The sequence below is a fragment of the Lutjanus erythropterus genome, chromosome 19 (assembly GCF_056507025.1).
Source record: "Lutjanus erythropterus isolate fLutEry1 chromosome 19, fLutEry1.hap2, whole genome shotgun sequence".
Classification (NCBI taxonomy): domain Eukaryota; kingdom Metazoa; phylum Chordata; class Actinopteri; order Lutjaniformes; family Lutjanidae; genus Lutjanus; species Lutjanus erythropterus.
Genome location: NC_139335.1, coordinates 11,143,637 through 11,275,829, shown reverse-complemented (window position 1 = coordinate 11,275,829; position 132,193 = coordinate 11,143,637). Strand labels below are relative to the sequence as shown.

General features: G+C 39.7%; 7 protein-coding genes across 12 annotated transcripts; all 7 read left to right on the top strand.

The window, feature by feature from the left end:
• Nucleotides 1-23,896: 23,896 nt before the first annotated feature.
• On the top strand, nt 23,897-45,490 carry LOC146309345 (hemicentin-1-like). The gene is made up of 11 exons (XM_084744308.1): nt 23,897-24,062; nt 33,873-34,148; nt 34,237-34,563; nt 35,413-35,631; nt 36,082-36,309; nt 36,416-36,679; nt 39,294-39,563; nt 39,677-39,838; nt 41,724-41,939; nt 42,255-42,497; nt 44,201-45,490. The coding sequence occupies exons 1-11, from the start codon at nt 24,005-24,007 to the stop codon at nt 44,401-44,403; spliced, it is 2,466 nt and encodes an 821-aa protein (XP_084600434.1). The 5' UTR covers nt 23,897-24,004; the 3' UTR covers nt 44,404-45,490.
• A 1,616-nt stretch (nt 45,491-47,106) lies between these two features.
• LOC146309344 (vascular cell adhesion protein 1-like) lies at nt 47,107-52,774 on the top strand. Of its 3 annotated transcripts, XM_084744556.1 has the most exons (6): nt 47,107-47,228; nt 47,309-47,384; nt 49,504-49,779; nt 49,895-50,221; nt 50,453-50,716; nt 50,995-52,774. In XM_084744556.1, exons 2-6 carry the CDS (start codon nt 47,345-47,347, stop codon nt 51,141-51,143), a joined length of 1,056 nt encoding a protein of 351 aa, XP_084600682.1. In that variant the 5' UTR covers nt 47,107-47,228; nt 47,309-47,344; the 3' UTR covers nt 51,144-52,774. The 3 variants fall into 3 exon arrangements, with proteins under 3 accessions (XP_084600682.1, XP_084600683.1, XP_084600681.1); XM_084744557.1 differs by having other exon boundaries at nt 47,131-47,384; nt 50,836-52,774; XM_084744555.1 differs by having other exon boundaries at nt 47,135-47,384.
• Nucleotides 52,775-55,569: 2,795 nt separating this feature from the next.
• Nucleotides 55,570-60,230, top strand: LOC146309343 (vascular cell adhesion protein 1-like). Its single transcript, XM_084744554.1, has 5 exons — nt 55,570-55,948; nt 57,485-57,751; nt 57,845-58,177; nt 59,365-59,619; nt 59,712-60,230. The coding sequence occupies exons 1-5, from the start codon at nt 55,897-55,899 to the stop codon at nt 59,717-59,719; spliced, it is 915 nt and encodes a 304-aa protein (XP_084600680.1). The 5' UTR covers nt 55,570-55,896; the 3' UTR covers nt 59,720-60,230.
• Nucleotides 60,231-60,814: 584 nt separating this feature from the next.
• Nucleotides 60,815-61,651, top strand: cmc4 (C-x(9)-C motif containing 4 homolog (S. cerevisiae)). Its single transcript, XM_084744415.1, has 3 exons — nt 60,815-60,914; nt 61,019-61,078; nt 61,166-61,651. The coding sequence occupies exons 2-3, from the start codon at nt 61,021-61,023 to the stop codon at nt 61,327-61,329; spliced, it is 222 nt and encodes a 73-aa protein (XP_084600541.1). The 5' UTR covers nt 60,815-60,914; nt 61,019-61,020; the 3' UTR covers nt 61,330-61,651.
• Nucleotides 61,652-64,348: 2,697 nt separating this feature from the next.
• Nucleotides 64,349-72,182, top strand: LOC146309341 (hsp90 co-chaperone Cdc37). The gene is made up of 8 exons (XM_084744542.1): nt 64,349-64,716; nt 65,591-65,872; nt 68,541-68,646; nt 68,737-68,852; nt 69,057-69,179; nt 69,982-70,164; nt 70,260-70,331; nt 71,530-72,182. The coding sequence occupies exons 1-8, from the start codon at nt 64,609-64,611 to the stop codon at nt 71,668-71,670; spliced, it is 1,131 nt and encodes a 376-aa protein (XP_084600668.1). The 5' UTR covers nt 64,349-64,608; the 3' UTR covers nt 71,671-72,182.
• A 5,043-nt stretch (nt 72,183-77,225) lies between these two features.
• On the top strand, nt 77,226-89,488 carry tyk2 (tyrosine kinase 2). Its single transcript, XM_084745271.1, has 23 exons — nt 77,226-77,454; nt 77,579-77,702; nt 78,207-78,339; nt 78,434-78,597; nt 78,939-79,320; nt 79,915-80,100; nt 80,419-80,576; nt 80,665-80,782; nt 80,895-81,078; nt 81,576-81,691; nt 81,772-81,933; nt 82,836-82,923; nt 83,173-83,300; nt 84,092-84,227; nt 85,222-85,373; nt 85,472-85,622; nt 85,711-85,802; nt 85,887-86,073; nt 86,848-86,966; nt 87,846-88,018; nt 88,105-88,222; nt 88,713-88,823; nt 88,915-89,488. The coding sequence occupies exons 1-23, from the start codon at nt 77,265-77,267 to the stop codon at nt 89,056-89,058; spliced, it is 3,516 nt and encodes a 1,171-aa protein (XP_084601397.1). The 5' UTR covers nt 77,226-77,264; the 3' UTR covers nt 89,059-89,488.
• A 2,333-nt stretch (nt 89,489-91,821) lies between these two features.
• raver1 (ribonucleoprotein, PTB-binding 1) lies at nt 91,822-107,573 on the top strand. Of its 4 annotated transcripts, none has more exons than XM_084744348.1 (15): nt 91,822-92,206; nt 93,200-93,266; nt 95,448-95,917; nt 98,233-98,424; nt 101,419-101,539; nt 101,627-101,727; nt 101,837-101,908; nt 102,296-102,374; nt 103,374-103,576; nt 103,709-103,790; nt 103,921-104,063; nt 104,881-104,952; nt 105,062-105,193; nt 105,443-105,508; nt 105,596-107,573. In XM_084744348.1, exons 1-15 carry the CDS (start codon nt 91,883-91,885, stop codon nt 105,740-105,742), a joined length of 2,271 nt encoding a protein of 756 aa, XP_084600474.1. In that variant the 5' UTR covers nt 91,822-91,882; the 3' UTR covers nt 105,743-107,573. The 4 variants fall into 4 exon arrangements, with proteins under 4 accessions (XP_084600474.1, XP_084600475.1, XP_084600477.1 ...); XM_084744349.1 differs by having other exon boundaries at nt 91,823-92,206; nt 101,837-101,872; XM_084744351.1 differs by lacking the exon at nt 101,837-101,908 and having other exon boundaries at nt 91,823-92,206.
• The last annotated feature ends 24,620 nt before the right edge of the window (nt 107,574-132,193 follow it).

The window sequence follows — 132,193 nt, the reverse complement described above, 5'->3', positions numbered from 1 at the left end:
ATGCAGAAAATGTCAAATGACCACCTGATTTGCTAACAGAGTGAACGTAAACACAGCTTTTACCTTTTGCTTTGCAGGGATTTATCCATTTCAGTGCTCACCTTTCCACATGCAATGTTCCACCAATGTTCCCTCCTGACACTATTTAGCAGGAGCACCCACACTGCATCCTGGGCTTTTAGTCAGGTCTGACTATATGAGACTAAGATAGCAGACAGTCTCCACCATGACATCAACTGTGCCAAAACCATAACTGTTTGCTAATACTACTCCTGTTAGCAAACACTACCTTTAGCAGCTGCTAACACAACTGTTAAAGAATTTGAAGATGCTAACACTAAGATACCATCTGCAAGTTAGAAAGTCTCTGAAATACGAGGACGCCATATGCCAGAATTCTCTGCTTCGCCCTGAGGCTGTCCTCATTTATGACCAACAAAATGAGGCCTTTAACAAGCCAGATAATTGTCTGTTGAGCTTGGAGCTGCCATACTTTCACAATAAGGGTTTTTTTCACAAAGGGAAGAGTCTTACTGTAAAAGCAACATCTGACTTTAGTTGGCTATCACATGCTGCTCCCTAACAGCTGGCCTGCCTCTCACTGGCTGATGTCAGAGCACTCCTGATTAAAGAGCAGACTGCCTCTGGTCCCAGTGAAGGTCAGGTTGCTCTGAGGTAACTTCTGCTCCCTAAAAACAGCAGGACCTGAGCTCCTGTGAGGCTAACGAGGGGGAGCACTGCCTGAAGCCCTATAGGTAAGGGTTAGGGGAAGGAAGGGAGGGGCAGGATGGTGATCACACATACAAAGCCATCTTGTTTCAGGCCCAGCTCAGATGGAGCTGCTCTGTTGCCAAGGGCCCAGAGCTCAACATCCTGCTGCCCAGTGAAAGAGCCAGTCTTCAAACAAGCTGCATGAACAAAGAGCCATACAGGGCCCGTGCATGAGCACCCATACAACACCCTTCCAACAGAAAGAGTGCACTGTATTTCACTCCCTATCTCCCTTCATCTCGGTTTTTACTTCCCAATGCCACCCTCGTTCAACTCTAAGTATTTCTCAAGAGGTCACGGTTTCAGACCCCAACTCTCACAAAACAATGCAATTAAGTCATTCTCTGTAAAACACACACAGTTTGGTCAAAACACACACAGTTACTCCCCCATCATCATCTCCCTGTGCTTCACCCTCAGGCAGCAACGGCCTAATGCCTTCCAGATGTTGAGATGCTGTACTCTCCAGCCCTACCAAACCTTGGAAGTCCGTGCCCCTCTCTCATGGCGTTAACGGTGCCCAGGAGGCCTCTGAGGGGGGAAGGTGGGGGTCACAGGACCTTTCAAGCTCCTACTGAGCCTACAAAAAGACCTCAGCATCCTTTCCCTTTCACAGGGTAATTGCTGATCTGTCTTCTCTTTGGGTTTCAAATGCAAAGCTGTATGAGGAACATGGGTGTGGTGTAAAAAGACATCCTGGTAACATTTGAGAAAAGAAGGTGTGCTTACAAACAGCATAACAAAGTGCTCTGCAGCTGTTCAGATGGGTAGTGGTGGTAAATACTATTAGGTTTCATTTGTCTCCATCCTTGGGTTGGGCCTTTGGATATCTTGTGTCAGCTGCACCTCATCAACTTATTACAATCCTACCAGTCTTTTTCTTTTTTCCCCGCTCTCTCAGTCCAGGTCTTTGAGCTTCTAGTGTTAAAAAATCAATGGCTATAATCTCAAGAGCTAGCTTGTATTACCATTTTCCCTCCTTGTGACCCTCACTAAATGATCTTGTGTCACAGTCTCAAATTTATGTTCCGTACATTGTTCCAAGCTGTGCTCTATTAATCTGTAAAAGGCCAATCATTAGGGCCCTATCTGTTTCTCTGTATGGACTCTAGAACGCCTTGGGACATGGTAGACAACCGCAGTCCCTCAGGCCATGTGTTTTAAAATGCTAATCTCCTCTTTAAAGTCAACGATGGAGCTCATCTGGCTGCTGGAGCAACTGTTACACTCTTAGAAATAAAAAGGCTAACTAGAACCATAAAGGGTTATTTGGCTTGTCCACACAGGAGAACACTTTTGGGTTCCTGGTTGGAACTCTTTCAGAAAATTAGACCTAGAACCCAACATAAAGAGTTATACCTAGAACCATGTGTGAGAGGTTCCACACAGAACCACAGAAGAAGGGTTTTGCAGTGAATTTGGTGTAATGGCTCTACCCAGAACCCTTTCTAAGGGGTTCTATCAAGAAGCTTTTTATATACCAAGGGCTTTATCTAGAACCCACCCCCGGGGTTCTCCCAAGACCCTTTTGTATTCCATGGGTTTTGTCTAGCACACACATTCAGAGGGTTCTACTGGGAACCTTTTTATATTCTAGAGGTTTTATCTTGAACAAATGCAGGGGGTTCTACCAGGAACCGTCTTATATAGGGTTTTATCTAGAATCCACTCAGTGGTTTTACCAAGGACAAGTTTATGGTACAAAAAAGCAGAGAACCCTTGACAAAAGAGTTCTTTAAGGATTTCAACCATCCATGAAGAACTTTTTTTTCCCAAAAGGGGTTCTCTGGATAAAAAGGGTTCTTAATGGAAACCTTAGTCTTACAAGGAATCCTTGACAAACTAAGAGTGTACTATCTTCTTTATTCTCTTTTGAAATGGAGTTTGTGGTGGTTGGATGATGAAATCTAACCGTCAGTGACACAGGATTTCTTCCGAAGACTGGTTTGTGTTTCTGTTTTTTATTTTGGCAATTTGCAGCAAAGCAAGGACAGACTATTCTACTAGCACGGCTGGGGCAAAGGGGCAAAAAGCGAAACGACACAACAACATTTTAGCCGGCCAGTGGATCGGCTGAGGTCAAGGGTGAGCCCCAGACTCAAACCCAAAGAGGAGAGAGTGAGCTGCGGAGAGAGGAGGAGAAAGCTCCAGGCTGAGGAGCTCTGTGAGAAAGTGTCCATCTGCAGCACGTTGGACACAGCCCAAAACAAACAAGTTAAAATTAAACCACAGAAAGACAGCCAATCTCCGTGTTTAAAGTTCTTACAAACAGAGGTGTAAGTGTTGTCAAATAAATTGTGTCCACGATACATTAATAAATAATTGAAGGTCAGGAATTTTTATACAGTAAATAAGTTAATAAATAAATAAATAATTTGCATTAAGGTTAAAATGTATGTATTGAAATCTGTTGTGTAAAAGGTAAAATAATATAATTTACTAAAATGTTGCAAGCACATATGCTCTAGTTCATTGTTTAAATTGTACATTTATTGCCCGGAACCAATGTTTTCTTTTTGTGGCGCACCTACGGTTGAGTTTTTTGTGGGACTATATACAGCGCAAGGCGAACGCCTCACGAGGCCTTATCTGTTTCTCGTTCGATTCATGTTAACGTCTGAAGCTTAAGCAGACGTTGAAGAGACTTTAAGGAACTTAAAGTAACTTGAAAGGATTTTCATGGACCAAACCTCTCTCAACAACAAGCGGCCAACGAGGTACTTATTAAAACTGTAAATGTTCTTCATTTCATGTCGGTGCTGAGCGCCATGTTATATTTGTTTTTATTTTCATGTTCGTTGTGCCTTGTGGCTCATTTGGTTATTTGCACTGTTTCTTTACAATATAGTTCTCACGGCGTATGTGTGACGGCGAGAAGGAGAGGAGGTAGCAGGGACAAGCCCAAGCAATAAAACGCCCGTTTTAAAGAACCGACCTGTGTCTGTATTGTTGTGGAGAGAGCTACAGTGAGAACTCGCCTGCTCGGCGCGGGTAGGAGAGACGACGAACCTGCAGCGGGGTAACAACGCGACGAGGATCCAGCGCACCTGATAAGAAGGCCCATAACGCACTGTTGCCATAGCGACTGCAAGCCACGGTGATAAGACTGTGTTAAAGCGCAAGTTTCAAGCTAAAGCCAAGAAGTGCTCCACCATATCCTTCAAGTTAAAGCGGTGTGAGAAGTGGTTCAACTTGGAAATTGCAAAGAAGAACTCAGCTCTATTCAGCTTGCATATTGTGCTTGGGGACAAATCTAGTGTGCTACTATTCATGGTTGTTACATGCTGAAAGGTAAAAGGGTATTACACCTGTTTAAATTTAATCCTACAAGCAAGTTAACAATTTTTTCATTGAGCTTGAAGCAAAGGACATCCTTTAAGTTGAAATTGAGTTTTACAAAGGTTTATGTTCATGAAAATAAGAGTTTAAAGGACCATTAAGTGAAATTTAAAGGGTCAGTCTACTGATGTGAAATCTTTTCTTGTGTAAAGTATAAGTGACTTAAAGCATTTTTAGACACATTTTCTTTGACATTTAAGGTTTATATTTGTTTATATGAAAGGTAGTTGAGTTTAAAGGGTCACTTAGGTGAATTTTAAAGGGTCACTCCATTGATGCAACAAACCTTTCTTACACCAAGGATAAGTGAAAAAACACATTTCTAAGTATATTTTCCATGCAACTGACATTTATAGTTGCTTTTGTGTTAAAGTAATTGCCAATTTCATTATTTCTGCTTTGAATTGAAGTCAAATTCAAACTCAGTGGTTATACAGTTACATAGCCATTCAAGTTAGCTTAAAATGTCCCACACAAGCACTGAGACTTGCCGAAAAAATGTCAAATCACATGCCCAACCCGAAGCTACAGACACTGAATCCGCAGAAGAGGTGAAAGGGCTACGAAGAAGTGAAAGAACACGGACCTTAACAGAGAAAGGGAAAGAACTTCAAGGAGAAAGGCTTAAGAGTGTACACCGTCGGTACAGAATCATCTATGAGAAATGGAGATATCATGCAAGAATAGGCAAGGAAATATTGACTGATGATGCCTCCGAGGACGAACTAAAGGAGTTGATAGGGAACATAGACAGCACCTGCTATGATGTAAAGATAATTTATGAAGAGTTGCGTCAAATACAAACTCCTGAACCAGACCTGCGACGAAGAGTTGACTCATGCGTATCGCTTACAGGATTCATCATTCGAAAGGCAGAAAGGCAACTTACAGGACATACAACAAGTGAAGAGGAAGAACCTTGGCCTGATGTTGGATCCATCTTGGACTCAACAGGTTCCTTGTCAAGATCACGGACCCATCAATCAAAACGTGGTTCAACCAGCTCCAGCATCTACTCAGTCAAAAGAAATGAGGCTGCAGCTGAAGCTGCCGCATCCAGGGAAGTTTTGGCAGTGCTAGATGACCAAGAAAGAGAAGCGATAGAGCTTCAAAGGCTAGAGGCTGAACATAAACAACAGCTAGCACAGTTCGAATCTGAGAACCTAGCCAGACAACAAGCAATGGAAGACAAGCGTAGAAAACTTGAACGTCTGGAAGAAGTGAAGAAGTTGAATGCTGCAAGAGCTCGAGTAAAAGTGTATGATCGAGTTGAAGAAAATCTTGAAATGAATGACTTGCTGGATGACAGTGAGCCAGCCGGAGAACCTCAAACCCAAGTTCTCCAAGCCTCAAGTCCCCCATTCATTCCCCAATCTCTCCCTGTCACAACCCAAGTTCTCCAAGCCCCAAGTCCCCCATTTGCTCCTCAATCCCTCCCAGCCACAACTCAAGCTTTCCAAGTCTCGAGTCCATCATTCATTCCTCAGTCTCTGCCAGTCACTACTCAAGTTCTCCAAGCCTCAAGCCCCCCATTCATTCCACAATCAACCCCAGTCACAAATCAAGCCCCCATTGCTTCAAGTCACTCATTCATTCTCCAACCTTTACCAGTTACAAGTCAAGGCCATGGCACCCAAGGTTTGCAACAGGTACCTCAAGCCCCACCAATTTCATTGCCCATACCTCAAGTGCAGAACAACTCTGATTTGGTCAGTGTGCTCGTTGAAGCTATAAGTGCCAATCGTCTCCCAACACCAGAGCCTGTGTTATTCACTGGAGATCCTTTGAAGTTCAAAGACTGGCGACTATCCTTCGAAACGTTAATAGACAGGAAAAACATCCCAAAGAATGAAAAACTATACTACCTTCGAAGGTACCTAGGTGGCGCTGCAAAGAAGGCCGTCGAAGGATTCTTCCTACTAGGCACCGAAGCAGCATATGACTCCGCCTGGCAACTGCTGGAAAAACGTTTCGGTGACCCATTCATAATAGGGAAGTCCTTCAGAGACAAGCTGAATGCATGGCCAAAAATAAGCTCCAAAGATGGATGTGAGCTAAGAGACTTTGTGGACTTTCTCAAGAGTTGTGAGGCAGCGATGCCCCACATTAAAGCATTGGAAGTTCTTAATGACTGCAATGAAAGTCAAAGGATTCTACTGAAATTGCCAGACTGGCTGGTATCCAGATGGAACCGCAAGGTGATGGAAACCAGACAAGCAAACATTGAATACCCACCATTCAAAGACTTTGTAAACTTCCTGTCAAGGGAAGCTGATCTTGCTTGTGATCCCATATCCTCGATACAAGCACTCAAGAGTGTGGAAAATGAGAAGCCAAAGCATCCAAGAAACCAAACTATTCAAGCGAAGACACTGTCCACAAGTGCAGCACAAGGCAGCATCCCATCATGTGTCTTCTGCAAAAGAACAGGACACGTGCTCGCCAAGTGCAGAAAGTTTGTTGAAAAAACAGTTCAAGATCGTGTCAAGTTTGTGCAGTCAGAGAAGCTTTGCTTTGGATGTTTAAAGACTGGTCATCACTCAAGGAAGTGTGATAATAAAAGCACATGTGAAAGGTGTCAGAAGCGACACCCAACATGTCTGCATGATGATAAGTTCAAAGAACATCAAAGATCAGCACCTCCAAAGGGAGATGATAATGCAAGAAATAAAGTGGATATTAAAGAGATAGCTGCAACAGCAACTTCTAACAGAGTGATACAAGAAGGCTTAAGCACACAAACATCCTCAATTGTACCAGTCTGGGTCTCATCCACTAAACAACCAGAACAAGAAGTCCTTGTCTACGCGCTCTTAGACACACAGAGCGATACAACCTTTATCTTGGATGAAGTGGCCCAAGACCTTGACACAAACAAAGAGAACGTCAATCTGCAGCTATCCACAATGTCTACAAGGTCAACAGTCATACCATGTCAGAAACTAACAAATCTACAAGTGAGAGGATACAACTTGAAGAAAAGAATTCTGTTGCCACCACTTTTCACACGAGAGTTCATTCCAGCAGACAGGTCACACATCCCAACTTCTGAAACTGCTCAAAAATGGCCTCATCTGGAACAATTGGCAGACAAGATTCCACCACCACTAGACTGCGAAGTGGGCCTCTTGATAGGCTATAACTGTCAACAAGCCCTTCTGCCAAGAGAGGTCCTGTCTGGAGAAGAGAACCAGCCGTATGCCCAACGTACAGATCTTGGCTGGAGCATTGTTGGCTGCTCGATTCCAGCGAATGACTACAATGATGCAATAGGAGTCAGTCACAGAATCATAGTGCGACAAGTGACACCTGCTCCACAGCCATGTCCAAAGCTAAAGAGAGAAGTACGTTTTGTGTGCAGAACCCAAATCAAAGAGATCAATCCAACAGACATAATTAAGGCTCTCGAAACTGATTTTACAGAGCACACTGCAGACGATAATCCAGTCTCGCAGGAGGACCTTCTCTTCTTGTCAAAGATTAAAGAAGGTATAAGACAAAGAGAAGATGGATACTATGAACTCCCACTTCCTTTCAAGACAGACAAACCCAATGTCCCAGACAACAAACAGTGTGCAGTTCATAGACTCGCTTCATTAGAGCGACGCCTAAGGAGAAATGAGCAATATTATAAGGACTATGTCCACTTTATGAATGACATAATAAGCCGAGGGGATGCTGAGAAAGTTCCACAACCTGAACTTGATAACCAACCAACATGGTATATTCCGCACCACGGAGTCTACCACCCACACAAGCCTAGGAAGATCCGTGTGGTTTTCGATTGTTCAGCTCGTTTCCAAGAAACCTGTCTAAACGACCACCTCTTGACTGGACCAGACCTGACCAACACCTTAATCGGAGTGCTGTGTCGATTCAGAAAGGGTCCAGTAGCCATCATGTGTGATGTCGAGAAAATGTTTCACCAGTTTCATGTTGCAAGAGAACACCAAGACTACCTAAGATTCCTCTGGTGGGACAACGGCAACCTGGACTCCAAACCCGCGGTGTACAGGATGAAGGTGCACCTGTTTGGAGCAGCTTCATCACCTGGCTGCTCCAACTTCGGATTCAAACATCTGGCATCACAGGGCCGTGGAAGGTTCAGCGAAGAGTCAGTCAAGTTCATCCAGAGAAGCTTTTACGTCGATGATGGCTTAACGAGTGTAGGGTCAGCCGCTGAGGCGATACACCTAGTGGAAGAGTCAAGAGCCTTATGCAGAACAGGAAACCTTCGGCTGCATAAGTTTGTGTCCAATGACAAGGAAGTAGTAGCTGCCATACCACAAGAGGAACGTGCCCAAACGAAGGATCTGAACATGGCTCTAGGAGAGCTTCACATCGAGCGAGCACTTGGAGTTCAGTGGTGTGTCGAAGCAGATGAATTCCAATTTAGGATCATAGTTAAGGAAAATCCACTGACAAGGAGAGGGGTTCTCTCGACTGTTGCCTCTGTCTACGATCCATTAGGGTTTGTGGCCCCTTTCGTATTAGTCGGTAAGCAGATCCTCCAGGCACTATGTAGAGACAAGGTAGGCTGGGATGAAGATCTCCCCAAGCACATCCTACCACAGTGGGAATCATGGCTTAGAGACTTACCTCAATTGGCAGCCCTGAAGATCCCAAGGAGCTACTTCCCATCAAACTTTGGCAAAGTCATGAGACACGAGCTTCACAGCTTCTCAGATGCGAGCTCTGATGGATATGGTGCATGCTCATATCTCCGGGCAATCAGTGAGGCAGGGCAGATCAGTTGCGCTCTCGTTGTTGGGAAAGCAAGAGTAGCCCCTACCAAACTAACTACCATCCCAAGACTTGAGTTGTCGTCAGCAGTAACTTCAGTTCGCAATGCTGATGTCATCAAAAGGGAGCTTGAGATCGAAAACCTGCAAGAGTATTACTGGACTGACTCAAAGGTGGTTCTGGGCTATGTGAATAACGACGCCAAGAGGTTCCATACATTTGTAGCCAACCGAATCCAACGCATAAAATCTAGCACAAAACCAGAACAGTGGCGACATGTTAGGTCTGAAGATAATCCAGCCGACCAAGCCTCAAGAGGGCTGAATGCGGCCCAGCTCAAGGAGTCTAACTGGCTGAAAGGACCTGATTTTCTTTGGCAGCAGAATCTGCCATGTGAAGAGGAAATGGTGGGAGAAGTAGAAACTACTGATCCAGAGCTTCGCAAATCCCATGTTCACATAATCAAGACAAAGGAAACAAACTCCATGGTAAGCCATCTTGCTAAGTTTTCTGACTGGTCCAGAGCTGTGAGGGCCATTGCTCGGCTCAAGAGATTTGTCAGAGAATTCAAAGGACTTCAACCAAGAACAAATGAAACAACTAGCCTTGAGGAAAGAAGAGGTGCAGAAATCTTCATTATTAAGCTGGTGCAAGGAGAATCCTTTGCTGAAGATATCCAGAAAATTAAGCTCCAGAAAGAAGACACCCTGGGCAAGCACAACAAGTTACACCAGTTAAGTGCCTTTCTAGATAAGAATAATGTCCTCAGGGTGGGAGGACGGCTATCCCAGTCAGCTTTGCACCATGATGTAAAACATCCTGCAATACTTCCCAAGAAATCTCATGTGTCCGCCCTGCTCATCAAACATCATCATGAGCGTGTACACCACCAAGGAAGAGGCATGACCATGAACGAGTTGCGCGCAAAGGGAATATGGATCCTAGGATGTGGAAGTGCTGTTTCTTCTCATATTTACAAATGTGTTAAGTGCAGGAGATACAGAAGAACTATGGAAGTTCAGCAAATGGCAGATCTGCCGGAAGAGAGGACAGAAGCATCCCCTCCCTTTACATACTGTGGCATTGATTGTTTTGGCCCCTTCACTGTAAAGGAAGGAAGAAAGGAATTAAAACGATATGGACTGCTGTTTACCTGCTTATGCTCCAGGGCAGTACATATAGAAACACTAGACGACTTGACAACAGATGCATTCATGAATGCACTTCGAACATTTGTGGCTATCAGAGGACCTGTACGCCAGTTAAGGTGCGATCAAGGAACCAATTTCATGGGTGCCAGGAGAGTGTTTTCTGAGTTGCTCAAGGGAATGGATCAAGAACGTCAACGAGCAATCGGCTGTGAATTTGTATTGAACATCCCAGCAGCCAGCCATATGGGCGGAGTTTGGGAGCGCCAGATTCGAACAATTCGAAGCATTCTGACAGTCATGCTAGACAAGTCCGCAAGCAGACTTGACACCACAACTCTGAGAACGTTTCTTTATGAAACAATGGCTATAATCAACAGCAGGCCACTAAGTGTTGAACATCTGCATGACCCCACTGGCCCAGAACCCCTCACTCCAAACCACATACTGACGATGAAATCATCGATTATTCTGCCACCTCCTGGACAGTTCTGTAAGGAAGATCTTTATCTAAACAAAAGGTGGAAAAGAGTACAGTTCCTAGCCAATGAATTTTGGCAAAGATGGAAGAGAGAGTACTTGCTGAATCTCCAACAAAGACAGAAATGGCAAAGAACAACACGAAACTCACAAGTAAACGACATCGTCATCCTTCAAGATGACGGGTCACCAAGGAATGAGTGGAAGCTTGCCAGGGTTGTGGAAGTCACCCCCAGTGTAGACGGCAGGATACGAAAGCTGAAGCTTCAAGTTAGTGACACTACATTTGAAAAAGGAAGGATGCTCACTAGATCAGTCCAGCTAGAGAGGCCCATTCACAAGATAGTCACTTTACTTGAGGCCAGCTGAGTCACAAACTTTAAGTAGCATTCATTCAGACTTAAAACATTTAGTTGGTCTCCTTTATGATGTTTGCTTATAAGAAAATCCCACATTTAAGTCAATGAGCGATTTGGTGGGAGTGTAAGTGTTGTCAAATAAATTGTGTCCACGATACATTAATAAATAATTGAAGGTCAGGAATTTTTATACAGTAAATAAGTTAATAAATAAATAAATAATTTGCATTAAGGTTAAAATGTATGTATTGAAATCTGTTGTGTAAAAGGTAAAATAATATAATTTACTAAAATGTTGCAAGCACATATGCTCTAGTTCATTGTTTAAATTGTACATTTATTGCCCGGAACCAATGTTTTCTTTTTGTGGCGCACCTACGGTTGAGTTTTTTGTGGGACTATATACAGCGCAAGGCGAACGCCTCACGAGGCCTTATCTGTTTCTCGTTCGATTCATGTTAACGTCTGAAGCTTAAGCAGACGTTGAAGAGACTTTAAGGAACTTAAAGTAACTTGAAAGGATTTTCATGGACCAAACCTCTCTCAACAACAAGCGGCCAACGAGGTACTTATTAAAACTGTAAATGTTCTTCATTTCATGTCGGTGCTGAGCGCCATGTTATATTTGTTTTTATTTTCATGTTCGTTGTGCCTTGTGGCTCATTTGGTTATTTGCACTGTTTCTTTACAATATAGTTCTCACGGCGTATGTGTGACGGCGAGAAGGAGAGGAGGTAGCAGGGACAAGCCCAAGCAATAAAACGCCCGTTTTAAAGAACCGACCTGTGTCTGTATTGTTGTGGAGAGAGCTACAAGAGGATTACCGTGTTACCATTTCAAAGGTCTGAGAAATTGTCAGTTTTGTGGTTTATCCCACCACAATACAACCAATAATGTCTGGAACAGCTACACCGCTGGCCCTACGCACAGCTGGTCGCCACATAAGGAGGGAAGATAGTGCATAAAAGCATGTTCTGAAATTCTCACTGGTGCTTAAGAAATTTGTTTAAGTCATGTAGGATTTAAAGAACATTTATCTTCCACATTTATTTCCCTTAAAGCAGAATCATCACTCATTCTCATTCCTTAAGGGATACTCAAGAATTTTGGCTGTGAGGTACTCACCCATAAACAGTGGATTACTGAGAGTAGATAGAGGTCGGCACGTGGACAGCTCGCTTCAACCAAATTGTATATTAAACAGGATTATGACCTGGTGTCTGGTTTACTGCTGCCTTGATTGATTATTTTGTTTCTGTCATTGTGTGACTTAGGGCGTCTGGTGGCAAGGTAAAACAGAGAAAACATTCTAAATATAGTGTACATGTAAACTGATAATGATTTTTTTTAGGCGACTAAAATACTTTCAGCGTCCACAGCAGTACTTTGCTTAGCTTATGGTATGCATAATATTTTTAGTGATGTCATAAAACCATATTTGATAAGCTTTAGTGCAAAATATGATCTCTGTTTTACAATTGACATCCATCCTCTACTGCACTTCATAAAGTGATGTGTTCAGATGATAATAACACACTTCAGGGTGGAATCAATAGTGCAGCAGATACCGTATCAACACTTTAATAACTAGTGTACTCACTTCACACTGCTACCAAGTACTTGAAAAAAAAACCTCACGGCACATGATGTAATACAGGGAACCAAATGTCTGTTCCTTGGAGATGAAACAAGAAGTTAATAAGTGAAACAAAAGTTTGTAGAATCATCACTTTACAATGTGAGCGACGTGATGTGTCATGTAATCAGCCCTTGAATCACATTTCCTGTTAAAACTGTGCTCAGAGGTTGGCTTGAAACTTTAGCAGTTAAACTTTCAGCAGTTTTTGATGGCAAAAAGAAAAATGTGCCCTTTCCTCAGAGAAATAGCACATGAGGGCCTCTGAGCTCATGTGAGGTACTCTTTCACCCGTCACAAGTAATGATGAATTCAAATTAAATCTGACTAACAGGAATCCCACTTTTCTACTCAGCTGGCTTTGACCTTGCTAATTAGGTCTTCCCAGGGGCTTTGTTATGGCTGCAGAGTGAGTGTATGTGGTCGCTGTGGTTGCCACTGCTGAGGTTTCCCAAATCCATATGATATCCAACTGTTTGCAGCAGCCCCCTCCTCCACCTTTACCAAAAGCTTTAAATGTCGGCCCCACAAATCTCTGCACAGGGAGTGGAGATCACATCTGTATGAAGGCTACACAGAGTGTGGTGGAGTTTGATTTGACACTTTGCTGCTATCTAGTGGTGATTGACAGTAATCAGGTAGAGCTTTAATGCCCCTGCGAGAAAAAAAATACTGTAAATCAAAGTCCTACCACTTCAAAATTCGGTTTTGTTATGCAGAAAATAAGTCAGCAGATCACAAAATCTTAAATGTTTGTCTCTGGGTGAAGACATTTACTGGGTTTTACACTGGGACTTACTTTTGGATCACTTTGTTGACTTGAACACGTGGGGGAGCCAGAGATCAGTGGCTCCTGCAGTAAAGTAAGCCCTTGCACAGAACAAAGGGCCAACAGATGAAACATTCACATGTGTTTCTCTTTCTCCCTGCGGAAACTTTTAACCTTGCAAACAGATGTCATTGGTAGGTTTGGAGGATGTCATGTTAAAGCTCTGAACGACTCCTCATCGCAGCAATCGCACCCAGATGATGTAGGAGGGTCTCTGCCGTTCAACTGGAAAAATATTTACAGTTTATTACTCCCAAAATGCATGACATCATCATTCACAATTCGTTCGAACCGCACTAACCCTCCTGAACCCAGTTCTCTCACCCTCTACTGATGAAACTAATCAAATTGAGGCTATTGCAAAGCCAAATGATCACTTATTGGTTTTATTGGTTCCTGTTTCTGTCTTTGAAAATACAAAGAAATGATGAGTTAGAAGGAACGATATTAGCTCCTGTTTGAGTTCTGTGCCTCTCCCCCATCATGCAGCCCCTAAATGCTCCCATATGGCTATGATGTCAGGCTTTATGCTGCAAGGCAAAGATCCTCTCATGGGACCATCAGGCTGAGGTAGGAAGACCCTCCCTCAGACAGAGGGCCTGAAATCCACTGTCAGCAACTATCTGTCCTAATAAGCAGGACTAATTCCAGTGTGCTTTTCTAGCTTCTCTGAAGTCGATGTAAATCATCATAATGCTAATAATAATCATCATCATGCCCTACATAAAATTCCAGCACTCTAATTCCATTTTTTGTTTGCTTTTTTAATTTCTAAACTTCCTCTGTGGCAGAAACCACGTTTTTCCAAGGCAAGATTTCACAACTTTTCAAAAACTTAAAAAATATATGTTAAAAGCCTTCAGAATTTAAAACTAACAATATCTCCAGATAAATGTGGAAATGTAGACAAATGTGCTATTATAATCATTGTCATGTTAAAATAAGTTTTTAATAAAAATGTTGGCCCAGATTTCCAGAAAAACATTTTATCAGGCATAAAAACATTTTTCTATGCCCTAAGGATCCCTGTCTCACTTCCTGATTTACAAAAGGCAGGAATACTGCTCAAACACTGGTAAGCTTTCTGTTTTTCAACAGATTTATTAACTAATATTGCTATCAGGTGTATTTCAGCCATAACATGCAAACTGCGTAGCCCTTCCAAATCAAAGCTAAATGAGAATTACAGTTTTAAAATGTGTATTTTGATTAGAATTAAGTAGACAATTATAAAAATTGGAAATTGAATAAAACAATAGAGCAGATAACCCAGCAAGGAATTAATTAAATCTGCTACAAGGAGGTTTTAAGGAGTCTTAGTTTAACAATGATTCCTCTATGTGACCTAAATATGAGACAATTAACGAGAAGATTGGCTATTTCTGTATTATTAGTTATTGTTAATGGCTGTCAGCGTGTTGGATTCTCCTCAGGAAGAGTAACAGTGAGTTGTACATTAAGATAAAGAAAAGGGAGATTTTTATTTACATCATTTTATTTTTGATGTTATATTTCATAGTTATTATGGCTGAAACACTTTTGTGCACAGGGGCCTTGAAAATCAACAAAATATGAAAGTTCCTTGCAGCAGCTTTATGTAAAAGTGTAAAACATGTAAAAGAAAAAAACATGTGGCTCCTCCGGCAGCTCATTCTTGCCCAGCACATTATGCACATTAGACCATGGACCCCCAGTTTGAGAGGATTTTGCCATAAGGAATCCCCTCTGAATAATAATAACAAAAATTTTGGTTTGAAGTTAATATAAGTCTTCATAGTAGAGGCTCACTGATGTATCGATTGATCAGTGTTATTGGCCTGATATTGGCCTGTCACAGTTATATTAGTCTATATCTGTACTGGCATATTATTATCTTATACATCTATATGAAAACATTTTTTAACACAACATATTACAATTTTTTTACTTGTTATCTTCAGAGACAGCATTTTACATCAATTTGCTTTTTTGCCACTTTTGAGAGGAAAAAATGGTATCAGCCATCAGAATATCAATATGTCAGTATCAGATTTTTTTATTTACTGCCTAATATCTATGTCAGCATCAGACAGGACCTTGTTTCATCTTCCAAAAAATATTAAATTAATTAATTAATATATAAAAATATTCTATTCTTCATGTTGTTGGGGACCTCCTACAACCCACTCAAGGGCCCCTGTTGGTCCCCAGACCCCAGTGTGAAAACCACTGGCTTACAGGAAACAAGAGAGGGGGAAATAATACTGATTTCCTCGTGAAAATGAGTCATGTCTATAGTTTCTCTGGAAACAGTTAAGCAGTTCAAAATTCTAAAAAAAAAAAAAAAAGTCTGGTTTTATCTTATCCAGACCTGGATATATCTAATCAGGAGTTTTTGTGGCAGTTAGATCCTCTGAATCATCTTCCTCTGCCAACCGGGACTTTCTGGGTGAGCCTGATTTTTGTTGGAACACAGTTGAGAAAGGGGGGATTGGAGGGGGCAGATTGTTCTTGGAGAAGCCTTCTCCTGTGACTCAGCTGGACAGGAGTGAGCCTCCCTTCATGAAGCAACATAACAATACAGTCTAATTACTGTGAAAGGAGGACTTCAGTCTCAGCTGAGACTCCCAGGAATAACACTCCTTCATTTCCAAGTGAAGAGAGCTGTTGCATTTAAAAAGAGGCAGGAGAAAAGAGGAGACAGAAAGTATAACAGCGGAGAGGAAGGGGAGGGTGGGGGGAAGTGAAACAGAAAACGTGACACAAGAGGATTCAGGCCTGTACCTGACAGGCAGAGATCCAAATGTAATCAATAAACTCTCAAACAACAGGATGTATCGTTGTCATTAAGCAAAGGCGAAGCTGAGGGTGAATTAAGAGAACAGGATTACAGAGTGTGAATATTTCAAGTAAACAGGACAATGCAATCAGGAACAGCCAGACAGATGAGACAGATTTGAAAGATAAAGAGAATCCACTGCACACAGTGTCCAGTAAGCAGGACAGGAGGTCATCTGATAATAAATAACATCAGGGAAAGGTTCTGTGTCGATCGTTGGCATGGCTTTACCTCACACTGATTTTACACTCTTCCTGTCTGTTGTGGACTATTGAATTGTCTACAGTCAATTGGGTATTTCCTCCTTGTTATCTGTTTCCTGCATACAATGCACTTAGCCTTTGCATTTCCATCACTAAATAATTGCAATTGGCATGCTTTTTCAAAGTTAATCGGTTGACCAAGTTTGAGAGAACAGAGAACTTTGTTATAATCGTTTTTTGGCTCTGTGTGTCTGTATGTGTATGTGACTAATGAGGCCGAAGCTGCAGTTCATGTCCTCAGCTAATTTTTCGTACTGCTGGACACGTCAGACTGATATGGTGCGAACATTTATAGCAGGTGTCCCATTTTTAAAAAATCTTTGGAAATGTATTTCATAGACTGCTCTATTTTATAGTGATTGTTGACTCCTCATTCCTCTTTGAAGGGTTTGCATGTCATCAGTAAATGCAAAGCTAAGAACAAGGCGTTCCTTGTCTGTTGCAGGCCACATTTTGGCCTTTGTTAAGGTTCAGAAACACATCCATAAATAAAGTTGTATAATTTTGAACAGGAGCATCTGCAGATTAATTTCATACCTGATATGTTATGATTTACTAATGTTAGGAATGATAGGAGATGAATAAATCCTCATTTTACTATCTTTGTTACCATCGTCACTATTCACCTGTCCTGACTGTAACTTGCCTCCCTTTGAACCAGTTTTCATGAAGTTTGGTTTGTTGTAAACATGAAAAATTGAATATGGCAGTGGTTACTTGTTGGGCTTAAATTCAGTTACTGGAGGTGATCTAATCAGTTCTGTGCTAAAAATAAATAAATAAATAAAAATGAAAAAATTACCTTCTGAATAGACATTGTGAATTTCTCCAAAAATGTAATTTTTATATGTAATACATTGTGGTAAAGCTGCTTGGCTGATTCTGAATAAAAAAATGTTTTAATTGAGATGTTTAAAATTACTGTCCCGTTTAGTTTTTTCTTATAAAGTTTTTTACAGTTAGGTGAACCAAGGATACAATACCACTGCACTGTTTGATGAAGCTTAAAGAAACTACACCATAAAAAAACACTTAATTAAAAACTTTGCATACATCTAGGTAAGAAAACTTGCTCAAAACTATAGTATACAAAAAAACAAGATAGTGCAGTTCCCCTCCAGGTACGTTTTATTATAAAAAAAAAGAAACAACACTAGATGGCTAGTGTTAGCGTTAGAGGAAACATCAGAGAGATTCCACCATACATGATTGAGCCTCAGTCAGACCCACACTCAGATGAGGAGTCTGCACCAAAAGAGGCGACATACTATGGATGTATCAGAATATTAAGTGCAGTGAGCATCTTTTGTTTGTTTATATTGTCTGTTAGCTTGTTAGCTGACTGACAGAACTATTGCTAACTCTCGCTCTGTACTGACAAGTACACTGTGCCGAAGGTTTCAGGTTTCTTTGCACATGACTTCTGCATAATATACAGTGTTTGGTTTTTGAATTTGTTACTTTGCTTGCCCGTTGATTTTCTCTTCAGGAATGTGAAAACAGCTCTCTAATGACAAACTTTGCACAGATACAACTCAGTATACACTGTAGGACCATAAATATAAGAGAAACACATTTTTGAGTGGAGTGGATCTTTAACTGTGCGCCTGTTTGTAAGTATGTTAGCATTATGATTTTGAGCATGTTAGTAAGTTGACGTTATATATCTTAAAGTACCACTATGGCTGAGAACTGCCATAAAACAAAACAAGACAGGGAACAAAAGCAAAGACATAATCTAATCAACAGAGGTGGAAATTATGCTGCACAGCCAAATACAAGGAAAAAAAAGTCATTTAAAAAGCTGAAACAGAGATTTTTTTCTTTAAAAAATTACTTAAATTGATAAATCGATTATTAAAATTGTTAGTGATTCATTTGATAATTGATTTATAATTGACTAATCAATTGCTTGTTACAGCTTTATCATACAAGAAAAAAATGTTTAAACAAAACAAAAAGAGACCACAAAGGAGCAAGAGACATTTAAAAGTACAGCCTCACATTGCACCAGCATGGCTATAGATTTTTGCTTCTGTACATTTTGTAAAAATGAAGATTTAGTGCGTGTTGTAATCGGCCAATACAGACATTATACTAACATAAAGGTTATGACATGAATCTCGGCTTTACATCTGGTATGTTGCAACTTCTGCGAGTCTTTCCAGGAGAGTTTGTGTGAAATCAGATTTGCTGTACATGTTTACAGCATCCTTCCCAAACGCACCACTGCATTCCAGAAATGACCTATGCTCGGTTTAATGATCAAGGGAAGAACGCAATCTTTGGCAGGGGAATTCATCTTACTCAATGCTGTGGTATGTGGAGTCTTAACTCTCAGTGGGGAGTTTGTGCTGTGTGAGGCCTGCGTAGGAATCAAAGAGAGCATGTTGAAACTAAATTCAATCTTAATTTGAGTATGAAGACAAATAACTTCCGTTGTGTAACAGCCTGTCTCACTCTAAAATTCCTGTGAGTTTCTAAAAAACTAAGGAGTTGAATTATCTTTAGTGGATGAGTAAATCTTTGGAAACAAGCTGCGTAAGTGGAATCTGTGCTGTTTCCTTACCTGCAGCTTCTCCAGCAAGTAAGATAACATTGTGCCATGTGGAGGAAAGAACAATATCTACACAAGGGTTCAAGTGTAGAACCCTTTTCCACAAAATGAGCTCTGGTTCTTGAACCGGCTCCATTCAAGATTACTGGAACTGTGGTGCTATCTAGTGAACCAGCTTGCTTTTCAACCAGTTTCAGTGAAACCATTGTAATCAAGGATGTCACCAGTACAGGGCATTGCACAATGCACAAGGACCTAGTGGCACTGACTGACAGAGCTAGTTTGGTGGAAATTAGGTGCTTAAACCAGAACAGGGCTGGTTCCATGTTGGCAGAAAAAGCCTACCAGGAAATTCCACCGAGAACCCATTTATATTATGGTACAAAGAACCCTTGACAAAAGTATTTCAACAATCCCTTTGGAACCCTTACATCTCTTTCTCTTTCGTACGCGTAAAAAGCCATTCTATGAAATGCTGCCCGTAGAGTCTGTCCCTGACACTGACTTCACTGCTGTTGCACAAGATAAAGAAAAAGGCTACAAAATGCCAACAGAGACACAAGGAATCTGTGGACACAGAGGGACCTCTGTTAGACTCATGCATTTTCCACTATCACATTACAGTAAGCTCTGCTTCAGTAAGTAAATGGACAACACTCATATTGTTGCTCTGTGAATGTCTCTCGTGTTATTCTCTGTTTTCACAAATCTCCCAGTTGAATATTAAATACCTGCTCAGTTTTATAGATGCAGACAGGATGAGGAAAAAAAACATCTGGTCACTAAAGCTGATGTAAGTTTTCTCTAAAAGTACAAGGTCACCCTATCAGTTTCCCGACAACTCACCACAAGTTGTCAAGTGTTTTTCCCTGTCCTTTCCTAGGTACATTTTTAAAGCCATTTCCTTTGTCACAGGAAAAAGTTTAAAGAGGTAATCTTGTCTTCTTGAGCCCCTTATATCCGTTATATCCTGACAGCTCATTTTTCTCACTTATCCCTCTACTCTCTAGTCATGTACTCTGGTATGCAGGAGCATGTAGATTATTAACCAGCGCTGTTGACCAAGAATGAGTTCAACTGAATTTTGGGAGGTTTTCAGGAGAATCACATGGTTCAGGAACTTTTTATTACTAACCATTTATTCCCCCACTCCCATTTTTTAAATATATGCGGTGGAAAATCCTATTTAATAAGAAATCTATCTTATCTAATAGCAGGAGACACACAATCATATCTGTGGGAAGATTAAAGCTTCATACTGTGTTCATTTACAAGGTAACTTGTGGTAAAAAAACAAAAAACAAAACACAAAATATCACATCAAAAGTAAAGTCATCTAAATAAAAAATTTTCCCTGTTTGTTTTTAACTGGTTGATGTACTTCTCACTGTAAACACAGATTCATTTCATCTGATTTCGAGGAGAATCTGTCCCAGTGGCATTAAGAGAAACAATAGAGAGAGATAACAATGCTTTCGTTGGTCTCGTTTACTCTTGTAAGTCATACAGGGGCATCGATATTAAGTTTAGACTGTTTCATAACCAGTTAAAATTTTTTGTACTAACTTAAAGCAATCCCTCCAGGAAATTAGGTGATCAGCTAATCAATCAGTGAATGCAAATTCAACCAAGCCCCTTGAATTCTGCACAATCTTGCAATTTTTTTTTCCAATCACTGCAACTTTTCTACAAATTTGACCAATCATCACAGCTTCCTGTGAGTTCCAATAATCAGATGTCATGCATATGCATCTCAATGAATCAACTCAACCTGTTATTATAAGCTATTTTTATTTATTTAGTTAGTTTGTATTGGATACTGAGAAGAGCACAAGGTTTTGTCTTCGTTATTAACATGTATCAATGTGTGCATTTTTATGATTTTTTGCTGTTGACTGAGTTTGAGCTCCGAAAGATTTTGCTTCTCTGTGGACTACCCCACCAGCGCACGTCATCATTTACAAAGAAGGCAAGTTTTGTTAGAATTTATGGTAACATATTTTTGGTAAAGAGGGCAGTTTAATTCTCAAATTGCCTTTGATTTTTTAATGAATTATACAAAAAAAATCGCAACTTATTTTTCCAATTATCATTTGCTCAATTATCATTGCAAAAAAAGTGAAAAACAATCCTTCCCTAAAAAAGCCTCTTAATGAAATCCTGGAGGGATTGTTTAATGAGCCTTTTTCCTTTAGCATGGACAAATTTATATGGAAGGTGAATCCATTGTTTTACACATTTCTCTGTGTTGGCATCTACTCTGTAAATCCCTCATCATGAGAAAAAAACACTCCTGTACTATAGCTGTTATTTTTTACACCATTCATTATTCTGTGACTCACTTGTATAAACATCTGAGCACATTTAATCCAAATGGGCTGGAGAGGTGGCCGACAGTGCTCTCCTTATGTTTTTGGACATGGACAGGAAGTACCGGTGGAAAATTAGGCTGATAGTGATCATGCAATGCATGCCTCATAACATTTAGGAGAGTCAGTGACACTTGTTAACGTTTAAGTTTTGTTTGGAGCCATCTTTGTTTTGGTTCAGTCCCTCTGGCTTTGTATCTAGGAAACACAGACCCCTTATCAAGAGATTAAAGCTTGCATGCAGCCACTGAAAATTTATTAAAATTTAAATAACTACCTTCCGAGTCTGATATGACTGCGTGCCTCCTGGAGTGATAGTGGAGAAAAGTGTTTGTAATGTCTATTGTACTTTTTGTGTCCGGGGAGTGTTTTAGCAACATGACTGGAATCTCAATGCTTGTTTTCTTAAATGAAGCCCGCTGTTTGTCTTCAGGACCTCCCTCGTTGCATATCGTCTTCTATCTTCCCCTTCTGCTCCCACCTGATGGACTGCTGAAATAACCTTTGACCCTAACTGGATTAAAGACGCCTCGCTGTGCGCAGCTGTTTATTCTTACTTTCCCTATTTGAACTATAAACACATTGTTCAGCTTTCTGTTCATCATTTCTGTGGGTCACAAGAGCTCAGGGAGGATGTGATTACACTGCGTGCTCTACACTCCCCCACAAAATCTCTGTCTCAGCTGTCACATTTGTGATTTATTGCTGGAGATATGTCTTTTATCAACTTTACCCCCCTATCGAGTGGTATTAAGGGATTTGTGGATGCTATATATTTTAATAGTTGAGAATTTTAAGCATGTGACACAAATAGATGCATCTCCAACACATCTGTGGACTATCATGCAGTTATGGCCTGTAGTTAAGCACTATGTCACTGTATGATTACTATGTCTTTGTGACTGAAACGTCTGCATTTTTTAAATAAATCAATGCAGAGGTGGTAAGAGTATGATTTGGAGATGTGTCTCCCACAAATTAACCACCCTTAAGTGACTCATAATTAGCATCCCTCCAACAGTTCTATCAGTACAAAAGGTCAGATTTTTCCCTGTTTCAAGGAATTCATATCCTGCATATCCTGGAATATCCCTCACGTCTGAAGTCTGAAATGAGAAAAAACAGGATGTGACTACATGCTGTGTAGTGTGGAAATTCCACAGATCATATTTGCTTCTTCCTGAAAGTGAAAGAAGAGCTAAAATGTTCTTTGGAAATAAGCCAACATGCATATTTCATTACAAAGCACAATTTTTTAATACTGTGGTTATAATGGCTTTTAATCAAAACATAAACACCCTGTCTCATTTCTGACACAATACTACATCAACAGTTAACCAGAAGTGATAACAATGTTGTCTTATTTTGATCTATAAACATGAAAATGTAGGAAATGTGTGGAGCTGCAAACACGCAATCTGTCTCAAAATGTGTGTGTGGGTGTGCATCTATGCGCTGGTGACCTTAAGAAATGTGGGCATAATGAAGCCTTTCGTGCATGCAAAACATTTCTGACAGTTTAGGCCGACTGAGGAAAGTAATGGTATCATCACTGTTATTCCTTACTAATATGACTTTCTTATTTCTGGTTGTAAAGCAGAGCTCAAGCAGATCTTAACATAAATATCTTTTTCAGTTGTACGGCCGAATAAAAATGTCTATATTTTCATTGTAACTGCAGAGAAAGTCAAAGTGCTCAGAGTTAAGCTCAGTTAATCTCAAAGTTACACACTGTGCATCAGGTGTCCCATGTGTCGCTTTGCATTTAAGCAAGAGGAAACTGCATCACACCAACATACTGCAGAAGAGGGATTTTGAATAGGTGCCTAATCAACTGCTGGCAGGTTTAAACTGCAGCAGTGCAGTACAGTAAGTACTTTCTTTTCTTCTTTTATTTCATGATCTCCATACAGTCCAATACGTTTTAGGTATATTGGTCCAGTCTGCAATGTGGTGTATTTGTTTCTTTGGGAAGAAGACTGTTGACGTCAGGGGCTGGTAAAAGTGTGTAATAGTTGTAAAGCAGAGCAGTATTAATCAATCAGTTGAAACATATAAAATAAAAGTACTTAAAACTACAGCAAGGAGTTTTTAACTGGTTATGAAACAGTCTCAGGCAAAGTTACAGTGAGCAGCACATTAGCCAGTCAGAAAGCATGTTGTGTTTTTAGGTGGATCAAAACACATTTTGTTGCTGACCCTGTTCACAGCAGTTCATTGCTTAGCTTCCCTGCTGTGGCCCCTCTCTACTTCTCCAAACCGAGGGTGTACCTATTACTGTTACACTGAATATCGATAAGTCATAGAGCACCACTTAAATAAGCCGAACTATGAATAAAACACAACTAAAGACCAACATGAATCCATGCAAATGTCCTAAAAACGTTGCTCATCATGACAGCAGATCTCTCTTGGCTGTAACATCCATGACTCATGAATAACAGAAATATCCCACAGAAACACACATACACACACACACACACACGCCTCCATGGACGGTACAGTGTGTGTGTGTGTGTGTGTGTTCAGAGAAAGAGAGAGAGTGTGTTGACTGTATGTCTCTCCCTCCCTCTGCTCTGAATGTATTCACTGGTTTAGTACAGATGAGGACAGAAGAGGAGCGGAGAAGAGCTGGTGGAACAAACCAAACACAGAAAGGACATTGTTCAAATCAAATGAGCAAACAAATCCAATGAGTGACAGCACTACATTTGTTCGACTCTTCGTGGGGTTCCTCCTCAGTGCGACAGGTAGGCTGAGCGGTTTTCTCCTTCTTTGATTTAATTATTCTCTGTAGGCTTTATAATGAACGCCGTGTAATGTATATTTTTGTCTTGTCATACCACAGAGCGCATGTTTTCATATGAAATGCGCCGACGCGTGAAAAACGCTTTGAATGAGCGTGATTGATGAAAACCTGCGCTCATCATTAACATTAAAATAGCGGCAGGTAAAACCGTTACAGAAGGTGCAGAACTTTGTTTTAACCAGAAGGGAGCGGTATCATATGCAAAAAAACCCAAAAGCAAACCAGACCCAAAACAGGCTGCCAGCTCAGAGCGCACCGAGAGACAACTGGCCATAACAAAGAAGTCTTTATTTATTTGAAACAACGACACGAATAATCCTTATCATTACATTTCAGCAGAACATCAAAAACTTTTTCAATCCAGCAAGATTCACGTGAAAAAAGTAAAGTTTCTAATATATATACTGTAGCGTACCAGTCGAAATGAGTTGTAGCCAGGACTGATGGTCTAGTGTCTTTTAATAATAATTGTCTTCATAGACCAACGTAAGAGCTGAACAGAAGTTAAGCACAAGACAAAAGCACATTAGCTTGCTTAACAGATAATACAATACTCTTTTAAAAATATGAAGTAATGAATTCATAACTTAAACACAAATAAAAGTACTAAGCTTACCTTGTTGCCACTCTCGACTGGAGCTAATCTCCTTTTAACAGCTTACTCTCGTTTCAAGTTTAAAACCTTTTCCTTCCATGCTTGTTTGTCTGTCACTATTTACCGTCTTTTTTACTGTCGTAATGCTACGCGCCTTCAGCGACCCTTCAAAATAAAACTTCCCCTTTCACCGGAAGTGGCAACATGAGTACAACAATACACTTCAAAATAAGATTCCAACTATTTTAACTATGATGAAATTAGGTCATTTACACTCCCACCAAATTATGATGTGTTTTACATACACTACAACTTAAAACACAAATAATTTCTGAACATGAAATGACCCTTCATAAACACATGTACATTTCAGTCCTTAGCTTTACATTCCACCTCTGCTTAAGAAGCCTCTAATAGGAGAACTAACTTATGAACTGGACGTTCTACAACAGACGTTTTGCCTATGCGTTCTCCCCTTTTGTTCAGATTCTTATCTCCAAGAAATAACTTGACTCTCCTAACGAGTCCATCTTCGTCCTGTACAGTCTCTGAGACTCTTCCAAGTCTCCACACAGATCTTGGTTGCGTTTCATCTATGTCCATCACTATGTCACCCACTTGAATGTTTCTCTTAGGCGTATGCCATCTTTGTCTGGCTGTGATGTTATGGAGGTACTCCTTTCTCCAACGGCTCCAGAACTGTTCTGCCAAATACTGCACTTGGCGCCATCTTTTTTGTCCATATAAGTCCTCTCTCTCGAACCTGCCTGGGGGAGGTAGTGCAGTGGTGGGCTTCATGGTGATGAGGTGATTAGGAGTGAGTGGTTCCAAACTATTTGGATCATTCAGGTTGTCTGTTGTAAGAGGGCGGCTGTTCACAATTGCTGCAACCTCATATAATAGAGTCCGTAGGGAGACGTCATTGATTCTACCAGGAGCGAGTGAGAGTGTAGAGTTCAGAACATTTCTTACAGTCCTTATCTGTCGCTCCCACACTCCACCAGCGTGACTTGCATGAGGTGCATTAAAGACAAAATCACACTGTTTTTCTGCAAGGAAGGTTGCCAGTCTCTCTGCATCAACTTCCTGTAATGCTGCGTTCAGTTCATTTTTGGCACCTACAAAATTGGTGCCCTGGTCACATTTAATTTGTCTGACAGAGCCTCTTAATGCAATAAAGCAGCGCAGGCCATTTATGAAGGCATCAGTTGACAGATCCTCTAGCATCTCAACATGGATGGCACGAGAATAAAAACATGTGAAGAGCAGTCCGTATCTTTTGTGTTCCTTTCGTCCTTGTTTAGTCAGGAAGGGGCCAAAGCAATCCATGCCACAGTATGTGAAAGGTGGAGAGGGTTCCATTCGTTCTCTAGGGAGATCACTCATTTTTTGTCCTTCCACTGGTCTCCTTAGTCTCCGACAGATCACACATTGGCGAATGTAAGATGTAACACACCGACTTAAACCTGGGATCCAATAGCCACTGGATCGGATTTCATTAATGGTAAAGCCCTTTCCTTGGTGTTTAACCCTTTCATGGCAGTGTGCAATTATCAGTTTTGTGATATGATGCTCTCTGGGGATGACTGTCGGGTGTTTGAATGCACTAGGAAGGCTTGAACAACGTAGTCTTCCTCCCACTTTGAGCACACCATCTTTGTCTAGAAAGACATCAAGATGATACAACTTGTTGTTCCTTGGCAGCTGATTTCCTTTGTTTAATGTTTTGATTTCTTCCTGATATGCTTGTCTCTGCAGGTCTTTGATGATCACAAGCTCTGTGTTTTGTCGTTCACTCACAGTAGAGTGTGCGTTTGATTTATCTTTTAGGACTCGCCGTCTGAGGCGTGCTACAGCACTGACAGTCTGAGACCAGGACGAAAACTTCACCAGGCGGTCAGAAAGACTCACTTGACTTGTCATTGTTTGCAATGTTTGAGCCCTTTTCACTTCTGGATCTCCGACTGGCAGCTCCAGAAACTCATTTGCTGGGGGATGTATTTCCTTTTCCCACAGGAACTTTGGACCCTCCAGCCAACTGGATGACAGCAGCTCATCCACTGTTGTTCCCCTCGACGCCTTGTCTGCAGGGTTGTTGTTGGTGGAGACATAAAACCATTGCTGGGGTGTTGTGCTGTTACGAATCCTTTGCACCCTGTTTGCAACGAATGTGTGAAAACGTCTTGCTTCATTATTTAGGTATCCCAGGACAACTTTGGAGTCTGTCCAAAAGAACTCTTTCAGATCACCATAGACTAGCTCTTCTCTGAGCATATTGCTCACTGTTACTGAGACTGTTGCTGCCGTCAGTTCTAGCCTGGGGATAGTGGTTACCTTTATAGGGGACACGCGGGACTTTCCCATGATGAAAGCGCAGTGAACATCTCCATTTCTGTTCATGAGTCTTAGATAAGTACACTGTCCATACCCAGTGGTGCTCGCATCTGAGAAATGATGCAGTTCTCTTTTTACCACCTCTCCAAAGTTGACAGGCAAATAACATCTGGTGATCTGTATTTTCTCAAGGTTGATGAGATCTCTTCTCCATCGCTCCCACCTTGGCCTAAGGTGTTCAGGCAGTGGGTCATCCCAACCAGTACCATGATGACACATTTCTTGCAGGATTCTTTTCCCACTGAGAAGGTAGGGGGCAACAAAGCCAAGGGGGTCATATATAGATGCAACTGTGGACAATATTCCACGCCGTGTTAGAGGTTGGTCTTTCAGTGTGATGTTGAATGTGAAACAGTCTCTTTCGGTGTTCCAATGAATACCTAATGCTCTCTCTATTTGCTTATCACAGAGAGCAAGGCTCTTTGTTGTGACGTCTGTTGCATGTTCAGATGCTGGTATACTGTTTAGAACATCACTGTTGTTTGACACAAACTTATGGAGACGCAGACCACCTTTAGCACATAGTTCTCGTGCTTCTCGTGCCAGCTGTATGCCTTTCTCCACTGTCTCTGTGCTCACAACACCATCATCCACATAAAAGTCTCTGGCGATGAACTGTGCACCTAATGGATATGCAAGGCTGTTCTCTTTGGCCAGATGATTTAATCCGTAGTTTGCACATCCGGGGGAGGACACAGCACCAAAGAGATGTACTGTCATTCTGTACTCTTGTAGTTGTGCACTTAAATCTCCATTGTTCCACCATAAGAAGCGGAGGTAGTCACGATCACCCTTTGCAACTTTAAACTGATGAAACATTTTTTCTATGTCACACATCAGAGCTATTGGATGCTGTCGGAAACGTACAAGGACACCAGTAAGATTGTTCATCATGTCTGGTCCAGACAGAAGGTGTTCATTAAGGCTGGTTCCTTTATGCTTGGCTGAGCAGTCGTAGACAACACGTAGTTTCTCTGGTTTCTTTGGGTGATAGATGCCATGATGTGGTAAGTACCATTTCTCACCAGGGACTCCATCATCCTGGACTTCCTCTACATCACCTCTTTTGATGATGTCACTCATGTACTTATCATAGTCTTCCTTGTATCTCTCATCTTTGGAGAACTTCCTTTTCAGGTGGTTAAGTCTGACCTCTGCAAGCTGTCTGTTATCAGGCATGTATGGCCTTTCCTTAAAGGGCAATGGCATTTCATAATGTCCTTGTTCGTTTTTCCTTATGTCTGCTTTAAGTTTGTCAAGGAAGATGAGATCTTCTTGAGACACTGTTTTGTCATTTCCACTCACTTCTTTGAAGTCACTTTCTAGTGCACGAATTGCATCAATGGGAGTTACTGGGGGGACCTCTTTTACAGAAACACGATGACAAAGGCTGTCCATCCTACCTGTTTCAAGGCAAGGTGCTGAACTGCCAATTATGCTCCACCCTAACTCTGTCTGAACAGCATAAGGCTCATCGTTTTTGCCTAGTATCACTTGTTTAGGTGCTAAGGCTCTGGAACAGTTGTAACCGATCAAGAGACCTACTTCACAACCCAGGAGTGGTGGGACTTCATCTTTGATTGATAGTAGGTGACTCCAGCGTTTGGCTGTTTCACAGGTTGGTATGTGTTCAGGGTTTGCAGGAATATAGTCCTTTGTGTATGTAGGAGGGAGGAGGATGTGTGTTGCAGAGCTGTAACCCCTCACATGGAGGCCTGACACCTTTTCACTATTTACAACTGTATTCTCCCCTATCATGGTGGTTAGTTTTAGTTTCACTGGACAAGCGTTGACTTGCAGTTCATGACACACATCTTGGTTAATGAATGTGGTGTCACTTTGAGTGTCTAATAAAGCATAGACAAGCCTTTCTTTGTGTGGGTTTGCAGCAGATGACACCCAAACTGGAACAATCATTGAAGTGCTGGCAGTATGTCCTTCTCTGGCAACATTAAGTGACATAACAGCTGCTGCCTCTGTTGTGCTGTTTTGTGTTGCATTTTCCATACTCACATGTCTTTCTCCTTTAACATCTTTACTGTAGTTCTCATCGTGAAGACAGGTAGGGTGCCTTTTCATGCAAATGCCACAGGTGAGGCGGTGTCTACAGTCCTTTGCATTATGCCCTTGTTTTAAACACCCATAACATAGTTTATTGTCTTTGATGAATGTCCTTCTTTCTTCCAGGGACATTTTCATGAGGCTTGGACACTTGTGGAGCTGATGTGTGTTTTGGCAAAGCGTGCATGAAGATCCTACATGTGCTCTAACAGGAGTTTGCTGGTCACACTGTTCCACTGTCTTTGTACTGAAGACGCTTGCCTTGTTTCTTTTAATGTCCTTTAGGTTTCTTTTGTCGCTGCATACCTCAGAAGAGCGAAGAGCATGGATGGAGGTGACTGGGTTGCAGGCAACTTCTGCTTCTAGCAGCAGAAATGCAGCAAAGTCCTCAAAACTGGGAAAATCTTTACCTTCCATCAGGGCCTTTGTCACCTGACGATTCCATCTGGCGGCTGCCCAGTCTGGCAGTTTCTGTGTCAGTCTTTGATTTTCTTCACAGTCATTCAATATTTCCAGGCCCTTTACATGAGGCATAGCTAGTAAACAAGCATTTGTGAAGTCGGCAAAGTTTCTTAGTCCTTCTGCATCTTTAGACTGTATTTTTGGCCAGCTTGATAGCTTTTCTCTAAAGGCTCTTTGGATAACAAATGCCTGGCCGTATCGCTGATTGAGTTTTTTCCAGGCGTCTTGGTAGGCTGCTTCATCATTTCTGAAAAAGGTGCCTTCTAGACATTTGCGAGCTGGACCACTGACATATTTCTTTAAGTAATACAGTTTATCTGCAGCAGAGATGCCCTTTTGGTCTATCAGTGACATGAAGGAGGCTTTCCATTCAATGAAGTGAATTGGCTCACCGCTGAACACTGTTGGCTCTGGTATGGGAAGTCTGTTCATTGTTATGCTGTCTTGCACAGCTTGTGCTAGCTGAGCAACACCAGGGGGCAACATGGCTGTGTTAGATGGGTGTGGTGCAGGGGGCTGAGACACAGAATTTGGGCTCACCTGCTCACTCTTTACTGACTGAACGTCATTCATTTGTATTTCTCTGTCATAGGCTTCAAGTCTGGCTCGAGCTGCTTCCACATCCCTTTCAGCCTGCAAACGCTCCAGCGCTGATTTTTCAATTTCCAGTTGCTTCTTGTGTTGCTCCTCTAGAGCTTTAATCCTTTCCTTTTGCTTCCTTTCTTCTTGTACTATCTTGTATTCTGCCTCTTTTGCAGCCAACTCTGCCGCTGCATCGGCTCGTTTTGATGCGATGTATGAAGAGAGGGTGACACTTGACTGCACAGCAGTGGAACCATAAATGGATGGTGCATAATCATGATCTAGTAACTCACGCAGACGACATTTTTCATGTTCTGCGTCAAATTCTCCATCAACACTTGAAAGTCTTTCATATATGATTTTGATAATATCATGAGTTACTGCTTCACATGCATCAATTTTTCGCCTTAAATCAGCTGTTGGTGCTACATGAGCTCTTATTTCAATGTAGAGTTTCATGATGTCATCTCTTCCTTTCTCTAAAATGTCTACAAGAGATGACAGGTGTGCGTCACTTATATCTGACTTTAGTTTTTGTCTTGCATCGCGCATTTGGATTTTCCATTGTTCATATAATCTGATAAGTGCCTTTTCTTTTTTACTTACTTCTTCCTTTTGATAAGCAAGCATTTTTTCTGTTGGTGTTTTGGTACGTTCAGAGCGGCGATGTTCATCCATAGTGCTCTGGACTTTGCACTGTAAGTCAGCCAACATTTTTTCTTTGCATTTGATTGTGTCCTTTATTTCTTGCCGTGTATTTTCACTTGCATTTTGGAGCAAGCCTTTATAATCCTTAATTTCCTTTAGCAAACAAGCAATTTGTTCATTAATGTCCTCTGGGTTCACAGAAGAGGCCGTTGCTCCCTCCATTTTGAGTGTAGCTTTCCTTTTTCCTTTACCGTTTCAGTTTCCTGACCAGCTTCTGCCACCTGCTGTCCGTTGTGAGTATGCACCTTGAGACCGTTGAACCATGTTGTGTAGCATGGCGGCGGGGGATGGTCAAGCTCTTACTGTAGCGTACCAGTCGAAATGAGTTGTAGCCAGGACTGATGGTCTAGTGTCTTTTAATAATAATTGTCTTCATAGACCAACGTAAGAGCTGAACAGAAGTTAAGCACAAGACAAAAGCACATTAGCTTGCTTAACAGATAATACAATACTCTTTTAAAAATATGAAGTAATGAATTCATAACTTAAACACAAATAAAAGTACTAAGCTTACCTTGTTGCCACTCTCGACTGGAGCTAATCTCCTTTTAACAGCTTACTCTCGTTTCAAGTTTAAAACCTTTTCCTTCCATGCTTGTTTGTCTGTCACTATTTACCGTCTTTTTTACTGTCGTAATGCTACGCGCCTTCAGCGACCCTTCAAAATAAAACTTCCCCTTTCACCGGAAGTGGCAACATGAGTACAACAATACACTTCAAAATAAGATTCCAACTATTTTAACTATGATGAAATTAGGTCATTTACATATACAGTATATATATATATAGGTATATACAATAAGACCACCCTGTAACACTTTACAATAAGGGTCCAATAATTAACATTAGTTAATGCAGTAAAAAGCATTACATAATGCTAAATAAAGTGTCTAGTAACCATTTACTAATGTTCACGTTAACTATGTATTCATACATTATTTAATAGTTTATTACGACACTGTTAACATTAGTTAATACCGTGATAACCATTAACTAACAGTGCAATGCTATCATAATTATTAACTAATGTTAACAAATATCTCTCGTTAACATTTATTTTAGATTTACATGCTAATTAGGCCACGAACTAATATGGCATATGGTTGATAAAAATGTTAATTAACATGTGTATCATGGATTTCATGATGCCTGCAACAGTTTCATACAACTGTAGCTTTTTGTGTTCCCTACACATGATTGAAATCATTGATTCATTATAAATCCTATTTGCAAGTGTCCCAGGAGTTTGAGAATTATGGCTCTATTGATACAGTTAATGAGAAAAGATTGCAAGGAAAGAGCTATTACCTTTATTACCTAATACTATCCAACATAGTTATTCAAAAGTATATCAAAGTCAAATATAAAAAAGCTTTAAAATTGACCAAGTCATTGGCATAAGTGTGTTTTTAGAGACAGGTCTGTCGGGCGGCCATTTTGCGGCCATCTTGAAAGCGTTGGTCTCCAAAATTTAATCAGTTCATAGAGTGTTAGCCAGGCACCTTTGGTGGGCGGAGGCATAATTAGTTATTAAATCATTAATAACAATAACAAACATTTATATAAACAAGTTGTAACACAGTTTTCATATATCACTATTTGACAAGATCCATTTACTGCTTACTACTAATTAATCTTACTAATAAGTTAATGTTTATAACTGGCAAAGGGAGCCTTACTGTAAAGAGTAAAATGGAGCATTCTGAAAAAGTAATCTGATATTTCAATTTGATAAGCCAAATTAAACCTTTTGACTATTAAGACATGCTGACAGTGGTGAAATACTGATAACCTAATAAGAAATCAAATTAATTAAATTAAACTTATTGACAGATATCTGCCACTGTCACTGTTGCCCTTTTTTCTTATGTGTTGTAACAGTGAGTTAATGATCTCAAACTGTTATATAACCTAATTATAAACGATTTATAGATCATTTATGTAGGTCATCTTATTGTAAAGTAGTGTAGTTTATGGTGTATTTCTGTGAAACTGTTGCTCTATTTTCTGTTTTTGCTGTAGATGTAGGCTACATCTTAAAGAAAACTGAAGAATAGCCTATATTTTTTTTATAACTTTAGATTTTTGCTTGTGGGTTATTAAAAAGATTTTAAGGAATATGTAGATGAGATTACATAGAGACTGTGCTTACCTTAATAGCAAACCTTCTTAAAGTTTCGATCATGTTGCTGGGTAAATTTCAATTTTAAATTTGATACACTTCTTTATACTTTCCAATAATCTTCCTTTTTTTTGGGTATTATTGCGTAATGTCATCATGGGGAGTCTTTTAAAGCAGTAACCTTATTATAAAAAGTCCACCAAAATGGTTTTCCAAATACATTAATCTGATATTCACTTTTCCTATTCCAATATTTGATTGATGCACATTGTTTTTGTATAGGGTCATTTTAATAAATGGTAAAGGGACTAAATAAAAGGATTTTGTGGCCAGTCGGGACAATTTTGGGGAAAGCACCCATGGGACAGGATGAATTACCGAATTATTTCCCCTCTTAATAATTTTAAGTCTTCACTGTAATATAATTAGTCCTTTATACCACAATATTCTTTTTTTATACATTTTTTTTATGTATTTTTTCCAACATGTCCTTTTCAATGTCCCGCGAGCAGTTTGACTTCTTGTGCACAAATGCTCAAAATAAAAAGACAAAGTGTTTTTCTTTTTCAGTGTCTGAATAGGAAATATTACATGGTATGTGATGATGAAAATGAAAATACTTTAAACTCAAGGAAGTCTGAACTTTTTTTTAATTACATATTACAGAGTTTCCACAAGTCTTTGACACAGAACAGGCATGGTGTTGAATAATACTCCCTATTGAATGACCTTACTGATAATACATAAAAGGCACTAACACTGCACTGACGTGTTTCACTTGTGGCAGTTATGCAAATCTGACTTGTCACTGCACTCCCATGCTGTAGGTATACATGCCTCCTGTCCCATTGAGGTGAGCCCCCCCAGTGTTGTGGTGAAATATGGAGACCCAGTCTCAAGCAACTGCAGCACATCGGAGAACAACTTTGAAGGAATCGGCTGGGAGGCTACAGAGGGAGGCATAAGTCTAGAACCGGTCAAAAACTTGACCTGGACTGTGAATACACTAAAAAACTGGGATGTCTCTGCCTCATGCTTCATCAACCCAAATACAGACAGTCAGTTTGATCAGTGCAATGTGAAACTAGACATTGTACTTTATAGTGAGTCTGCTTATTTTGCACAGAACAGAATACTATACTATATTAATACTATCAGATGTGTGTGTGGTAACCTCTACCTTTTCTCCAGCATTCCCAGATACCATCAGTATCACCTCCAGCAGTGGTGTCCCTGCTCTGATGAATGAAAATGAGCAAGATAACTTCACATGTGACATCCAAAATATAGCACCTGTTAAGAATCTCACTATAAAGTGGTACAAAGGAGACACACTCTATTCTACAGACACTTTAAACAATCCCAGTAAGAAACCAGTGAATGAGTCGTCTGTCCTCACCTTTACACCGAGTAGAGAAGACAATGGAGTCACGTTCAGATGTGAGGCACATATGGACCTGGGGCCAGAGGGACCACAATTTAATTTATCTTCAAAAAAGATTCCTATTATAGTTCGCTGTAAGTATACCACCTGTTCTTACCTATTTGAAATGTTCCACATTATATTTAGGGTAACAACTCTCTTATTTTGAATGCACTACTCATTTTTGCACTAAATATTGGTCCTTCAATAAAGAACCAGCGTGTTGAATTTAGTGGCATCTAGTGGTGAGGTTGTAGATTGCAACTAATTGAATACTGCTCGCCTTATCCCTCCCCTTCCAAGAATTTAGAACTACAGTGGTCACAAAACTTTTAAAAATGCCAAATGTCTTCTGGCCCATTTCGGTCTACTGTAGAAACATGCCAATTCAACATGGCGGCCTCCTTAGAAGAGGACCTGCTCTGGGCTCTTTCTAGGGTATAGAAAACACAACAAATCTTTTTTTTCACGTGAATATACTCTGATGAGAACATACTTTATCAGCAGCTGCTTTGATAATCGATTAATCATGTAAATCATTTGTCAAAACGAAATGCAAAACATTTGACAGTTTCAGTTTCTAAACTGTGATGATTTGACATGTTTTCTTCTCTTGCTGTAGTAAGCTGAATGTCTTTGATCAAACATGGTATCACCTTTAAACTGTGACTGTGACATTTTTCGCTGTTTTGTGATGCTGAACTGATCAAATGATTGATTAACAAAATAGCATACGATTATTTGGCAATGAGAACTGTTAATTTCAGAGCTCATTTTCACTATCACATAATAAGTTCTAGATGTATGATGATGATGATGAAGGGGGAAAACACCAATATTTCAGTCCATTCTTGTGCCTCATTTCCGTTTTAGCTGCTTTTAATCTGTTAAAGATAAAACGATAGATAAAAGATAAATGATTGCTGTGTTTGCTTCTGCAATAGATGGACCAGATGTGTGTTCTTCTCTTGAGTTACGGGAAAGAGAAACTCTAGCGGAGCATTGCCAAGTGACAGGAAATCCCAGCCCGGATGTAAAATGGCTGAAAGGTGGCCGTATCATAAACCCGGCCGACCCTCTGACCAGGGAGAACGCAGGCTGGTACACTATTGAAGCTGAGGGCCGTTCCTCCATCAAAAAGAATATCACGGTTCATGTGTTGTGTGAGTGTCACATCCAGTCATCAAAACAATCACCCCACCACATGATCAAGAAGAGGAACGACATTTTGTTTCTGGGTTGTTTTTATTTTCAACACTTTGCACATATATTTTACACACAGGCCCTTTGGTTTTTCCACTTTTCATTTTTGTCAAATCTCTAGGATCTCTTCTGTAAAGACATCAATCTTTGACCACCTAGTTAGCAAACATAAGATATATGTTGATTTTACAGGTCTCCCAGGAACAAATGTTTAACCATCTTCAAAATTTGGCATAGACAAGCCAAGCACATAGCATAAGTACAGCCAAGTCACAGGGAAGGAGAAAGTTGACCAGTACCAAGCTTGCTTAACTCTTATTGGACCAAAAATAGGTGGGACTTCAGGAAGGTCAGGTACACTGCAAACCACTGTAAGTCTAAAACGTTTTTTGGTGCTTCTGTGCTTTCAGATGGACCAGAGTTGAGCTGTCCAAGCACTTACACGGCACTGGAGGACGCTTCTCACAACCTCACCTGCGTTGTTAAAGGCTATCCTCAACCTGTGATAAACTGGTATAGAGATGGCGAGGAGGTGGGCCTCCCAGAGAGACTAACAAGAAGGGGCACAGGGCAGTACGTGATCACAGCTTCAAACAAACTGAGAAGTGTCAATCAGACCATCGAAATTACTGTCATATGTAAGTTATTTTGATGAAAAACCTAAATACCTACCATTAGCTTGAGTGATTCAGTTTGTTAAACTTTTTTTTTCATAACTTTTATTGTTTAAATCGTTGTCTCTAGACCCACCATCACAGATAGTTGAGCTTGAAGACGCTGAAGTTGATGTTGGTTCTAATGTGTCGCTGAAATGCTCCTCCATGGGCAACCCACGACCAAAATATTTATGGAATTATTACCAGGCTGCCAATGTCATGGAGGACAATGAAGATGGAGTGTCCCGTCTGACCATCCACAATGCTATGGCATACAACATGGGTTCCTACACATGTCACGCCTGGAATGACAAAGGAAATGTCTCTAAAACAGTCAGAATCACTGTAAAAGGTAAGGTAAATATAATGTATCTAACCATTTTGATGTTATCAGTAGGCCAATGCTTTGTCATCACAAGGCACACCAAAGGGCAAGCCAAAATCTCAGGGCACACCTGTATTCATATTCATGCAAAATAATCGCTATAACCAACCTAACCAACAGAGTCAATAAGTAGGCTACTAGCCAATCAGAGGAAGAGTTCCTGTATTGGGGGTGGGGAAATCAGGGGCTTCAGTGTTTCACACTAATAATTCCCACCATGTGGCAACTGTGCAAATGGCAAAATCTGGGGTTTGTTTTGATGGAAGGTTTTTAAAAGATATTTTTGATATACTAAATTAATTAATTCATAACTTGTTGTATAGTCTTATAACCCAAATTCTAAAAAAAAAGAAAAAAGGTTGGGATACTGATTGAAAGAGAGTGCAATAATTTGCAACTACTTTTCAACTTGTATTCAACTGAATACAGTACAGTTGTTTTTTATAAATATGCACTCACTCTAAATTTCATGTCTGCAGCACTCTTCAAAAAAAATGAACTGAGGCAACAAAAGACTGGAAAAGTTGCTGAATGCTCAAAAAAACAAAACAAACCCTGTTTAGAGCTTTCAAAGGGTAAACAGGTTAATTGGTAACAAGTAACAGTATCATGATTAGGTATTAATGTGGCATCCTTGACAGGCTATGGAAGAATGTTGTTAGTAATCATTTGTTTTTGCATCTACAATTGCAAGTTAAGACTCTACCATGCAAAGTGAAAGCCATATATCAACAACATCCAGAAACGCTTATCTGAGATGAACTGATGCCAAGTGGAAAACTGTGCTGTGGTCTAATGTGTCCACATTTCAGATGGCCAACGGTCACATCAGTGAAGGCCCCGTTAATGCGGAACATACAGGTTCTGGAGCAACAAATGCTACCATTCAGATGACATCTTTTTTTAGAGATACCCTGTTCATTTCAGCAAGACAATGTAAAGACACACTCTGCATGTGTTGCAACAAAGTGGATGTGTAGTAAAAGAGTTCAGGTCAACGATGACAGTTTGTGGATTGTTGAGGACCTGAAACTGTATATCAACCAAGAAGAAGAAAGAATTTTACTTTCAAAGCTTCCAACAATTTGTGTTGACAGTTCCTAAATGCTTAATGAGTGTTGTTAAAAGATAAGGTGATGCCAAACCAGCAGTTTGACACCCCTGGACTACACGATTAACAACGGTAAACATTACAACTACCTGTTTAACATATTAGCATTGTCACTGTGAGCATGTTAGCATGCTAATGTTAGTTAGCATTACCTCAGCTGGCGAGCAACTCTCATTGGACTGAATGGGCGCAATCTTTGAATTCACTTTCTAGTTCATTATATCTCTATGCTGTGCAGACAGTACAGAAGAGCTGCTAACATGGGCTCTACAGACTCTTTTGTATTATTTACAATCTCTTTTATTGATATATTATTATATATATATATATATATTAAATATTTGTATTTATATATCTAATGCTGCCACCAACACGTTAATGTCCTGGCCTAAAGTCTGACTTGTAGCCAACTTGCACAAGCTAGTTACATTTATAGACACAGTGGGTGTGAAGCCTTGTCGTGTGTGTGTGTGTGTGTGTGTGTGTGTGTGAGCGCGCGCCCAGTGTTAGGGGGAGGGATGTTTCCCAGTTTCCTCTCCGGTGATGTAGGGCTGACTCTGGAGCTGTGCGGTGCACGCAGCCATAGTTTAGCTTAGCTTTCTCCCTAAAAGTCAACAAGTCGCCGCTGGTTCGTCCCGTACAGCTGAGGGGAAGCAGAGAGCCGGGTCAGTGTAACACAAGAGGACCGACAGCTGCCGGAAAAACTTTATTCAGATGGATGAGTTGAACTATCTTCGTCTGCTCTCAGTCCTTTGGACGTTAGAGCTGCTGGCGCTTTCTAACGGGACACGATCGAGTAAGTTGTGCCTCCTGAGAGCTAAAGTTAGTTATAGACCTCATGTTTGCTTTTCCCGTCGAGATTGAAACGGCTCCGTTAGACTGATAGACTTATAAGGAACAAAAAATGGGATTGTTTTGGTCTATTTATGTAGCCTGAGGGATGAGGAGTTAACTTAAAGCAACACAGTGGTGTTTAAAAAAGTTAGGAGAAGTCTGGTAATTCATAATTGAATGAGACAGACATGTTTAATGATAAATATGAGTGTGTCAAAACCAGTGGAAAATCAGTATATCAATATTGGTATGATTATGAGTAAGCATCGTGACCTTTTGAAGGTAATCCAATGTTTTAAGCTTCCTCTCACAGCCTGTTGATGTTATAGTTCTCTAATAAAACTGTATATATCTACTTTAGTATAACTATTAGATGGAAATGGGCTGGGTGGATAGGTGCGTATTGCAGTAAGAATGCACAAAGAATGGTGGGTAGCAAGTGCAGATTTTTGTAAGGGAGGGGTATATCCTTCCTGAGCCTTTTCCTGTTGCCTCCCGAGACCCAGCTTTTGTTCTGCAGCCTGTTGAACAATATTTTCACCACAGCGCTGGATGTGTAAATGTTGTCTTAAGATAATGGTTGTGTACCGACTTGGACTGGAATGACATTTCTCTCCCCCACTCTGTGTTCCACAGGTGCCAAGCAAGAATGCCCAATCAAAATAACTCCAGACAGGATGGTGATTCAGTACCAAGGCAGTTCCCAGAATGCAACATGCCAGCCAACATTAACCGGTGCCAGAAATTTAGAAGGAGAAATATCCTGGGAGATTCTGCAGGGCCACAAACTTAACAGCACAAGTTGGTTTGTTAACACCCATGAAGACTGGAACGTAAGGCCTGTTTGTACTGCCACGTTTAAGGGAATAGGAACATGCCACAAACATTTAGACTTCACACTCTACAGTATGTATTGCTCACTTATTTTGTACTTTCACTGCCAACAACTTGAAATGTGTTTCTCAAATTTGGGAACTATCCTGATCATTTTTTAACACCCTATAAAATCATGCCCGCAGAAACACCAGACAGCGTCTCCATCAGCCGTGTGGGCAGCTTGAGCTCAGTGTTGGAGGGGGAAGAGTTCCAGCTGCAGTGTAACATTACAAATGTTGCTCCTGTGAGAAACCTCACTGTGCAGTGGTACCAAGGGAATGAAACCTTCCAACCAACTAATAAAGGTGGGGAATCATTCTTCACATACCTTTGCTGTGTCAGCATCGTAGAAAGTGTTTGCTCGTCTCCATCCCTCTCCCTGATTAAAACAGCTGACAAATATGCAGAATAAGTGTGATTTAACACAAACGGCACCGAACATGTATGCTCACTTTCACAATACGGAGTATGTCAGTCATTTTTGTTTTGGGCAGCTCTTCCAGGCAGGGCTGAGTGTAAAGAAAGAGCCGTAGCGACCTAATGCTTGTGGCTAGCTAATGTTGCTAACAGTTATTTATATATCAAAAATACTAAATACACACTATATACAAAGCAAACACTAAACTGTGAAGTATTTTTATAACTTGGGGATGAGAAGGCATCTAGGTGACAATAGATGTGTGCTACAGATTTGACACCGGAAGTGGGTTAGTCGCGGGTGGTCTGTAAAATGGATATACGTCACACAACACTGTGCAAGAGGACAATGTCTGTACTGCATATCAACTGCCAAGACAATTAATTTAGAATTTTATTAACTTGCTGCATCCGTTGAAATCCTCATCCTGGGCTAATGATTGCCAAGGAAATTTCTCAAAAAGGGGGGGTTTCCTCTCTTCCACCACACGATTAAGTCCTCCTGACTCCTCAAAGCTGGAACTGAATGTCCTTTTGCAAGCCAGTTCACTGGTGACAAGTGAAGTTTGACAGCCGTTGTCATGGATACAGGCAGTCTCTTGTATATTCTTCACACAGGTACACACATGACAAGATGAGTGTCAGTTGTGTTTACAGATCTAGTTAGGAGAATTTAAGATATGAGGTCTGAGTTAAGTTAAGACACAGCCATGGTTTTGGGATTTGCTTCTGTAGTAGGAAGTAAGGATTTTTGCTATCTTGGGAACTTAAGTTAAGATCAGACACTAAAAGTGCTTGGTTTTACTTGTTTTTACTAATTATAAGGATCAGCTTTATGTGTGATTAGGAGGCGGCAGTGGAACACCAGAATTGATACTTGGCAGCGCTCTGTGTCACTTCAGCATGCTGTGAGTTTCTGCTATTAGTTTTGCTTCTCCCTCAGTACTGCGTCAATTTCAAAGATTTGTCCCCCCTCATTACTTAAGACACAGAAACAATGAAAAAATAAGGTCCAGGTTGAAAAATACCAAAGTTACCATTTAAGAGTAAATATTATTGAAGACAAATGAGAACTTCTGTTGATATAAGTCATGACTATAGATACTACACAGCCCCGAAGTGCATTCATTGAAAATGATAAACTGTAGATTAGTCAAAATGTGTAACTGAAGTGTGAACAGTTTAAGTTTACTTTAAAATAGGCATAATAAGTTATCCTAATGGTACTTAATTTCCTTTAATGATCAGACATTGCTCATGTGACAGCCAGCATGATAAGTAAAAGATTATCTTCATAAGTGCTGTGAGGGAGGTTTTGTTGAAGTGACTGTATCTTCGACATTGATGTGATGTGACAACCAAAAGACCAACCACAGAAAAAAACAACCCTGCTTTCTTATCAGTTTATCTCTTATGTATATCAGTGTTCGTCACATTTCAACACGCTGTGAAAATCAGGAAACCATATTTTGGTTTTTGTGGCTGTATTCTGGAAGCAGACAAATCTGATCTCATGAACATAAGGACAAGAAATGTATTGCATCATTGAATAAAGTGTAGAGAAGTGCACAAGTTTCTTTGTTTATTTTCTAAAGAGTCCAGCTGTGCTTAAATTTTGAATTCAGACATTGGTTTATGTTGACAGAGCAAATGTTGGACACACAAAAGAGTCATGCTTCACTGTCAACATCTTTATTGTTAAAGTGGGGGGAAAAAAAAGAATTTCTGATCCAATGTATAAATTAAACACATTTTTTCTTTTGTGTCCATCAGCCTCAATGCAAGTGACTGGCTGCTTGCCTGGCACAGACTGTGACATCAGTGAGATTCGATCGACGCTGAGTGTGTTGTCTACCATCAACGTCACTCTGAACAGAACAGACAACGGAGCAGAGTTCAGATGTGCGGCTCAGTTGGACCTTAAAACCATGGGATCACAGCCTCCTCCGAACATAAACATGTCTAGTCCTCTCAACATCACCGTCTACTGTAAGATCACACTTACATTTGCTGCTCGGTAGTCATAATTAAGCTAACATCGTAAGACCAACTGATGATGGACATTTAATGGCAACTAAATCATTTCAAGGAGCCAGCTCATTTAGATTTCTTAATATAATGACACACCAGAGCTTGTCACTTTCCTTAAAGTAAGAAAAAGTGCAAGGCAGTGTGAAAGTTATTGTGAACTCCACACCCAGTTAATATAATAGCATTCGTGTAGTTCTACTAAATGTACTGTGATCATAGTTTTTGAATATTCTTTGGTCTCATTCTGCACTATTTCCTGTTATTTCTCAACAGATAAGCCCATCATTAATACCACAAAGCTTCCAAAGACAATCCCAGTGTTCAGCGGTTATCCCGAGGAGCTTGTTTGCGAAGCTGATGGTCATCCACCTCCGAAGATCCAGTGGTTCTACAGCTCAGACAAAGTGCCCCGTCTGTCTGGAGAAACACTCACCGTGTCTGAGGCAGGCCTCTACAACTGCACTGCCACCAACGACGTTGATACCATCTCCCATGAGGTTGAAGTGATTCTAAAAGGTAACAACACTCTTGATCTAAACTCTCTTCTATACCCCTCTCTTTTGCATGATATACAAGCCATGCAAGAATTGTCAAGGGTTTCTGTCACTCAAAACTTAATGAGGTTTAAACGTCTGCAGAATATAATTTAGTCATTTTCAGACCAAAAGCATTAAAACATTTGAGAGGCATCAAACAACTTTATAGCTACCGCGTGTCCCTCCCACCACACCCCAGCCCGTTATCCCAGCACCCCAACAAATGATAATCAAAGCAAAGGAAGAATAATAATCAATACCATTAACAGCAATAGTGATATATTTGGTTGATAAATTTGAATAATGGGAAAAGTAAAAAAGAAGATAAAAAAATAGAATATAAAAGTAAGTTTGGGGGTGGGACATAAATAATTAAAAAAACAGTGCACATTAAATCAATAGAAAAAGCTCAGAAGAGCAGAAGTCGTTCAGCTTCCAAGAGGATTCTCTCCTTGAAATTAATTTCGAAGTGGCGCCGTGTGATTTCTCTGAGCGGTATGATACCACGCCGTTTTCGTACAAAGGCGGAAACAAAAAGTCAGAAGGCCGGTGGAATGTTTGGAGGTTTGGGTAAGTTTTGTTGAAAATATTAAGCTTCTTTTATACGGTGACTTGTTATCTGTTGTCAGATCTTATAATCAGAAGGACTTCCATGTTTTCTAAATAATCACACAGATACAATCAGCCCGACTTCCCATCTGAGGGAAGGTTCAGTGTTGGGGAAGCTGCTTTGCAAGCTACCAGTTACTTCACACTACAGCAAAGCTACCTGAAGGAGAAATCTAGTTTGGTAAACTAAAGCTACTTAGAAAAAGTAGTAAAAATGACAATGTACATGTCACATGTCAAAAAAAAAAAAAATCACTTAATTCAGTTTATTGTAACAAGTGCCCACTGTTCACAGGTCATACATAGGGCCGGGTAATATATTAATATTATATCGATATTGTGATATGAGACTAGATATTGTCTATATCAGTATATTGTGATATGGCATAAATTTGTTTTTTGTGCTTTTAAAGTACAGTAAAATGATGTAATTTTCTGAACTTAATTTCTAACGTACCATTTTCCACTTAGTCATAATAACCACATTAGTGTAAAATCTCATATATATCTCATGTATTAATATTTTGGGGAAGTAAAATACAATATTATCACAATCACACTGAATTATTAATAAATATCGATGTCAAGATGTCAAAAGTAGTGTGGTATTTGATTTTGTCCATATCAACCAGCCCTAGTCACAATATTATAGAATAAACTGTTTCTGTTTTGTCCACAGGGGCCTCCAAAATCACCAAAATAGAAAAAGTCCTTGTAGCTTTAACTACACTAAAAATACCAAGTAATTTCACTGCATGAATCGCAAATGATGCAAATACGTATGTAGTTGAACTATAGGGAAGCTACTGCAGAATGTAGTTAAAACAAGCTTAATTATGTAGTTCACTGCTCCCCAACACTGGGTAGGTCAAGCTGACAATGAGCAACCTTTACATAATGTTTATTTTTAATAATAATGCCTGCATCCAAGTAAGACTCTGATAAAGGACTGAATTTTATGACTAAAAGGTCACATAGATGTAGTGAAGCATGATCAGATACTTGCATTTATTGCAGTTTATTTTGAAATACCTAAACATTAATATGTTGCCTGTTTGATCGGTTTCATTACAGAGGACTACCTTCCCCTCATAGCTGGATTTGTGGCTGTCACGGTAGTTATCATCTCCGTCATCTTCGTCTTCATCTACTCCATCTACTACAAGAACACCAAGATGCGTCGCTACAGTCTTAAAAACCCGAAACTCAGCACCCATAATGGCAACGTGGCTCACAACGGCTGGGACATGCAGTTTCCAATGACCAAACTGTCTTAGCACTGCATCTGTTGACAGCACAGGATGGATAGCTGACCACTCTGAATGAGCTGCATCTCTCTGCCAACGGAGGGCCTGAATACCACTCAGCCAGCAGTCCCACAACAGACTGTGTGGAAATTCTTCCAAATGTCAAACACTCCATCATCCTCACATCTGTTTTCCCCACATATAATACAAGTATTTTCTCCTTCGTGGAATTATCTAATTACGATATGAGCAACCACGGCTTGAGATGAGCAATTTTTATATTTACTACTGGATTTTACTTGTTTTCACTGGACAGAAAGAAGAGGAGGAGCAAGGACTGAAAATTTGGCTCTGACTTGTCAGAGAAACTGTTTGAATTTGTTGTTTTGAGTTTTTCATTTTCATAAAGGGAATTTGACATAATTATGAATGTTTTTTTTAATGACCTTGAACTCATAAGTGCTTGTGCTTTTATTTCCCCCCCCTTAATATTCACTCAAACTCAGTCTCTCAACTTCTGTATGTACTTATTTTACAAAGCGATCGTTTCTCTTACATTTAAGAAGTGTTGCCCCTGAGCCTGCTGTAGTTTAACACCCTATCAGGAAGGGCACACCTCCTTTTTTTTACCACACCAAGTGCATTGTATCGTGCCTGTGATAAACGAGACCAGCCTCGCTCTAACTGTGGACGCTATTGTTCACACATAATTTCATTTTGTCCCTTCGCTTCTTGTAAGCCACTCTGCACTTGTTTCTCAGTTTGTAGCCTTCTCTGTGCCTGGCCATTTTTTGTGCCTCACTGTGACCAGCATTATGGGACAAATTGTCTTGTTCCACACTTGTATGCTTTTGTATGAATGACTGCAGGTATTATTGTCGAATGCCTATCAGAACTGTATATTGGGTATAAGATTTTTTGTAAATGCAAAACCTTATATTTATTTATGAGAAAAAGTAAAGATGGAACATTGTAATGTTGAAAACGGACTACATACAGGTATGTAAACGTTGGAGTTGAAGTCCAACCTGTGATGCAACACTTTTGTGAATACAGCTGTAAATATTTGTGACTGTTGCAAAACTGTATTTTAATATTAAAAATGTGGCTTTTCAAACAGATTGTTTTGTCATTGAAATCATACAGGCCTGAATATATCTGATGCGCATAAATTACTCATTTTGTTGTGTTTTCAAGAAACAATTAATACTTTTTAAGAAAAAAAATATCAACGTTCTTTGATTCATGCCTCTCAAATGTGACTATTTTCTGGTTTCTAGACCTCTTTATGACAGTAAACTGAATATCTTTATGACAGTAAACTGAATATAATAATAATAATAATAATAATGTTAAAAACTTCTTGTAGCTTTAATCCCCGTTTTATACATACATATGCTTTTCTCAATTTGTGTTTTTTATGTATAGTTAGAATTCTAACTTCCCTCCATTACACATCTTTGTTACAAGTGTCATTTAAGGAATCATTGCAAAAACTGTTTATATATTCTGTATTTTGTATAAAGAATATTGGTCTATATCAATATGGAACTGTTTGACTCCGTAAAATTGGTATCAGAATCCTTCAAATCCAGTTTGTGCAACCTGGTCTTCCTGTTTGTTTAACTCTTTTTTGCAGCCCTCAGCAGAGGAAAAATGCAGTGTTACTGTTGGTTTTTGAATTGTGACTTCAAAACATGCAGGCTGTTTATGCTGTGGGACTAAACACCACTGCCAAACAGGCTGAAGCTCAGATGCATCCTAAGTAACGCAAAACACGAGAAAATAAGTAAATACACACAGAGGACAGGGCTTGTGCAAATTTACAGCCCTCTAGAGGGTCATAAGTGATGTGATTCCTTAACTTTTTCTGGCATTCAAGTTGCATTTTAGCAACTTAGAAACTTAGAGTAAAAGGTTAGGTTGTTTGTTTATTGCCCCCACGTAGGTTAAATCATACACATTTAATTTTGTTTCGCTCTGTGTTTTTCCCCTGGTCATAGTGGCTGTATGTCCTACTAAAAACAAAACTAACATCATAGTTTCCTTGATTTTTTTTTAGTTTTCTTACACTTCCTGTTGTCCAAGCTGGTTTCTTGGCATCTTGGTACAGCTTCTTTCCAGTCTTTTTATTCTGCTGAGCTAAATCAAAACCAGCTGCTGGCTTCAGGTACTTAAACAGCTACCGAAGTTAAAGTAGTATCAGTTTTCTTGGCAAGAAAGAAAATAAGAATTTCCAAAAATGTCAAACTATTCTTTTGAGCGAGTGTTCCCCAGACTTTTTTTTCCCCTGGTGACCCCTCTTTTTAAAAGTGACAAACCATTGTGACCCAATTCACACTAAGCCTTATCAGTAAATTCTGGGAGGTTCATTCACGCACAAATGAACGCATTAGTCATTTAGTCTGTATTAACAGGCAGGCTCATTGTTTTTATTCCCCCTTACCAAGAAAACAACATGGAACATTGTGGTCTTCCTCTTAAATTAGATCAAATAACTCTATTTAGATGGAATTAAGAGGCTCTTGTTTTTTCCTCTAATCAGTGAAACAAAAGACACATTTTCAATGCTTTATAAAAGGTGTACTGCAGAAATAAATCTTAAATTTCTTCCATGGTCCTTTATTTATTTGAGGACCCAAATAAAAAATTTCATGAAGACCCTTCTGCGGGTCCCGCCCCAGTCCTTGGGAACGACTGCTACTCTTGTCCAAGTCCAGTCCCGCCCTTTGCAACTGCACATGCAAGCGTTTGAGTGTTTACATCACGGGAACGCAACACAACAGAAACTTACGAGGAACACGTTAATGCACCACAGGGACAGCGTTGCGTACGGGACTTTCTGCGGTCATCAGGTGAACGGCGGCACGTAGCGACGAGGGACACGGATTCGGGAATACGTTTGTTAACGACCATTTTTACTTTCTTTATTCAGTAAAGAGTTGCTGGTTGGCGCACTGAGGGAATCAACATGTGGCTCTTCGTACTCACCGGTTTAATAGCGTTTACAGGTAACAGATTTCTGTCGTGTTCGTCAGTTTACGTGAACGTTACACGTTAACTAGTACATTATTTTGTCGGTAATCGTAGATTTCTCAGGATGGCCGACGCCCATTGTTTGATTAACCTTAACTTGATGATCATCTGTTTGCTTTCTGGCGCAGAGGATCACTGTTAAATTAACTACGGCATGTTTTCGCAAATCATTTCTTAGTGTGTCCAGATGACCTTACATTACTTTGATTTAACGAATGTGTAAATTTTAGTTAGTAAGTCATTATCCCAAATCCCATTTTGGGACAAGAGGGCAGCAGCACACAGGACACGGTTTTGAAGAATATTTTCTTACCACAGTGTCACATCTATGCAGGTTTAGCTGAGTTTTAGTTTTTTGCTGACACTTAAAATAAATGTTTGTAATTTAAACACCGGAAAGACAGGGGTCACATACTTGAATCGGCCCACTCCATTCAGTTGACTGAATATGGAAACTGTTTGTTGAGTTTACAATTCAGACTAATGTCGGGCTTTGTGATGAAAAATAAACATACATTTACATTCTTCCCAATGTTTTTTTGTTTGTTTGTTTGTTTGTTTGTTTGTTTATTTCATCCTTTCTGAATGATCATTTAACCAACAATCCAGTTCTGTTTTCTTAAACTGGTAACCACTCTCTAACCCATTCAGTGTCCTGTGTGCTTTTACCACATCAAAATCCAAACAATGCAAAACAATGCCGTAATGCTGTGTAATTTTTTTTTCAGGGCTCATACTGATGCCAATTATTAGAAGTCAAGGAAACTGATAACCGATATTTGCAACTTTAATTGTGATTATTTTGACAGATATTGCAACTACAGTATGATTTGCAATATTAGAGGGTAGGCAGGGCTCAGTAATGACTGCCTGCTTGCCTGGGTCAAGTAAAATGGCATATCAGGCTAGTACATTTAGCAGCTGGTAAAAAATAATAAAACCATTAAACTAATTTGACAGTTTAGTGTAATTAAAAATAATTTTCATACAAAAGTGACAGAAAATAGTGTTTTCAGCCTCTCAAATATGGAGACTTCCCCCATTTGTATTGTCATATTAAACTGAATATCTTTGGATTTTGGACTGACAAAATGAGATTTAAAGACACTGCTGTGAGCTTTAAGAGGCTGAGATAGACATTCTTCACTATTACAGACAATCAGTCTGTTGTTATTTTGTAACAGCCAATGAAGAAACAGTTTGTACAGGGACAAGTAAAAACTGGGCTTGTGTGGCTGGGAAAGTGGAAAAAAAAACATTAACGTTGATCATCAGACTTTCATTATGGACAAATGCAATATCCAAAACGCAGGAACAAAAGATAAAGCAAAAATATGTGAAAAAACAAATTAAAATTGAGTGAAAAAAAAATTAGAATTGTTGCGTAAAAATGATAATACCCACCAACTGTGAATCATATCATGATTGCAATATCTGTCAAAATAATTAGAATATGATTTTTTTTGTAACCTTTTTTTTTTGCAGCCCCATTGGAGGAAGTGATATTTTAATTTTTACACCATTATTCTCATTTTCAATGTAAAACATTTTGTGATCTCTCCCAAACAAAGATGTTCTTGTAAGTCAGTAGAATATGAAGTGAAGGCCAGGACGTTTCTGTAAAAAAAAAAGTGGTATTTTGACACACATTTTGCCTTTAACCAATATTGTACCTTTTGCAATTTGAAAACTGCAGTAAGCCATATTGTGATTAAGATTCAGTTTTTGAGTCATTGTTCGGCTCTATTTGTAACCAATACATATTTGCATTAAAAATGGAAATGTTGATGTCAAAGTTTAGAATAACTCAAACTGATAATCAGGAAGTGTTCTGGGTGGGGTGTTGGGTGAGTGTTGACTACAGACAGAGAGAGGTGGCTGCATCAGAGACAAAGCTGAACATTTTGAAATTCATTTATTTTATTAGCAATCTGATTTTTTTTTTTAAATCCCAACACTTGTTTAAAAAAAAAAGAAAGTGGAATTTCGTATCCAGTAATCAGTCAGGCCGATACTTGGTCAATCCTTTTGGTAAAGCACTGTTTTACATGGCTGCTTGTATTGTGGGCTCTAATACATATTGTGTACTTTTAGGAAATGCTGAGAGTTCCTCCTGTCCAGTTGAGATGAGCCCTCCCAGATCTGCGGTGAGATACAAAGGCCCCTTCTCAGCCGTCTGCAGCTCATTATCCAACGAGACAGCTGGTATGGGCTGGGAGTCTACAAACGGAGGTGTAGGAAATACACCTAATGTCACATTTCTTCCCTTAAACATAGAATCTGTCACAGACTGGCAATTACAACCACAATGCTTCATGAATTTCCATGATGACAGCCAGTGTGTTGCTTTCCTGCCAGTCATCGTTTACAGTAAGTAGCCCATGACTGCAAACCCCTTGTAGTTTTTGATCATTCAATACTGCTGATGTACTGCCTTGTTATAGTTTTTGTTAAACATTTTGTCACGTGTCTTTTTCTTACACAGAAACGCCGGACAGTGTGTCTTTGTCTTATCTGAGTCAACCGAGGCCCATTGTAGAGGGCAATAAGTATCTCATGCAGTGTGACATTGTTAATGTTGCACCAGTAAGAAACCTATCTGTGCTCTGGTACAGAGGAAATTACTTATTCCATACTGAGACATTTGATGAGTCCACTGTAGCTCCACTCAATAAGTCGTCTGTCCTCAGCCTGACCGCCCATAGAGATGATAATAGAGGTCTGATCCGGTGTGAAGCAAAGCTGAACTTTTGGCCCAGAGGACCAAATATTCCCTCGATGGCATCAGAATCATATCTCACAACTGTACTGTGTAAGTTTTTAATTCAATATTAACAGTTCACCCCAAAATCTCTATCTAGATGGTTTAGTAACACTACAGGTAAGAGGGGAAAAAAAGTATTTTTGATTTTGGGGTGAACTGTCCGTTTAATTTAACCATCTCTGAGAATGTTTGGTGTGTTTTGTCTTTCTCTAATTTAATTTGTCTTTGTTTTCTCTCTCTGTCTCTCTGTCTGTCTTTGAACTTCATGTATGACCTCAGACCCTCCGACCTTCACCGACCCTGAAAATGAGACGCTGGAACTTCCAGCTGGTAGTAAACTAACTTTAAATTGCACTGCTGCGGGAATTCCAGCGCCGTCGTACAACTGGCATCTCCCACACTCCATACAACAGACGGACAAGGATCAAATCACAAATGACGCCATTCTGACCCCGTCCTACCCGCTCACAGGGACCTATAAGTGCACAGTGTCCAATAGCCAGGGCACCAAGGCCAAATACTTCAACGTCATCCAAGCTAAAAGTAAGATATTATTACTAAAATCATTATATTTCTCAGCTTGTTCTGCTCCATCATTATCTTGTGGTGTTAATTGTTCTGTAATTATTCTATAATTCCATCCTGCTGTTGTTTTCCATCAGGTAGTCACCCTGGGACCACTGCTGGGATTTTAATGGCTGTGTTTTTTGTTTCAGTCTTTATTCTGGGATGTGTAGTTTATCATAAATAGAGATACTCTGAGCAGATGAGCTGAGAGAGAGAGAGAGAGAGAATGTAACAAAAATTCCCGTCTCCCACAGGGGATCCCACAACCTTCGCAGCCTTGCTTGGAGGATTTACGGCCCTGGGAGTCGTGCTCTTTGTTGGCGGTCTCTTTTTTGTGACACCTGACGGAACATTTTCTTTCAGCAAAGGAAGCTACCAGCCTGCCTCATCAGGACCTGTATGAGGCTGGCTTTTTTAAAATTCAGTTTTGCATGGCTTTATATTGAAATGTTTTTTTTTTATGTTTTTTGTGCTTGAAGAGACATCAGATTCATGTCTATTAGAGGCCTAGAGGTGGTCTGCTCCGCATGCTCAATTGGTTGACTTGCTGAGGTGGACTGCTCATGCTTGACCGCTGTAGCTTTAAGAATGCATAATCTTATCAGCTCTGTCTTTAAAACTCAATCAGTCAATCAAAGAATGTGTTTACATGCGCTGTAGTAACCTGATTACTGTAAATCTATGTATACTTGCAGCAGGTCAGTAATCAGATTTCTCCTCTTTTTCTGATTTCTGACCTTGTTTTGGAATCGTGGCTCACTTATTTTAAAGGTAGTGCTGCTTCCTAGTGCTTTTTGTGTGTGTGTGTGTGTGTGTGTGTGTTACAGAGCCGTTGATATATATAAAGATGGACGACATTACAACTCCCCAGAAGTAAGGCAAAACATTTTGATCACCCCGTGGGACTCCATAAAATGGTATTTAACCTGGATACACATAGTTTTGCAGGTTGTAGCAGTGCACCCTTCTGCAATCTCGTGGACAAGTTCCGTGACCATCCCAGCTCATGCTTTGTGTACATGACAAAAAGTTGCACTGAGTGCCAAAGTATAAACTAGTTTTATTTCTAAAGTTTCTAAAGCTCTCATTTTATATCGACCGTATTAATCAGTGAGGAAAAACAAGTATTGTATTGTTTTATTTACCACTACCCCCATGATTTATTTCTCTTCTCCAGTATAAAGTTATGTTGGTCAATTTAAGAATGTATCAGCAGTCGGGTTAAAGTTATTTAAAAATCAGGGAAGTCCGATATTAGTTGCTATACTTAATGATTGACAGCTGAGCTCTGCTCAAGATTGAATCGGCTCGGTGTATGGTCAGGACCTCATTACAAGGGCTGCAACCCTGATCATTTTCGCATAAACTCTTGATCCAAAGGGAATTCATTTTGGCTTCATTTTTGTACCGTGGGAGGAAGTTCAGATGAGTCGTCCGTCTTTATTTACAGTCAGTAGTCATAGCACACTGACAGCACTGTGAGACTTTGCTCCTTTGTGTTAGTTTCAGTTTCAGTCAGACCTTATACAGAATGATTTTGAATATGCAGCGGTATGTTTGGTTATCTCTTCTTATATTTACCAGCTGTCACAGCGATACTTTGCCTGTCTGACTGTAACACAGGAGCATTGACACTCAACTCTGCGGCTCTGCTTAGATTTTATCTTCATTTAGCTCGTTGTTGTGGTTTTATGGCCTTCACATTTACTGTATACTTCAGTCTGAGCCACTCTCATCAACTTTGCAGGAAGAAATTGTTACCAGCAGAAAAGGCTCTGATAAACCCACTTGTCCAACACCAAAACACACTTTTTTGGTATAGATCATACATGGTATGGTGTAGACTAAAACAGATATGAAAGAAGACTATATATCAGACACATTAGGCATAATACTCCTTTAATGCTATGGTGGGTCAGGACAGTGTGTTTGTCACCTGGTTGTAGATTTCTTCCTCCGAGAGGCCAGAACGGTACGGCTTTGTGTATGCCTTCAGTCCATCAGTAGCTGTTTTTATACTACTTAACTGTTTTTTATTATTTGAACTGTCTGATGATGAGGAGATGTAAGAATGGATACTACCTACCTGAACAGATTTAAGAGCCATTGTTGCATTATTGCATGCATTATCCTCTTACTTAACCTGTTTTTCATTTTACAAGCAGGACAAGCGCTTTAACCCATTTGTACACAAGACCACATTTTAAGCCAAATTTTGAGTTTCTCCTCTTTGGGGCTGGGCGATATTTGACAAATAATGATCAGTAATATGGATATAATGACAAACTGAGTAAAGGTAAATAACAGCTAGAACAGTCTGGTAATTCAAAAGAAAGGTAACACTTATCCCATATCAAGATATAACAATATCCACAATAATATAATATCAATATATTGCCCAGCCTCATGATGGTTTTCTCCACTCAGGTCCTTTCTGTCTGTATTTTTTTTCTAAATAGTTTTCCAGAAAGTACAGCACAGCTGCAGTAATTACTTGAGAGTGTTCTGAACACCGCAATGGGGCATAATATTGATAGTGTTTTGTTTTTTTAATCCATTTTTAGTGTATATGTATGTTATGCTCGCTTCATGTCCTGTCAAATCATTTTACAGAATGTCTTTTTTTTATATGCACTGGTACAGCTCTGGGATGTTGAATTATTTTTGCACTGAAAAGATGAACAATGCCAATTTCTGTGATGTGCCTTCAATTTCATATGATAAAAGAATCATTTGCCTTATTGATACTACCGACTTGACTGTGAGACACTAAATTATGTTTTAGACGTACAGATTGTCCGATGTACCAGTGAAAAAGTGCTTGGAAATAAATGCTGACTTCCATTTGTAAACCTTTGTTTCATTGAAAAACAGAAAATGTTATTGTAGCACACAAGCTAAATATATTTTTTCTCTCATATACAATTGAATGCTGTGTGTAGACAAGATTTTTAATATCCAAACTGAAAAACTTTATTTTTTTTGTAAATTTACGCATGTTCTGAATTTGATCCTTAGAGAATCCAGAGAGATCTCTGCACATAAGGGGCAAGGATGAAAACCAACATTGAATGCCTGTCACTCCTCAGTTGGCGCTGCATTAAAAACATTACAAACCCACATACTTGTATAAAATATACTCCATGGGCTCATGAACACTTTTGACAACCGTTGTCATAAACACAGTTTGTTGTTGCATCTACAAATACAAATTAAGACTCATGCAAAGCGAATGCCAAATATCAACAACCTCCACTCACACCGCCAACTCCTCTTGGCCTGAGCTCGCCTGGGATGGACTGACACAAAGTGGAAAAGTGTGCTGTAGTCCATATTTCAGATTTAAGGTTGGGTTACTAGTTGGCTTTCTGCAGTCCAGACCTGTCTCCTGTTTAATATGTGTGGTGCGTTATGAAGCACAAAATACGACAATGGATATCCTGGACTGTGGGGAAAGAATTTCATTTTCAGCGCTTTAATATTACTATCCTCAGTTCCCAAAGGCTTACTGAGTGTCGCTGAAAGAAAAGGTGATGTATCACAGTGGTAAACATGCTCCTGTCCAAACTTTTCTGGAACGTGTTGCAGGCATCAAATTCAGAATGAGTGTATTTATTTATTTATTTTTACAAAAAACAATAAAGTTGATCAGTTTTAGCATCTTGCCTTTGCACTATATTCAGTTTAATATAGGTTGGAAAGCTGTGGCAGCTCTGTTTTTATTTGTTTCACACAACATCCCAGCTTTTTTGGAATTGAGGTTTGTATTTTAAAGGGAATATAACTTAAAATGTTAATGTATTCTGTACATCACTGTTAGATAAAGCCGACTGCTCTGTCAGTGACATCCTGAGGCAGAATACTGATTGAGGCGAAGTCATACCAGTGTCTTTCATTACTATGTTTCACTGCCACCTTTTGTCAACCCCTTGGACCCCCCTCTCTCTCCCTCATTCAATCTGGCCTACATTATACAGTGCTGAGACTGCCATACTAATCAGTGCTGAACAAAGTGAATGTAAAGGAGAGCTGTTATCCCGCCCACGGTTGCCAATTTTTCTGAAACCATGTTCTTTATGTTCAGTCCCTGTCATTCCCACTAAAGGTTTTGCCAGAAAGCACTGTTTGTGTATGCTCTCACTGTGTTGCTATAACAACCTGGCAGAGTGGATATTGCTCAATTTGTCATGGGGTTAAGAAAAAGTGTTATTATAGACACACAAGCGTAACATATTTCTCTAGAGGAGCTGCAGAAGGAGCATCATATTCAAAGCGAAGCGAGGATGTAAAGTGTAATCTGTGCTTTGAGATTCCCAGCTGTGCCCCCCATAAATCCACCAAAAAGCATCCCATTACTCGCTCACTTGCACTGCAGTTTGCGGTCAGAGTGGATATGCTGTGTAGCATTCTGGTCACAGTGTGGGGCTTACAAGCTACATGCCGCACAACACCAAAAGTCCCGCCTGCATGCTGGGATCTCACAAAGCATGGAGTTCATGAGCAATAGGAGACAAGCGTGCAAGCAAAAGTGAAAACAGGCTTTTGTTCACAGCCAGGCAACAAGACAAGAGATCTAGGCGGTTTGAAAGCATAATATTGCCACACCTAAGGCTGGAATGTGAAGTGCATTAAAAAAAAAAAAAGCACCACAGCATTGCCAGAACATCATAAATAATAGTCTGGTTCAGATTTATATCTATATTCAAAGGGATTTAAATAGGTCAGAGGTTACTCAGCTTACAGAAGAAAGAAAAGTGTCTCAATCATTATAAACATATTGGAATATTTCAGAAGTGACGTTTTGCTCTGCTTGGACAAATAAACCAGATATTTTGAATTTAAAGTGAAATAAAGAGGTGTTCTCCTGTGTTGTGTGGTTGGATGCTACATCCTTGCTAGTGAGACATTTGCTGTGGTATCATTTCCTGCTGAAATGTTTGTCAGATTAATGCAGTGCAGAGGACCGGGCCGTGTTTTTCAGAGCCCTACCACCTGTTAAATTTCCCTCTTTCCCCTTTACCCCCCACCCCCAAAGTCAGCTGGGATGAAGGGGGCCCTTTTGTTCCAACATAGTTCCCCGCAGAGTAGCCAAGCTTGTTCAAGTTGGACTTTTCTTTCCCTCGCCCCTTAATCGACGGCTCAGTGCAGAAAATACCATGGGAAACAACTTTCTTCAGTGGATTCTGACGCTCTGCATGTTTTACTCAGGTAACAACATGTTTTCCTCTCACTTGTTGGACTCAGAGATGATGTTTGCTGCAGTAAGTGTCTTATCAAAACACTGGTGTGCTGATAAACGAAAACGTAGGTAAACTATGACCTCTCGTTGGTGATAATACGGCAGGTTAACATGATAACGACCAACAGCAGCAGCAGGGTAAAACGTTTGTTTTTGCTTTAAAGAACAGGCCTCTTAGAATTAACCCATTGGCATGATGTTTATTAATAGATATATGTAGCCTTAAAATATACCTATTTATGTTTAAGTCGCTACACTATATTCATTTCAACTATACTTATGACGTGCTGCCAGCAGCGGTGGGATGTAACTAAGTACATTTACTCAAGTACCGTACTTAAGTATATGTCTGAGGTATTTGTACTTTACTAAAGTACTTTCTTCTTATGCCACTTTATACTTCTACTCTGCTACACTTTAGCTTTAGTTATTTAGATTTTTGTACACAAAACTTATGAAAATATACAAGAAGAGCTGAAACTAATTGATTGTCAGTAACCTAAATGGAAGCTGTTTTGATAAGTATTTGGTAATGTTTTATTTTTTATAAAATGAGGATTTGCTTCTTTGCCTTTTAATTCGTTTAATAATTAATATTTTAGACTGTTGGTTGAAAAAAAAACACTGCCACTTTGGGCTGTGGGTGACTGTGAAGACATTTCTCACCATTGTCAGAATTTGTTCAAACCAAATAATCAAATGAAAATAATTATTAGTTGCAGTCTTATACAACAAAGTTAAAAATTAGCTCTCCTTTAACCAACTACAGCAGCAAAATCCTGTTTTTATTTCAAATGATTATTATACAACCATATTTATACTAAAGCAACATTTTCACTGTGAGACTTTTCTGGAGTATTTTTACAAGGTGGTATTAGTACTTTTACTTAAGTAGAGGATCTAAATTCTTCTCCATGACTGGCTACCAGTTAACCATATAGATTATCTAGGCCTGTAAAGTGCATGTTTCTGTTTCCATAATGTAGAAATGAATAATTAGCACGATAGCTATACATTCACTATTGAACACAGGTATATTTGAGAAATATTAGGTTTATTATTTGTGATTGTCCTGTGTGTTTTGTAACAGGGTTACATAATAGGTACCCACAGCCTGCTTGTACAACCCCAACTCCAAAAAAGTGAGAATGTTGTGTATAATGTAAAAACAAAATGCAATGATTTGCAAATACCTTTCAACTGGAAATAACTGAATACATTACAAAGACAAGTTATTTATTGTTGAAACTTTATTGCTTTTTGTAAATGCACACTCATGCCATCCAGATAACGTCTTATTCAGAGATGTCCCTGTTTATTCTGCATGTGTTACAACAGTGTGGCTTCAAAGTAAAAGACTTCAGGTACTAGACTGGGCTTCCCACAGTCCATACCTGTTTCCTGTTGAAAATGTGTGGCACATTATGCCACATTATAAGTGTAAATAAGATGGCGGTGGTGGTGACCTGGGGTATAATGATGATGACTGCTGCTGTCTGTCTCAGTTTCAGGTGAAGGTTGCTCCCTCATCCTCAAGCCCTCCAGGGTTGTGGTGGGTTTTGGGGAGCCGGTGTCAGTCAGCTGTGAGGCTGCTCGCCCTGTACGTGTCCTGGGCTGGGAATCGGCCATCAGTGCCTCACACACTCAGCAGGACCTGTCTGTCCAGTGGAAGGTGGACAGTCTCATTGACTGGATAGAGGAGCCTATCTGCTATGGTGTGTTTTTCACAGCTCCGAGACAGTGTGAGGAGAAACTCAACCTCGTCCTCTACAGTGAGTCCACCCCTGCTGTAATACAAGTGTAGAAATGAACTGACTCACATGAACCTGTTTGAATGACGTGAACTTTGTGTATTCTTCCTTTAGAAACCCCAGACAGCGTCTCCATCAGGCCTGTGAACCACACCGGCCCCATGGTGGAGGGAAAAGAGTACCAGCTGCTCTGCGAGGTTCAGAACATCGCTCCCGTTCAGTACCTCACCCTGAGGTGGTATCGAGGCCAGACGGAGGTTTATAACCACTCCTTCTCTGACCTCACATCCTCCTCGCCTGTCCAAGTGTCCTCCATCCTCGTGATCACACCAACTAAAGCTGAGAACGGAGCACAGTACAGGTGTGTGGCAGTGCTGGAGCTCGGACCAGAGGGGCCGCAGCCACCTCCTACTGTGACCTCGGAGCCTCTTAACGCCTCTGTGTACTGTAAGTCATGAAGATATTCCCAATGTAAAAGAAGAGTTCTTGAGGATAGTACTTCTAATTAGAGCTGCAGTGATTACTGATTAATCAATTAGTCGATTAGAAGAAAATTAGTTGCCTCCCATTCTGATAATCAATTAATAATTTCAATCATTTTTTATTCGTTATGCATAAATATGGGCTCATGTACATATCTGCTAAAATGTCTATTAAAGACATCAGAAATAATTGAAATACACGTATAAAAAATACAATAATTGCTTGGATGAAAGTCACAAAACCAAAGGAAAGGCTTGACTAAATACAGTCAGATAGTTACACATAAAGGAATAGATACTTTTGAGAATTTATCAAAATTATATAAGCTACCAAAGTCGAACTTTTGTAAACACTTACAAATGAGAAGTCACCCTATAAAAGAAAAATAGTTAAATAAAACAGTGAAGGTGATACACCCTTTAATAGCTTATATAATAATAGAGTGTATAAAAAATACATTAGTTCAGATCTATTGAATTCTTGAAAAAAAAGTCCAGAATTGAAAAAATCAAGGCATCTTAAGTTGGGAGACGCACCTGGATTTGATCATATCACCAGAAAAATGACAAGGCAGTTAAAAAAAAAAAAAAACACAAACTCAGTCATTTGGAGAGAATACTCTCGGAAAATCGAGTTTCACTTGTTACACCTGTTACATCATGAGAACGTGGGATGAAGCCAACCACACCCATATATTCTTTTCCTTTCTGGTTGTGCAGCAATATTTGGCTGATATAAGCTACAGATAACATTTTTCAGTACACACTCCATTTCAGGCCCAAGCTATTATTTGGCAGAATACCACAGGCACTTCCTCAACGAGAATTTTAATAACGGTGGCAGTTAAGCAAACAACAAATAACAATCTGAAACCAGAGGCGCCACACCAAAGAAAATGGAAGTATACAGTTAACAAAATCTATAAAATGGAGAAGATAAATCACAAGAGTAGGAATCTAACTAAACTTTTTGATATGAGATGGAAGAGGGTATAGAAAATTTGGAATCACTTTGGGCTCTGGGGAAGTGTGATGAGCTTTTTTCCCCACAGTTTTTTACATTTTATAGACTAAATGATCACTTGATTAATATGAATGGAAACATTAGTTAGGTGCAGCCCTTCATCTAATGCCTGTGATCTTTTCCTCTAGTTCCTCCAACGTTCCTCAGTCCTGAACCAGAAGTTCTGGACCTTACAGCAGGTGCTGACATGACCTTGAACTGCACTGCAACAGGAAACCCCACACCTGTGTACAGCTGGCAGTCCTCCCAACCCATTCAGGAGAGCATGGAGGACGAAGCAGTTCTTACCTCCGCCTCACTGCTCCCAGGGACCTACACCTGCACCGCCTCCAACACACTGGAGAAGAAGAGCAAGCAGTTCATTGTCAAGGCCAAGACCAAAGGTAGAAGGAGGGAACTGTAAAGTGCACATGTGCAAGTTGTCTCTGCACACAGCATCAGTCCTAATCAGCTTCTTCTTTTGCTTTCTCTTTAGGTGTTTGAAACATGAGGTGCTGAGAGGAGATCAGATGACCACATTGGACAAACACGGATAATTCAGCTGAGGGGATTTTACTGCTGCAGTGTCAGAGGAGGAAATGACACTGCATCCATGACTCAACAGATATTTATGAGGATCAGGCTTTCAGGCAGAGTTAAATCTCATTTTAAAAACGTTCTGAATATACTATGTTTGATAACTGTCATTTAATTTGTCAGTATTTTCAGTATTCTGTGCGATAGATTGGTGGTTTAGGATATAGTTGACTTTGTATGCTTTCCATGTGATATCCTGTATCTAATTTATATTTTTGCTAGACTTATTTTCGTTTTAGTAAAACTACCTTGTAACATTACAAATGTGTAACTACTCTTGATATAGCGGTGATGACTACATTATCATTAATGTATCAACTTTAATACTGAATGTTGAAGATCAGCAGGCCATTACTGTAAATATGAACCATTCCATGATTTGCTTGTCTTCATGAATAAATGTAAAATTAAAAAAACATTGTTTTGTTTTGTTTTTTTGTTTTAAATTTACTTCTTGTAATAAGACTATATATTAATATTAGTGTTATGTTCCTGCTGGGTATGACTGATGCTCCTTTTTAAGTTACATAAAAGCTCAATAAACATTTGGTTACACAGTCAACATATAGATTACAAATAACACAATAGTAAAAAAAAACAAAAAAAAAACAAAGAACCAGCGAATTGAGAGATGTTAGAGTTCAAGTAGGCAGTTCAAATGCTGTTCTTTAGACCCAGTATACAAAATGCTGAAGTTCAAGCTAAAAAACGTGCAAACTCAGCAAGAGGTAAGCGAAGTAGTTGACTGCGTTTTTAGTAATTTAACAATTCAAGTGCACAACTGTCTATGCATTTAACAGTTTAAATAGATTTACTTGAGTACTGCACTTGTACCTGTACTCCTGTTTCTGTTACTTTCTGCTATACTTCTACTCCACTACACTGATGTATTTCTCACTCCTGTTACATTTTATTTGACTTCCTGTGCTACACTGACTCTACACCACCAGATGTCGCTGTTTCACGCCTCCAGAGATTATTTGATTCGCTAACGGCGCGTCACGTGACCAAAACAATTGGCTCTCAGTCACAGGAGGAGGAAGTAGCATTAGCAGCTAACGACCTTTATTTTAAGACCTTCTAACTTCTGTGACTGATAAAGGTGGGAGTCAATGTTTTGGTCTTCTGTGTTGCAGTGCCTGAAATGTAACGTCATATGTTTTTTTCGACAACTACTGAAAATTGTCCCTGTCTGTTCACTTCCAGGTATGCCACAGAAAGACCCGTGTCAAAAGCAAGCATGTGCAATTCAGAAGTGTTTACAAGGTAGTCTAACTTACGTGAAACGGAAGTTAAATGTTATTAAAGCAAATGCCAGACTGTCTTGTAGCTAACCCTGACCCTTTCCTGCAGCTAACAAGTACGTGGAGAGCATGTGTGAGGATGTGATCAGGGACATGCGGCGCTGCTGCGAGATTCATGCGGCAAACTCCATCTGCTGCTCCGGCTTCAAGGACTCTAAACCCACCGAGAGCAAAAGTAACACAGAGCTCCCTGTGGGATCGAGCCTTAAATGAGAAAAATGGTGGGCTGTTTATTATGGCGTAGGTTTTGTTTCAACACTGGAGGGGACACACATGAATTGGGAGATGTGGGGGGTCTTCTCCCAGAAAATTTTAAAATCAAAACAGTTAATTGCACTATTTTGTGTCCTTTCTGCATCAATTTATGGTGGGAGTGTCTTCAGGTGACAAAATGCTCTCAGGCATTCTGTATTGCTTTCAAATATTTATTGTCCTGTAAATCATCTTCTAACATATATCATTTAACATGGTCATATGAATGTGTAGGTTTTATGTAAATTAAAACTTCACATGTAAATTAAAAATTCACATACTACTGTTGTTTTGGTTGTCTTTGGACAGCTGCTGCATAGCTTATGCTAAATTAACTTGTCTGCTATTAGCTTAGCTAGCTATATACCAAAATTGATGGGCAGGCAGCACTACCTTAAAGGCATAATATACAACATTTCCCTACAAAGAAACTATGTATAGACACAACCTTTCAATCATCATTTATGACCTGCTAGAAATGTGTCATGTTGGCTTTATCTACAGAGACTCTGCCTATATTTTTCATTACCCTGTTCTGCTTGGGATGCTTATTTAACCAAAAACTCTGTTTTTTTACATTTTGACTCAACAATCAACTATCTTTCTGGTGCGTTTAGGTACAGCTTAGCTGTTTTGTTTATCATTTGTTTTGTCTCTTTTTTTTAGCAAATGAATTATGTTCAAAATACGAGTGCAGGAAGTGAAGAGAGAGTGAAGAGAAAAAGTGCAGTTACATTTGATGGACAGTGAAAAGGTGTGTTTGAGGAGGGAAACAAAGAGAACAGAGGAACAAATGATTTAAGAGTATATAGCATGTTCAGGAGGTGCTGGATTATTTGCACAATATTATCATATGTGTATTATTAACATGATATCAGTATTTCATTTGTTAAGTATCAGTTATTATCAATATCAGTATACTCCGACACCCCTCATTGCCGCAGTGCATTGCAGTGCTTTTCTCATAGCAGATATTTTGACAAGTCATTGCAGAAAGGCCCTGAAGCTGGCACACCTACAATGTATGGAATGCAACTATTATTATTATTCATTTTTATTTTTATTTTTTTTTTATTACATCATTCAAAATACCACACCTGTCTGGCACAGTCACAGCATAAAGCTGAACATTATAATTTTATAAGTTCAACTGTATTGTTTTCTGTGGATGTGTATGTCACTGTATGCACACCCTGTTATCAAGTATGAGACATGTTTGTGCATGTCAGCAACAAACTACTGAAGCAGTCATATTGCAGGTGATGGAAATTATTTTTTGCCAATTAGACCCATCGAGTGTAAATATTCAGGACTGTGTGAGTTTGTACAGACTATACATGTCCCCAGCTCCTCTGTTAGCTGTGTTTCACCTGTTAGAGCTGGATAGATGACACTGTTGTCATTCTCATTTGTACAGTGAGTCTGGTGGAGACTTTTTTTTTTAATGCAAAAGGGAGATCTCTGAAAAGCTATGCTAAACCCCACGTGGTATGCTATATATATGTGTGTGTGTGTGTGTGTGTGTGTAATATAAATATTACATAAAATAGTTGCTGAAAGCTTATCAAGACAACTGGAAAATGAATAATTAAAAAAAAAGCAAGTAACTCAAGTGCTTTTTGTTTGATTGACATTCAGCATGGTTTGTATGACTGTTGACTGAAATTGTTGTTATTAGATAATCTGTCTCTTCTAAATTGATTCTTCAGTGTTCTCTCTGTGTGATCGCTTTATTTCAGCCCTGGGCAACTTATTTGTTAGTCTGAAAAGAAGCTCTTGACTGTTTTAGACTGTAAACCGTTTAATCAATTGATTGTCAATGTGTTGTCCTAAAAGAATCTTTTTCAACATCCACATTTCAAAATAAAACCGAATAAACTTGAGCAAAGAGGCAAAATTAACCTATTTACATGCCACAAATACACATTTACAAATCCATAAATATGTCATGTAATAGACTTGCGTGAGTAGTTCAAGGGCAAATCCCTTGCTGAGATTTTTTTTCTCCAAAATAGTTGTGTCAATGCAATAAATGTATTTGGATTCAGATGTGTATTCAACATTAACTTTAAAAATAGGATGAATTTTGGCAATGATTTTATCACCCACTCCATCAAAAGTGTGAACAACAGATTTGAGAAAAACAGAAGCAATGTTTTCTAGACAGCAATTTACTGGATGAGGGAAAAATGTTTTTTAGAACTGTGAAATGTATTTACCAGGCAGGGAGGTTTTGCAAAACATACATAAGAAAGAAAAAGCAAAAGTAAAAATACATGAATGAATACTATTAGCATATGGTAGGCTAGGAGGTTTTGGAAACGCACAGAATAAAGAAAAAGCCAAAGTGAAATTACAAGCATGAATATTAAAATGTAAAATAATAAATTTCTCAAAGAAGAAGAAATAAAGACTGTATATATTTTGACATCATTTACAAGGATATAAAATGGTTAATGTCTGTTAAATTAATTTGTGAATGACGAAAACAACAATTTGTTGATGAAAGTGAAGTTCATCTTTTTGAAAGATACCGGAAATGATATTACTTTGGAATCATCACTGATGATTAGAAAATGGACTCCTTAAAGAATGATTTCTATCTATTAGGTGTATTCTTTATCCAAAAATGTAGTTATGTGACAGAACTATCATTGTACTGCATATGTACATATGTGTGAATGAAAAGGAAAATTTAAAAAAAACAAAAAAAAAACCTTACTGCACATTATTATTACATTATTATATATTATTATAATTGTTAGAAGAGACCTAGCTATTTTATTTTATTTATTTTATTCTATTGTTTATTTTCTGTCCTTTATTAGATTATATTTCTATTTACATTGTGCTCTCTGTTTTGTATGTAAGAATGTTGTATCACTTGCCTTCTCTCTCTTAAAAGTAAAAAGAGAAAAAAATTTCGGCCTTCCGGCGTACGTAATACGTTCGTGTGACGTACGAACGTACATACGTCAAACGGAAATTTGCAGCAGCAAATCTTTCTAGAATTCTGTAGCTATTTCTTGCTAGCCAGCGCTAGGTGGGTTTAACTGACTTTTTCCTGTCCAGAAACACCCGACCGCTGCATTGAACTCAAATATACATTTCTGGAAAGCGTGGCTTTGTTGCGTTATATGCTTTTTTGATATTAGATTTGGGTTAGCTTCGTTTAGCCCACTAACTTAGCCGAGTCATAACCCAAGCTAACGTTGTTTGCGTTAGGCTCTTGCTGGCATCATGTCCAGGATAGACTACAGCGTGTGGGACCACATTGAGGTGTCAGACGATGAAGATGACACCCACCCAAACATCGACACACCCAGCCTCTTCAGATGGAGACACCAGGTACACATTTAAGGGCACATGATCTAAAGAGTTGGTGGACAACATGTTGTATCCAGCTAACGGTTACAATGAGACCGCTTCCTGTGTTCACTTTGGTGCTGTGAAGAATTACAAATGATTATATTTGACTAATGCAAGGTAATAATAACCGAGGCATATTTATCCTATTGTATCTAGCTCCACATGGATGGATGTCCACCGTAGTTAAAGATGTACTAATCAATAGCAAACAGATAATGTTTATTCATACTAAAAGGGACAATTCATCCTAAAGTCAAAATACATATTTTCCCTCTTGCCTGTAGTGCCATTTAGCCATCTAGATTGTTTTGATGCGAGTGGCCGAGTTTTGGTGATATCGGCTTTAGAGATGTCTAGCTTCTTTAACATTTAAGACTAAATTGCACACGGCTTCTGGTGCTCAAAACACCTCAAAAGTATATTTGAAAAACTCAACTGCAATGGCTCTTTCAAGTAATCAGTAGCCAGTTGCTTAACATAATCCATAGATTTTGTTTTGAGCAGTTTCATGTAGGTACTGTTATCTTTATATTAGAGAGAAAATAGTTGTGGTAGATTCTGCTGCATAAAGAAAACAGTTACAATAGATTCAGCCAAAGAATCAAATTGGTAGGTGTGTGGATTATTTTAAGAAACCAGGCTATGATCTCTGGAAAAAAGAGAAGCCAGAAATCCCTATGGTCAATATCTCTTAAACTGCAAGTCACACCAAAACAATCTAGATGGATAAATAACATCACAGACCAGAGAAACCATATGTACCTTTTGATTTTTGGGTTAACTGTTCCTGTAAAGACTATGGTGTGCCCATGTTCCTGCGGTTGTGACTGATGTTGGAATATTTGTACCTCAGGCTCGCGTGGAGCGAATGGAAGATTTTAGGAAAAAAGGTGACGACCTAAACAAGACACTGAATGAATGCAAGCGTAAGGTGGCAGAGGCGCAGAAGAAAGTACAAGAGCTGAACCTTTCATCATCGGATGAGGCCAAAGCAGACCTGAGCAAGGCCCAGGCTGAGGAGAAGAAACTGAAAAAAGAGGAACGGGAGTGGGAGAAGAAGTTGGAAGAGCACAACCGGGAAGAGAAGAAGATGCCATGGAACGTCGACACGCTCAGCAAGGATGGTTTCAGCAAGGTGAGACAGATGAAAGTGGCTGGATGCATGCTTAGAGACACTCTACTGTGTTTTAGGAGAGGAAAACATTCATAATCTACAAGATTAAATTAACTTGCCTTGCTTATTGAGTCACATTAGAAGTAGGCAGTTAAAATTGGACAGGTTGATGTCACTGACAATTTTACCATAATGCAGATAGACTGGTATGTGTAAGTAACTACTAGCTAAGGTTTAAAGGGATAATTCACCCAAAAATGAAGATTCAGTCATTATCTACTCATCTTCATGCCAGGTGAAGGTTTAGTTTTTCAGTCCACAAAACACTGCTGGAGTTTCACAAGAAAATAGCACTGCAGAGTCGCTCAAACCTTTGAAGTGAATGGTGACCACTTCTCAAATGAAAAAAAAAAAAAAAACAGAACATAAAAAACCATAAAGTGCCTCCATGCTGCACATCTGGTATATTCTAAGTCTTCTAAAGCCCAGACATGTGGTTCAGACACTGACACACACACACACACACACACACACACAGTTGATAATCACCAGAAATGAATGAAGAAAGTATGAAAGACAAATACGAATATAAAGAGAAGCGTTCAACAGAGGCAAAGAAGCAATATGTTACAAAATTTTAGTTAGTATTGATATATGATGATAGCAATCCTTACAAATTAGGAACCTATGTTAAAAGGGTAACTAATGTTTATTTTATTTTATTTTATTTTTTATTTTTTTGGCCAAGTGAAGCAAATCTACCAGCCACTTAAAATGTTTCTGGCATTGGCACCACTGGTGGCTGGTGCTAATTATCCCCTTCCTAAATAAATATATATCGAAATTATCTGCATCAAGCTTGTTAGAGCTATATTAAGTGTTTGTTAAAAAAGTTCTATTTGCTAATATATTATCATTAGGTTTTTATGACTACCATAACAAGATGTAGAGCCTGTTTCAGACTTGGTGTTATGTGGTGATAAATTTCACCTGCAGTATTCCCATGCAGCCCATATTTCAACAAAATGCCAAAGTAATTAAAAGATAATACAGATAATAAATAGCACAATAGTAACAGGGACATAAATTGTTAAATAATGGCATTGGCATTATTGTGTCTTTTTATTATCAGTCAATTCTCTAAAGATAACAACACCAACAATGATTTGATCCTGGTAACAAAGCATCAGTGTCTGATATAGGCTGTTCCTCTTCTGAATAGAGCATTGAGCATTTCTGTCCAAAATACATAAATGAGTCGTGCTGTCAAGTTGAGCAACATATTTCTTCATTTCAGCATGTGAACATGATCAACTTACAACACCACATTCACAGTCTCTGGACAGCGGTTTTGTGTAGAGCAGACATCAATGAACATGTGAAGGGAAGTAGTTTTGTGTAACACTACTGAGATGAATAAAATACACTGGTTTTGTTCAGTCTGATTAAGAAAAATACCACCCAGAGGAACCAGAATGACTCAATTTCCTAGTAATTTTTGTAGGACAATGGAGTTCTACGGAACTGAGGAATACGTTGTGCCAGGCTTTGGCTATAAAATAAATACATCCTTGGATACACTGGCTGTTTGTTTTGGTGTTTTCATGGAATTTATTAAGATATGATAGCAGCCTTATCGGTTATTTATAGTGGGGCCCGATGACTCAAGAAGGATGTTTTTCAAGTACCCAGTAGCATAATTACAGTACGATGGTGTGTACCCAGCCCTCTCACATGATTAGATTAGTATTTATATACATGGTCAGTGTTATAAAAAACAGTTTCTTTCATTCTTTGAACTTTTAAAACAATATATGGGTGTTTGTCCTTAAAGCAGGGGTCTTAAACTGCTGGCCCAGGGGCCATTTCTGGCCACTTCTCCCACTGACCCGTGACATAAAGCCAAAAATTAAATATAATTCATATTTTTTCCAGATGTTTCATACCAACTACCTCTTCAACTGAATACAATGGAAATCAAAACACAATTCTGTTAATAAAAAAAATCACTGTGCATACGCATTTCTGAAAGGTTGTATGTTGCCGTTTGCTGATATTTTATGTCCAGGCTTGTCAAACAGTATTTCTGATCAGTTATGTGACTAAGCTAGAGTTTTTACCGTATACTTTGTGGCATTTGAAGAAAGCGTGTGAAACGGTTTTAGTAATGAAATTTTAAAAAGTACATTTTCAGAAATATTCACTTTCTTGCAGTACCTTAACACTGAAGTGGCCCCTCTATGAGATGACAATATTATCAGTAGCCTCAAGCCAATTTGAGTTGAGACCCCTGCCTTAAACAGTTTGTTGCTTCAATGTTGCCTCTGATCAGACGGTGTTAGATGGAGACCAGTGTGCTTTGAAAGTAGCATTAGTTTTATCTTGAGCGAGCCCTTTGCTTGCCTCATGCTAACTATCTGGCAAGGTTATTATTGCCATGGGTAAATTTTACCGTGCTACTACGGCATAGAGATGAATTAACTTGAACTGTAACCTTAAATTGTTTGTTCAAATTTTACCCAGGATTTGTGTTAAGTCTTTGTCTTCATAAGGTGCATATATCTGAATCTTCTTGTGATTAGTAAATGTTTTACACCCCTGATTTAAAGTGTGATGTGGCTTTCTCTCTAAAAAAAAAATAAATAAATCACTGTAATGATTATTCTTTGCCACTGTCTGTCTTCTATAGAGTATTGTTAATATCACCCCAGATACTTCTGAGGAGACTGAAGAAGAGAAGGAGAAAAAACATAAAACCTTTGTGGAGAAATATGAGAAGCAGATCAAACATTTTGGTAAGGATTCACCACTAGACATTTACTACGTGTTACGAGGTTTTGGTCTTTGAAAGTAGTTATTGACCCTTGTCGCTGTTTATACTGCAGGCATGTTGCGGCGTTGGGATGACAGCCAAAAGTACCTCTCTGACAATCCTCATTTAGTATGTGAAGAGACTGCAAACTACCTGGTCATCATGTGCATCGACCTTGAAGTTGAAGAGGTAAATGCTTCAGAACAGAATGTGTTTTTCAACATTTTGTTTTCACACTCCATACATTGCATGTATTTCAAGATTAAAATATACTACAGTTAGTTTTATGACTCCTCATTGTTTGTCACACCTTGCCTTCTTTATGCAGCCATTTTGTTTTCTAAAATGTGTATTCTGTGTGTTATTCTAAAATTGCTTCCTTTTTTTTTGTAGAAACACGCATTGATGGAGCAAGTGGCTCACCAGACCATCGTCATGCAGTTCATTCTAGAGTTGGCAAAAAGCCTCAAGGTGGACCCCCGCGGTTGCTTTCGTCAATTTTTTGCCAAGATTAAGGTAACTAACGCTGCTTTGATGGTACAAAATCTAATGAAATAATATAGAGCCCTTTTTGGCCAAAATGTTCCAGGAGCCGTGGAGGCAACAGAGGAACTAAACTCTGAGAATGAAGCCCCTCTCTCAGTTTTTAAATAAACATTAGAATGTAACCACCGTCCATTAATTCATTCAATTCAATTGTTCTCTAATTGTGCTCTCTCTTTCTTGTTTGTTGGCTTGCTAGCTCAACTGCCTCACCCTTTCCGTCCCCAGTAGCTTATGAAATCATTGGAAAATCCTACCTCTAGAGCAGGGACTTTTTACACCTGGAACAAAAACTAAATTTAGCCATTGGTTCCCACAGACACAGATTAACACAGAATTGGAAAGAAAAGTTTTGCTGCCCTCTCTGGTTGAAAATTTCAAGCCTGTTTTACCTCTGACCACACTGAACAACACTGCCTACATTTAAATGCCTACTACTTTTCTGCTAGTTTTCAAAATAAGACAGTCTTTTGAATTTGAAACAGGTGAGAACTGGAATATTTTTTTGCATGTGAACATAGTCACTGAGGAATGTGATTGGTTGTGGTCACCAGCGTGCTTTGTTGCACCTGTAATCATATCCAAAAGTGATGTTAGGGTGTACTGAGGTAAGCCACTGGATTTTCAGGGGATGTTAAACTACTCTAAGTCCTTGAATTCCTCAAAAGATTCCTCTGTTGAAAGCATCTTAATAAATGCGCATACTTATTGGAATGATCAATTAAATGCTCATTTGTATGGCCACCAACACACCAAATGATGTGTTCCCTCACAGACAGCAGATCAGCAGTACCAGGACGCTTTCAATGATGAGCTGGAGTCATTTAAGGAGCGGGTTCGGGGCAGGGCGAAGATCCGCATAGAAAAGGCCATGAAGGAATACGAGGAAGAGGAGCGACAAAAGCGCATGGGACCCGGAGGGCTAGATCCTGTGGAAGTGTACGAGTCCCTGCCATCCGTAAGTTCTCGTGTCTTTTCACTAAGTCTCAGCGCTCTGCTTTTATCTTCCCTCATTAGTTTAAAGTCACTCACAAAATCTGTTCTTGCTTGCAGGAAATGCAGAAATGCTTTGATGAGAAAGACATCCAAATGTTACAAGACGTTATTAGCAAAATGGACCCAACGGTAAGTTTCTCTGTTAAAACCCACAGTTTTTCTCATTTTCTAATAATCAGTAGAAGTTGTTTTGACCAGTCCAGTCTATATATATATATATATATATATGTATATATATATATATATTTTTTTTTAATGAAAATGTTGGCCCTTTTTAAAGTTTTGTTCCAACAACTCTCATATTTTTACAAAATCGTGATTAAATCATTCATAAACAGGGTTAGCTATGCTGTATGGTCCCTTGTCTCACTTCCTGGTTTAAAAAATGTGGAAATGCCGATGGCTATGAGATGTGTCTCACCCATAAAGGGTCAGCTCGGTAGCCCTTTTTTTTTCTGTTTAATGTTAATTATTATTTAATGTTGTCAGCCAGTCTTATTGAGATTTAGATCTCTTTTGCAAAAGCAGTCTGAGAACAAAAACGCTCACAAGAACACAATTAGTAAAGAGAACATGACAACTACACAGTGAAGAGGATGTAATAAAAGCAGTTACAATAATCACAAAAACATTAGATAATAAAGCTTTACAATCTCCAAGAGGAATGTAAGACTCTAGTTTGAGTCCAGTTTGTTGTGCATTCCATTTGAAAGGTGCGTAACACCTGAAACCAGCTATGCCACCGTTAGTGCGCACATGAGGGATATCTGAGGTTATGTAATTACAAGATCATATTATCAGGAGAGAAGATATGAGGTAAGTTGGAAGTTTCAAAAGCAGAACTTTGTAAATGAATATGATTAAATTGCTGTTTGTTCTTGATGGTAGGGAAGTCCATCCAACGATCTGATACAGAGAACAATGATGAGTGATCTTTGTTCAGACTGATTTGTTTGCGTTACATGAAGCACACAGTGTCATTGATTCGACTGTAGCTTGAAAAAGATAGATTCAGATAAATATTACAATGACTTTTTGTTGACAGAATTTGATAGATTTCAGTTCTTCAGCTGCAGAAATCAGAATTAAATGAAAAATTAAATCACCAGGAAGTTGGCATGTTATTAGGTTTAATAGCCAAGAGTTTGATATTTTAAAAAAATATTTTCCCACTATAATTGATGAGTAAAAGTCAAAACACCCTCAAAATACAGTTTTTATTCCTTTCCTGGGAATGAGTTATATAAATGTGTAATTAAATGAGCCTTATGTATTTATTTTCCTGCTTTGGGTCCTTTAATAAATGTGATTGTTTGACACAATTTAGGAGGCAAAGACTCACATGAAGAGGTGCATAGACTCGGGGCTCTGGGTCCCCAACTCCAAGACAGATGATGGGGAAGAAAAAGAGGAAGACGCTACCTATGAGGAGGTGAAACAGGAGCCGGAAGAAACTAAGAAGGAATGACCAACATTGATCCCATGATTTGATGTTTCTGCAAATGTACTTAGCCGCTGTATTGCAACTCCACTATGTGTATGACTAGTTTGCCGATCAAGGAACAATGAAATAACTTCTCAAAAATATTTAGCTGAGACTTAAGGGATTAGCTTTCACCTAACTGCACAAGTATGGTGCATCAGTATCTCCTGCTTGGAAAACAAACTGCTGCTTGTGTTGAGGTCTTTTATTTGTTTGGACATCACTAAAGCTGTGTTCTTACATTTCTTTGTATACACCTGTCAGCATGTGTGGGTGTGTATGTACACACACGCCTGGTCTGGTTTATTTGTTCTGTTGTATAGCTGAGAAACATTCATACGTTTTCAGGTTGTGCATATAATCCATTTTTGTCATTTCCAAATTTCTCATTTTTGTTTGACCTTTTAGGGCTTGAGCAGCCAATGGATTCAGATGGTTATTTCCCCAAAGTGACATTTTCTACAAACTTGCTTAACTAAAGGTTGAATTATATCCAACTCCTCTAGACAAGGGTGTCGTCGTTGTGTCTAAGAACTCAAGGTGTGGGTGAAATGTTCTTAAATCATTATTTTATGTTATGTTATGTTATATTATGTTATCGGGTCCTTATGTGAGTTGTAGGTGGTCCCCAGCAAAGGACAAATATTTTAACTTAAAGCTACTACCGGGAGTATTTTACTGGTTATGACAGTCTTAATTCATTACTGATGCCTCTATATGACCTACATTAGCAAACTAGTCTGTCTGTGAGAATATTGGCTATTTCTGTATTGTTGTTCCTAAAGACTGCCACCTTGAAATGTCCTTGAAATCAGATGAAACAAGTCAGTTAATGTTTTTTCAGGCAGAGTGAAATCGAGTCATACTTCTTTTCTTTAGTCAGTTACAGAAGCAGGAAGAGATTTTTAAAAAGTCAACAAAATATGAGAGTTCCCCGTAGTAACTTTTAATCACATTTACACACAAGAAGGAAACAGTAGCGGTCATTTTGATTAATTGTAATTTATAGTCATCCTAGTTTTTATTATGGATTTACTGTAAAGACTTGATGATCTTCAGACTAAGAAACAACAACAAAAAAAACATCCTCTCAAATCTGTGGTCTAAAGTGCATCTATTGTGGGGCTCCTTTACATGAAAAGGTTTGGGAACCCCTGAGATGGAAGTAGCAATAATAATGATAATGGCATTAATAAATAATCTCAGAGTGCTTTCCTTATTGCAGAACCAAAATTCAAATCAAAGACATAAGACATGCAAAAACATGGAAAATTCAGAGCACATCATCAAGTGGCACTGAGCCCAGACATAACCAGATGGAAATGCACTTTCTGAATAAAAGAACAAAGTTGCTATGTAACTGAGTAAAATATAGATATGTAAAAAAAAAAAACAAATAAAAGGACAAACATGAATTTAAAACAGTTAAAATGCCAAATGTATGTAAATGCATATACAAAGGCAGGCACAATAAAATATGTTAAGGCAAAGTTAGCAACAGAAGAAAAAAAAAACTATAAAGAAGACATGAAAGTAATGATAAAGTAATATTGAAAAATAACATTGTTAAGAGTAGGCCATCTATTGCATCTGTGCAGGGTTTTTCTAATGAAGCATTTGGTATGTACAAGTGACATTTGCTTTTCATAGAGTCACATCGGGTGAGTAAAAGGTATACTCTGTCCTCCAGTACATCACAGTACATTAAATATTAGAAGGCAACAAACAATATAAACACAAAAAGCTGTTGATTTCAGCCTGAGGATGATTGTTCGTACTGGCTGCTCTCATACTGGACCTTTATGTGGCACATAAATGGACAAGAGAGCGAGCTCTGGAGGGCTTATGGATGTTTGAGGGTTCACACAGACCCAATCTGTTCCTGCCATGGCCAGATTAAAATACCTATGCAGTGGTTGCACAGCAGACATTTTGACTTGTCATACCTGAAAACTGACAGGTGTGTTAATGACTGGTGCATTCCACTTAGGGGAGGTTCTTCTATTCTGCATGCTGGTTCATTGTCACTGTTCCTGGGCTGCTTAAGTCGATTAAGTGGATAAAGGGGACAATAAAGGGACTTAATCAACCTTTTTCATGGCAGCCATATTAATATTAAATAGACATGGTTGTTATCAGTGATGCTAATGAGGGTCTTGTTTCATTTAGTGTAGCAGAGCCTTTCCATTGAGCCAACATGCACTTTGACTCTGTTTGATCTTAATCAGTATTATTGGTGGTACCTGTGTTTATCCTACACCTTCAGGTCAAAATGGCTGCTGCCCTATTACATAATGTGGCACGGTGCTGGATAGGTGTGGTTGGATTCTACACTCTCACTTTCGATGCTTTTATTTTGAAGGTGAGCACTCAGCTGGAAATTTCCTTGATGACAGATTTGACTTCAGAAAAATAAATGAATATAAGGTGAAATAGAAAGCCATCATTTGACTGTCTTGTAAATCATTTAACAGGACTGCTCACTGCACCGCCCAAGGCTATTGTGGAAAAAGAAATAGCCTGTTTTGCCTCCAAGCTTTTGTGTGCAATTCAATACTTAATGTGTGTAATGAAGGACTGTACTGCCTTACACTGCAAACAAACTAAATGACAAAGGACAACTTAACCTCCATTTAGTCAAGACAAAAGTCAGAACAAAAGTAAAAATAAAACTAGACATGGCAGTAACAGCTGGCATCAAGCAATAATTTCTCATGGAGAAAAATGTGCAGTTCAAATATAACATGAAAATAACATAACCATAACATGAAAACTGTTATTGTGGTCATTAATTATATAAGAAGTAAATATGTAATCACTAGACGAGACATTGTTAAAGAGTGGCACAGTGTTTTCCAACATCAGTCCTGCTTGTGTCCACTCTGCACTGTGGAAATAAGATGCTTTCTGAAGCCTTGTGCAAACAGTAATATATTGTAAAATACTGAAAAAGGTATAATGATGAAAACATACTGTACATATATGTAAAGACTACTTTGATATTTTAGAAATAAACAAGACAGCAGCTTCCCTTTAATAAACTTTGTAGACCTATCCTCCTGCACACATAATGTCTATGAAGGTAAAATAAAGGAGGAAATAGATGCACCAAACTGTAATAGCCCCACTGTAAAACCTTTTCTTTCTCGTTTGATTTTGTTTACAAAATCACTGCGGTTACAGTTTGCCCAAGAGGTGACGAAAACACCTCTTTGTCCCTGTCATGATGGTGATGACCACAAACCCATGTACTTGCTCAACTCTCACACTGAAAGATAAAGCAGACATTTCCTGTCAGGGGCCCTGAAGGTAAGCTTTGTAAATATGTAGACCTATCTGCATGTCACATTGAACATATATGATGGATGATAAATTTTCAGCATCCTCTGCCCAACATTACCAGCTTGCAGAAAATCCTCTATTACAAATAAAAATCCAGCTTTTACAATATAACGAAGATATTTGATGGTAGAATAAGTGCGAGAAATCTTTATCAATTTTATAAATTGTTTTTTGTGTTGTGTTGTTTAGTGTTTTGCCTCAACAACAACATTTTGTTTTGTTTTATTTATTTATTTTATTTGACTTTCCTTTTATTTTGAAGGGTCAGTGCATGTGTACGTGAGCGGACGCTGCTGGAGGGAGTGACCGTGTTGGTTTCGGGAAGCGGTGGTTTGTCTGTCTGTCTGTTGGTCGTCGCTTGTATTTCGTGAAAATCCGAGAGCGTGGGCGTCAAAGGGGAAACACGTTCAGAAGATAATGGAGCCCGACTGTCACTTCATCTCTGCGTGTTAGGTTTTTATGAAACACCTCGAAAAGCTCGCCGTTAAACGGTAAGACACTTGACAGACGTCGCTAAGTTTACGGGTATACCTTCAGTAATATTTATAGTTCCTTGTTGTCGAATCTGATACTGTGAAATATACGAGGACCAGTGTTTTGGGGCTACTTCGTGACGCCGCCAGTGTGTTTTATATATTCATATGAAGCAAATAATAGAGCTGTTACGAAGTATTTTAGATGTAAACAAGTTAGACATTGTGCAATCCCGGAAGGCCTCGTGATTAATCCATCTATTTATCTGACAATATTTTTTTTAAGTTATTTCTAAATATTTTCGCCATTTGTTAACCCTTAAGCCTAGTTTTCTTAATTAATCACAATGTAATTTAATAAATACCAAATATGTTATTTCAGAGAAGCGCAAGGTGTCGCTTTAAATTGCTCTTACGTTTGTGCGTAGGCCTTAGACTACGTTAGATTTTTTTTATCTAACGTAACAGCTGAATAACCAAGTCTCACACCATATTAAAAATCTTTTGATCATTTCTTAGAAATGACCCACACTTTGCCTCAAGATAACCTCCAGATTTCTTACCAGTACTGTTTTCATGTTGGTCATGGTGATCACAAAGCAACAAATTTTTTCTGAATTTAAACGGAAAGTACCACCTAAATTCATGGGAAGTATCCATGGAAACGACACTTGAGGATTGTCACATACTTGACCACGAGATCTGGGGGGTAATTTGTGGTTATTTGTGGACATTTCAAATATGTTAGCTACTTGGTACTGTAATTACCATCCACTACATGAAAATGGTACTTGCTAATTACCACATAAGTAACCATGAAAATTGTGGTTAATTTGGAGTTCATTTGTGGGTAATTTCCAAGAAATTTCAAATATGTTACTTGGTGATTGCCACCTATTGGCCAGTAAATTTTGGGACTCTGAGAGTGAAGCATTACCAATATTTCTGCTATCAGAAGTAAATTTTACAGACCTATTTATTTATTTATTTGTTTGTTTGTTTGATTGTTTGTTTATTTTAATAAATGAAATGCATATATATGATATTAATCTGTAGAGGAACCAGTAACTCTAGCTCTCATATAGCTGAGTGTGGGGGAAAAGTGCAATATTTGCTTCTAAAATAATATGTTTTTGAGTTGAGTAAGTAGTGATACCATCTTTCTGTTATGTTACATCTTTTTTTTCTTGACTCACCAGTTATGTGGAATTTGCAAGTTAAGACCTGACGAAATCCTGACAATAGAGGTCAACACCGATGATGAAAGTTTGTCGCGTTGTGGTATACCTAGTCATACCTCAAAGACACACAAACAAAACGGAAGGATGATCAGCTGCATTTGTTTTTGTTTCATTTGGAAGAAATTTGTGGGTAATTTCAAAGAAAACTCAAATATGTCACTTGGTAGTTACCATCTATTTACAGTGAAATTGAATTGTATTGAATTGAAAATGAAATAAATTCTATAATAGAAAACCTTTATTTATTTATTTTAATAAATGAAACGCAACAAGACATACAAACTATTCAGCACTGTAAAAACCCCAAAGTTGTAAGGACTCTTAATATTTGTCAACTTATTTTTTTTTTCATATGTTTACCCTTTAACTCCTGCTAAATATCTTTATTGCTGTTTAAACAAAAACTTAATAGTTGTATACTGTAGTTTACATTGTGTGTGTGTGTGTGTGTGTGTGTGTGTGTGTGTGTGTGTGTGTGTGTGTTTTTGTATATCTGTCTGTCTGTCAGAGATTTGTCTCCACCATGTCTAGAAGTGGGTGGTCCATGCGTTCAAGTTCTAGACCATCGGTATATCCCGGTGAGTCTGCACCCCCCCAGTGTTACGGCATCCATGTTTACCTCTTCTGGACAAAGGAGGGGGACACATATATCTCCCACAGAGATGGAGATATCACAGCGGAGGAGCTGTGCGTCTCAGCTGCAGAGGCCGTAGGTGAGAGTGACCACATACACCCACGCACCCCTGAAGTATTTTGCATGTTTATTTTCTTGTGGTATTTTATCCTGCTGGTGGCGTGTGTGTGTGTGTGTGTGTAACCGCAGTGTTTATTTCCCAGGGATAACTCCTCTGTGCCATGTGTTGTTCGCTCTGTACGATCCACTGTCAAAGTACTGGTACAGTCCAAACCACATTTTCAGTCCGGACAACAACTCCAACCTCATACTTCTCTACTGTATGAGGTTAGTCAATATTTTAACAAGGTTGTGTCCAGATGGGGAAGTCTCCCACATTGTAAGGCTATAATTAGGTTATATGTTACTTTAATATCCAGTCGCATTTACAGACAAAGAAACATGTGGGCTGTATTCAGAATCACATACTCTTGTACTATTCATTCTAAGTATTTGGGATGAAATGATAACCAGTTTCACGATAAACCATATATAATGTACTAAAATATTCAGACTGGAAATGTGATGCAGAGATATTTACACACTTAATTGTACATTCAGTAGGCAGTATGCAGTACTTACTGACTGAGTATGCAGTAGGTAGTACATTAGTATGTAATTTCACATACAGCCTTGTTTAGGGTTTGGGAAAGATCATGGTTATGGTTAAAATGATTTACACTTTCACAGTCCTGGGGTTCCCTTCTAGACACAACCTTTTATGATACTGTACACATATAATAATACACGCTGAGAGTATTTACATTTATTTTCTGTTGTTCTTGTACCTAGGTATTACTTTCGGAATTGGCACGGACTAAATGACAAGGAGCCAACTGTATCCCGCTATGCTCTCAAATCAGGGACAGATCAGGGGGGTTCCCCTCTGCTTGAAATCACATCCCTGGAGTACTTATTCGCCCAGGTCCGCAACAAACATCACGTTTCTGGTTTAATTAAATGCACATTTCTGTCGTTTGTAAAGCACCTAACTTGTTTGCTTCTCGCGTATCCAAAAGGCCAAATATGAGTTTGTCAACGAGGTGGTGCAGATGGAAGACCTTGAGTCAGAGGAGGAGATAAGTCGCTTCAAAAATGAAAGCTTGGGGATGGCTGTGCTTCACCTCTCACACCAGGCAATGGAAACGGGCTGCACCTTACAAGAAGTTGCCAAAAAAGTCAGGTAACTATTATCTAACTAGTGAACACGGCACAGTCGAGGCATATGCAGTGCATGCTATTACGTTTTATTGTCTGCACAGCTGAAATTGTGGAATAGTAACAGTGACTAATTTCATTTAAATCTGTGAATTTGTAAACAAAGATGTTAAATGATCCATATTCATTTTAATATGTTCTGACGATAGATATGTGTTTCTCTCATTGTAATTAGGTTGCACTGTTATTTCTATCCTATTTTCTGCTCCTGTGAAAATCCAGTTTTATTCTCTGGATCATCACAGCTTCTTCTAATCTAATTTAATCACTGCATCCAGGTAACATTGAAGTATTTCTTCTTTCCAGCTTCTTGCGCTGCATTCCAAGGTCTTTTGCCAAACACATTTCTAAAGACAACTTCCTGACAAAAATCAGGATCCGGCGGGTGTTTGCAGACTTTGTACGGACCTTCCAGCAGCACACTGTGGATAAAAGGCGGCTGGGTGCCCACGAGATCATGTACAAGTACATCTCCACTCTTGAACACTTGGCGCCACATTTTGGCACAGAGACCTTCCCTGTTTCTCACCTGGAGGAACTGAGAGAGGACGGGAATGGGAGTAGCTCTTATTCCAACACCACACATGCGCAGGGCGTCTCCAAAGACAACTTCTCAGCTCCTGCCACACATGAGGTAATGGTGACCGGCACCAAGGGGATTCAGTGGAGGAGCATTTCTGGTCAAAAGGTTTGTCAAAACAATGTTAAGCTTCTCATTATAATTCTGTGGCATGACATGCATCCTGCTAGTGTGGACTGTGGACCATAAATAAAGATGGACGCATGTCTCCACTTCCTCCCACTGTACAAAAATGAAGCTAAAATATCCTGAATATTTAGTGGCAATCAGGGTTGGAGCCACAGTATCGACTTCCTACCCTTACACCCTGACTGAAACAATCTTTGGGAAAAATTTATTTAACGTGTATTTTTATTTATTTTTTGTTTGGTCCATGTCCCATCTGCTAACATGGAGGGAATGGGATTTATGACCTATACTGCAGCAGGCCACCAGCTGGTGATCGAGCTGTTTTAGCTTCACTTTTGGAGAGCTGTCATGTTGTCCATCTTTATATATGTCAGTGGTTTGGACTTAAATGTATTTATAGATGTATTTATTTTGTTTTAGATTTTCACCTTATTCCACAAATTAATCATCTGTACTATATTTTGTGTATATTTTGTAGGAACCATAGTTCTGATTTTATTGTATAAGCCTGTAATGATGATAAATGTCCCTGAATCCTTAAATCCTTATTGTACATTTGGTCTCCTCGTCTAGGCGCAGGCGAACAGTTACTTCAGGAACGACTCTCTGAGCTACATGAGGAAAACAAAACAACAGCCAAGCCAGACGAACGCAAACACTCCCAATACATGGAAGACCTTCTGTGATTTCCCTGAAATAACTCACATAGCCATCAGTGGAGCTAATGTGTGCATTAGCACTGAGGACAATCACTGCCTGGTGAGACGACTTGTTTAGCCTTTTATGTGAAAGCCGCAATACATTAATTTAATTGGTAAATGTCTTGTGATACATTAGTCCAGTTGATATACAGTGTATTACTCATTCTGCTGCTCAGAGTGTTTAGTCTTTTAAGTGTCTCAGTATGCTGCATCTGTGCCGGTATTCTCATATATTCTCCAGTTCTATATGTTTTTTTGACTATAGGAGCTCTGGGTTTTGGTGCGCTTCAGGCATTTTTTGATGTTTTGAATGTGTATGTGTCTGTAGGTGGGAGCTCTGATTGTAAGCTAGTGGTGTTTCTGTATGTGTATGTAGGAGGTTCAGATGAACTCCAGCCAGGAGGCCCGTTCCTTCATCTCCCTCCTAGATGGATACTACCGGCTGACTGCAGACGCCCACCACTATCTTTGTCATGAAGTGGCTCCCCCAAGGGTAGTGCTGAGTGAAGCAAATGGACTGCACGGACCTATGCAGTGAGTTTTCTCCTCACACGCGCACATACAGACACAAACAGGCTATAGAGACGCAGTGCGTTATATCACAACTCTGGTGTGTTTCCAGTGATGATTTTGTGCTACTGAAGCTGAAAAAGGAGGCAGCAGAGGAGGGAGTTTTCCTCGTACGTTGGAGTGCTCTCGACTATCACCGCATCATCCTAGCTGTCCTGAACAAAAATGAGGTAAGTCAACACCCACACTCCTCTCTGGAAATTATTGCAGTGCGATGATGTTAAAAATTTTCAGCTTCTGTGTTTATGTGTGTGTGTGTGTGTGTGTGTTTGTGGCTGACAGAACGGATCGACGCCAAGCCACAAGCAGTTTCGGGTTCAGTACAAGGATTCGATGTTCTATCTGGAAGGCTGGGACCAGAAATTCTCCAGTGTTAAGGAGCTCACAGACACCCTCAAGACCTTTGTGCTCAAGTCTGGTTCTGACAACTTTACCGTCAAAAAATGCTGTTTCCCAAGACAAGCAGGTTTGTGTTCTAGACATCAGAGGTGTGCACTTGAGTAACATGACTTGGACTTGTAACAAACTGGATGACTTTAGACTCAACTTGACGAAATGAAAAATGATTCGCACCTTGACTTGAACTTTGATATCAATGACTCGTGATTTCACTTGGACAGGAGCTTTGAGAGTCAGTGTCCCATCTATGGGATTTATGACCCATGCTTTGGCCAGTCGGTGAAGGAAGGGTTCAAAATGTTTTGGCTTCACTTTTGAGGGAGACTTGTAGGTCATGTAGAGACATCAGTAATAAATTAAGACGACTTCATAACCACTTAAAAACTCCTAGTAGTAACTTTAACATTGTTAGCAAGCTAATGTTTGCTTAACAATAATTTAGTATTTCAGCAAAGCTTGAAATCACTGTTACTTTATGACGTATTTAGGACTTGAAATGCAAAGTTTAGGACTATTATTTAGTATTTACCTAACTTTGTCTGTGTGTGTGTGTTTGTGATGTAGAGCTGTCCAATCTTCTGGTGATGAGGGAAGGCGTCGATCACCGTCACCACAATGGTTCCTTGTCCCTGAATGTGATGCTACGCTTCCATCAGATCAAAGACAAAGACATCAAGCAGGTGATGGGACAGTCTGTTTCACCACAAGCTCGATGTTGTCAGCCCTGTGACTAATCGGTGTCTGTTGTGTTTATGAGCAGAAACAGCATTTGGGCCGTGGAACCAGAACTAACATCTACTCAGGACGTCTGCTGGTGCGAGGTGGGGACGAGGATGACGAGTTCAACAACAACTTTGCTGGTCGAGAAGGGATCCCAGTGGTTCTCAAGATTCTAGACCAAAGCCACAAAGATATTGCCCTGGTAAACCTTATAATCTCTGCATTAAAGGGGCAGTTCAGATTATTTGAGGTGGGGTTGAAAGAGGTATTAATCTATAATCAGCGCATTACCCACAGTAGATGGCGGTCAACATGCCCCCAGTTTTTAGAAGGAGCTAAGCAATGCACCATTGTAGATATGGTCAGCAACAAAAAGCATTTTAGCCACCAAAAAAAGCCCACCTGAAAAAAACAAGTATCAGTTTAAGTGTACATTACATTTACTGGTATTTCACTGTTTTATCTTGCCATCGGACAGCCTTTTGCAACAGGAAACTGCCGTTACATAAGTCAAATGTCTCTCCAAACCAACCAGTCTGTTTCAATAAAAACAGTAATTTTATCACGTAGAACATCAGTTGCTGGTCTACTGCTGCCTTGATCGGTTAGTTTGTTTGTGTTATTAAGTGACTGCAGTGAATCCGAACTAACTGTTTTAAACACCAAAGTCATACAATAACACAAACAAACAAACTGAGCGAGGCAGCTGTAGACCAGCAACTTCAGTGTTCTGCCAGGTGAAATGAATGATTTTGCTAAAAGTATCTGGTTGCTTTGGAGAGATGATATTTGGCTTATATAACAACGATTTCCAGTCGGAAAAGACTGTCTGACAGCAAGATAAGTGGTAAAATTATTCTAAATGTAGTGTACACTTAACACTGCTACTGATTTTATTTTTTTAAATGGCTAAAATATGTTTTGCTGCTGGCCTTTTTCAGTACTCCAGCTGCATCTATTGAAGGTAACACGCTGACCATCCATAAATACCTCATTCACTCACACTCAAAATAATCCAGATTATCCCTTTAATGGTCAGCAACACTCAAAAGAATAACAGTAGTAAGTGACTCTTTCAGTATTCCTTGCTTTTGTCTTTTCTAGGCATTTTTTGAAACTGCGAGTCTGATGAGCCAGGTATCCCACAGCCACTTGGTGTTTGTACACGGTGTGTCAGTGAAAGGATCCGAAAGTAAGAGCAATAACACTGCCACATCTTCACAAACATGCTTTTATTGTTCGGTGCTTGACTTCCTGGTTTGCTACTTCCCCATTTCACAGTGATAATAATCAAATTTAGGATTCATGTGCCAAGTGAACCGTGAGGCAAATGTAAAACTACTCCTACCTGTTCTGTTTCAAAGAGGATGCTACTTGTTGACATGTTTTGCTTTTGGCTGTACCAGACCTGGACCTCTCAGACTTATTTCTACTTTTACAGACATCATGGTCGAAGAATTCGTGGAGTTTGGGCCTCTGGATGTTTTCCTCCGCAAGGAAAAGGCAACAGTGACTCCTCAGTGGAAATTCATTGTTGCAAAACAACTTGCCAGTGCCCTCAATTATCTTGTGAGTTAAAACACTACTGTTTTTTATGGTGCAGATTGTACAACAACAGCCAAGTGGTCATTAAAGAGAGCTGACAGTGGCATAATACATGTGTTTATCTCCAGGTAGTCTTGTACTTAGTATTAGGGCCAGGTATGAAGCGAAGAATAAGAGGAGATTTTTTTTTTTTTTTTAATTTTGCATTTTGAGAATAAAGTCCAAATGTGGAGAAGTTGAAATATTGAAAATAAAGTTCAAATACCATGGTATTTTATGGTATTTTATTCTTAAGATTTCAACTTTAATCTCATCATTTCCACTTTATTCTAAAAATGCCAAAAAAAGAATTTCTTTTACCTTGCAATAATACTGCAGTGATATAATAATGATGATGAAATAATACTGAAGGTTCAAAGTTCATTTTATTTTCAATATTTCAACTTAGTTCTTGACATTTCAACTAAATCTTCCACCTCACTGTTTCCCATCATGCCTGGCTCTAATACTCATCGGTAACAATCCGGTGCTGTAGACCAGTGGGTAAAACGGCTTGAATAATAGAACCAGAAGCTTTCCAACTGGACACCAGTTTTTGAGTCTTAGCTGCAGGCAATGGAACTGAAAAGGGTTTGTTTTTCAGTTTCCTTGGCTGCAGGCAGGAAGTTAAATAATCTTACAATCAGGCCAAACTTTAAGATAAGTGGTGCAAGTGAAGTACATTTTTGCTTGATGTCTAATAGCTTCAATAGTTTGTTTTAAACTTATTTTAATGACCAGAAAAGTTAATACTGCCACTGTTTCTATCATCGTAGGAGACCAAACGGCTGGCTCACGGAAACGTCTGCGCCAAGAACATTCTGGTGGCACGGCGTGGTCTGGAGCCTGGTACTACACCTTTTGTCAAACTGAGTGACCCAGGAATCTCCCTGAGTGTTCTCTCACGAGAAGGTCAGTGCAGGAATTTACTTTACACAAACTCTTAATTTAGCTTATTTACATGAAAGTCTCCCAGCTCAGTCAGCTGCAGGTGTTCTGTATTCTCCGTGTCATTCTGCCTTATTTTAATCAGATTTAGGGAACAGGAAGCTTAAACCAAACCACTTCTAGTTGCTGGTGGTTTTGCTGTTTATCTCACAATGTGTCAGTTAAAGGGACAGGGCACCCCAAATAAAAAAAATATATATTTTTTATCTTAACTGTAGTGCTGTTTATCCACCTAGACTGTTTGGGTATGAGTTGCAGAGAATGAAGTAGAGATACCTGCCTTTTCTCAAATATAATGGGACTAGATGGCCCAACACGCAAAAAAACATTTGAAAAACTCAACAGCAGTGTCACTTTCCAGAAATAATGACCCATCATAATAATCCACAGATCTTCTTGTGAGCAGTTTCATGTAGTAAATATTTTCTGTCTACCGAACTACACCTGCCAACTGTATCAGTGTGCAGAAGGAAGCGTGCATCTACTCATGGCCGAGAGGTTACAGCTCAGCACCATTAATATATACATCCTGCACTGTCATGAGCACGAGTCTCTCATCCATGAGTAGATGCACGCTACCTTCTGTGCAGTGATATGGTTTGCTGGTAGTTTGGTAGAAAGAAAATAGTTCCTACATGAAACTGCTCACAAGAAGGTTTGAGGATGTCTTAATTAACATTTTTTGCAGCTGCTGACATTAAATAAACAGAAAACCAACTTTGTAGGCTAGTATATATTGCATTTTTCTGTCCTAGAATTAGCATTTTAATTGCATTTAAGTTCATTTATAGAAACTTGGAGCAATAATTGTTCAGATTTTTCAAACTTTGAGCCATATTAAACTAGATTATGCTGTTTTGTCTTAAAAAAGTTTAACCACAGCACCTGGAGATTAAGATCACTTTAAGGTGATACATGTATCTTCATTCCTTTTTATTCTCACTATTCTGCTCTGCAGAGCGTCTGGAGCGTATCCCATGGATCGCCCCCGAGTGTGTTGACAGCGGTATATCCATTGGCAATGCTTCTGACCTGTGGAGCTTTGGCGCCACGCTGCTTGAAATCTGCAACAACGGCAATCTTCCCATGAGTGGAAGCACACTGTCTGAGGTAGGCTCTTTATTTATCTTCCAGCAGCCACAGGCTGCATCTGCCTATTTATCCTCCTGACTTCTAATTGTAACACCAGAACCTTTGCTTTCCAACAGAAAGAGCGCTTTTATCAGCAAAAGGGCCGTCTCGCTGAACCATCCTCCCAGGAACTGGCCAGCTTCCTCAGCATGTGTTTGACCTACGAGCCTTTGGAGAGACCTTCGTTCCGCACTGTGCTCAGAAAGCTCCCAGAAGTCTTTATCAATAGTAGGTTTTTACATGCTCAGGCTAGTTTTTCTTCCAACTTTACTTCCAACCTTGGTGCCTTTTAATAATGTTTGTTTCCTGCACACAGATCCTGATATATCCCCAAGTGAAGCTCTTCCTGACACAGACCCGAGCATATTCCATAAACGCTACCTGAGGAAGATGCGAGACTTAGGAGAGGTGTGTTTAAACACCGCAACTCCAATAGTTTTCTTTTTTTCTTGTCTGTTGTATGTGATGCAGTGCTCATTGTTGTGTCTTCAGGGTCACTTTGGAAAGGTCACTCTCTATATGTATGACCCGGCCAACGATGGGACAGGAGAGCACGTGGCAGTGAAGGCTTTGAAACAAGAGAACGGTCATGTGGAGGGCTGGATGAAGGAAATTGAGATCCTGAAATCCCTGTATCACAACAACATTGTCAAGTACAAGGGCTGCTGTCCTGAGCTGGGTAAGTCTTCTGTCATCTGTCTGCTTCAAAACAGTCAATCAGTCGATTACACTTTATTTATATAGCACTTTTCATACAACACAAAGTGTTTCACACAATGAAACAACCACCTGGAAGGTTTTTCATTTGTTGACAGGGTTTTATTGTCGTCGGCTGCAGTTATGCATCGAGCATCTGCTAGCCATGATATCTAAAATACAGTGAAAAAGGTATGAAGTTATCGGGAGAAGCAGCAATGAACAGCTGTGTGTCATCAGCATGGAAGTCGATGTTTTGCCTCCTCATGGCGTTTCCAAGTGGCAGCATGTAGAAATTTAAAAAATATCTGACCAAAAACAATACTGTTTAAAACCCTGACCTGTCTTAGTGCCGTGATTGGCCTGAAAGCTGGATTGGTATTCAAAAATATTGTGTGAGTTCATTGAGACATCCATCAGAAGAGAATAGTTTACGGTACTAAAAACATCCTCATCTAAAATATGTTTATTAAAGTATATGTCATACGGTGTCTGCATGTGCAGGATTGCTTGCTCAATCCTCTCTTTTAGCTCGCAGTGCTCGGTGGATGAATCAGGGAATTGATTTTTGATCCCTGCTGTTCTTCTGTAAATATTGAAAATCTATTTGAAGTGCAACACTCTTTGTATGTCAATATTTGGAGCTTTCAACACACAGCATGCTGAGCACCACAGGACAGGCATCAGGTAATTCTTGTCTTTGAAAAGTAATGGGTGGATAGGTGGATAAAAGCTCTGTTGCATTGTTCATTGACAGGAGGACAAGTGGTGCAGCTCATAATGGAGTACCTTCCTCTGGGGAGTCTGCGAGAATACCTTCCCAAACGCAAACTGGGTGTGCCACAGTGCCTGATGTTTGCTCAGCAGATCTGTCAGGTGAGTTTGATGTGAATAGTCACACATGCCCAATTTTTGTCTCTGAAACGATCACAATTTCTTACCATGTATTCATGTTGCTGTTGGTGTGTAAAGGCCTTTTCATGCAGCCTGTTAGCATCCAAGCATTTGCTCATCAGCACTAAATGCAAAATGCAGCAGAGGCTGTTGGGGGTGTCATTAGTTCTTCAGTGTTTTGATCCTCAGTCAAAGTACCGGACAGATGGAAATTAGGACACGCTAGATGAAAAGCCAAGATCACCAGTGTGTTTTCAATCATTCATGAGGGGAACATTAGCCAGGGTTTTTACAGGTGTTGGAAATCCTTCAAAAGGCTTAAATTTTAATGCCATGTTTTCAAGGTTTGAAGAGTGCTTGGATATTAAATAAAGTGTTAGAAACTGCATTAAACTGCAATTGCAGTACATCACTATCTGACTGAATAGTTGGCTTTTTTCATTATAAAAGGAAGAGTCAGGGATCAATCAAAGTCTGCAGGAGTAATCATCTGGAGACCTTGAATGGCCGGACACAGTTTCGTGGTAATCCATCCAGTAGTTGTTGAGATGTTTCAGTTTGGTTTACAGCAGGCTCTCCTTCTGCAGCACATAAAAGACAAAATCACATCACAAAACAGAGACGGTCAACAAAAACGAAAAGACAAACAGCAACACAGGCATTCAGAGAGGAGAGGACTGAAATGGGCAGGTATTATAGATTAAAACAGTGGTTGAAAGTGTGTCCCTCCATCAAGTAGTGTTTATATACCTGTTTTAAAATACAGGCTCTCCTTGCAGAGTTCGGTGTAGGTTCAAACCCACATCTTGCCCCCTCTCAGTAATTTTATCTGTCTTTTATTTCTGTTGTTCTCTTTTTAAGGGCATGGAGTACTTGCACTCCAAGCGATACATCCATCGAGACCTCGCTGCCCGTAACGTCTTGGTGGAAAATGACAATCTGGTCAAGATTGGAGACTTTGGTCTGACGAAATACATCCCCGAAGGCGAGATCTACTACCGTGTCCGTGAGCATGGGGACAGTCCAGTGTTCTGGTGAGTTCATGCAGCTCTTAACTTTGTTTTTTAATGCTTTGTTCCGTGACTTTGGCCGCTAAACTTTTTTTTGTTGTGCTGTACAGGTATGCCATTGAGTGCTTGAAGGAGAGTAAGTTTTCCTTTTCCTCTGACATTTGGTCCTTCGGTGTTACACTGTATGAGATCCTGACCCGCTGTGACCATCGCCAGTACCCTCCAAAAGTACGTTATTACTGGTCTGTTACGACAAGCTCAAACCTGCATTTATTTTCATGTGAGACAACAGAGGTGGTAAAAATACACACATTATTTACTCAAGTAGGAGTACATATACTCATACTCAGTAAATACTGATTTAACTTCTTTACAAGTAAAAGTGAAAAAATGGAACCTTTGAGATGTACTCAAAGTATAAAAGTAAATTATTATTATGTCTTTTTTGTCTTGTTTAGTCTTTTATGTTTAAAAAAAATGAATGTAACTTGTCTGTTTTGAAAATGTAAGTTAAAAGTACAGATATTTGTGTTTAACTGAAGTGAAAAAAGTAAAAAGTTGTCAGAAGAATAAATACTCAAGTAGAGTACAGATGCTTGAAAAATACTTAAGCACATTATTGAAGTAGTTGTACTTCTTTACTTCCCACCTCTGCTAATGAAGTACATTTTGAATCCCTGTGTTAAATGCACAATGTACTCTTTCGTATTTTCTGTAGAAGTTCTGTGAAATGATGGAGCCGACCCAGGGACAGATGACTGTGATGGTACTCATAAAGCTCTTGGAGAGAAATCTGCGGTTGCCTTGTCCCAGAGACTGCCCACATGAGGTAACATTACATTCCCGTCAGACAAAATGGATGTTTGGTTGGCATTGCGAGTGGCTTCATGTTTTCATAATCTTACTGTTTTGACCAACAGGTGAAACTGATCATGGAGCAGTGTTGGGCTGCAGACCCCAAAGAACGGCCTACATTTGAATTCCTCATCAAGAAGTTTGAGGCTGTTCGCCGAACATATGACTGGCAGTCTAACATAAACTTTTCCTTGGCTCAGATTTGCTGATCAGAACTCTGGAGATCTACATGTCGTCACTTTGCCACTATTACAACCATGTATTACAAGGTAGCCAATAATGTGTCTCAAGCTGTGCAATGCCTGCTGCCTTCATTTATATACATGTCTCTTAACTGTTGGTTTGTTTTTGATAAAAGCACACTGTTGTCCTCTCATGTGATATTAACACAATGATAAACTGGCTAATGAGTTGAAAATCATGAGCGAAGGTGATGCCTTGGGCACTGAGTGTCAGCTTTTGTCTTGAAATAGTTTAATAAGTAGATCTACATATATCACAGTAAGTATTAAGAATTTCTTTAAGGTCAGGGGAATACTAAGTTTCATTTAATGTTTAATTTTGTAAGTTTTGAGTCTGTGTTAACCTGCTTTCCATTTTGTATATAGAAATACAGAATCTAATAAACCATTTTTCACATCCCCTTTCATTACATGTTGAATGCACATGTCAGAAAGCGTGTAAAAATGTTGAACAGAATTTGATCTTCAGATCTGTGTTAGCAGACATCCTATATGCAACAAAGTTTGGAAACGATCCACTGCCTCTGCCACGCTACACTGAGCGAGACTGAAGAGTAAGACTCAAAATCTCACCATTTTATCTCACTTACTCCCTCTTCACATCTTGTATGAAATAATATTTGCCACACATCTCTATTACATAAGAACTCACTGACCACTACCTTAGGGATGAACTGTTACAAATGCTACTTAAATACACTTTAATTTTTCACATTTTTTACTGAGTCAGGGATAATATCTGCTACCTAATACCCTTATTTGTATTGACCATTCAGGAGCCTGATCATGTGCCACTTGCCAGTAAAGGAAGTGCAAATGAAAATTAAGTTCCACTGACTGCACCACACCAGTCCAGTAACTGGTAATAATGCACCTGCAAGAGCAGATCAAAATCAACAAGAACACTGCTTCTCTGATATTGTATGACAAATTAGACAAGCTGCATGTGTCTTACCATGTGTTTGAAGGCAAATGCCTAAAGGACCAGGCTAATTTGAGGAATCTATCACTGGACCTGCCCAGTACTAAGGAATAGTCGAGAGTGTTGCTGTCATTAGCTGAGACTCTGCATACTTTGTGGGAACAGAAGACTGACAATCTCCTAGCTGACACTCTTCAATAAGCAATAAACAAGCAGCATTCATGGCCATATTGTATCTGGATGGTGTTTGGCCATGAAGCATCAGCAGCTTCTGACCTTGAAGATCTCTTTATAATCCAAAATTTTGTATCTGATCCAACAGAAATGCAGGGCAGCTTGCAGCATATGGCTGAAATTAAAATTAAAACATTGATTTTAACCTTTTTTTTTTTTTTACTGGGCTGAAATCTAATTAACTTTAATCCTACTGAGTGGGGTACCTGCAGACCCTAGAGGTGTACTTTTTATCATCTCTTACAGGTGCTTTATTCTATTATTATAATTTTTCATGACTCCAGTTTGATCCTACAGACTTCATGTAATTTTCCTTTTTAATTAGTGCTTTTTAAAAATACCAATGTATTAGGGTCCTGAGGGACCCCAGTCAAAACCATTCACTTCTGCCGGTGCAGTTTTAATAGATGAAACTGCTAAATGAAATTGTAAGATTGTAATTTGGAGGAACTATTTATTGATTGAGTTCATGTTTGCCATGGTTCCTAATTTAAAGTACTGCACACTATTGGAGGTAGGGGCACTCTGACATTCATTTCGAAGGAGACAGACACAGACTCAGCAGACACAGATTTCCTCATGTCCTCTGTCTATTTGCATTTTACACAATATGGAAATTAACTGAAATTTCCTAAAATAAGATTGAGCTCTTGTCTTTTTTCAGATGAAATTATTAGGGCTGCAAATAATGATTATTTTAATTACTGATCAATCTTTCGATTATTTTCCTGTTTAATTGATTCGCTGTTTGGTCCAGAAAATGTCAGAAAATTGTGAATTTTTACGATCACTGTTTCCCAAAGCCCACAGTGACTTCCTCAAATGTCTTGTTTTGTCTATAACCCAAAGATATTCGGTTTACTCTCATGGAGGAGTAAATAAACCAGAAAATATTCACATTGGAGAAGCTGAAATCAGAAAACTGACATTTTTCTTAAATAAATAACTTAAAATGATGAATCGATTGTCAAAATAGTTTGTGATTACTAGTAGTCAGTTAATAATTGATTAACTGATTGAACATTGCAACTCTAGACAATCACATACCTAATGTTTTGAGAAGTAATATGTTAACAATTTGCTATGATGGTTCTTTAACCAGTTTAATTTGTCTTGTATGTTAAATATGTTGACGGGATTGTGTTTAAAATTCCTCACAATTAGTTTTATGGCCTATACTGAGAAATCTGCAGCAGCATTTAAAATGTAGTTTTGAGCAGAATACAGTCTTGTCTAGAAGAGAACCCCAGACCCACGAAAGATATCGCGAGAGTGATCATTTTAACCAAATTCCTGATCTTTTCCTAAATCTAACAAAGTTTTATCTGTACCAGATTTTATCCACGGTGTTGTCACACTGTAAAACAATAATTCTTTGTGCAAGGTGCACCAAGAAGAAACACTGCGTACAAATCTCGCGAGAGTATCATGAATCTAGGGTTCCCTTCTAGACGAGACCGCAGAACACAAACAACAGCCGTAGCTCCGCCCCCATCATCCGTTACGTCGTAGCCATGGAGAATGCGTCCCCCTCTCGTCCAATGAGAAGCCGCGCTGGGGCCATGTGTGTATTGTTTAAACTGCTCAAATCGGGGTGAGTTTTCCAGACCGATAAAACTTCCACCAAACTGAGTGATGGCGGCCGCCGTGTCTGTTAGCGCAGCTGCCAGAGATGAAAGCACAGACACAGGACTCAGTTTCGTCTCTCGTCCGCTTCATGAAAATTACGACCTCGGTACGGATCACGAAAACTGGATGCCTGGAGACCGTCGGCATCCCGAACTCGAACCCGGCGAAGAGGACTCGACATCGGAACGCGAGTGTCAGCGGAGGGTCGACGAGGACTTGACATCTCTGAGCCCCGAAGAGATAGAGAGCCGCTTAGAGAGAACTCGCCGGGAGTTTTACAACCGTAGAAAAATTATCATAAAGAATCTGCCCTCTGACGTTAGCAATCAGGTATGAATGAGAAGTACTAATCGGTCGAACTTGTTGGATGATTGATTGATTGACTGATTGATGGGGGTCGTTTGGCTAAACTTAGCCTAGCTCCAATATGCCTGCCATGCTACCTATGTTAGCCTGCTAGCCATTTAACTCGTTAGCTGTCTTTAACTTTGGTTGATGCAGCGTTTTGCTTTTTCTGAATTTATTTACAACTAGTTTAACTAAACTTACAGTTCGTTACCAGCCACCGAACACCATTAGTTCTAGTATGGTGTTTTAATTTGTGTGATTCGCCGACAAACACGGTGTAGGTTAGCTGCCAGGTGGTCAGATAACTGTCAATAATGGTCATCTGTGGCCTGTATGACCTGCGAGTCCGGCCTCGAAGGTAACAATCTGGTCCCTTTTGATATTCGTGTTTTTTCACTATTCAAGCTGCTCAGCCACATTCTCGCTGATGATATTCTCTACATGCGGATTGCAGGTGCACTGGAACTTTTTCATAAGCCCATCTGTTGTGTAAGCTGGCGTTTGGTTGTATCAACCGGACAGTGATTTACTCATGATGCCACATTTTTTGGAACGTGCCTGACTCGTGGGGAGCGTTGGGCCTGCGGGCGGTACCATTGTTCACAACGGGGAGGGGGGGCGAGTAATGGGAGTTCGAGATGTGAGTTGCAATATAACAAAAGGTGGAAGGTGTGGGGACAAAACGTTTCAGAAAATGCTAGACAGCATCACCATTCGTTTGTGACCGGCAAAAAGCAGCGCAGAACAATTTCTCCTACAACAATGAGTCAGTTATTCACCTTTCACCTCCCACAGGTGCACTTGTTGCGAGTTTCCCAGTGGGCATTAATTAGTTAATTATGTGGTTACCAAAATCTACAATTAAGCAATCTGCCAAAATAAACAACTTGTGTATGAAGTCAAATATTAATGAAAGGGTTGTGTGATGATGAATTGAAATGTCTGGATGTAATTGTTGTCTTTTCTTATTTACAGGAGGTCCATGAGCTGTTGGGAAACTATGATTTGAAGTACTGCTTTGTTGACAAATACAAGGGCACAGGTTGGTCTCATTGTCCACTGTGTTGGTCATTGCTTGTTCAGTTTAAATGAGTGAAGGATATTCCACAGAGTCTATAAATAACAACAAACGAACATGATAGGCTTGTAAACAACCCAGGCTGTCTGCATTGAGAGCAGTTCACTGTTTGCTACAGTTTAAATAAGGATGAATTGCTTCTTCGTAAAAAGGAAACAGATCTTGACTCTAAGGAAAACATTGAACAAACATCTTACGCAGGCATTTCAGCTGCATCAAAAAATTCAATTTCTTTGTACCTTAAGTTAAGACATTTAGATTATCAGAGTGCTCCAGTATTTAATCACTAGTGAGGATTGTTAAAATGTGCTGAAAGTTCAAAAAGTACTGATACACACACTGAAATAACTTCAAGTTTTATATTGAAAATCTCAACGATCTGAAATGGGATCATGTCCTTTGTGATGTCAGGGTTCATGCAAAACAAACCCACAGTGCACACGGCATTTGGGAGACTGTTTTTTATTCCCAAACCTGATTGGTAAAGTGAGTCAGAAATCTACTTTAAAAATTATTGTATTTATTAGTGGTTATCAAATAACAATAAGACTGAAGTTAATTGTTGTCCTGTTAAGTCTGGGGCCTGGAAAGTAGTGATAAATGCCCATCCTAGTTTCTAAAGTCCAAGGCGATGTCTTTAAATATGTCATTTTGTCAGTCAAAAAACCAAAGATTCTGTTTAATATAATGATAAGCAGAGAGCAGAAAATAAGTATTAATAAACATTATAGTATATTTTATTTCTTTTACCACTTGCCCAGTCAGGCAATTAAATTGATATATTTACCAGCCAATATTATTTGTAAATTATGCTGATTGTTCCCCAACTGTTTTGTGCTGGTCTGTGTTCAAGCTGTGTGGAGGTGTGACTGAAATCTGTGTAGCGTACAACACTGTGTTAACTCTGGCAGAGACAGCAAGCTGTTGTGAAAGTTTGTCAGCAAGAAAGGTTATCTGGCTAGCTAACAAGATTTTTCAATGAGTGTTTTTCTGCAAGTAAATTCTGTAGCTGCCATGTTGGAAACTAATCTGCTGGTTAAAATTTTAGTGGGGAAAATGTTGCAAGAGTTATAAGGACTGTCTATATGAAAAAATGCTTGATGTAAGCATATCGCATTACACCCACATAGATTACTGAGCTGTTTCATTGACAAATGGTTCAACTCATTTTGCAATGTTACAACAAAAAGTCATCAATTTGTATGTACAAGACAACCATTTGCCACAATTAAAAGACCAAACTAATCCATGTTAAATTATTCCAAGGGAAATCAATCAATCAATCAACCAACCTTGTGTGCCCCAAAATCTGAGCAGTGTCTCAATTCAGGTAAATTGTTGCACCAGATCCAAGTACATGAAAGACCTGCTTGCCATTATAAGTCTCAAAGATGGTTTATCAGAACTAACAGAACACCAGCTTAGACTAAACATTTAAAATGTTTTACACACAGACTAGGAGTGTAATATTACACCAGAAAGTGGCTTTTGATAACGGGCCAGATATCGGATGAGCCAGATGGTAAATTCAGGGTACTATGCCTGGTATCTACCAAACTGTTGTGGCAGAAGACCAGTCAAATTTTAAATGGGCTTTCATACAAAATCTAGTTGGCTGGTAAAAATATTTTTCCAGACATAATTACAACTCCCCACCCCTTCTGCTTCTCTTCAGAAACATGGGCAGGAGGATGTTTGCTTGACATGGAGCAGCACACTATGGGGTCTAGTAAACCTGTCTGCACTGTAACCAGAATCTGTCATGCTGTAAGACATTCTAGAAGTGGTTGCCAATAACATTAAGTCTTCCAGGTCTAGATGTGACTTTTTAAGCTATAAACATGGTGCTCAGTCAGATGAAATGCCTTTGATTCTTGTCAGCTGCTATGACAACCATTGTAGTCTCAATCAGGGAAATATTGCAGTGACATAAAAGCTAGTGCGTGGTGACATTGTGCCACCAGCGTTGTCTTTTATCAGACCTGCTAAAGGAGAAACGGTGTCACAACCAAGGTTTGCCACCTGAGACCTGCTGTATGTGGAAAGGGCTCTTTCTCTTAATGCTGACTGAACAAATGTCATTCCCCGACTTTACACCAGATTGTGTTTGTCTCTCTTCCTCCCTCCGTCCCCCATCACCCTCAGCATTTGTGACACTGCTCAATGGGGAACAGGCGCAGTGTGCCATCAAAGACTTCCACCAGCATGTGCTACGGGACAAGGAGATCTCTGTGCAGCTGCAGCCGACAGACGCTCTGCTTTGCATCGCCAATCTGCCCTGTGCTTTCACCCAGCAGCAGTTTGAGGAGTTGGTGCGACCCTTTGGTAACTTGGAGCGCTGCTTCCTGGTGTACAGCGCCACCACCGGGCATTCCAAGGGCTACGGCTTTGTGGAGTACATGAAGAAGGACTCTGCAGCCAGGGCCAAGTCGGAGCTGTTGGGAAAGCAGCTGGGCTCCCGTATGCTGTACGTCCATTGGACTGAGGTGGGCTCCCTCACATACCCACTGCTGCACTCTAAATGCTTGTGCGTGGACCGCCTGCCCCCGAGCCTGCTGACAGCTCAAGACCTCCGCAACGCCCTGGCTGACACCCACACACCAGTCTTCTGCCAGGTCAGATTCACCACACACAGCTACATGTCAAAGTAATAGGATTTCATAAGGATACATTATCCATGTAGCATTTTAGACTGAGAATAATCAATGTAACACTGGAGAGCTGAATTATCTTTTTTTTAAAAAACAAAAATGGCAAACATTTCATGGTGTCAGGTTTTCAAATGCGATCATTTTTTGCTTTCAGAGTTTAGTACAGTACAGTTTAGTAGGGGTTCTGTGGATTTTTGACTTTAGGTGAGACAAAACGAGACATTTGATGGCATGGTGTCGGCCTGTAAAATGATTTGGTGTGTGTGAAACAATTCTGGGACAGCGGTTTCCAATGAGATGTTCAAATTATGTGGATGTGAATTTCAGTGGCCATAAGCCCATCGGAAACAGGTTTGCATTTGCAGGGAGGCAACTATAAACAGTGAGTCAACCAGTGACTAAAAAGAATAATGAAACATGTAACACTGTGGCCAAACATGTAGGGTGATTTCAAGGTTTTATTCATGTGCAAGGAACAAGTAGCAGAACTCCCATTGAGGACCAGAATAAGCCAATGAAATGATGTGAGTTACTTAAACAAAGTTATTAAACTATATTTATTATTTGTAGTAAAGGAAAAACCGCTCTTCAGTTTGAGACGATGGTTGTGACAGTTGAAAGTAGAATTCAGGACAGTTGAGAACCCTGAGGAAAAAAGATCATTTGAAGCCCTGCCTTATACCCATTTTTCTTAACTTGCAAGCCGAATGCAATCTGCCAGCTGCAGTCACAGTTCTTTGTAAACACGGTTTCTTTGTGTAGCTACTGTTGATTTATGCTGTGCAAGGCCATAACCAAACTTCTGAGAGCTTTTTGCTGTTGTTGGAGATTATGTGCTGCTATGTCTATCTGATAGTCGGAGAAGTGGCTCCGAGGCCTTTCAGATGTCAGGAATCATTCCATAAAATTGTTTTCCATATTTCATTTTTCAGTAACTTTCACCTTTACCCTATTTTTCCTGCGGCCACTCAAAGTTTCTATAGCAGTGAGCATTGCTGGTTTCTATGGTGATGACCACCTGACTTCCCCAGGTGGTGTCATTCAGCAGGCTTTTCTGGAATGAGAGAGAGGGGTGTCCTTTTAGCACGGCACGCACAGTAGCACGTTTCTGCTGGTTCCAGGGTTTTTTAGGGTCGTGGCAAAAGCAGTGATGATTAAAGATAATGTGATGATTTACGGGAAACTGTTTAGTTTCCCAGCACTAGTTTCCACTGGCCTGGTAATCCAATATGATTTAACATCACCAGGTTTCAATGAAGCCACATCTAGTGACTGATGGTGAGTAAGAGTGTTAAAAGGAAATTCAAAAGCTAAACGGTCAGCACATATTTATCCATTAGTAATCTGTTTACAGATTTTATCTAGAACTTTTCTGTGGAAATTTCTAAGTGGAAATGAAATGCTTTGAGGAGTTTGCCAAACTCTAAATGAATTGCAATCATGAATGGAAAGTTCCAGTCCTCATTATTTATGGTAATTTTTCTTGCTTCATCCAACAGATTTTCAGAAAACTTGACATTTCATTTTTAGGTTTTGGAAGAATAAATTATGTGCGAACCTGTCAATGCTGCAAAAATGCCCACCTGCCACCTGTCAGGGGAGTCCCTGTATCACTGACAGACAGGCTTTTATCTGTTGGGAGATTTTCAACTTCAGTTTTAATTTCGTTTGAACAGTGATTCTGGTACGTTTAGGGGGAAGTGTGAGGTCATCACAAATCAAGTTTTTAATTTTCAATTTTGTAACTGTCAAGTTTTGTAAAGTTTGAAATTATTGTGAAATATGTACAATTAAGTATTTACATTTTAAGAAAGGTAATCAGGTCTAATGAAACAAAGTCATATAATGCTAATGAGGTGTCATTCACTTCATTGATCTGTCTTATTTTACACCATATTTGACGGCCCCTCACATTAACAATGGAAAGAATATTTTATCTCAGCAACTGATCATAGTTGACATTGGAAGGACAAGAATTAAAGTGGAAAGTTGTTTAGTTTACAAGGTGTTCAGTTTGAATTGTTTTATGAAATAACATATCTAAAGGGAATATAAGGCCTTTGTCTCACATATAGATCAGAGTTGTGATCAGTAGTTCGGATGGGCCACAGAATGTTTTTTTTTTTTTTCTTTTTAATTTAAAATTTGGCCGCAGCATTTTAGAGCGCTACCACAGATGTACCAGATCGCCCTTGTGTGTTCTGTATTTACTGGTAGCAGAACTTTGGCTAATCGTGTGTTTGTGAGATTATAATGGCCGTGTTTCTCTCTCTCCGCAGCTGGCTCAGGGACAAGATGGAAGTTTTCGGCGGTTTGCAGTGCTGGAGTTTGCCACCGCTGACATGGCCGAGGAGGCACAGCGACTCACTGATGGCAGACTGCTGGGTGGGACGCACATCAGGGTGTCCTTCTGTGCCCCTGGCCCTCCTGGAAGAAGCATGTTGGCTGCTCTGATTGCTGCTCAGACCATGGTACTTAAGCTAAACTGATATACTGTATTACTAGGTGTGTGACGGTACACAAAATTCAGATTGGTACATACTTTGTTTTTTAGGATCATGGATCAGTATGTTATTGGTGCAGCAAGGATGACAAATGTTGAAAAGAACATTTGTCATTTGTCTTAAAATATTAAACAGCGATTAGTGGCTCATTGTCCATAATTCTTACTGTAACAGTTACGGCACTGAAATACTGACTTATAGTCAACAAGGAAAATTTTGAATATGACAAATGTCAGTAATGTTCCATCATAAGACTCTGACCTGTTAATAATTCTCATTTATACAGAGCAATATAACAGAATAATACTGTTTTACACCAAAATTAGTGGGTTAAGGCACCTTTTTTAAACGCAGGGAAAAAATTGCAATTGGCCTTTTGCCATTACCAGTAGGCAAGTTTGTCTTTCTGTTTTTTTCTGATGTGTGCTGGAAAGCTGAGACTCTGCTTGTGTGTGCTGGAGAGGAGAAAAAGAAGCATTTTTAAAAGTTTGTGTTCAGCTCTGAGCTCTTTTGTAGCTTCTTATCGAATCTCTGTGGTTTGAAGTTTAGTTTTTCTCCTGTGTTCGTGTTTGTACTTTCAGGTATCTGCTTTATGTTGCAGTTTCTTGTTCGCTTTCAGCTGGATAGGAGTTGTGTTGCGAGTTACTGCTGATGAAAACCCAACATTTCCTGATTGTGCGTCTTTATGATAAAAGAGCTGAGGACATTTATGATGAAGAATTTATAGGAAATAGGATGTTTATCCACCATTCAGATGGTCAACTTAAGATGAGCATGTATCAGTAAAATGCACAAGTTCAAGCGGGTGTGAACTCCACTGTGCTGGTGAATAAAGTCCAGCCAAGGAGCAAATGAATCACAGTCGTCACAGATGGCGACAACAACCTTCATTGCTGCCGCTTCTGATCTGAGATGGAGTGGACAAATACCCGTGACCACTGCAGAGTCATTTGACCCGAGACTGAATGCCCATTGTCCACTTTTGCCATTGAAGACAAAAGCCAGATGTTAGTGGGTTTTTTGTCCAGTGTAAAAGGGGTTTCACATGTGTATGTGAAGTGTGTAGATGAGTTCAGGCACTTTGACCAGATGCTCAAATCCTGCATTCTTTAGTCAGGTCACATATCCACAGAGAAACACTGGTGTAGCATTATTTATTGCTTTTGTTTGAATCTGCAGTGAGAGGCTGTCTGAACGCTGGGAAGAAAGGCTCACTTTCCACTCTGTTTTCATATCAAGCAACACATTTAGGTGATGCTATCATAAATAATGTGTTTGACGTGCTTTCACAGACAAAACTCGACTTCAGTTGAACAATGTCGATGCACAGTTTCACACTAATCTTTGGAATTGAGCCATAGTGTCACTGCTACCGGTTAGTTACAGTGAAAACAGACAATCGGGCCCCCTACGCCCTCCCCCTACCCACTTTCACTCAGTTTGTACGTTTGCATGGAGGGTCCATTGCTTTGATTGTCATTCCAAACCAGTCAGCCTGAAGGGCGAGTGCAGTATGAAGCCCTCCAGCATAGTCGGCCTCAACGCAGGCTTACAAACGCATTCCTCTCAGGTACAGCACCTCTCTTGTGTCTTAGATTGAGGAAATGCAACATTACTAAAAAAAAAAAGTTAGTTATATACATTTATTTCCAAGGGATAAGTAATCAATTACTATACCTCAAACAGACAGTTCATCAGACTGTTTTCATGTGCACATGACAGAATGACATTATGAAAAAGTGTTTAACAAAAAAGATATGTGGCTAAAGGCTTGTGGGAGCAAGTTTTTATCAATTCAATTAATTTTTCCTTTCACAAGCTTACCATGAATGTAATTAGTGTGCCATGTCATTGCCACCTTCATCTTTGCCAATGCTGTGTATAAGATTGCTTTTTAAATATTTAATTTTTTAATTACAATATCCATCATAATGAATGTTCCTGTCCAAGTAAGCCGAGGGCACCCTTAAGCTCGCCTGTGTATTTATACCCTCCCTACTTATTTAAGTGACCCTTCATAGCCACGAGTGCGACTCCACACAGTCTTGGGTCCAGTTCCAAGATGTTTACCCTCACAGACTCAGACTTTGAGGTGTGTTCCCACTGGGTAAGTCTGTGAGGGCTTAGGGCTGTCAGACTGTCAAATCATGAAGTCCACAAGGGCTCTCTCTCTCTCTCTCTCTCTCTCTCTGACGTTTTGAACCTTTGTGCACACTTTCCGCAAGTTTGCATTTCTGCAGACTTTGCTTGAGGAAATTACTCATAGTTGATAGTGTTGTAACATTAAACCCAGGGGAGGCCTTGAAGTATTGGAGGAGCAATTACAACTGTACAACAAAAATGAAGTGGCTGTTTTACATGGTTGACTGTGATCAAAACCTTTTACAACTGAGAAAATATGAATAATACAAACAAAGTTAAGTGAACATTAAACAATAAAGATACCCATTGGTGATAAAGTGTGTGGTAGAAACATTATTTTTTAGATGTGTTCTAAAAGATTTCACCAGTGTGTCACAAAGTGCTGTCCCATTCCTATTTATAGCATTTGGAGCCCCTGCAGCCACTCGCCCTAAGTTGACTAGATGTCTATGGAGGGTTTAGGGCTTTATGGGGTGACACTCAGAGTGAGAGTGTAGAGGGCTTGGATTAGAATTGGGCCTGAATGAGCTTGACTGATTTGGCCAAGCTAAATGGCATACTACAGGCATTATACACCAGTTGATGCACTGCCAAAACGCTCTGGGTAAAACCATGTGTGCGAGTAGTAGATGGACGATTTTGACTGACTCTGTTCGGCACGCCCTGTGACTGAATCTGTCTCATATAATCCAACTGCACTGAATGGTTCAGGACAAAAACACATACCAATCCACCCTTAGTATTCACACATCCAAAATGACCAATAAGTTTCCTGTTGCTCTTGTGCTGACCGCCTGTCCTGTGACCCCTCCCATCCAGGCTGTGAACAGGGGTAAAGGTCTCCTCCCAGACCCCACAGCCATGCAGATACTGACGGGCCTCAATAACCCCGCCACTCTCAAGATGCTGCTCAACCCGCTGTCACAGGGACACAAACAAGGTGGGAAGATCTCAATGAGCTTTTAATCAATGGATAATTTAACGTTTGTTGTGGTGCTAAGGATCCCGATGTTCTCTTTGTGTGCAGGCCTCCTAGGGGCAGCTCCCACCATGCCCCTGCTGGCCAACCCCGCCCTTTCCGCTGCCCTCCTCCAGATGCTCCTTCAGAACCAGGCCAAGGCCCAGCAGGTACTACCACCACACCTCTGCCTCCTTGCTGCTCAGCCTGTTTTGATTCATCCTCTACTACTCATACACACTTTCCCCCACTCTTTGCTCTTTGTCTCTTAACCATTAGCAGGCCTTTTTGGGAAATCATCTTCTGTGGGCTCAGGTGCTGCACAATAAAGAAACCCCTCTAGTGCCTTGTGTGAGTGATTGGGGTGTTTGTGTTTGGCTATCAGTGTGTGAGGTGGTGGTGAAGCTAGATGGGTCTTGCTCTTTTTATGTGTTGATGATAGAAAACACAGTTCCTGGGTAGGTAAGCTCTCGCTAGGAAAGTGTGAGGTTTGTTTTTGTGTTTGTGTGGGGTGTACTTTCGAGTGGTGCTGAGTGATGTGGTAGGTGTACTCCTCCATTGTGCACAAAAAGTGTAAACACCCATTCTGTAAGGACATAATTTCACATGCGGTGAGTAAGCCTCGGCGCTAATTAAGTGTGCTCGTGCAGTTCGGCAGCTTTTCACCACACGAGTGTCGTAGCGAGGCTGTGTGACCCTCTTGTGACACTGAACTCTGCTCTCTCCTTTGGCCAGCAGGCAGGACTCATCGGGGAGAATCCTCTGGCTGCTCTGCCTGTCCAGCAGGGAGTCCATCTGCTTGGAGACCTGCCCCAAGGTTTGGCATCCGCCGAGTCCAGCCGTAGCTCCTTGAGCCACAAACTGCATGTTTTTGCTTCATTTATGAGGCAAAACATCTGTATTCCTCTTTGCCTGTTGCTCGTGGTTCCTCCTCTGTACTTTGGTCACGATGATAGAAGTCTTAAAGGAGAAATCTGTATTATACTTACTGTAATAAATCATGACCATTATATCATCATAGGCCAAGGAAACATGTCAAGTTGAAATGCTCACTTCTCTGAAAACGGCTCTACAGCCATTGTATCCTCCTTTTGAAATTTCAAATCTGAGCCAGAATAATTGTTTTCCTTTCCCAGTTTCACATTAATTACAATTCAAATCAATGGAAAGTGAGTGTCTGTTTATGAGTCATAAGAAATCATTAATTATCTTGTAGAAGACATAGATACTTACAACTGTTAAATTAAGCCATTTGTTAATGCAGACTGTAGTTGGAGTTCAGTGGATGCCTGTCATTCCCTACTAGAGTGTTTATTTTCAGAGCAGTGCGCTTTTGTTTTCAGGATAACAGGCTTAACTTGACATTGACAGACAACTGACAGTTATAAACCGCTGATGAACTTCACTTGTTAATTTTTGACATTTTGCTCGTTGTACTCTTGCAGTGTTCCTGCAGCCTGACTGAACTTCCCCGAGTCTGGGGAGGAGTGGGCTGGAGGAACAACTGGCTTCAATAATTGTTATAATATTAAAAAAACTTCACATTTAAACTTACTTAATATACAGTCTGTAGTTCCTGCTCACTATTTAGACTGCAGTTCTCATTTTTACATGTGCAACTGCTACATATTGTTCCTTTAATATTGTATAGTAGAACTCCATAGCTCTAAGATTTTGAGATGTATGTGATAAGATGTGTTTACATGTCTAGTTTTAAGTTAAGTCGATTGTAACTCACTGATTGTTATATGAAAAAAAATGCAGTGGTAGCCAAACAGATTAAAGATTACAGTACTGCCTGTATCTAATTCTCTAGGTGGTGTAGTCCCAGGACTCAGTCTTCAGACAGATCCTCTAAACCCCCTGAAGCCAATGCCACTTGGCAGAGCTCTGGCAAGGGAGCAGGAGTCCCCCACAGCAGCGTGCACCTTCCCCCAGACTTCCTCTCCCACCCTGCAGGGCATCTCCATGCCCCTGATGGGTGGCATGATGGGGGCAGATGGCCTCACAGCACAAGGGGTGAGTTCCCAAGTACTTTCCATAATATGCTTGCTGCCTCTTGTGCTCTTGTCCAGCTTTCTACCCAAGTATAAATGTGTTATTTTTTCCTCTGGCAAAAATGAATCACCCTTTGTTTTCCCCTCCTGTCAGGTATCCATACTAGGAGATCCTCCCAAAGATGTGAACCTTCCCCAGAGTGCCTTCCTCAATGTCAACAATGTTTTTCCCTCAGGTGAGGTGCTTTTTTTTTTTTTTTTTGCTCTGTGTGGTTCTTATTTTCCTGCTTAGCAGTCTGACTTTGTTTGGTGCTTCAGCTCAGTTATATTCTAGCATATAATGTCTGTCTGCTATCCCTGACTCAGGAGGAAGCTGCAGACCTCACCCCTATAGGAAGAGGCCAACACTAAGTAATGTGTCCAACCAGCACACGCATCAAAGCATACAGCCCAATTACAACCTGCGTTACCAGGACTCCTACAGCCCAGAATATCCTCCTCTACACCAGGTAACACCAGCTTTCCACTGCTGCCACCATTGAAAGACTACAGATTTTAAAACCTATGACTCTTTTGACTTTAGTATATGGTTTTTCTAGATAATGTCATGTATGGCTGGGTGACAGATCAATATGAGACTAGATATTGCCATGGATTCTGGATAGCTTTATATTGTGATATAGTGTAAGGGTTGTCTTTTCCTGGTTTTAAAGGCTGCATTACTGTAAAGTAAGGTGAAAGGGCTAGTTAGTTAACTCAGGCAAGCCCCATAACACTCAGCCTTTGAGTAACTATTAAGTATAAAACAATCTTAGCTAATCCACACAATCTAGCCTGAGTGTTTTTTGCTATCACAGAAGAGCAGAAGAGAAATAAAAAGTGCCTGTTCATGTAACATTACTTAAGTGTTTCTTTATACTCTTCACAGCAGAGTTAGTCCAGACTGTGAGAGCCTGACTTGTAGCTGCTAACTAGCTAAGATTAGCCTAAGGACAGTGAAAATAACCTTAAACTGGAGGTCTCCCAGATACATTGCAGAACTTTAAGCTGCAGGTTAGAGTAACTAATAGGATCAGATCAGATGATGAGGAGTCAATACATTGATAATCTATCACTGTGGGGAGTCTGAAAAACATAAAGCTGCCGTAACACCATGTTGCATTCATAACGGTCTCAAGAAGATGGTAAATTTAGCTTGAAATCTGCAGAAACTGTGCATTAGATTTTGTCCATATTGCCCAGCCTTAATATCATGGTGAATTTTCAACGTAGTGTGTGGCTGCTCATCCAGCAGGATGTATGACATAATCTGGTGTTTGTCCTCAGGATTCCCTGGCTCACTTGTATGAACAGCAGGAGAACCTTGATCATGGGGCCTTGGCAGGATTTGGTCAGCAGGTAGCGTTCACCATTCCAGTCATGTCAACTGTATGAGCACATTTTTAATGTTATTAAATGACATGTCCTGCTGCAACACCGTTGTGAACTTGTGCGATTCCCTCTGCAGCTCTCTCGTCACCCCGACTACAGTGAGCGGTTTTCCCACTACAGTTATCCACCCAGCCCACCCCTGTCCTACTTCAGCTCAGGGCCTGAGACTTCTAGTAACGGCAGCCTCCCCACCACCCAGCTCAACAGGGTAAGCCTCGAGCTTTGGATTGATTTGGACTTTCTTTTTTTTTTCCTTGTTGAAATTTAGCACTGTTTTGGTTTCAAACTATTGATTATTTGTCAGTGCTAGAACATCAATGTAGCAGTGTGAGAGAGAAAAAAGTGGTGGGTTATGTTCCAAGAATAAGCCCGTGTTCAATAATTAATGTTGTGCTCTGAGTGCTTGGCCTCAGTAAAGAGAAGTCTGGGTCACTGAGAGTTGGTTGTTTGTCCTCAGGCTGTGGGAATGCCTCCTGTGAGCCACACCGCTAACTACCCCCCAGGCCTAGGGAATGCCGTGAAGGCAAGTTACACTTTCTTGTCTTAACTTCTTTTAAACGTGTTTGCTTTTAGACCAAGCCTAATTTCGTTTATCTTTTACCAATCATAGACTCCCATTGGCAGCCACAAGCGCGTGTTCTCCCGGCTCATCCCATCTCCAGAGCCGAGCCCCGAGGGCAGCTACGTGGGCCAGCATTCCCAGGGCCTCGGTGGCCATTATGCAGACTCGTACCTTAAGCGAAAGCGTATTTTCTAAAAGCAGCTGAATGCTTCTTGCTGTATGAGTAGCCATTCAACAGCCAGGACACAATGGCATCTCCTCGGGTCTCCTCCAATGAACTTGAGCATGGTGGTCTTTGGATTTGTCTCCTGTGTACTCCTGTGAGTGACCCCTGGAGGGTGCTGGGGAGTGCAGCCTGTTGCTATCTGGACAGTTGTGTCACTCTATGGGAATTCTTGGTGGTTGTTTTTTTCTGTTTGTGTGTGTGTGTGTGTGTGTGTGTGTGTATATATGATTTTAGTGTGTTGGTAAATTTAAATTTTTACTTTCCCTTTTTTTAATTTGACTTTTAATTTCCTGTTGAAAAACTTGTACAGTGAGAAAAAATGGTTAATTAGCTAATGAAGTCTTTTCTCTTAAGCATTTTTTTTTTTATTCCTGTGTTGAGTGTGGTGTACCAGCAGAGCTACAGATAGTTTGGCCAGTTTTCAGTGGCAGCCATAGGTTGCTTTTTTTATGTTTGACATCTCACTAAAGTGATGCTGTCCACAATTTCAGGCAAAGGGACTTGCATAGTATAAAAACAAGCTTTACTTTGAAGGCTGTACTTTTTTTAAACGGCCTTCTTAATTCCATGTAAAAAGTTCAGTAGTTTGTGTAATGAGGTGGTGTTTTTGTGTTTTGGTAGTTTTTGTTTTCCCCCTTTCTTCCACAGGGTTGTATATTTTGCTCTCTGACTCTATTTCTGGATCAGGCCTCTTCTCGTTGGTTATCATTCAGCTTTCCATCCACCAATGACAGCTGTATGTACCTGCCGGTGAAGCTTTTTACCAGTCTGGCATGTTTTGTCAAGCTTCAGCTGTTCCACGTCGTTTGTCTTTTGATCCACACCCTCCAGTTTGTTTACGGAGTCTGTTCTCTACACTGGTTGTTGAGTGATGCACTTGGAGGGCACAGGTCACGATCCTAATCTTTTCTCACCTCTGTAAGATGCCATTTTCAAGTCTCCTTTCACTCATATGTCCATGAGTTGAATATTTTCTGTGTTTATGTGAGATATGTGTCAAATTTTGAATGTGTAAAAGTCCAAACACCACACCTCAATGGTTGAGTTGGGTGGGCGGGGTGGCAGATATGTGCCGTGTGCCATCTCTCAAGCTGCCAGCAGATGGTGAATACGGGAACTTCAACCATCTCTCCTCAGTGAGAGGCTGGACTGAATTTGCCTCTCTAGACATGTGGATGACAGCTGGAGTGATGGACGCAGCCCATGTTTTCCAGTAATGGTGGGAGCTGAGTCTGTCTGGGAGGGGGGTTATTAATGGAAGCTAGTGGCAGGTGATTGGTCAGTGACATGACTGTCCTTGTTTTTCCTTTTTTTTTTTTTTTTTTTTTAATAATTATCTGGTTGACAGTTTGATTGTGAAAACCCATTACCTCTGACTTCTGCTAGGAAATGCAGCTACACTTGAGCCTTAACAGTGTTTTCTGTGATATCATCCTGCCCTGTGTTGGCTTCCATCTACATTTACCTTTTCTGTGTTATTTGCTGTGTAAATAGTTAAGCTTGATCATTTTCCCGAGTCCAGAACTTTTGTTTTCTTTAATCATACCTGCCTCTGGTCTGGTGTTTTGAATGAATTTGCTGCTTCTCGTGTTTTTGTCGTTTGCCCGTATGTTTGAAAGCTGACGTGACCAAGAGTGGCGCCACAGCAGACTGCTCATGTTGTGTATGGACCAAGAGATGCAGCTGTACTGTATGACCATCATCCATTTTGATCGATTGATTCTAACTGCTATCCTCTCATCTGTACCGCCATGGTTGTCTCTGTATGTGTGTGATGTGAGAAAGTAAATGTTATTTAAACTCATATTGTTGTGAAGTTGTCATTTAACAAAACCTCAAGATATATGGACTGTAGTTATGTGGTATCTTTATTTTGGGCATTACCATGAAATTCTTTTCTGTGTTTTAGCCTAAACATTTCTGCTTAATTGTTTGTTTTTCCATGCTTTTTATTTAGAAAAGGTATACCAGCCCTTTTAAAGTTTGGAGCTAGAAGTTGGGATGTTGTGTCCAAAAATCTGATATGTGGACTCGTCAGGCTACAGCACACTTTACATTTTGCGTCAGTCCATCTCAGATGAGCTCGGGGCTCAGAGAAGTCAGCAGCATGCTGGTTGTTGTTGATATTTGGCTTTCACTCGAACTTGTAGAAGCGACAACAAACTGTGTTTACTGACAACAGTTTTCCAAAGTGTTTCCAAGCTCATGTAGTGTCCTTTATACCATTATGTGGGGTTTTAATGCAGTGCCAACAAAGGGGTCACAGGCATTCAGTGTTGTTTTTCAGCTTTGCTCCTTAAGTGCAGAGATTTCTCTGAATCTTTTAATGATATTATGGATTGTAGATGGGGAAATCCATAAATCCCATGCAGTTTTGAGTTGACAGACATTCTATTTGCCCACAGCTTTTAACAAAGTGGTAAATCTCACCTCATCCATGTTTGTGAACATCTGAGCCTTTTGAGGATGCCCCTTTTAATACCCTATCATGATACTATCACCTGTTACCAGTTAGCCTGTTTGTGGTTTGAATGTTCCAAAAAGGTGTTTTTTGACCTTTTGTTGCTCCTTTCCTGCCTTTTTTTTTTTAAAATAAAACATGTTGCAAGCATCAAATTCAGAATAAGTGTATACTCACAAAAAGTCATCAGTCTGAACACTGTGTTTGTATTGTATTAAACTGAATATAGGTTGAACTGTTTTTGCAAATCATAGCATTCTGTTTTTCTTGATGTTTAGAATTGGGTCTGTACTTCAGAGACACATTTTAGCCCATTTTCAGTAATGAACCAGAATCACAACTGATAGGCCTCTTCTGCACACTTGCAGACAAATCTTGAACAGCAGAGAAAAAGCATGATGCAAACAGTGGGAAGCAACCCTCAACTCTCAGTCTAATTAAAGTCCTTGTAAACTTGATTGCACGATCTTTTCTTTTGTAGCCTAATATGGAAAAAAACTTGAGGCTAATAACTTAGAACAATCGTACTTGTCTAATAATGAACCAAACCTCCTCAGCTGTTATTGCTGACGTGCATTGGCTCTTCTCTTGTGTACTTGAGTTAGGCCTTCACCATGTCATCGGACAGATCCGGGCAGCTCTAGTAGGCTCTGCCATGTTGCTGACAGTGTGACCTGTGTGAGCCTTAAGCAGGTTATGTCCAAGAGGACGATTTGCACGTCCTGAATAAATAATTATCGAACAACAAACTCAGTTATCAGCTGTAAAAGCTGACAACAGGCTGCTCAAGACATAAAAACAACTGAAGAAATATATCAAACTGAACAGTGAGTGAAAATAGCTTTCACTCGGATAAGGCTGCATACAGAACCTGATGACATTCAGGTTTAATTAAAAAAACAAATTAAACAATAACTTGAAACTATGCTGTTACGGACCCAGCAATTTCAGCCTCTGTGTTCAGCAGAGCCCGAAGGTAATGACAGGTCAGTTGAACTCTTATCAGGCAGAAATTGAGCTTAAAGTCATTTGCCCAGATGATTGGCTGTGTGGCAGGACCGAGCCCTTTGTATTACCGTTCCTCACCCTTCAGACTGAGGTGCTAGGGGCTAAGAGGCAGTGAAGAGAGCTCCTCTTCGTCGCAGCAGCCATCAGGATGAAAGGTTTTGATTAGCTGTTATTCTTGTGGTCCCACCGAGCCTCAAGGAGCAGAGCTGCTGATGGAGCTTTCCCCTGATGGGCAAAAACACAACTGCAGAGCTTTGGTCATAAAACTTTTTTTTTTTTTTTTTCAACACTCAGATTGTTTGTGACATGTTTCAGCGAACAGAAAATGTTACTTTATGTTAGAGTCTGGCACGTCACGTAAACTGGCTAGGGGAGTAGTGGATTATGTAATTAGGATACAAAAAAGAAGATGTAATCAGATCACAGATACAAAAACAAGGATTATTAGCAGGATTAGAAACATTAAATGCATTTAAAATAAAGAGCAAGCAATGAGTAACTGTATCAGAGTACATTTTTAAAGTTACCCTCCCCACCCTGCACATAAGAAATGAGTCTAACAGAGAAATATTGTTTTTTTTTTTAATCATTAATCTGCGAAGGACAGTCGAAATGAGAACATTGTGAAGAAATGATGTGGTTATTTTTTAGACCTGCTGGCATTATATGAATGTGTTTTTCCCAGCCGCTGGGTTTATTTCTGTAATATTTGTCTGTAACGCTTCAGGCACCCTTGAATTATGTTCTCATACCTGCAGCCAGTCTACCCAGAGTTCTCAGAGGGATCCACCGAGGCTCTGTGGACGCTGTGTCAGACACATTTAGATTTCTGCCTTTCATATTTCCACCCACACAGTCACCCTGCACAGTTGCTGGTGAATGCTGCTGAAACCTGCAATTTTCCCAAATACAGAGGAAGGAGGAAGAGCTCTGAAGACAGATCACTGCAGCATCATTTATCACAAATTACGAACACACAAACGAAGGAAAAAGTTATGTTTTTACTGTCCTTGCGCGTGCTGTAAAAATGAAAATGTGACCGATCCCTCTCATTTTATGGCTTACGTGTGCAGAATAGGAATGAGTGAATTTAAATGTACACATTCAGTGTAATCCACATGTAAAGCACTAAAATTCACATGTGCAATGATTTATTACAGCTTTATTTCAGCAACAAAGTGTAACCAAATAGGGTATGTCACAAGAGCTGTTTATAGCAGGATTAGTCATAGAAAACAGCCCACCCCCCCCCACCCCCCCGTGACAAACAGTCTATAAAACAGTAGCACATCTCGATAGCCCAGGAGAAGCTATCAGTCTGCCTTAAATTCAGAAGAAGGGGAAAGCCACTCAGCTTGAACGCTGCTCCTGCTTATACAGCCAAACAAGATTATATTATAGTAGGCATTTAAATTCCAAGCCAGAACACGAACCCTTATCCCCCTGGAATAAGCTTGTGGGTATTGTTACACTCTTTATTTTCATCTTTTCCAGTCGATCCTCTGTGTAACTGTATATCACTGTGGCACTACAAAACAAGATTCTGGTAATGTGAAATAAAAGCAGTTTTTCTCAGGACAGTGTTTTTGCTCTGATGCACTAAACGACGTACCTGAAGAGATATTCCAGAACACGATGCCTTGTTTCTCAGTCTTGTCAGCTTTATACATACAGTCTCGTCTCGTTTGGCTGCATTCAATCATTCAGTATTTACTGAACATCTCTAACATGCACATGTAATCCAGACACTGACTGAAGCGGTGAGATTAACCTGGTTTATATCAGGCTGAGAGCTTCAAATTTAAAGGGACAGTTCACCCCAGAATCAAAAAGCCATATTTTACCTCTGGCCTTCTTTGGTATTTATCCATTGAGATTGTTTTGGTGTGAGTTGCAGAGTTTTGGAGATATCGGCCATAGAGATGTATGCCATCTCTCATATACAATGGAACTACGACTCCAATTTCATATATTAAAACATAATTTAATGCACAATAGTTTGCAAACACTTTTCAATTTGTATTTTGCTGCATACAGTACAAAGGCAAGATATTTAATACTAAAACTGATACACTTTTCTTTTTTGCAAATACACACTCATTCTGAATTTGATGCCTCCAACACGTTCCAAAAAAGTTAAGGAAGTTTAGTAAGAAGTTTTGGGAATGATATTCTTTCTTGTTCTGGCTTGATAAATGACTTCAGGTGCTCAGCAGGCTGGGGTATCCATTGTCATATTTTGTACTTCATAATGCACCACAGGCCAGCATGCTAAAAAGTACATACAAGTTTTGGAGCAGCATATGCTGCCATCCAGACAGTGTCTTTTTTTTTCAGAGACATCCCAGTTTATTTCAGCAGGACGATGCCAAGACACATTCTGCACGTGTTACAACGGTGTGACTTCTTGGTACTGACCTGCCTGCAGTCCAGACCTGTCTCCTACTGAAAATGTGCAGTGTGCAGCTCTGTGGCTCTCTACCCCTGTCTGTCAAAATAAAGGCAAAAGCTCAAAAAATAATCTTGAAAGAGAGACAAAAAAAATGTGTGGTGCATTCTGAATCACAAAATATAACAATGGAGAGGCGAGACTATTGAGCACCTGAAGTCACATATCAAGCCAGAATAAGAAAGAATTTGACCTTAAACTTTGATGATCCGTGTCCTCAGTTCCCAAATACTTACTGAGTGCTGCTGAAAGAAAAGGTCTTGTATCACAGCGTCAAATATGTCCTGTCCCAGCTTGTTACTGCCATCAACCTTAGTTGAACAAAAAAGTTAATCAGTCTGAGCATTATAAATCTTGTCTTTGTGCTGTATTCAGTTGATTAGTTGTCAAAAATGTTTTGCAAATCATTGCATTCTGTTTTTATTTATGTTTTACACAACATCTCAACTTTTTTGGTACTAGTTTGGTATCTGAAAAAGTCTTGAACAGTCCCTTTATAGCAAGACACCAGTGTGGCCATATACAGTTGAAATCTCTCCACCGTACTCCCAAAAACCCCATCCACTCAAGAAATATCTCTTGTCCTTGCCTCCCTTGTTGAATCATACCCCCCGTCCCATATCGTCCTCCTCAACATTAATAGCTACACTTTTATCTAGAAGCACAGCTCTCATTCCTCTTATTCCTTTTGCTGCCGCTACAAGATATAGCAAGAACACTTTATCTCTGACCAGTGCATTCTCTATTTTCTTCTGTATATTTGATCCAAGAATTGAAGTTTATTTTTCATCAGACTCTTTCTGTATTGCTTACAGCACCAATGGGTTGAATGTAAAAAATTCACCAACCGCAACAACAAAACAATTATTTATACTTTTCTACTTCAAAAACATGTCTTTAAAGGTACAGTCTGTTTATTGAAGAGAAGCCTGGCTCGCCATCAAAATTTAGCTTCATCAATACCAGCATATCACAACACCCCTGATTTGAATATGCATAATTAATGTTGTTATAAAAATGACAGTTTGATCCTTTAAAGCTCCAGTGTGAAATACCTATGGGGATGTAAATTAAATGAATGAAATGCAATTGAATATAATATTCGTAAGTATGATCTCATCAGTGTATGATCACCTGAAAATAAGAATCATTGTGTTTTTGTTACCTTAGAATGAGTGTTTATATCTACAGAGGGTGCATGTCCTCTTCCACACAGCCACTGTAGTTTCTCCTACACTTTTGGAAGGGGCAGGTGAGGCGAGCAATATTCACTTGCTTGTAATCTGCAGTCTTACTGCTAGACATCACTAATTCCTACACACTGCTTCTTTAAGGCCTTTAATTTACGCAGTTTTTAAGGTAGTCTATAGTTTCACTCTGCCACTTGTTTCTCCACCAGTCGCGATGAAAACGAAAGCACAATGCGGTCATTCTGATACTCGATTCCCATCTCCAGCTGCCATTACAGCTCCACATTGTCATTAGTAGAATGTTTTAGAAGCTTTGAAATCTATTTATCACGTCATTTGAGGTCTCACTGGGCCTCAGCTGGTGCCTAAAGTGAAACCTCACCTCCCTGATGCAACATTACATCCTGTCCCATCTAGCTGCTCCTCTGCCTTCAACTGAACACACATTTCTGCAAGATCTGATTGGTTTGGATAAAAACAGGAGCATCAAGTCTAAAAAGTAATTCAGAGTACCTGTTACTACCATCTTAATTAAATGCATGGTTGCGAGATAAAATTTCTAATTAATCGATTTAGATAAACCTTTAAAGTTACAAGCATTATTTTGATGAGTTGTGTTGACATTTTGATGATTTGTAGTAACTTTAACAAAGTTGGCTTCGTCAACTTGTTTACTAGTGGGGTAATAAATAAATTTGTGCAATTGTGCATGCATATGCACAGGAGCTCAGGTTGGCTGTAGGAGCACTGCAGGAGCACTGCAGGATCACTGCAGGAGCGCAGGACACGCACAACATTGAAAATTGGCAGTAAAAAGTGATGCGGATCGTTAATTGTCTTTGTCTGTAAAGTTAAGCCAATTTTCCTGAAAAATAAACCAGTTTGAAACTGCTTTAAAAATACACAGTTTGAGTTCAGCGACTGCCTTCCAGACTCCATTAACATGTTACTCAATTTAACTCTTACAAACATCTGCTCCTTCTATAAGATTAGTATTGATTTCATACGACTCATAAACAGACACTTACTCATTAAACTAATATTCTGCATTAATTTGAAGTGAACATGAAACGTTCACAAAGCTACTTTAACAAAAATATGAAAAAGCTAAAAACTGCTGAAAAAAGTCTGGAGATATTTAATTTTTGAAAAGGTTGTCATCTTAAAAATGTGTGTTCATAATTCTGGTAATTAGGTACATTAACACTTGCAAAAGTCATTTTAAATAATGTGGGAAAACTAGTTGGAACATTTTATTTTTATGAGTAATCTATTACACTGACCTATTACTAAACTATTAGGTCAGTGATATTTAAAAATACATTTGATTGTGAGGGAAAAGCTAATTCTCCTTAGTGCAGTTTTGTTGGTTGTACATAATTTTATTAGAAGTTGTCATAACTCAACTTTTTTTTCTTTTTTTTTGTCGTGCCAAAGCAGTTGTTTTAAGAGTGTACTTCAGTGAAAATGAGGTGAAAAGTCGTGGCTCGCCCTGCTGCTTGTGAACACGTCCCAGAGTTACTTCTGAATGGTCATGCTTTTTCATGTTGTTCGGTGTGTGGAGGATTTCTGCAGCTCTACTCCAGCATTAGCTTTGAATCAGCGTGAGTGTGTGTGAGTGTTTACACACATGCACACACACACAGCGTGGACAGAAGGACAGTCCACCCCCATCGCTGCACCTCCACACAACAAGAAAAAGACAATCTGAAGTTATTTCAGGAATCCTTTCAACACTTCATATAAGTGACCCGATAGCCTGCTGAAACAATGTTACATATAACTGCAACCACGTCTCAACGTGTTTGTGTTTTACACCCCTTTCACTTTCTTTTACACGCACACCCACATTCTAGTATGTTTCATTACTTTCCATTGTCCTACACACGTTTAAACCCACATGCAGACACACACATGGCCATTAGCTAACAGACTGTTGCTCACTGTCAGGAGAGAGGTGTGGGATTACTATTTCATGGCCTTCCACTGGCGGAAAGTGGATCAATTTCCCAGCATTCCCTGATGGCCGACGCGTAGATTCAGAGTGAGCCAGAGGCCTGACAGGGTGCTGATGGTCTCTCTGTTGGACATGCAGAGTTCACAACCTTCTGCAATTGGCCGTTAGCTGTAATGGAGAAATTGTCTACAAGTCCACTGTGCACATTTCTACATACACCCTTGACAGCATACACACACACACACACACACACTCCCACCAACATTCAAATCAAAATGGAGAGAATGAATTAGTTTTCCATGGCCTCCACCACCGTCTCAGCCACATGTACTGAGTCAGTACGACTGCTTGGCATTTCAATTATTCCTAACAATATGAATGTATAACGTGGAGAGCCATTTGGAGAGGTTGCTCATAATAAATCAGATGATCACGAAATGAAGTGTGCAGCTGACTCAAGCAAGAACATTTTTTTTTTCCACATCACATCGGAGACCTCCAGTCCGCACTGTGGTCCGCGGTCATTTCGTCATCCACTGTATCCTCCTTTCATTACTTTCTTCTTATTCTGGAAATATTTTTTAAAAAATGGATTTGGCACAGTCAGTTTTCAGTGTCATTAAGGACTACTTCAGGGAGAAAAAGAACGTATTAACATTTCATTTCCCTTTCAATGTCATTTCATATTCAAATATTAGTACACTTATGTACTGCTGCTGATGTTACTCAAATATTTGAAATGTCTTGCACTAGGAGTGGGATAAAAATGTGCTTTCGTGCCACAGAAAATTATAACCTGTTTCACATTTTCCATGCTCTGTTTTTTGTTTTTTTTTTTTGCATTTTTGGTCAAGGTTTTGTGCAGATGAAGGTCTTGTGACCAAAAGCCTGGACATTTAATAAAAGTGGAATTCAGCACCGTGTGTGGGCATTTTTTCCTTTGTATTTGGTCAAGGTTTTTGAGACGAAATGAAAGCAAGGCAGTTTCTTTTGTTGGCACGGAAGAATTAAACTGAGGAGTGCACTCAGTGGAGTGCAGATATCTTCCAGGCAAAAGATGGCAATGCGCCCACTGCAATGCCACCACATCTGATGCAACATTTTCCTTAAAAAAAAAGTATATAAATCCATATAAACATAATCCCTTTCACTCATCACTTATGACCCCTAGATGTGTGTCTGTATCTGATGAGACCGTGCCTGTATTTTCTTATTTCCTCATTAGTTTGATGTGCTCGGGACGCTTAAACATCTGCAGCTGACGTGCTGAGAATGAGACTCAGCAATTAACCATCTTTCTGTTACGTTTAAGAACAGCTCAGACAAATCCTACTGATTAAACCTTTAAGATGCATAGAACAGTGAAAGCTGAAAGTGAACAGCAGTAACACGATAATGACGATAATATGGTTGACATTTTCAGATTAAAAATTCTGTTGTCCATAAACTTTCACTTTGTTTGAGCACAAAGAGTCACTGATGTAAAAACCCATGTCCCAGTGGAAGTTGTGACTTTTCAGAAGTTAAATGTTTTGGCATAGAGTTGATTAAATCGCCCCAGTAACTGAATTTAATTCAAACAAGTAGGTAAATCAGTTACAGTCGATTTTGAAGTCTGCATCTCTCAATACACATTGCATTTGTTTCGCCAATGAGGTACCTTTTGCCAAGGATCCACTAAAATCAAGATGATGGCGAAGACAAAAATTAGATGAGGATTTATTCTTCTTAAGTGGGTCATAACATATCAGGTATGGAAATAATCTGCACATGTTCCAGTTCAAGATGAGACCAAACTTTTCTATGGATGTCAGTTTTTGAGCTGCGACAAAGGCCAAAATGTGGCTTGCAGTGGACTAGTTCGGTAGCCTTGTTTTTAGCCTAGCAGTTGTTGATGACTTGCAGCCTCTACCAGCCAGTTCAGAGGAGTGAGGAGTCAGCAGTTGGTATAAAACGGAGCAGTCGATAAAAGACGTTTTCCAAGGTTTCTCACAAATAGTGAATCACCGCAACCAGGAGAGGTCCTTGAGCAGACAGTCATAAACACGTTAGAGTGGTGGGTCCAGTGTTATGAGACATTAGCTGCAGACAGACACACATGACCAAACACTTACGCCTCGTGGAGATAAAAGAGGACTCGTGGACTCTTGCTCACTGATGAAGCTACTGAATCATATGTTTAATTGTGCTGAGACTGTTCTTCAGAGAGGAATTCCTTACAGGCCAATTTAACTTAACTGAAAATTCATATTCTTATTTTAAAGGCCTGCATGCTTCCCAGAGAAACAATACACTAATCTGTGATTCTGATAAATAGCCTGGAGCAGCTCTTTTAGGGTTTTCATAAACTTTTTTTTTCCGAACCCTAAACAGTTTTTAATACAACACTATTGTTTCATTGTTTCATCAGCTTCAAATAGGAAAATACCGTTATTTCCACATATTCTCTCTGCATCCAGTTACCAACAGCTTTTCCATTTTTCTTTCTCATTTTCTAAGGCTGTGTACTACAACTGACAATTTTCTCTCAAGGAGAGAGTATTGAATGTACTTTAGTACAGCTGCCCTGAGAGAAAATATTAATTCTAAGTTGAAATTCAATTGCAGACTTATTGTGTGTTGTAGGAAGGAAATCAAGTAAGAAAAGAGTAACAGAGACCTCATATAAAGATGATAAAGTTGTTAGATAAAAGACATATGTGTACTAAACAGACTGAGTGTCTGAAGCCAGGCGTTTTGTCAGAGCTGTCACATGTTTCAAGGTCAATAGTCAAACATTCATTTTTAAGCTCAGGAGGTTGTAGGTGGCATGCAAATGTGACAGTTGATGTGCGGATTGTGAAGCGATGATGTCTTTTGAAAGAGTCTGTATTATTCATTTTGAAGAAAGCCACAGTTGAGGTGTCTGATTGTATTCAGCCTGCACTTTATCTGAGCCCTGAGATATTCCTCAAAGCTATCAAAACAAGAAATGGTTGCGTACATCAGACATACATATCAACATCTGACTCCCGGGATAAACGAGCATAAAGTTCTTACGTGACCCTCGACAGCTTGACATTTTCAGCTTGGCATATTTAAACCTTTTTTTTTCTTGAATGAAGAAACAACAAACAGACAAAAAACCTGCAACAAGTGAAAAGCAATTTTAATTAAGCCCTTTTCATTCAACTGAGACAAGTCTTCTAAAATTAGGTTTTTCCTGGCTTTTAAAAACACAGACAAGATGATTAATGCGTTCCTGTTGTGCCTGAACTACTGCAATGCATCTATTTGTGCTTTCACCAACCCTCTGCAACTCAGCTCCAAGTTATAATGCTGCTTTTCTCTGAAGGTTACCGTCCAAATTAGGTTTTGTGGAAATAATGTCAGATCAAACACCAAAACTATATGTGCGAATATTTTTAGGTCAAACAGATCCTCAGGACAAGAGTTCTTGCCCACTGCAGTTATTAAAAGGATGACTGAATTTATGATAAACACTAACTTTCCATTATTATTCAAAATATGACAATATTCTGGATTTTATATGGGTCATGTGAACAACATTTGGACACGCCTTGTTCCAAATGTAGCATTTGCCAGTTGATAATACCATCACTGGTCTTATTCAACAGCAATTCAGTTTAGCATTAGCCTTTCAACAAACTTTAAAATATCAATCATTTTTACCACATTCATAATATTACTCAACTTTTCAAGGCAGCAGTACAGTACAGCATCAGCTTTTCAACAGCCAGCATTCACACCCACAGTTTCTCCAATTTCTCTGGTTTTCCACTATTACTCTGAATATGACAATATTCCTGATTTGATACGGATCATGTGAACAGCATATTCTGTCCTGAATAAGACCTTATTCCAAAGTTAGCATTTTCTAATTAAGACATGGGATAAAACGATAATATTTGGGTTTTACGATCATTCTTTTGGACGTGAAAATCATTCTGAATATGTAGCTTCAGTATCAACAGGTGTTTGGATATGCGTAATATGCCGACCTTTTCAAGAAGGTGGTTGATTAAATGAAAGCCGGAGGCCGTGTTACGTTAATTGGAGGATCCACGGCTGCATGTAAATGGGGATATTAGTGAAATGTTCATTCTCATAGCCATGTTAACAGCTCATTATGAATATAGTCTTCCCAGAAAAGGCCTAAAACCAAAAAAACAAGTATTTTGTGAATGTAACACCTACACCTGCACACCTACAGACTGTGTAAGCTTAGATGTGGCCACATTTGGTTTCACACATACACAGAATATGTATTTATGCAACTCTTCATACTGTATCTCTTGAACCTCGACACACTTCACTGTCCCTTCAGGCCAATCAGCTGAAGCAGCTTAATGTCTTCAGTAATTATCTTCAAATAATCGTGTCTCAAAGTTTAAAATCGTAGCTCAAAACAATATCTCATCACATCTAACAGAAAAGTTCAGTAAGTTTTTGTTTCTGTCCTGCTTGCAGACAGCTGGACATGAGCGCAGAATAAAATAACAATTTAATTTAGATTGAAGCAGAAAAGAAAAGAGGAAAAAAGACAAGTGGACAATAGAAAAACATTTCTTTACAGTGTCAGTCTGTTTCAAAAGCCAGTAATTACAGAATAGATAGAAACCAGAGGAAAAGTCTATAACGACACTCGCTGCCCCGTGAGGCTGTGCTGCTCATTATACAGCAGAAAACAAAATCGGCGGTTCAGACCAAGTGTCTGTTTATGGTTATGCACTTGTTTCTGCGTAAAAAAAAGTTATGTGAGCGTTGGCAGGATAAAGATTTATTGTCTGAATACAATATTTGGACATTTCAGCAGGGAGAAGATAGAAAATGTATTTGTTTAAACAGTAGTGCTCATAGAAGTCTCCTGGTATACCCTGCATTTCTTTCTGGTCACGTCTGTCCCTTCTGCTTCAGTCCATCAGAGAGGAGGCACCATCTCTGGGGAGAAAAAAGGCAATGCAAAGAAAAGAAACAGCGGACTTGTGGTTAATTTTTAGTGGCACCACCGCTTCCCCAATACGGATTTTCTTCTGTCACAGCGGTGCAACACATGGAGGGCAGCAGTCAAAATCAAAAATACATATTTCCCCCCCTGGCCTGTAGTACTATTTATCCATTTAGATTTTTAGTGTGAGTTGCAGGGTTTTAGAAATATTGGCTGTAGAGATGTCTGCCTTCTCTCCAGTATAATGGGACTAAATAGCACTCGACTTGTGGTGCTCAAAGCATAAAAAAATTTCACAACGAGTGTTACTCAAGATAATCCACAAACCTTGTTGTGAGATATTCCGAGTTTAGGTCTATTTTGTAAATTGTTTCAGACAAATGGAGCAAAATATCTAAAAGCTGTCCATTCAAGATTGTAATATACTGAATATCTACGAATTGATAAAAGTGCTGATCTTGGGACAGCCTAACTTTTGATCCAAAATGCAGTGATAGGTTATAAATCTAAGAGCTGAGACACAGACAGTATCTAGATATTTAAAGTTAAAGGCAGGTGCATGTCTGTAAATGACTTCACGATAATCTCAGGCAGAAAGAAAAGTCACTTCAACTATCAATTTTCTACAACAAAATGGAAAATATCACCTGCTCCTATACAAAAAAAGTTGCAATTTAATATGGAACTTTTTCAATAATTGTACCTTGTACCCTGATCTGAAGACTACTCTTGATTTCTTTAGCTGAAGAGAAAACTTTGTTTTATTTGTGTTTCAGACTAGTTTAAGTTTTTCACACTGTAAGGTATTAAAGGAGCATTTCAGATTATCAGCTGTTGACTGCATAAAGTTTGCAGAAATGCATAAATTAGTATCATCCACACCAAAATGTAGATTACATGTCTTAATGGATACGCCAATGTTATTATTGTAAAAATGTAAAAAAAAAAATAAGGTATTGGACCTGAGGTAGAACCCTGTGGAATGCCAAAAGTTAAAATACTGTGACACCTTCCTGGTTTGAGGTCATACTGTTTGATGCATGGCCCTAATTGAAAATCCAGCACTTATAATGAATATGTCCATCAGAACACTCATTGGCACCAAGATGTTCCATTCAACAATTTATAGCTGTCAGTAGCACCATTCATATTATTCAGAGCATCACTCCTGAGAGCCTTCACACTGCTGCACGCTGGCAGGGGGAGAAGAGGAGCATCAACGTTCAGAGGTTCACAGCACATCCAAACATCCGTCCGTCTCTTTTTTAGCTCTTTATCTGTGTCAGGGTCACCGGTGGAAAAAAGCAGAGCGGCCCAGATGTCCTGTTTCCCAGCTCCTGGAGCACTTCTTAGGGAATCTGAAGGCGCTTCCAGGTCAGCTGAGGCCGTAACGAGTCCAGCCAGGATGGTGGTGCTTCCTGGTGGGCTGCGTCACCAGCAGGCATGTTTCCTGAGTGCCTGAGCCACTTCAACAGCTAACCTTAACTCCTCTCAATACTCAACAGCAGCATCTTGACTGTGAGGTTCTCCCTGAACTTGTTTTCTCATCTTGGTGCTTCATTCTACCAACACTCAGATAAGAAACTCATCTGAACTAAGCATACTAGATTTCAGGGAAATCTGAACTCCAACATTTGAGGAGCGATTACTTTCCGTCTAAAAACGGGACATTCTGGGAAGAAACCATCTCAGATTCAGGCAGTGGTAGAGAAAGTATTTAGATCATTTTATTTAAGTAAACACACTAATAACACAATGAACATATACTACAGTATACAAAGTAAAAGTACTAAAATGTATGTGTCTGTTGACTCCTGTGAGAAGTAGCACAGTGACCAACTTATCATTTCAGTTGTTCTTCTTAAACTGTTAAATCCCTCTGAGATGTAGTGGAGTAGCGGTAGAAAGTGGCATGGAAAAAAAAACTCAAGTAAAGTACAAGTACCTTAAATTTGTACTTGAGGACAGTTCTTGAAATAAATGCACTTAATTACATTGCACCACTGGTTCTGGGCACACTTACTTGTCAAAATTTGCTCCTATTTAGCTACAAATGCCTCCAGTGGCACGAGGACAAAAGGCTGACACACCTGCAGATGCGCCTTAAATGTCACTGAACTAAACACTGTCTAGACCACAGCTGCACTGTGATTACAGATTGACTCTTTGACTTCTATAATCAAGATAAAGCTTGATTTAACAGCAAGAATACACAAACAGCTCCGACTCTGAGCATTTGATTACAGTGTCATTGTGGCTAAATCAGGGGTTAAATTGGGATTTGTTATGTGGTCAGGCTCAGTTGTTTAAATAGTGACCAAAACGTGCAAATTAACAGAGGAATTCATCAGTAATATATAGACAATACATGGACCATTTGAACTAATTTCTACCCTTATTTTTTCAAAGTTGTACTGTTCTTGCATATATTTCAAATAACAAGATTATATTTTTCAAACTAACTTGCTACCCCCCCGTGCCAAAAAAAGGTGCAAATCCTTTTTAACCTATATTCAATTGAATACAATACATTTATTATATTCTTTACACACAGCATCTATAAAAGAGGGATCCCTCCTCTCTTGCTCTTCCAGAGGTTTCCTCAGTTTGTTCCCCTGTTACAAGAGTTTTTCCTTGTCTGAATCGAGGGTCTAAGAATAGAGGATCGAAAGCCCCTCGAGGAAAATTTGTGATTTGTGATACTAGGCTGTATAAATAAAACTGGACAGACTTAACTTGAAATGACTGGCAGCAATTTGATGTACTTGAATTAAAGTACATGAAACATGGAGGAAGACGGTCAGTGTGATCCAGAGTTTTTATTAGTTTTTGCTTTTACTTTGTCTTACATTTTTGTTTACAGTTTAGTTTTAGTTACTTTCAGATAAGGTTTGTTTTTTCAGTTTAGTTTTAATGATTACATTTTTTTTGTTTAAGGTTGTTGTTGTTTTTTATTATTAGTTTCAGTATTAGCTTTTTCTAAAATTATTATAATATTTGGGGTATTTGTCAAGGGCAAGATTTAAGAAGTTCAGAACAATAATCACAATACAAACAGAACACTTTGTGAAAGCAATTTAGTCCCAAATCCAAGTCTCAATAAATATGCAAATTGACAAATACTAAAAGTAAAGACATTCCCTGTAGATTTTTATTTTATTCTAGTTAGTTTTGTAAGTGCATAAGTGCGCACCTAGTTTTATTTATTATTATTTCAAGACGATATTTCCTATCACAGCTACATCAGTGTATATCAGTATTGCATATATTAGCCAATAAATACAGACTATAATAATATCTGATTTGGCAGATGATCCTTTAGCAAAATGGTCTACAAAAGCCAAAGTATATTTATTAAGTTTTTGAATGAACTTTACTAGAAAAAGTAAATGAACATTTGAAGAGTCAGAACTGTTCTTTGTTTCGTTGTCATAGTGATCTCAGTTAGATTTGGTTCGGTCAGAGTTATGAAACATTAACTATCTGAGCCTCGGATGTGCATTAACTACAGGTTACATGAACTTCTTTTTAAAATACAAAAATATGAAATTATCAGTTATCTTAGCGGCCATGAGAAGCAGGTAATCATTAGTTACTGGTATCGGCTGAAAAATAATCCATACCATGCATCCCTAATGAAAACTTTGGTGTGATCCTTTAAGATGTGCTAATATTCCCTCTGTTCCCATCAAACCTTAATAGCACCTATAAACTGAAATGCTCTAAGGTGAAATTTTGCAGACCACTCAGCCTATGTTGAACACATTGATCACAGATTGACAGAGTCAATCATGACTCATAAATGTCACCTGTCAGATGCTTTCACCCAGAGTGTTTTACAGAACCATTAGCTGTGGTTGCCCTGATGGGAATAAGACCTTTTACCAAACACTGTAAGTGCTCCCAGAGCAACAAGACAGTTTTTAGTTTTGGCCGTCATCTAAAAATATTGGGTGCAGGTCAGGAACCTTGAGGGTTTTGTCACTCCAGGAGGCTGACATGTTCTCCTCAGCCTGGACCTGCTGCTGAGTCAAATAGACCATTTCCAGCCACAAATAGGTAAAATGATAAACAGTGGCATTTGTCTGATCATATGAGCCTCCTTGCCAGCTGACATCATTTGAGCAATTTTATTGTGTTTGTTTTCTGTCAAGGAAATGCGCAGTGAACGCAACGCATGGGGCAAAAATATAATAGATGGCTCAAAACCCTCCAGTGCTGACAACAAATCACTGAGGAGAACAACCAACCAACCAACCAGAGATAGAGCAACCACCCAACCACAGAGGCACCACAGAGAAAAAGACTGGACCTGAAGGGAGAGAGAGAGAGAGGGAGAGAGAGAGAGAGAGAGAGAGAGAGAGAGAGAGAGAGAGAGAGAGAGAGAGAGAGAGAGAGATGTGCTGGATGTTTGTCGTCGAACTCAAACAGCAAATATGAGGATGGGAAGATAATGGCCCACAGTGAACAGGATGACTGAACCTCCGCAATTGTCCATTTGTGCGCTTTTATGATGAAGAAGATACTCTGGACAGAGGAGAGCAAAGGATCGCATGTGGTTTTTGGACATGTCCAATCATTCCTCATACCATCGTGATTTATTGAGGATGGATGATTATTGAGTCCAGTTTAACATCTTCCTGAAATGATTGGATCCAACATCTCTATGGAAGAACAGCCGGAGACTTCTGCGGTGTGTGCGCGCACAGAGATGCCGTAGCTCTGCACGAACCGTGAGAGATTGAGTACTTTTATGGAAATTGCTTGGAAATTTCAGTTGAGCTGAGAGACATACGGGCAGCAATAATAGCACACACAGACACAGACACACACTGAAGCCAGCGCCGGTGATCTGTGAGTCTCTGCAATAAGTGGCTGATAAAAAGCAATAAATTCTCTAAAATAAATACAGTCATCCGGCTGTGCGCCATGGGCGACGAGGCGTCAAACTTCAGGGGAAGCAGCCGGACCGGTGTCTCATCACCAACAGCCAGGACTGCTGAGGATCACGGCAGAGCGGAGATTCTGGGCTGAATTCAAACTGAAAACAATGAGATTACAGATTTTTGGATGACTTGTCAGATGACCACTGTGACAGTTTTTCATGTTATTCAGAGGAGAAGCTTCAGATCTGAGCTGTGCTGGACTTGGTCACTTTGATTTGTTCGCTCAGAGATCAAGTGGCAGAGAGGGACATGAAACGTTTGGTTTTGTGCTTGAAATAACCGAATACAGCCATATAATTTAATCAATAAGTTCAAGGGGAATCTTTCTGTTTCTCTTTTTTCTGTTTCTTTTTTTTTGCACTATGATGGAACCACCACCATGCTCGAAGAAGAGCCTGTCTCTGTCGCTCCCGGTTCCCCGGGAAGGACAGGCGACTCTGAAGCCTCCGCAGCATCTCTGGAGGCAACCCCGCACCCCGATCAAAATCAAACACCGGGGCTACTCCGACACCGACCGGCACCACCACCGGCACATGGAGCGCTCCGACGCCGTGGATACGAGCGACCGACCAGGGCTGAAAAAGTCTCGGATGTCTTGGCCATCCTCCTTCCACGGGACCACAAACACATCCATCGGAAATTGTGTCGGGAATAAACGGTAGGCGAGCTAGGGGTGTGCATTCCAAACATCCCAATAATAGCCCATGACAGCCCACAAGGCATATGCGTAAACGGGCAGGGGAGGGGTGCATTTTAATGAGTGCGTAATAACGCAGTGTGCCTTAAGGGTTAACTGATATGAAGCGTTTTCTATTGGGAGGCGGGACGCGTGGGTTTTCGGTGCTGATGCGTTATGCGTCTTTGGATAGACTGTGTCAGATGGGTATGAAGCGCAAACCAGTCCGCCCACTCGAAACGCAGGAGCAGCATCTGCAAATACCAGTAAGATTTTTAAGAGCGTCCACATGTTCCATCTCGCTGACGAGCCACAGTCCTTTTAATGGCACCAAAGGTCTAGTGGGTGCGTTCGAGCGTGCAGCACTGAGATACTGCCATCGTGCGCACTTCAGTCCAGGCCTTTATCAGCCTGTGTGCAGGGGGGGACGTTTGGGCGTAAGACCAAAAGTTAAAAACCCCTGTTTACTAGGATGCACCTTGTTCAAGTGCAAGGCAGTGAGTCTCTGACCTCTGACCCCCTGTAGGTGTGATGGGAGAGGTGTGTTGAAAATACATTGTCCCTATATGGTTTAAATAGATTCCAAGAACTTTAAAGTCCTCTCAGAGACAAATTGTGCTACACCACAGAACATATAAACGCAACGAAAGCACATTAGTCTAAAATCATCTGGGTAGCATCCATCATAAATATCGCTCGGGCTGCCATAAAGTCCACATCAAGAATAAAAATACCAACAACTCTCATAAAAGTGAATAGTACCACTTTACAATGTGACTAACTTTATTTGTGCTGTAAACGCTATAAATCATGACTAAAAATGTATAAACTAATTATAACACACTATATCCATCACTGTGGATGCACTAATTAAGTTACTTCCGCTTAACACTGGCAAAAGGAGCCTTTCTGTCAGTGCCGGACTCAGGCTGTCTGTGGAGCAGGGGCAAAAAAATAAAAAGGGCACCAGCTGTATGCCATGGGGCACCATGCATTTAGGTGAAACAGTTCCAATCTCTGGTTTAGATTATTTTTTTTATTATGTGGCTTCCATTTGGGCTGGATATTGTTTATAATGACACCAGTAGCAATTACCCTTAAAGTGATACAGATATTCCAAAAGAGTACTTAAAAACTTATTAATTAATTAATTAATTTATTTATTTTACACAGCTACCCCCGTCAAATAAACTCACGACTTCACCACACCACAAACTGTATGGGTTGCAGCTGTTGCAGTAGCGGGCCAAGCAGATGTCACATTGAATTGAAGAATACTGGTAGTGATTGGCTGCAAGCAAAACCATAAAAATAGTCATTTTTTCTAGATCTTGGTACAGAAAGGATCAAATGCACATGCCTATTATTTGACTGGAGAATATTTGATACTTCTTGGTATTAGGTTATTTCAGTCGATGCCTGAATCGTTACCCAGTCCTGGCTTCCACTGGAAGGGCACCCTAGAGGTCACTTTGTCACGTTTTAACCACTGGGAGTGCACACTAGAGGGCACTTTTTCAGTGTTTTTTCTTCATAGGGGCTCAGGGGAGCAATCCCTTTCTCTGAGGCCCCCAGTGCTTATTGTTAAGTGTAAAATGGTGTATGCCGAAAATGTTGAGTTCATCGATACTGCCAAAGCCTCAGTGTATGAATCCAGTCTCATATGTTACTTTGATACTAAATGAAATCTCATGACTATTAAAATATGTTGACGGTGGTTAAATGCCGGCAACTTATTAATAAATATGTGATGAAGCTGACAGGTATAAATGCTGGATGGATGGAAAAGACATGCTGGATGGATGGAAAGTTAGTACGCAATTAGATCTGAGGCTTTCACAGTATGGATAAATGTGGGCTCACTATTTGGCAAACAACAGGTCACTGCCCTTTTTATGTTATGCACTGTAACATCTTATTAATGATTTATAGTGGTTACAACCTAATTATAAACCATTTATAGTGGTTTAACGTAGTCTTATTGTAAAGTGGTACCATAAATAGTGAGTTTACTGCACCTTCCCATATGTATCCACGTATTTCACCCGCCCCTTTTTAAGATGTGACAAAGCCATGAAGTGTCACCTGTGTCACACAGATGGTTTCGGACAGCAGCTAACTGACACATCACAGCTGCTCTGATCACATTTGGCAGTATAAAATTCACTGTGTTAGGACGAGGACGTTGGCTGACACCGGAGACAAACACAACTGAACTGTATGATACTTAAACTCCACCGGCTAACGACTCTTCCAGCACAGAAATCAAATTACACGATGCATGTTAATCGAGCAGATTAAATTAAAGGCATTTCATTAAGTGAGTCATGGAACGATACAATTTTGATACGATTACTTTGTTCTTACACAACTGTTTCAATTATCCTCTGAGGAAGATGCTGCAAATGCAGTGCCTGCCTGTTTTCATTGTTAAACAGCTAATTTTCCATGTTTAAATTAATACTGAATGTCCATCGAATGAGTTATCGTCTTTTTATGAGTCACAAAAAATCATCAATAATATTTTAGAGGAGTTTATAATGGTTAAATTGATCAATATGTTAATGGAGTCTGGCAGGCAGTGAGACAGGCAGTTACTGGCCTCAAACTGCAGGGCGTTTTTTTTTTTTTTTTTTTTCAGCGCAGTGGGCTTTTGTTTCCAGGATGACAGGCTTAACTTTACATTGACAGACAAGCGGCAGTTATAAACAGCTGGTCAGCTTACAGTGTAGGATGTTGTCACTTGTTATTGTCCAGTTAAAATGTTGCACTCGTCTTGTGCTCCTGCAGTGCTCCTGCTGCCTGCCTGAAACACCTCGCTTGAACCATAGACTGTGCATTAAAATGGGATTTCAACTCATTTGATATATTGTTTATGGCTCCAAATCGCAATTTGGACTTCAGTGCGCATTTTTAAATGCCCAGTTGTTACATATTGCCCCTCTAAGTTATTTTGCACATGTTGGTAAAAGGGGGGGATCCCTGTTTCTGTGCAAGACTGTCAGACCGAGACAGTCAAGGCTATAAATGTAGGTTTTCCAGGCAGCTCCCCCTTCCACTCCTTCCTTCATGTGACCTGAAATCCCCTGCTTTTTCCTGCAAGTGAAAGAGTTGGTTTACATGTTGAACTGTTTCCGACTCCCTTATTATCCCCCTCACGTCCTCCCAGTCACTGATGAAGCCAAAATGTGCTCCTTCCACCATTAAACAGGGTGATTATTAGACTAATCACACGTCCCTGAGCGTGTGGTGGGTCTCCAGGGGAACTGTTGAGGTCCTGTGTTTTTTATTTTACTCCTGTTATTATTTGTTTTCTCTCTTTCATTTTTTTTTAATGCCACAGACGGCCTTCCCGGCAGGCCCCTGGGAGAAGGGCCAGCTCCAGCTGACTGGAGGAAGGGCTGATTTGTATTTTAGTCCTCCGGACACGCTCAGAGGCAGTCCAATCTGTAGTGCATTGGGACCAACTCTGCCTGGCCTTCTCCTTCTGTGGGCGGCAAACCATGAGAGGCCAGAGAGAGAGAGAGAGAGAGAGATAATTTGATTCCGACATGCTCAGTTCTGAGAGCACACCAAGCTGGCTCCAACTGTGTGTGTGTGAGAGTCTTAACAAATCCAGGAGGTGATGTGTATGGTCTGTGGGTGTTTGTACTACACACTGGTCAGGAAGGAGGGTGCACTGAGGAATGGAGGCTGGTAGATAAATGTTGCGTGTCATGAGTAGTGGTGAAATGCGGCATGCACATCGTGTGTGTGTGTGTGTGTGTGGAGGTATTTATGAGTGGGCTGTGCACAGGTTAGTGTCTGACCTGTAGTCCGTATGGATTGCAATAGGCCTTGTTTTATCTGTTTTCATATCAGTGGGAGGCCAGAGGGATTTCCGTTGTGTTGATATTTTTTTCATTCTTTTCACATATTAGAGCGACTGTATAGTCGGCCTCCTTATGTCCGAACAAAGAATACTTCGAGCCGGCTGTCTCATTTTCTCGCTGGATCTATCAGGCTTTATGAACATCTACGTAAATCCAGCAGCTCTGTGTTTTTAGCTCAAGGCTAACTTGCGTCAAGTCCAGCCTATGGAAGGCATCTCCATGCACATCTGCACTCACTACTGCTCTGAATGCTCTTATTTACATGCACTCAACGTCTGGCAATAACATTTTTATTAAACAAAATAAAAAGGTGGACAGGGCGAGTATTATTTCCACATTTATTAATCCTTGAATACTAAATGAGAGCAATGAAGCCATTTTAATAAGGTATTTTGCCAAGAAAAAAAAACCCATATGAGACTATTATTTCTTGCGGAGCATTTTATATTGTTTAAAACATGGCTGGGGATTGACTTTAATAATGTTTTGGTTTCTTATGTGGCTTGATCCCTGGTCTCATGGGTGAAAACTGTGTGTTTGTCTTAGCCATCCATCCACCACACCTGCTCCAGATGTGTACTTTCTTTCTCTTTCTACCATGTCGACATCCCAGTGCATCGCATACAGCCGCTAATGGGTATGTTGCATTTCTGTATGAGTCGCTGTGACAAAACAATAGTATTGGACAAAAACAGATGAGGACGACCTGATAAATATGAAGTCAGGATAAATTTTAAATGTTATCCCAGTGTGCATTTTTTCATTGAAAATATGTTAACAACAGATTAAAAATTTTGAGTTTTAACACAGACTATTTGAAGATGTTGACTGAACGTTCACATTTAGAAAATATATCACAGGGATTTGCAATACTGACATTTTTCATCCTCTACAATGCGCACTTAACAGCCTATCAGCATTTTGGAGCCTAATCCAGATACCACATCCAAAATTTTCCAAATGAAAGCCAGAAAAAAAAATTCACACAAGACTCAAATCTCAGTCTCCTGGATGAAAGTTGGTGGTGTAAGGTAGTTACAGTTGTATGATGAGCCACAGTGCAAGCTATTATGAAGCACACAAACACACACACACACACACACACACACACACACACACACACACACACACACACACACACACACACACACACACACACACACACACAGTGCTATCCCAACATTACCTGCTGTATGGTTGTTGACACACCACTGATGGCAGCATTGATGCTATTGCCAGCCAAACTGTTGCACGGCTGCCAGGAGGGGGGTCATCCATGTCCTCAGCTTGTCAGTCTTGACAGATTTTGCACCTAATCTAGCCGCCGTTTATGTAACGTCTTGTCACATTATCAAACAGAGTCTTGACTGGATTACATCAACACACCTTTACCCAGAAATCGTCACTGAATATCTGTATATATGTAAGGAAAACTGGAAATTAACTGAATAGGTTTTCATAGTTTATCTAGAATAAGCATGACATTTTGTTATAGATTGTTATTGACTATTTTACTGAAAAAAAGCAAGAAAAGAAAACTGTGACAGAGATATATATTTAAGCCCCTGCGTTTCACCTATTCCTCCATCACATCTTCCTACCAATGTGGACTTTATTGCTCTTTATATTATGTCACCTGACTTTGTGCCAGAAAGCTTTAACTTGTCCCAATACTGCAAGTCCCAGTGCTCATACCTCGGGCTGTCTGTCACAATATCAGATTTTTACTCCACAATTATTATGGCCAAAATAATTCACAATAATAATATTATCTGTGTACAATATAATAAAATATATAACATCATGATATCTACAGAAAATCTGAAAAAAAAAATGGTTTTGCCATCATAGTGACAAATATTGTAAGTTTATTGGATGAAGATCATGAAGTGACTTTGTTGTTGGAGAGTGGAAAACGTAAATTGGTCTTTGATTGGTTGGGCACTGATCGACCCGGTGGACGACCTTTATGTCTCAAGGAAGCAGACCATTCAATCACCGAAGAGTCGGCAAAGACCTCATCTTGAGGTTCAAAAGATCAATCAGCCTGAAAGCCAGTGGTGAAATTGTTTGGGAGAAGGTTCAGAGAAAAACAGATTGTACCGTGTTACTGTAATTGATACCCTTGCTTCTGAAAACGAGGCACTCCCAGCAGCCACCAGTCTGGGGATAGATAACATACAGGAGGGATTCTGGGTGCATAATTGTTTGAAGAATCATTGTCTGCTTTGACTGTTTTCACTAGTCTATTTCTGTCTCTATGTTGTATCCCACAAAATGGCAGTCTTAGTGGCAATCAGCTTCCCCCCTAGAGTGTCAGTCAGTCTCCTCTTCCCACCCCCAGTGTCTTTTGTCAGTCCTTTTGTCAGAGGATGCTAATATGAGCGTATCAGTCATCAGGTCCCATGCCCAATACGCTCTGGGAAGTTCCAACACGAAAATGAATGACTGACACTGAACGAGTAACAGCTCTTCCCGCAATTCTGTTGCTATGGTTACTTGTTTTGTGCATTTGTAGAATAGATTTCATTTACCCAAAAAAGGCAAAGCCTACAGGCACTTGATGGGCTTGACTGTATAATTTGTCAGTATGTAGCAGATCCCACTGGATATGCATCATGACTTGTATGTTTATAAGGTGAAAAAGTGAATATTAATATACCTCTGGCTGTAGAACTGCAGTCTGACGATAGTTTAATCACAGCACAGAGCCGCTTTCACTTCAGTCCTCTGCAACAATTTCAAACCAAATACCCCCCCCCCCCCCCCCTTCCTCCCTCCCTCACCTACCACTTCATGCATTCTTTACACCTTTTTTCCCGGAGCTGCGATCCAGGGCTGATTTGTAAGCTGGAGTTGCTCTTTTGCCTGCCTGACTGGCCAGCTGCCATAATAATTTAGCTCATAATGAGG

Coding starts and splice junctions, on each gene's coding strand:
- LOC146309345 (XM_084744308.1), top strand. CDS start 24,005: ATGAGTGACAGCACTACATTTGTTCGACTCTTCGTGGGGTTCCTCCTC. Junction 24,063..33,872: donor GTTCCTCCTCAGTGCGACAG/GTAGGCTGAGCG, acceptor CCCATGCTGTAG/GTATACATGCCTCCTGTCCC. Junction 35,632..36,081: donor TATCACGGTTCATGTGTTGT/GTGAGTGTCACA, acceptor CTGTGCTTTCAG/ATGGACCAGAGTTGAGCTGT.
- LOC146309344 (XM_084744556.1), top strand. CDS start 47,345: ATGTGGCTCTTCGTACTCACCGGTTTAATAGCGTTTACAG. Junction 47,385..49,503: donor CGGTTTAATAGCGTTTACAG/GTAACAGATTTC, acceptor GTGTACTTTTAG/GAAATGCTGAGAGTTCCTCC. Junction 49,780..49,894: donor CCTGCCAGTCATCGTTTACA/GTAAGTAGCCCA, acceptor TTTCTTACACAG/AAACGCCGGACAGTGTGTCT.
- LOC146309343 (XM_084744554.1), top strand. CDS start 55,897: ATGGGAAACAACTTTCTTCAGTGGATTCTGACGCTCTGCATGTTTTAC. Junction 55,949..57,484: donor GCTCTGCATGTTTTACTCAG/GTAACAACATGT, acceptor TGTCTGTCTCAG/TTTCAGGTGAAGGTTGCTCC. Junction 58,178..59,364: donor TCTTAACGCCTCTGTGTACT/GTAAGTCATGAA, acceptor CTTTTCCTCTAG/TTCCTCCAACGTTCCTCAGT.
- cmc4 (XM_084744415.1), top strand. CDS start 61,021: ATGCCACAGAAAGACCCGTGTCAAAAGCAAGCATGTGCAATTCAGAAG. Junction 61,079..61,165: donor AATTCAGAAGTGTTTACAAG/GTAGTCTAACTT, acceptor CCTTTCCTGCAG/CTAACAAGTACGTGGAGAGC.
- LOC146309341 (XM_084744542.1), top strand. CDS start 64,609: ATGTCCAGGATAGACTACAGCGTGTGGGACCACATTGAGGTGTCAGAC. Junction 65,873..68,540: donor GCAAGGATGGTTTCAGCAAG/GTGAGACAGATG, acceptor TGTCTTCTATAG/AGTATTGTTAATATCACCCC. Junction 69,180..69,981: donor AATTTTTTGCCAAGATTAAG/GTAACTAACGCT, acceptor GTTCCCTCACAG/ACAGCAGATCAGCAGTACCA.
- tyk2 (XM_084745271.1), top strand. CDS start 77,265: ATGTCTAGAAGTGGGTGGTCCATGCGTTCAAGTTCTAGACCATCGGTA. Junction 84,228..85,221: donor GAGTGTTCTCTCACGAGAAG/GTCAGTGCAGGA, acceptor TCTGCTCTGCAG/AGCGTCTGGAGCGTATCCCA. Junction 86,074..86,847: donor GGGCTGCTGTCCTGAGCTGG/GTAAGTCTTCTG, acceptor GTTCATTGACAG/GAGGACAAGTGGTGCAGCTC.
- raver1 (XM_084744348.1), top strand. CDS start 91,883: ATGGCGGCCGCCGTGTCTGTTAGCGCAGCTGCCAGAGATGAAAGCACA. Junction 101,909..102,295: donor AAACCCCTCTAGTGCCTTGT/GTGAGTGATTGG, acceptor TTTGGCCAGCAG/GCAGGACTCATCGGGGAGAA. Junction 104,953..105,061: donor TGGCAGGATTTGGTCAGCAG/GTAGCGTTCACC, acceptor TTCCCTCTGCAG/CTCTCTCGTCACCCCGACTA.